The 141,741-nt window shown below is 53.2% G+C and overlaps 1 protein-coding gene across 1 annotated transcript; it reads right to left on the bottom strand.

Moving 5' to 3' along the window:
* Positions 1–45,320: 45,320 nt before the first annotated feature.
* On the bottom strand, positions 45,321–109,241 carry HS3ST4 (heparan sulfate-glucosamine 3-sulfotransferase 4). The gene is made up of 3 exons (XM_075164894.1): positions 109,063–109,241; positions 108,511–108,981; positions 45,321–45,957 (listed from the first exon to the last, which is right to left on the bottom strand). Exons 1-3 carry the CDS (start codon positions 109,239–109,241, stop codon positions 45,321–45,323), a joined length of 1,287 nt encoding a protein of 428 aa, XP_075020995.1.
* Between the last annotated feature and the right edge of the window lie 32,500 nt (positions 109,242–141,741).

Here is a 141,741-nt window from a genome sequence, read left to right as displayed (position 1 = left end):
TGCAAGAAGCATTTCCTGCCTTGTTTCTTAAAGATGAAGTTGTGTATTGCTGAAAAGACACAGAGCATAGCTCATCTGTTCCCTGGACCTAAAAAGTGAGAAATATAGAGTATGGAGAGCCAGTGTTACCAAAGTGCTATGAGACTTGGCCAGAGGCACTAAACTTGGAAAGACGCTCAAGCGAGGATCCTGCTGCAGCCAAAATCAGATCAGAGACTCGGGGTTTGTGTAAGCAGAAACTGGAGAGGCTGAGGCTGAAGAGCGTGCAGACCGCAGGCCAGGGCACCCCAGATTCCCACTCCAGGATGCTCATCCCGTGAGCTTGCCAGGTTCCTCCTGGCTCTCCAGATCATTATCCCAAAGGCTTGTTTCTAGTCCTCTGGCAGCACTGTAGAGATCTGAAGTTCATGTGTCAGCTCTGACTCAGGGGTCTCTTCTGACGCTAGGGTGCTTGGGGCAGCCCCCCCTTGGTCAGACTCCCAGCGCTAACATACCCTCTTCGCTGGGCTGATGTCGTTGTGCCCACATCTGTTGCTGAAAGCGCATAGATGATCAGTGAAGAAAGAGCTGGAGATTAAGTGGAGCTGGGGTGCGTGAACGCCTGTTACCACCCTGCCCAAAGTGGCGGGACCGGGGAAAGGGTCTACCACCACAGTGGCACCATGCCATGGGCGCTCCTGCTGCCACCTGCAAGCAGCCTCTGACCCTCTGAGGCAGGAAAGTAGCATCTTCTCTGTTTCCCAGGTAGCTCAGGATGCAGAGAGGAGCTGGGTGGCCCGTCCAGCTGTGCTGAAGTGACGTGAGCGGGGGCAGCAGTGCGCAGGGCACAGCTGCGTGCTGGGGTGAGCGAGGAGAAGACACTCTGAAGAGGACAAAGGCAGAAACCTCACTGCCATCCAACAGGTAACAACAGCCTCAGGAGGGGACTGGCACCAGCATGGTAACCTGCTTTTACATTTCAAATCCGTGCATTGCAGATGATTCAGAGTAGAGGGGAGAGGGATGGACAGAGGGGACAGTGGATCTGAAACAGTCCGTGGCTTTGTGTTTGTGCCACCTCTTGGGCCATTCCCAGGCTGGCATGTCCCTATCACCGCTCAAGGACCCATCAAAGCAATTAGGAAAGACACAACCTGTAAATAATGAAGCCCAAGACACCCTACGTAAATTTAAGCACAAAAGAAAAAAGCCTGTGTGGGCTCACCATTTTCCTTGACGGTCTCCACTTTGCACCTTGAATTTCACAACATTATTTTCCTCTCTGGTAGTGATGTACAGCAAAGGCAGAGGGAGCAGGCTCCGAGGGATCACAGACAGTCCTCAAAGCAGCATCTTTTCCACGCATAATCAAAACGCACCTCTTGTTATTTATTCACCACAGAGAAAAAGGAACTCCTGAACCACTGCGAGGAGGAAGAAGAGGGGGGGTGTGTGTGCATGTGTGTGCGTGCACAGAGCGGGGAGGCAGCCCACAGCCGTGCTCCCTGTGCTGCCGAGCAGGACCCTCGTGTGTCAGTCCAAGAGCGTGCCGAGCCTGCCAGTGCCGACAGGGAACCCAGGCAGTCCAGGAGCTCTGCCTTTCTCTTCTCTGCGCAGCCTGTGCTCCAGCCTGAGGGGCTGATTTTTTATTTAAGTGCATTTGAAATGTGCCCAGAAGATCCCCCCAGACCCGAGGCACTCTGGCGGGCTGGTGCCTGGGGGTCCAGCCGAGGACGGCGGGGGGCTCTGCTGGGGCGGGTGAGGGTGTGCGGGGTGGCTGTGCCTCCCAGCAGGGTACTGCACTCGCCCAGTCCCGCTCCCGCTGGGGTGGCACGGGCGATGCTGAGGGGCACGTCCTCCCCTCTGGGCAGCCCTTCCAGCAGGCTCCAGAGAGCTCCAGGCTGGGCCGGGCTGTGGTGCTGCCAACACACCCTCTGCCCCTCTATTTCCTTATTTTTGCTTTTGGCTTAGGCTGAAGCTAGGGATTGATGATGCACGTGAAACCAAACATGCCAGCCCGCAAAGACACCGCAGCCCCTGCTGGAGATTTCACTTGAGCACAGCAGATCTCATCTTTCAAGCGCTCCTTTTAATTGCCCTCTCCACCTGCCGCCCGAGACCGTGCAGCTCCTGGAGCCACCCTCGGTGCGAGGGAGAGCTTCGGGCTCCTTCATCGTGCTCGTGGCAGGAGACTCAGATGCTGCCGGCCTCTGGCTGTGGTCCACGGGCTGAGCCTTGCAGATGCCTGCTCTCCTCGTGCCTCTGAAGATGGAAAGCTGGCGGAGAGGGGCCCGGTCTGTGCGGTTCGATTTGTTTCCCGCAGCAGGTCAAAGTGAGTGTTAGTCTCCCGGCTGCAGGCGCATCGATCCGCCTCCCTCGGGACCATGTGCAAATACAGACGGGAGGGAAGGAGGTGGCTGTGGAGCATGTTTTCATTCTGTCCTCGTGGCTGCCGTGGGAGAAAGGCAGGCAGGCTAGACAGGCACAGCGGTGGGGAGTTTACTGAGGGACACGGCTAATTGTGTCTCCAGGTCTGTCTCTTCCCCAGCAGGTGCCCAGAGCTTTCCAACCACAGTCTCTCCATCAGCAGAGATTCCTTTTAAAACCTGTTTCAGGAGCCCACGCAGGGAAGCTGTAACCCCAGGCACTGCAAACCCAAGGGAGCAAGAAGAGTCTGTCCTTCTGCAGCTGGGGGAGGCTTGGACTGGGACACGACCGGGCTGGCAGTGGTCCGCAGGGGTGCCACCCCAGTCCTGCCAGCGAATGGGGCAGGGCACTCCCAGTGCTGCTCCTCTGAGTGCACGTGCAAAGTGAGCTGATTTAATAAACAACCGGAGTGTTTTCCCAGACCACATGCTGAGCTGTATTCAAAATACATTTGTACGAACATCAATTTTTAATGCAATTTATGCCAAATGTTGTTGCAGAAAGCAGCCGTTAACATGACATTAATTCAATCACTGGAAATACAGTACGTGCTGCTAAATGAAAACATGTTATTAGTCAATTAGATTAACTGGATGTAACTCTTCCAAACGCAATGTAGTATGGTTTCTACATGGTTAATTACTTTGTACAAATTGCATGGCAATAAGGCTTAGCACTGGACACACACAAACAATTAATACATAAGCAGAAAAAACAGCTTGCAATTCACAGTTGAACTCTGTAAAAATTATTTTAAATATAAATATCTTGCAAGCTTGAAATAAAGAGACAGAATTATGCTGATATTATAATGGAAACAGGGCAATTTCTAAAAGAGCCAGGAAGATCTTTGCTGTGAGATCACAGATGTTCATGGTTGCTTTCATAATGAGTTTTAATCTGCTTTAAAAAGACCATTTTAATTTTAAACAGAAAGACTCCTGGCCCTGGTGAAGTCCCTCCCTGTGCAGGAATCTCTCAGTGCCCACGCAAGCAACGACTTTGCTGCCTCCTCCTTTGTTTGTGTTTTAGGATGAATTTGTGCCCACTTGCGGGGAATCGTGCCAGACTTTGGCACCAGGAGCGGGCATCGTGCCTGACAACCGTGCGACATGCCGCAGGCACCACAAACCCACTGCACAGCATATGTGCCACCGCAAACTCCGCCGGGGGTGGCGGCAGGCGGGCCGGCACCGGCTGCAGCACGCTGCTTGTGTAGGGAGCCTCGCAGCTCTGCCGCCTCTGGGGATCCCCACTGGGGGTTTCCACAAGTGCCCAACCTGGGAGGCCCGTGGAAAGAGGAGGCTTGTTCCTGGAAAGGACGTGGTTCTCTGTGGCCGGGAGAGCAGCTGCAGCCCAGCAAGCTGGATGTCCCAGGAGACAGCCTTGTGCTGTCCCCGGTTTGTGGGAATGGGCTGCACCACGCAGCCGGCGCTGCCTGGGGACCCCTGCCCGGACGGTGGCTCTGCACCGCCCAGGTCCCAGCACAAGGTCGCTGGCATCCTTGGAAGAGCAGAGTGCCCTTAGCCCTCCAGATTCACCAGGGTCAGCCTTGAATTCTGGAGAAACACCAAGTGAAGAGGAGAGCTGGTTCTGGCACAGCAGCGTGCAAACAGAGACACAGCTAACATGGAGCACTGCAAACCGAGCAGAACGCCGTTGCAGCTCATGCGTGGTAACAGGCGGCGTCCGTACCTGCTTGGTACCTCGGCTGCGTGGGGAGTGAGCCCTTGACTTCCCAGCCGGGGCTGGAGTGTGCCTCTCCTCTGGTCCCATCCCAGACGCTCTCCTGTGTTTCTCTTGCTGCTCCCCAGCGCAGCCCCTCTCCTCCCTCTTACCCAGCGAGGCTGTAGCTTAACTCACAATGTACTCTCTGCTGAACCCGGCCGTGGCAGCCCAGTGCCCCCTCGCCTGTTCTCCCGAGGGAGGTGCCCGCTCTGCCCCGCTGCTGGCCCTTTCCACCCCCTTGGGGGCTCCTTTGGGTTTGCAGTGGGCTGGTAAATCCGCTCCAGGCCATTGTCTCCTGGGGATCTGGGACATGGGCTTGTGGCTCCCCCTCCCCTGGGACCCTCGGGACGCTGTGCTACAGAAACACCCAACTGCACATCATCCTGCAAACAGGGTGTAAACAAGCAGGTCATCCAGCTCTGGAATGCATTTTTATTGCTATTGTTGCAATAATTATCACAGTTCATGGAAATGTGACTCTCTTCTCAGATATTCAATCAGTAATCTCAGCAGCACCCCAGTGGTGCTGTGAAGCTCAGAAGGGCGGGGGAGCAAGGGCGAGGTGAGCTGCACCGGGAGCACGCTCTGCCCGGCGCCGGTGCCTCTGTGTCGCCGAAACAACCCCAGCGCCGCAGGGCTGAAGAGGATGCGACCAGGAGTGTAAGGGGGGGAAAAGGAGAAGATGGGATAAGTAAAACACAAGGCACAACACGAGCAGGCTGTGCTCTCAGGCTGCTAGAGTGCTAGCTGGGGAGGACGGGCCAGCCTGTGCTCACAGGTCTCAGTACCAGTGCAGAGATGAAGCACTCAGGCAAAGCCAAGGAGGAGCTGTGCAGAGTGCGGTGCAGGGGGAGATGCTGGGATGCTAATGGACGTGATGGGCACAGTGTTTCAGCAGTGCCTGCACAGACCGCCCGTGCCTAGAGAGTTTTTGCATTGCAGTGCATGGTCGGCGGGGCCGGGTGGTGCAGGGGCGTGCAGTCACTGGGAGGTGTGCGGAGAAACTGCTTCACCTTTGCAAGAGCCAGTCCATGCCCGCGCACGCAGCTGCCCGAGCGACAGTGCCTGTGCTGCTCAGATCCCTGCACCGGCGCTGGCGGAGGTGGCTGGGCTGGGAGGCGAGATGTGCCTGTGGTCGGCACCCTGGTGACCTGCGGCTCCCCGTGGCCCCCGGACCCGCTGGTGGGGGAGTGGGAGCTGCAGCCCCCTGCCCTGGGGGGTGCCCAGGGATGCGCGCTGATATTGGCAGGCTGCCGGTGGTGGCCTGAGATTTAATTTGACATAACCAGGGAACATGGTTCGGCAGCTGAGTTGATGCAGTGGAGTATAGCTTATTGGTTTCAGTGGGAGGGAGAATGATTTGAGCAACCTCTGTACCGCTGGTCCAGACACACACCACCGCACTGTTGACTTAGCAGCCGCCGCTGACAGAGAGAAGTGATAAAGCTTTTGGAGATATTCCTGTTTCATCTGTCTCGGGTAAATCAGAGGAAGGCTGGAAACATCAGAGGAGGCAAAATGCAAAAGCAATAAAAAACTCCTGACTCTCATTGAAGGCAGAAGCTGGTCTGACATGACCACTGGCAACAGAAAGATTTCACATGATCAGGGGTTGCTTACTTGAGGAATTGTTGATTATTTAGTGGCTGCTTAAGGGGCTGGGGGGAAAAAAAATCAAAGCTCCTGCTGTTCGCAGGTTGATGAAAGGACTGCATGCTGCCCCTCAGCAGCCCTTGTTTACCGCCAGCCTTACCTGCTCAGAGTGGTTGGAGAGATTTCTGACTGCTTGCTCAGAAATAAAAGGAGCCCGAGAATCAATCATTTGTTTACATTGTATAACTTGTTGAAAATCAATTGGCTCCACATGTTGCAGATCTGATTGCATTTTGTTAGCGGTCACAGGGAATGGTTTTCCCTTGACATGCCTGTGTTCGTGGTTTCTCCAATGCATCAATTGTACCAAGCTTTTGGGATAATTGAGACTGAGCAACAATCCCCTTTATAAATATTAACTCTGATATGCTTGGGAAATTCAGCCTCTCTTGGATGAATTTTTAACTAGCTTTTTAATCTATTGCTTCTTGTTAGAACAGCAGGAGCATTTCGTGGTGCCTGTTTCTGTCTACCCGGCTGCAAAAGCGGTGTCCCCACTGAGCCCCCACTCCCAGGGCAGGCAGCCCGCTCCTGCCCTGCCCGGCTGGGACGACCCCGCAGAGCCGGCGGCTGCTGCTGCGGGCAGGGGAGGGCTCCGCCAGCCTGGGGGGCCACGGAGACGGGAGAAGCTCCGGCTCAGCAGGGCCCCTCGGGCACCCACTGCCCGCCCGCGTGGCGGCCGTCCTCCGTGCAGCATCGCGGAGCCTCCAGCCGCCGTTTGCCTGGAGAGCTGCCGTGCGCCGGGCCAGCCGCGGGGGTGGTGGAGACGGGGCGAGGAGAGGAGGCCCCAGGCCAGCAGGGAGCAGGCGCCGAGCCACGCTGCTGGCCTCTGGCCTGGCGGCAGGACGCGGCACGGGCAGCCTGTGCGGGCTTCGGCCAATGGATCGGCTCCAGCTGCGGTTCCCTGGCAGCGCTGCGGAGCAGAGAGATGGGCCCAGCCCTCGCCTCAGCAGTCATCCATCCCCTGCCAGCGTGTCCTGCAGAGGTGTACCCCGGCCTGCAACGTGACTGAATCCCGGTGCCTGCCTGTTACATTATTTTTCTGCTAGAAATTCACTGGTGAGAAACCAGTGTGTTTGAAGGCTGCCAGGACCAGTGGAGGCTGAAACAAGGAACGCGTTTTCCAAAAGAGGGAAAGGGCTTCGTTACAGGGAACTACAGCCAGATGTTGAGAGATCCCCTTCCCTTCCCTTCCCTTCCCTTCTCTTCCCTTCCCTTCCCTTCCCTTCCCTTCCCTTCCCAGACGCGGGCGCTGCTGTGGCACAGGCTGGGAGGCAGCAGGGACACAGGACTGGGAACAGTCATGTGTGGGCTGAGGAAAAGCTCTGGTTTCTCCCGAGGTGACTGGCACACAGGGACGAGTTTCCACATAGATCTTTGGAAATTGCCTTAGGTGATGCCTGGGAAAACCAGAGCCCAGCGATGGGGCAATCTCTGGAAGCAGGTACCTGTCCCTGTGCCCAGCCCATCGCAAACCGCCTCTCGAACCGTGTAGCTTCAGCACCCACCGTGTGGCCAAACTGAGGCTGTCGGAGAGCGTGGCAGACAGGGACCGCCGTGATCTGCCAGTGCAAGGAGGGTCTGGCTCTCTGCTGGCCAGGGCTGTTGCATGGCCAGTGCTTCGGTTAATCACGCGCTCTGCTGGATTCCTCTGCTCGCTCTTGGCTCCAGCACAAGCTCCGGCCCCTGGGCTCTGCCGGGAGAGGCTGCCCGAGCTCCAGCACAAGTGTCCCCAGCACAGCTCACGGGAGGCTCGGCTGCCCTGGCAGCACCGTCCTCCCTGCTCCATCAATGGCAAACCTGGGGCTGGTCTGATTGTGCCATTGCTGCATATTTTCTGTACTCTTGAATCCGCTGTTCAAGCTTCCCTGTGGAAAACTGAACTGTTTTCCTGTGGGGAAACTGAAGGCTTAGGGGCAAAGAGCGCTCTGGTTACTGCCTGTATCGGCAGCACAGCTGTGCCCAGATCTGGATGTGGCAACAGACAATTTCCGAGAGCACGGCGCATGCGGGGCTAGCTGACAGGCCCCTTCCATCTGCTCGCTGCTCCCTTGCTCCCCTTGCACGTGTTGTCTGCAGAGCAACACAGCCCTTGTGCAACCTCGCGTATTTGTGTTCCCTATCTGGCACTAGCAGACGGCGGCACTGTGTTGCTAAGGGGTTGGCAGTCGTCCTGAACGCTGAACTTCGACTCAGGCCTGGGAGAAGTGCTGCTGGGCCCCGCTACCCTGTCTGCACCCTCTCCTGGGACGCGTCCTCCCCTCCCCGTCTTGGGTCAGGGGTCCTGCAGAGCAGTGACTGCAGAGGGGACAAGGGCTTGTCCAGCTGCAGATTTCAGGGGGGAAGCTGGAAGCAACCCCTCCCCTCGGAAAAACTGGGGAGATGGCGCTGTGTCAGCCATGGGACACTGCAGAGGTGGGGGACCCCCCCAGCCAGACCGGGACACCCCGCACCCGCAGGGCCCAGGACACGCTGACAGAGGGATGTCCACTGGGGGGGAGGGGAAAGGTGGTGGGGAGGGAACAGGGCTGACGCTCACAGCTCTCACCGCCCCCCTGTCCCACTGCCCGGGCCAGGGGTCCCCCAGGGGGTATGCACTGCCTTTAGCATGGGCACACGCCTGCTCCCGTGCCGTGCCTCCTGTCCTCCCTCTGTGTGCCGTTCTCCTTTCCCATTCCTCCCGATCCACCGTGTGGTGAGCCAGGACGCCTTTCTCCAGACCTGCCAGGCTGTGGACAAAGGGCGAGTAGCAAGAAGCACCTCATGGCCAGTGCTGAGCCGAGTGCTAGGGCTCGGGGAGCCGGGATGTGTGATGGGCTCGTCTCTCTCTAGCGGAGGTTGCAGCTGCAGTGCAGTACCAGTACCTCTTCGTCTTTCCTTTCCGTCGGCATTTGTCTGGCTGGTTCTGCAAAGCAGCAGGTCAGAGTCCAACAGGTCTAGCCCGTCTCAATTAAACTGTTTCTTTTCCCCCACAATCAGGTGTTCCCTTCTTTAATATAATCTGAAAGTCTGTCAAACTGTGTATATTCTTGTGAAACCTCTGTACAGAAAGAGACAAAAGGAATCAGGGATGCTGTTAAAATGAAAGCCCTACTTTACATTTCAAATACTCTAACAGATTTTTCTCTGCTTTTTTCTTGGATCTTTAATAAAAGCTTTTAAAAGACTTTTTTTTAATGGTGATTGCTTGCCAAGGGACGTGTTTATGAGGATGTGAGGAAGACAGTGCAGTCAGAGCTTGCACAAGTCACTGCCCCAAACTAGGCTTGACTTTCTGGGCTGGTGCTCCCCTGTTCCAGCTGAGCGGCTGCCTTGTTTCTGCAGGGGAGGCAGGATGGATTGCCTGGAGAACCCAGGCATCGCAGCTGCGAGCGTTTGCCTAATAGGCGCCTCGGAAATGCATCCTGGGAGCCGTGCCCCTTTCTGAGCAGCAGCTGTTTCTCTCCAGCAAGTATGTAAATCCCAGCACATGCCCAAGGGCAGGAGGTTTCTGTCAGGCTCCAGAGGCTGCACACTGCTGTGGAGGCTGGGAGACCCCAGGGTCAACTTCAGTGCATCGTGATATGAGCAGCATCAGGTGAAATAACTATTCTTGGCACTTGCTTGTGCTACAGGGTAATACTTTTTTTTTAAACAATCTGTATCATGCCATGAATATTATTAAAATGTTCTACTAGTCAGTAAAAGTTCATCTTACTCTGAAGAGTATGCAGAAATTTAAGTACAAGAAATACATTTAATGTTCTTGTAGACCATGCTGGGGAGAGCAGCGTTTATTCCATGCAGAGAGACAGACCCTGGCGCAGCTTTGCCCCAGTCCACGATGTCTGCCACTAGCCTGGGGACACGAGTGGTGTCTGGGAGCGAGCAGATGCGGTGTGAAGGGCACTCACACTGTGTCCCACTGTGTTTGCTTGACTCCCAGTGTGGTGGTAACTCACCGCTGTGGGTCTGCTCCATAGCTGTTCCCTGCACACTGTGGGCTGGAAACCGCGCTGGTTGCTCGGGGATGCTCCCAGCCCCTCCACCCATTACTCGGGCTGGCAGCGAGTCGGGGGGTACCTCCTTCGCAAGGAGGAAAATAAAATTCCTGATGAAACAATGACTGCAGAGCTGTCTGTGAGCCATTCCTTGGCTCAGCGATGGCCGGGCAGGACCGGGGAGCTGCTCGCTGGCTGTCGTGCCGGCCAGCCTTATCCGTATTTCAGCGCTTGGGGAGGGGAGGTTATTTCCTGGCTACTTGGCGTGGTTGCAAAATTTAGTGGAAAAGCTAAACCAAACAGACTATGGAGTGTCACATTTTGTTAGTGCTAAGCGGAGAAGGGTTGTCAAACCCACAAACAAGATGTGGGAGAAGTCTGGAATCGACATAAACACTGATGTCTGTCTCCACTGAAAGTGCTCTGCTGTGAGCGGACGTCGAAGCAGGGGCTGGGACACCTCCGCTTGCTGCCAAACTTAGTGTTAAAGTCTGGAGCACTAACCAAAGATGATGGAAGTGTATTTATTTAAATTGCCAGGATAAATTAACTTTTAAAGCTACAGTGAAAAAGTCTTAAAAGTCTGTGCCGCAAATCAGGGGCATGAATATTCAGGCGCATGCACTCATTGAATTAGTTTGTTGCAAACATATTTGGAGGCAGCTGTTCATTTAATAATCAGGGATAATCACAGAAATAGATGACCGGTTACTCCATCTAAATTGCATGGTTAAAATTATAATTTTATAACACTATCTTAGCAATTACATTTCATAGCTATGAAAATCCAGCAAAACCCAGTTGAGGGAAAGCTGTTATTGTTTTAATGCAGAAAAGCCAAGGTCAGATTGGGGCTGCCCCTACGTGTAACCAGCAGCAGCGTCTCTGGTGTCTGGGTTGTTTCCGACACTGCCCGAAGTGCAGAGGCGAGACTTCTGGGCCAAATGGTCAGATGCTAATACTGGTCCAGGCAGGGGTTAATTTTCTTGGCATTTCCTGTCTTCATTACAATATTTGTCCCAAGAACAGATTAATTCCTCTCATTCTTTCTGCCTTTCCAGTCTTTTGTCACGGGAATGCATTTCACAGGACTGTAATATTTGATACTTGCTCTGAGTTATAGCTGTACCGTACGCTGTAAAAGTTTGACTCTCTCAGTATTGTACATTTTGATTCTACCCCTGCAGGCTATAAACAACCCAAATTACCTCTTTCTTTAGCTTCCAAGAGGACTAATCCCCTGTCTAGTGCTTTATCAGTCAGTTGAGAAAGAGTGAGACCAACCTGCCAATCCAAACAGAATATATTGAAAAAATCATATTACCACAATGCAGAACCTTGCCGTAATTCACCGAACAGCTCAGCCGGTAAAAGCCTGATGCCGCGGCCGCCTCCGTTACTGTAATGAGACCAGCAGCAGATGCACCATCCATCCGCCCATCCATCCTTCATGTGCCGTCAGACTCTCCTAAGGCACTGCACAGACCAGGGAGGGGCTGTGGATGGCACGGGCGGTTGCAGACTGTTGGCTGGGACCCTTTTTAACATCATAAACCCCGTTTTGATGATGGGCGCTGTGCTGCTGGTGGGCGCTCGTGGTCCCTCTGCCTCCAGCCGGCTGGGTCGAGCCTGCCGTGCGCTGCAGGGGCTGCAGGGGCCCACCACCCGTGGGGTGGGGAGCTCCCCAAGCTGCCTCCCCCTTGTCACTCCGTCGCTGGGCGGGTCTGGGGGCTTCTCCCGTGTTTCCTCCTTGATGCCTTCTAGCACTCCTCCAGCTTGCAGGTGGCCTGTTTCTGAACGGCATCACGCGATGCCCCCTGCTCAGCAGCACCCTCACTTTACTCAGACTGTTTTTACCACCCCTGCCCAGATGAGCTGATCACCCCCAGCCCCTCGCTGAGCAGGGGAGGCTGACCGGAGCAGTGCTGTGGGCCTGGCCTGCTTTTCCCTAAATCGCCACCCCAGCATCCCTGACACCCAGCTGGGGTGCGGTGCTGCTGGGGACGGGCAGGATGCGGCCTCTGCTGGGGAGTGGCAGGGAGTGCCTCTGCCTGGGGAGGGGCTCTCCTTGGAAAGGGAAGCCAGAATTCATCAGAGCCGCTGCGGGAAGAGCCACGCTGGTCCATAACAGTGCCCTCCAGCCCGCGGCAAGCATCTCATCGGCTCAGCTGAAACTCCTCTCCTCTCAAGCACCGAGGCCAGTGCAGTTGCTCCAAGGTTTAACGCTTTATTAGAAAATGAGAGGTTAGAGCATGTTCCACAGGAGAAGGAAATTTATTGTTGCCCTGGCCCTGCAGCAAAGCAAAACTCAAATAACGCAGGTGCGGGGAGGACTATAAATCCCCCAATGGCAATCACACTGCTAAAAGGATGGTGACAGCCACAGCAAAGTTTGGCCAGTTAATATTTCTCATATCTGAGTAAGAAAAATAGCAATATTTAAAATGATATCTCTGCTGAATTATGCAAGGAAAAAAAAAAGAATGCTGTAAGCCCTTCTCGATGCTCGGCCTCAGGAGGTGCAGGTTTGCACCAGGGGGGTCCCGGGGGTCTCCTCCACATCGCGCTCCTCTGCCGTGGGACCCCTTTGCTGCCTTCAGGCAGTCCTGGGCAGGTGAAGCCCCAGCCGACCCTGGCGAGATTTCCTGCCTTGCGCTGGGTGAAGCTGACTCAGCCTGGTCTGATCGTTTTGTGAACGAGATGAGGAGAGAGAAACGGGGAAGGAGCGAGCGCTCCAGCAGACACCCTCTGGTTAAAGGTGGTTAAAGCCCGCGTGGGCTGCGAGAAGGTGGTGTCACACCAGTGTGACGGGGGCAGCAAGCGCTCGGATCAGCGACCGCCTGAGTCTTCCTCGCTGCCCAGATTGCTGTCCAGGTGAGCCTGCACCACTGCAGCCGGCTCACCGCAGGGACAGGTAGGAGGAGAGATGTGTTTCTTTCCAGCTGTGGCTGGTACGTCTGCAGTGGCATGGAGAGGGTCGTCGTCATCCTAAGAGCTCTAACTCTTTTTTCCATTTAAAGATTAAATTATGAGAAACTTTGACTTTTTAATTTTTATTTCCAGGCAGTCATTGTTTTGAGGTCATACTTGTCTACAGAGTAAAGGTCCTTGGCTGATGGTTCTGGGAACGGCAGGAAGACGTAGCAAAGGAAGCATTTCAGCTCGATAGACCCTATAAATTTCTAGCGTATGTTTTTGTTTTATGCTTCAGGTGAAGGCAGCAGAAGTCATCAATTCTCCTGGCTGACCCTGAACTGCTCACGTGCTGGCAGGCCAGGCAGCATCTGTCTGGGACACCCCGATGGGGCTGAAGGTCAGTGAAGATCCTGGGCCGTTTTGGTCTGACAGGTTTGCCTTTAAAAACCGATTTTCCGTGGGCAGAAAATGCAAGCTGCCGAGGGCATGCCAGGAGGGGATATGCGGATCTTTCTGGTCTGACATCTGAAATAACTCACCGTTAGCCTTAGAAACGCTCCGGCGTGAGTGTCGGCATGGGCTTCCCCTGGCGCTGCCGCCCGCTCTCCCCGCAGCCGCGCGGTTCATGAGCTTTCATATCTCTGTCATTAGCCTGTTAATCCAACACCTTGCTCCAGCCTCGCACCATGGTGAGGATTTATGGTTCTTACAGACCAATTTCATTATCCCAGGGGGAAAATCAGCATCTTGTTATGGATAAGATGACAATAAATGAAACGGCCGTTAATTTACGATCTTGCCACACAGTGGCACTCAAACGGATTCCCATTAATGGCTTGTTATTATCACCTCCCATACAGGGCTAATAACAGTTCATGGGAAAAACCGCACCTGAGGCCAGGGAAGGCGCTGGCTGCCGGGGTGTGCGGGATCCCCGGACCCATCCTGCAGCGGCAGGGCGACTCCCAGCCCCACGCTGCGGCTGGAGGGAGCCAGGGAGAGGTTGGACACCTGCCCCGCCGGCCTCGGGGGGGAAGCAGCAGCCAGCCCCTGCTTTGGGGCCCAGGGACCCACTGGCTTTCTGGAGGAAGAGACGTCTCAGCAACAGATGCTGACACTGTCCCTCCCCACGGGATTTTTAATTCAGAGCCTTCTTTTGCAAAGGCAAAGCGAAAAGCAAGGCTGGGCTGGCTGCATCCTCCCGGGGACAAAGGGACCAGGGGCACATTCGTACAGGGGCGTGCTGGCGGCTGGGAACCTCATCCCGCTCTGCGCTCCTTTCCTTCTCACTGCCAAGTCCCAGGGGTTATCGCCTGCTAACGAGTAGCTCCGTTAGGCAGCAATTTGCTTTTCGATGCATTTTAATCCTGCTCATGGCAAATGAATTTGTGAACTATTGCAGACTGAGGCAGGTGGGATCCCTGCCCGGCTGAAGGATGCGGCTGAAGGACCCCTGCTCCTCAGCGGTCCCCTGGGAGCCCAGCCCTGCCTGTTGGCGTTGGGCAGCGGGAGGGGAGCAGAGCCGTGCAGCAGCGGGCGCAGCGCTGGGGAGCTGCACTAGTAGAGATTGATCAGCCAGGAACGGAGGCTGCCATGCAGAAAGGGGAGGAAAAGCTGCCAGCTGGGAGATCGTCCAGTGGAGTGGTGTAAAAAGCTGATTTTTCTGTTTGCTTGCAGCTCAAAAAGCCCAGAAACATTGGCTTGACATTAAACAACTTTTCAAAAACTTCAGCAAAGCAAAAAGCACTGTAAAACACAAAACAAAGGCTAACCTTTCTATGTGGTCAAAGTACTTACTTTGGTCCAAAATGAAGAACCTAGTTTCCTTACTGAATTTGTGCTTTTTAAGAACATTAAGTGGCGTCAGATGGAAAAGCGCCAAAACTTCTGCTTAAAATACGTTTTTAAAGCCAAATAAATTGGCAAACCCAAACTCAATCTGTGAGAAGTTTCAGTGTCATCAAATTTGTTTCTTTGCCACGAAATGTTTCATTTGAAGAACTTCTCCTGGCTGCTTTCTCATGCCTGGGTGGATCCATGTATTCGGAGCTTGCTGGGGACCGCGCAGTGCCAAGCCTCGATGCGATGCTGCAAGGGCCACACGCCTCCTGCCAGGCAGCACGAGCATCTCCTTGTGTGCTACCCGTGCACCCTCCAAACTGCTGCAACTCCTGCCCCGCCGCTGAGAGAGGCAGAGCAGAGGCTGGGAGGGTGCCTGGCCAGGGACAGGAGACAGCCCTGCACCTGGGGCTGAGGGCAGCGGGCAGTGGGGCTCTGTACCGCCATGCTCCGAACAGCCGAATCCTTCTGCTCTGGGTAAATTATGTTTAATGTGCATTTTGCTAAACACATTTTTTGCATGACAAGTAAACATGCTAGGAATTGGTCTTCATAAACACATTTTTACAGTAATATAACAGTACAAATAAATGCTTCAGCATATCTCCCAGTGTCACTTTTATTTACATTTTAAGTGACCTGTTATTACTGACCCCTCTGCCATAAACGCCTAATTGAGAGGAGGCCACTGAGCAAGCAGGGCTGATGTGAAAGTGCATTATGTTAAATAATTCATAACGAGCACTGAGGTTGTTGCAGTGATATATGTAAATAGGGGATCCTTATTTTTTAACTTACAGTCTGTGTTGGTTTATGAATTTTAAAAGGAGAAAGTCTTCATTCTCTAGTGCAGAACTGACGAGGGTTTCTTTTTCCCTGAAGTCCCATCCCCAGTAGCCAGCTTCACAGGATTGACTGTGAGACGGGAAAAATGTGCTCACAGACCACTTTCTGCGTTAGCACATTTTAAATCTATTTATTCCTGTGTTTTACCTGTGGCTTGGTGACAGCCCTTGTGGGTGCCACCTGCAAGCCTGGAGGATGGAAACTGGCACCCTGGGAGCGCAGCATCCGCATGTCAGGGAATCAGCAGAGCATCCTTCCCTGGCGTCCGGCTGCAGAGACCTCAGCCCTAAAAAGCCAAGCCCGAGTTTCTCTCCAGCTCGGTGAAGATGCCTCTCCTGCTGGGAGGGAGTTGTGAGCCAGTTTGCAGCCTGGACAAAAGCCATGCGAGGTTCCCAGGCTCTTCCTCTGCAGCCCTGGGGTTGAAGCACTTTGCACTTGTCAGGCAGAGCAGAGCACCCCGGTCCCCGGGGAGCACGCCTGGGCTTGTGCGGCGCTGAGACTCACGCACTTGTTACAGCTCACATGAGAAAAGTTATTTCCCCTTTATTCCACCTTTTAATTCAACATCATGTTTTCTCTTCCTTTGTTATGAGAATGGGATGAGAGGAGCTCCCAGACTGTCTCTTCAAGACCATTTATTATTTATTCATTCTGTTTCTACCTTGTTTTTCTGTCGCTCCTTATTTGAGAATTTTTCCAGTCCTTGATATTATTCTTGTCCCTCTCTAGTTCTCATCTATTCCTACAATACCCTCTAGAGATAGGGTAATCACTCCAAGAAAATTGACTTACATTCAATGGCAAAAAGCTTCATTAAAACCCAGTTAAGGTTCCCAAAGGTACCTTCTGTTCCTCAGAAATATTCAGCAAAACTGATACTTCCAACAACACGAACTGAGGAGTTTCAGTACCACTGAAGGCTGCAATAGTGAGCGGGCTCCTCTGCCCTCTTACACCACTGTGCACGTGAAGGTAAGCTCTGCACTCAAGCGCTGCTCGGGGAACCACCCTCTGTAACGCACATGGTGGTAATTTTGCTTCCCAGCATTTAGGGTGCTGCCTATGAGCCTGGCAACTTTACTCCAGGGCACCTTCTGGGAGTCCTCTGGACCCTCCCCCTGACTTCCAGACCATCTGACGGGACTCTTCGCAGCCCTGCCTTCTGGCCAGAAAGGCTTTGCAGACTTGGCTGCAGCGCTGCTGCGATGCACCCTGCAGTCCTCCGCGTGGGGCTCACCCTGCCCGGCCCATGCTGGTGTCGTGGTGGGGCGCAGAGGTCCCCACGGGGCATGCTGCTGTGAACCCTGACCACCTCCAGGAGCCAGGGCAGTTTCTTCAGACCTTTGCAGGGGTGTGAGTGGCAGTCAGGCCTCCCTCTCCTGTTCGTGGCTTTGCATTTGTGGTGCCCATGCGCGCCCCGTGCCTGTGGCCGGTGCAGTTGCCCCTGAGGTGCTGCTCTGCTCCTGCTCACCTCTCATTGGCACGTTTTGTAAATCACTGCTCACCCTCCCTGCCCTTTCCAGCTCATTAACATGTTTGTTAACAAACACGACCAACTGCAGAGCCTTGACACCACTGCTGCTAACACATAGTGACAGAGAAATGGATGCTGCTGCCTTCTGCCGCAGCTGGTCCACGGCCTTCCCCGGGAAGCCTTGGGGCAGGCAGGGCAGGGCAGGGCAGGGCTGGCTGCCTCGCCAGCACCAGTTAACCAAGCTGGCAGCACCAGTGGGGTGAGCATTGCCGGGTGAGCATTCGGTATGGGGAAGCAGTGGCATGGAGCAACTTGTCCACAGCGGTGCAAGATCTCAGCAGTACCAGCGGGCTCAGAGAGCACATCTGTGGTGCCCGGCTTTGTGCTTTAACTGTTCAAGCCTGCCTTATGTCCAGCAACACCCCTCCGGGCTTGCAGGGCAGCTGCCTGGGGTGGCAGAGGGGATTTTCAGCATGAAGGAGGGGAGCCATGCGGGACAGTGCTGTGTGAGGCTGGCGGGGAGGAAGCCGGGGCAGCTCTGGGCTGGGGTCGGGGAGCTCCTGCGTGTCTGTACACACTCGGTCTGTCTCAGGGGCAATACGGAGCTGCTGTGTGGGGGAAAGGAAGGAGGAACTGAGAAAGGGAATTCTCCCTCTGCTTTAGCTCTTCTTAATGGCACCTGAAAGTTTTCCTGCGGTTCAAGTAACACTCAGTCAGGTCTCTGTGCAATGCTCCCTGCAAGCATGACAAAGAAATTGTGATGACGATCAGGGCGTGCATCATTTAGATACAGCAAAAGCCTTAAAAATGTCATTAACAGTGTGATCCAAGCATCCAGCCTGGCCTCTCCAGTTTCTGCTTGGCTTTTTGAAGGCTGAGGGTGGAGCAGAGATGCAGCACTGAAGGTGTCGGGGGCTGCCCCACAGAGGGACTGCAGCTGCTGCCCATCAGGTCTCATGGGAGCAGCTGATGGGCTGCACGGGCGGCTGCTGGGCTCAGCTTATAAAAGGGGGAGCGTGCCCTCCCCAGCTGGTGCTACTGATGGGCTACTCCCTGCTTGCTCTGGTGGCCTGTGGTGCTGGGACTCGCTCGCCAGGTAGGATGCTGTCTGCGTGGGCTCCTGCCAGGCTGTTCCTGGTATGGGGTGAAGGGGTCCCTCTCGCTGGGGGGGCACAGTGGGAGCAGTGTCCTGCAAGGGCCTCCGGCTGCTCCTGGCATCACAGGCACGTGCAGCTCGCTTGCCTTGCTCCAAAACAAAGCCAAAGCTGATAGTGCTTTAAATGGCGCTGGCTCTGCAAGCGATGCTTCCCAAACCCTGACCTGAGGATAGGTCAGGAAGAATAAATTGTGCTTGTGTAGTATTGCCCAAGAAGGCCGAGGCTGGAAAATTTGCCTTAAAATAACACAGGAAGTCAGTCTCTTTCCTCCTGCAGCAGAGGAGTAATTACCACTTTGTAAAGCTTTTAATTTTTTTAACATTGCGTATAAATACTGCTGCTCAAGAGTTCAGAGGCAGGGATTTTAAATCTAATCCACATTTAACAAGGCTATTAAAGAAAATGTTTAAGCTGCCAGAATTTAACTGATTACAATATTTAATAAATCTTACCCGAAAAAAGATGTCTTTAAAAAAAGAAAAAAAGCAGCAAGGAGCCAAGATCACATGGCTTTTATATATGCACTACTGAGAATGCTTTAATGGGAAATGGAAACCCAAAAGATGCAATAATCCTGCCAAAAAGGCCCAAATGTATTATAAAAATGTTTAAAGCTCCATTTGAGTTTTTCTAATTAACTTGATAATGACACTAGCATCCTCTCTCTATCAGTCTCCTGGAAGATCAGATGCTTCTCGATTGTTAGAGCAATCTTAAGAATAGCAGGAAAAGCAAGGGTTTTTTCCCTTTCCCAGGAGGCCAGAGCACCGCTTTTGAAGCGATCCTGCGGCTCTGGGGCTGTGCGTGGCTGTCGCGTGCTTGGACCAGGGTGGAAATGTGCACTCCAGAGAGGAGCTGGCCCCTGGCGTCCGCAGGCCCCCATGTGCAGGACGTGCCTTGCCTGCCCCGTGCCCACCCGCAGCTGGCTCTTTCTGCCGTCCGTCAGACAAGGCAATGGGCAAAAGATGCCTCTTCCCTGGAGCTCTGGCAGGAGCCAGCAGCGCTCGGTGCTGTTCCCTGGCTCCCAGAGAGGCGGCAGCGTGCCAAGAGCTCTGCCGACGCGGGTGTGCGACCGCCCTGCCCTTGTGCACAGAAGTGCCTGCTGACACCCGCGGCGGACGGGGCTGAGGAGCAGCGCTCGCTCCGCCTGCGGGGGGCACTTGGAGGGGCCCTTTCTTGGCTCTTCTCTCCCCCCGGGTGGTGAAAGGGGTGTCAGGTTGCTGGCACAGAGGTGCCAGTGGAGAGCACCCGGTGTGAAGCAGTGCGTAGCCTGGCCAAAGGTGCCCTTAGAGCTTTCTGACAGCACTCCTGAGGCTGATGCCTGCACAGGGCTCCAGCTCCTTGCCTCCTCTTGCTCTGCAACACACGCAGAGATTTTTGTTAGCTTTAAAAGACGTGACTCTTAAATCCTCTGGAAGAAGGTGGGCAAATGAGGGCAGCTGCTTGGGCTCCTGCAGATGCTCAGCCTGTGTTTGGATGGGTGTCTGCCTGCAGTGCCTGTTTCTGCAGGTACCACTGAAGGAAGAGCCGTGTATGGAGCCAGTGGGATGCTGGAGTGAACTGGGAGCGAGGGCAGCTGAGCTTTGGGATCAGCCTTTACTGGAGCCATCTGGGACTGAGTGTGTGGTGAGTGTGATGTCTGCAACATCACCTGTGGCTCGTGGTACAAGTCCCAGGGGATCTCCAAAAGGAGCAGGACTCCACCAGGCAGCCCCATGTAAGATGGTGTTTCTTGTCCCTTTTCTGCAGATCCTGTCCTGGTCTCACAGACAGAGCAGTGTTCCTCCAGGGCAGGCATAGACTTTGACAGAGCATCAGTGCCTGGATGGGCTGGCGAGGACAATCCCAACATGTGAATGGGGGCAAGGGGAACTGGGTATCTTCAGGGAGGTGTCAGCCCCATCACATTGTTCAAACAAAGGCATGCAAACAGACTCCGGTGTTAGGTGCAGGAGAGGACCCTTGTTGGAGCCCTCACTGTAAGCAAGCAAGCTTCTGGTCTTGGTGCAGAGGCTGCTCTGAAAAGGGGGGAAAGGCATCCCAGTGAATTAGCAGAGATCCACGTTTTGAGATTGCATTTCTTGTTGGCTGAGTCAGAGAAATGCCCCTGAGCTGTGGTGTATATTCTGTAGGAGATATTAACTGTAGAAAATCTGAGGTCAAGGTAGAGTCATATAATTTCATGGTTGAAGACTCTGGGCTGCAGCAGAAACCTTACTGATAAGGTGTTCAGTGTTGTAGGGGAAATGTCACCAAAGGAGTGCTGAATGCATTTGGGGCAGAGGCTCAGGCCCAAACACACGGGTGTGTGCCCTGAACTCTGGGAGCGGCAGGAGCTGGGAGCGGCGGGGCTGGACCTGCCGCTGCTCCAAGGATCCGATCTGGAGAAATGCTCTGGGGGGCTCACAGCTCTCCATGTCCTGGCTGGCCCATGTGGGGTGCCTGCCTCTCCTGATGCCAGCACCTGGGGAGTTCTGCTCTTGCTGCCAGCCTGGGCAGGAAAGGATGGTGCTGAAGCAGTTCCGAATCTCCAAATGTCCACCAGAATGGACCTGAGATCATGAGCTGACTTCCAGGGCTGCTGCTGCCATTTGCTTCTCTTTGCTAATCTGGTCCAGGCTTTGCTGTTCAATAGCAGGCATCTTCTTGAGCCTTTCAACTGTGTTTTGTGGCTCTTGTTGCCTCTCCACAACCTCCACACCTCATCGCAGCATGGGAGGAGAACAGATGTGATATTCCTGCTGTGTCTCCCCAAAGCTGCATGAAGAAGTCCTCCTCCCCGCTCCCAACTGGCACCTCTGTTTGCATGTCAGCCCATCTGGCCACCACCTCACGCTGGGCCCTTTTGCAGCGTTGCTTGTCAGCGCAACTCAAGTGTCTCAGCTGTACAGGAGGCAGCTCCTCCTGCAGGAGCTGGCCCCGTGCCCGGCTCCTGGTGCCCAGGTCCCGCGCGGCAGGGCTGCCCGGTGTGTCCGTGTCGGTGACACGGCTGAGCAGCATCCGACCTGCGCTCATCCCCAAGAGGCAACTCCTTGATGGGGATTCCTCATTGACAGACGCTTCAGCTGCTGCTTAATCCATTTAGCACGGGCTCTGTTGTGGAGCAGGATATTTCACTCAGAATGGCATGTGATGGGGTGCCAAACACCTCACAGAAGCCCGTTACATCACTGTAATTGCCTTATTCAGCCCGACTTGTAATCTCGGAGGAGGAGGAGGTGGGGATTGTTTGACAAGGCCTATTTTCCATTGCTCCATGCCAGCTGGACTTATCCCTGTCTGTTAAATCTTTATGGGTCCCGCCACGAGCTGTCCTGTTGTTTTTGCTTGAGGCTGCAGTCACTCCCCAGCGGAGCCTCTGCAGCTCCCCTGTGGGCAGCTCTTCTCTTCAGCCTTTCTAAATACCAAGTTCCTCATTTGTTCCCTTATAGTTTTCCAGAGCACTGCAATTCCCCCCAGCTTCAAGTCTGAATAGAAACGAGCAATGGGCTGGACACTTTTTCTGCCTCTTCCCAGGCTTTATGGATGTGAATTTTTCGGGCATGGGACACTGTGAGAATTATTATAGTCACCATGGTTGTGATGTCCTCAGCTAGTCACTGATTGAGAACACTTACCTGTGTGTGACAAATGGGTACAAGGATTCTGAGTGCAGAACAAAAGTACCTGCTGAATATATGTGGAAAAGGTACATACACATTGGCATCTTTGATATCCTCCTAGAAATGGGATCTGCCATTGTTGGAATTTTTGTCACCTCCTCCTCCTTAACCCTGTCAGAGTATGTTCTGCTGGCCTGTAACTTTTGCCTGCTTCCGAGGGCTCCTGACTTTGCCTAGACAGGTATTGCCTTCCTCCCTTCTGTGTGGGCACCTGTATTTCCAGTTGCTTCCTCTGCTTCCCTGGGAGACAGCAGAAGCCTTTTAACCAAAGTCATCGTTTTCTGCCTCTCCAGTCACCTGCCAGCTGCTCGAGTGCAGCCGGACCAGGGCTGTGAAGGGATGTGTGCCCTTGGGGGGGGGGCATTGGGACTAGATGTCCTCACCATGCTGGCAGCAGCACATCGCTTGCGTACTTCAGCTATTTACATAATGTGCCTGCAGAACGTGATGGATGTGCCTGTAACAGACGTGGGGCATGCCTGGTGCATGGTCACAGCCCTCCTTTGCAAGTCTTTAGTGACAAGTGTTCAGACACATTCTCGTACTGTACAAATTGTCTAACGCTTGAAGCTGTCAGACACAAATTCATTAGCCAGGTATATTTTGAAGGTATAATCTCCAGGACCCAGCAGTGTTGCCTGCAGTCTCTCTGACAGCAGTGACACCGGCTCCTTGGGACCCTGCCAGCTGCCATGCCATCGCCCCGTACCCGCTCTCCCGTCTTGGGGCTCCTGTGCAGCAGCAGCCCCCCTATCCCGGTGCTGTTGCCTCGTCATAGGGTTTTATTTCTCTATTTTTTCCTCCAGCTCAGTGAAATTTGATTTGCACTGCCACATCTCTCAGCAGTGTTAATCTGCATTATTAAAACTAAGATTTACTACTACTAAAAGTTTTAATTCAGAAGCTTTTTCTAGGGCTATAGATCTGTTTCCTTGTCGTGTTTCAGCACTTTGATCCTCCAGCACAGTGTGCCTGGCTTAGGGCTGTTGTGGGAAGACTTTGCAGCGCCGTGCACTCATGCGCTTGGGGCTTGGGGCAGATTTAGTCCTAACCAGACTCTCCCGATTTTGTTCCTCCAACGAGATGCTCCACATTTTGTTCCTCAAAGAGCAGCTTTGTGTGCAATGCACAGGCTTGGCTCCCTGTTGGGAAGGGTCTGCTGGCCAGGCGCTGGGCGTTTCTGACGTGGCTCAGGAGGCACCTTTGCAGCATCTCTGCAGCCATTTGACAAGTGCCCCCAAAGAGAGCCCAGGAAAATGGATCTGGGTCTGTGGGATGTGTTGCTGTAGGCTTTGGGTGAGATGCACGGGCAGTGCAGGGTTAGTGCTGAAAGCGGAGAAAATGACTGCTATTTATGAGCATCTGCTGTTTCTGGTCTGGGCAATGTAAAGCAGCTCTGATAGCACGTGGCTGACTTGACAACCGTTGAGCTATTCGCCTAATGCAGCAATTCCACAGCTTCAGTGGAATTCATAAAATGTGCCTCGACAGATTCCCTGAATCATCGCAGCAGGATGTCTAACCCCTGTGGAGACCGGGAGCGCGGGCGTTACCCTTACAATAATAACTGTATTTCTGAAGCATGTCTCTCCTGCCACACTGCACGGGGCCCAGCACAGACTGTTTCAAAAGCAAAATCTGTCGAGGAGCGTGCTGCACCCACCGCACTCCCCCAAACCCCAGGGGAGCGGGGAGACACCTTGCCCACGGCAGCTCCCCGTGTTCCCAGAGCAGGGCTGTGCCTGGCGGCGGGGTGACGGGAGGAGGGCGGGAGCCGAGGGGAGAGCGGCTCCTGTGTGCAGGGTTTCCCTGCCTGGCACCCCCTCCCCTGACCGCCTGCCAGACCTGAAGGGGCCAGTGCCCTCAGGGAGCAAACCGGGGTTGTGGTGGCATGGGTGAGGACAACACCTTTGCAACAGGCTCTCCTGCGTTGGCTGCTGCATCCCATCAAGCAGAGAAAGGCCCTGTTAACCATTCCTCCTGGAGGAGAAATAAGCCTTTTTAGAGATCTATAAAGTGCTGTCATTTTGACAAGGGTGGATGGTGAAGCTGCTGCGTACTGTCTCTCCCTACGCTGGTACCGATGCCCTGGAAGCAGCAAGTCATGGCGTGAAAGGGCTTTTTTTGCTGGGGGTCAGCATGTGAGTTGGGAAATGAATGGACTGTGTTCCTTTCCTGGGGATATGTGAGATCCGCTGCTGATGGCTCTCCTCTCACTGCTGCAGGTTAATCACTTAGCAGAAGCACCTTGCTGCTCTGAGACAAAGATTTGACTTGTGCTGAAAAACAATAAAAGACCAATGGAGGAAAGCATCTTTGAAAACAGTAGACAAAGAAAAATGCTAGCAATTTTGTATTTGAAAAAACAAACAGTTTTTAACTGAGTTCTGATATCTGTTTGTGGAAAATGGCTGTGGAAGCTGTGTGTCCTTGTTCTGAATTTTGCCTGAATAAAATCAAGCAAACATTGCAGGAAGTTTAAAAACAAACAACCTTTTCTAAAAAGCAGAGTTTTTTAAACCACAATGTCCCCTCCAGTGCTGCTGCCTGTGCAGGTGTGGCCGGGACACGTGGTTGCTGTGGCTGACGGGTGCTCTGCTCCCTGCGCAGGGAACCGGTGGCTGGATGCGGGTCCTGCGCCTTCTGCTACAGCACATCTGCACCTGGGGGAACGGCTGTGTCCCAAGCTCTGTGTCCAGACGAGCTCTGCAGGGCCGAGGATCCCCAGGGGTTTCCCCGGGCCCTGGCGCTGGGGGGAGCGGGGTGCTCCCCTCGCTCTGACGTGGTCTGCAGGCTCTGCAGCCCCCCTGGGCCTGGTGGTGAATTGTGGTCTCCTAGACCTGGTCCGTGGCATTCCCCACCTCAGCATTACCTCCTGGGGGGTTTCAAACTGCATTTGCATGTGTTAAAGAGGCTTCATGTACCGTACAGGGACAGATATTTTGAAAAACAAGATATCGATGCAAGTGTTGAGCCACTTTATTGGCTCGCTCACTTATTAGCAGATGTGGCTCCCTTCCCGCTGTTTGTGCTCAGAATGGATTTTTATTGCTTAATTCTCTATAAGTGAAGTGCTAGCAAATTGTAAAATCCTATTGCTTAACATGTAGCATTAAGTATTGAACTAGCAAAAGAATCAATTACAGGTTTGGTCACTGATTAGCTTGACTTTTTATGGAATTTAACGTCAAGTCTCATTATAATTCTGCTCTTTAATTCAGGAAATAAAGCACGTATGGGGGGATAATGGCTGTGAGTGGCTCTGTTCCAGCTCTCCTGCTGGTGGGGTGCTCAGCACCATGCTGCCGGGAGGACCTGCAGAGCCAGCAGTGGGGAGGTGATGGCCAAACCGCGCTGCCTCTGGACCCCGCTCCCCATCAGGACAGGGCCAGCCCTGGGGCTCTTTTGGGGTCCCCCAGTCCTGCAGGATCCATCCCTGAGCCTGTGAGTCTGGCTCCTGGTTTCTCTGCTGTTGTTTTCTTGCCTGTGAAGGGACCAGGGACTGGCTGCTCTGGTCAGGACAGGGGCTGCTCTGTGAGCCTGATGCGCCTCCACACGTGTCCTTCCCACTCGCTCGCCTTGCGCTTCCCTGCAGGCTGGTGAGAGGCAGAGCTGCCAAGGCTGGCACCTTCCTCCATGAGGGGCCTTGTAACCTGCTCCGCAAGCACAGAGCGCATCCCACCTTGCAACCTGGGGAACAGCCCATATCGTGGTCTTTGCAATCAGACTTTGATTATTTCATTACTAGCAAAGCCTGGGTGCAAAGCAACTCACATTTGGCACCTGAAATGCTGATGAGCCCTCTGAGCCTCCTGCCTTGGGGGAAACGGGGTAGGAAATGGCTGCAAGTGGTTTGCAGGAGCCTTTCAGCAAAGGGCTGAGCCGGAGCCATGCGGCAGAAGACTTGAGCCTCGGTCAGATCACTGGAGTCCATTAAGGACCTTAAAAAACCTCTGTCTGGCTTCTGGTAAAATATCAATGTAATGACTCAGGGCAAATGAAATATGAGGAGGTATCTGAGCCCAAGTTAAAAATCCTAGCAGAAACATTTAAATCAATTGTAATCGGTGTCTGGTCTCTCCTGGAAAATCTCCAAGGAAGGAGGTGCAGGGAAAGCTGTGCTTTTCTCTGGGGCACAGGGTATCGGTGCAGTGCCCCAGCAGACCTGACAGGGATGAGCCGTGCAGGGGTGTGGGGGCAGCCTGCGTTTCCCTCCCTGCACCTCCCGGTGCTGCGTGAGGAGGGAGGGCTTGTGCTGAGCTGCTTTCCCCCTCTTGCTCCTGCTTCTCTCCGACTCGTGGCAGCGCTTGCCCTACACGTGGCTCCCATGTCAGTGCTGGTCTGTGTAAAACCCCTCAGGGAAAAGGGCTATGGATTGTCGCAGGGCAAAGAGGCTTTGCACCATCCTGGGGTTCGTCCTGCCCCGTGCGGGCTGGGGTCCCATGGGGCTGAGCTCCCTCCCTCCCCTGGTGCTGCGGGCTCAGATCGCCCGCAGGCTCCTGGCTCCCCTCGCCAGTTGCTGCCTTTGCTGATGGACAAGTTCAATTGGATTTCCAAATTACACAGCTCGGATTAGATTCAAAATCCCTTTTCTCTAGCCAGACAACCCTTTAATTCCTTTTCTTTTGATTGCGAGGGGACCCTTCCGTGCATCTCAGAGCCTTCGGCAGGAAATCTTTGCTGTGTGGAGGCTGTCGTGTGCTGCCGCTGCAATAAACCAGAGACACGGAGCTCCAGCACAAATAGCGGGAGACCAGCAAGTTTTCCCTTCCGGCACTGAGATTTCTGGAGGCTCGCTCTTGTCTGGGTGAGCTTATCCCCCTTCCAGGAGAAGGTCTGCTAGCATACTAATTTATAGCGTACTTGAGCCATCCCCCTACATCCTAAGCGAGGAGTGTTGGGGAAATTAAAGTTTGTAGGAAATGTATCAAAAATCTGATGTCCTCAAGCAAGACATCTGTTTTTCCAGCCACCAAAAGGGAGGCTATAACTAACTGCAGCAACTCGGGGGTCAGCAGAGAGAGGAGGGAGGGACAAGCTTGCTGCCTGGGAGAGGGGGAATGCAGCGCTTGCATCTCGGTGAGGGGGAGGTTTGGTCAGTGCCCGTGGTCTGTTGGCACTGGGAGCTCAGTGCCAGCCCGGGAGCCACGTTACGCTGTGCCTGCACTGTGCTGGGCACGTTCCTGGTGCTGGCAAATAATAAATAATGATAATGATTATGAAAGCACTGTGCATGTGCCCCTAGGGCTCTGCAAAAAAACTTTTACATCAAAATCCAACCGGAACATTTTCCCCCTTGTCTAATTCACAAAATATGCCCATAAAAACAATAATTTATCTGTACAAGGGCAATTCCCTAGGTATTTAAACAAAGATTGATAGCTGCTGACTGTATCCCGTCCTAGCAGAGAGTGAGATTCAGTGGAATTCCCTGGGACTTTGCGCAAATGCAGAAGCGTTTTGGGTTTGCATATTCAAAACTCATTAAATGACATGGTATTTACTACTTGGGATTAAACTCTGGGATAGATCTGGTCCCACCCCCAGCCATGTCTCCTACCTTGTTCATGACACCTCCAGGCTCTGGGCCTGGCTCAGCTCCCGATTTGCAGGAAAGGAGCTGAGACCAAGTGCCTCTCCCTGTCTCCAGGTTTGACTTTCATATCATGGCTTTTCAATGTACTTAAATCTCCGTGGTGTTTAAAATTCAGCTATGTTTGTCGAAATTCAATTACCCCTGAAGATTACACAAAGATTATCAAAGTTGTAAACAGCAGAATATGCTCAGAGATCAATGAAGCGCAACAAAGACCATATTTAACAGGAGAAATAAAAGTAAGAGCATGCTGGCAAACTCTGAGAGTGGAGCGTAATGTCGCATCATCACGCTGAAGGTTGGAAAGTAATTGAAATCTATGTTATAGCACAATATCTTCCTGCACAGATTTGCAGTCATGGAACACAATTTCAGCTCTAATATCCGAGCAATTCATTTGGTTTAAGCAGACCCCGGCTCTGAGGTGTTCTTATTAAGCATTGGTGCGGAGCACCTGCACAGGTTACATGGCGGCAGTGGTGCTGCTGCCAACGCACGTCCCCTGTGCTGTGCACCCTCTCCTGGTAACCTGTCAGCAGCAGAAACCCTGCACCAGAGGAAATTCAGGGTTTTGGGGGACAGGATGATTATCCTTAATACAAATGAAGCATCTTGCCATTTTTATTTGGGTTTTTTTGGTAGTAAGGTATTTTCAGCTCTGCAGCCATGCCCATGGGGCATCGCTGGGGTCAGAGGTGTCCGGCTGCCTCCGCGGCCGCAGCGTGCGGGCACGGCTGATGCCTGCGCTGGCAGAGCTGCCCTGCTCCGGGGCAGTGCCCTGTCCCGGGGTAATACCCTGCCCTGGAGCAGTGCCCTGGCCTGGGACGGTGCCCGGCGCTGGCAGAGGAGCTGCTGCCTGAAGAGCTTGAGGTGACTGAGGAGCGGCAGGAGGGGCTAAGGACGCCGGGTCCCGACCCCCAGCCCCCCGTCCCGGCGCGCGGCTCTCCCCTCTGCACAGCACGCCTCTGTTTGCCGCGGGGCAGTGGGCTGTGCCCCGTGCGACGCTGTGCCCCGTAGGTCTCCTTCCCCACGAGCACCCTTCCTGGCCACCCCAGCTGCCTCACAGTGCCCCGGCAGAGATCTCCTCCGGCCAGCCGCACCTCCATCGTGTTTTGTGGCTTTCCATTTTCATTCTGGAGGCAACGCAGCCAGCTGATTTTTCTTCTCTGTAATATATTGCCACTATAATACCAAGTCTAGCAGAACAATGAACTCTGGAGGATGGAGATACCTTCCTCCTGTTTTGCAAACTAAACATAATTTTTATTTGTGCTCAGATTTGTGGCTGCTGCAGGGGGGAGCGTGGGGCTGGGAGGGGGGACGACGCAGGGCAGGGGCCTCCATCCCTGGGTTCTGCCCCGGGGACCGAGCACTCCTGCCCTTGTCCCTGTGGGTCCCCAGCAGCATTGAGATTCAGAGGAGGATGCCTCCTTTTGTCAAACACCGCGGGGTTTCAGAAGAAACCCTTCAACCCAGATTAATTACTGTTATCTGTACCCACTGGGGCCCAGTCCACCTGCCTGTCTGCTGCAGCCAGAATGTGCTGAAATTCTCATTGCCTTTCTGCCTTTCTTTCTCTCTTTTTTTTTCTTTTCCTATTTACTTCTGCTTTAATCTGCATATTATCATCAGTGCAAAGACCTCTGAAATAACATCTGACAAATGATGCCTATTAAAAAAAACCTCTGCACTGTCCTCTTTCACCGCCTTCCAATTTGGACTAGCACTATAACTATGCATCAATAGACAAGCAATATTATGTTAAGAACATGATAAAATACCAGCAGCTTCATAATGGCAGCAGCCAAATGGTAATTTCTGCTTCAGAAATTGGTCATTTATTTTGCTGGTCTGTTCTTACGTTCAAATTAGATGAAGTTTAATATACTGTAAAATTGAATGTATTCTATCCTTTTCAACAAATATGGCATGTATGAAATGATTTATGGATCTTACAAACCTTAAAATGTTAAATAATCTCCTTTTTCCTGTGTCTTAAGTCAGTGATGCCAAATAGTTTAAGTACAGAGAAGCAAAACTTTATTAGCTCCCATCCTGATCATCATTTTATTTTGCTGCATTTACAGAGGCAGGAACAGTATTTAACATATTAGACTGAGTTTTAGAAGCAGCCATATTAATTGGTACATTAATTTTACCCTATTAACTGTAATTGGTAGGAAAGCGATTCTTCCCTGGTGAATGTTGTAATTTGTGTTTTAAATTTTTAATAAAGTCATGATGGCACTGCAAATGCCTAAATGAGGGCGCTCCTCTCGGCTCGAACCTCCGGCCACCACTGGGCTCCCCCTGGCCAGCGCATCGCGAGGCTGCCTCGTGGCATCCAGGAGCACCGGCCCGCGGCTTCGTCTCTGCCCAGCATCCTCCCTGGCCTCTGGCTCTGCCCTCCCGCCCACGGCACCCCTCGGCGTACCCCTTGCGGGGTTCTCATATCAGCTCAGTCTTGTCTGAATCCAAATGTGCTTCCTACGAGGAGTCACAGCGTTGGGTGCGACGGCCTGGGTGGGCGTGAGGATGCTGCAGGGCTGCGTCCCTTGACCTGCTGCTCGCAGGTCTTTCCCAGGCGTGCGCCGGTGGAACGTCAAGGGCACTAAGGCTGTGGTAACCTCCAGCCCTGACCGAAGGCAGGCGTGCCAGCTGCTCCTTGCACATACACAGCTATCACTCTTGTGCAGGATCCGTCCCAGCATCGGGGACTGCGCATGTTCTGGGTTGCTCCAAGGGCTGGCAGAGCTTCTTGCAACACCTTCCAGCTCTGCACACATGAGCGTGCCACGTGGCAGAGCGGGCAATGAGATCTTCCTGTAGTGATTTGGACACAGTAGCCCTTGGAGAAATCCCTGCATTCCCCTGAGGTGGGAAGCTTGGCTGAGTCTGAGCTGAATCAGATCTACAAGTTGCTTCCAGTGCAGACAAGGATATCAGCTCCTTAACAGCATAAGGACAAGGGAGACAACCTCACCCTGGCTGACATTGCCCTTCACAAGCACCTGGGCTCCCTGCCAGCCCATGGGCGAAGCCGGCTTGCACGGTCCGGTGTCCCTGATCCGTCTTGGAGGCGGCAGCATGAGGCCTCTCTGTCCCTGCGGAGCCGAAACAAGCAGGGCTCTGACCCTCCCAGCTGGTGAGCGAGCTGCTCTGCTCGGGAGGCGCAGAGCAAGGCTTAGCATTCTGGATGGGTTTGCTAAAAACTACTGACGATGTGCAAATCCCACCTTGATTTGAAAATAGGCATTTATACCTGTTCAATTCGAAGTTTTTGAGTGTCTCGTGGCATCCAAAGCCTGCAGCAGTAGCTTGTGTATATTCAGCTTTCTACAAGGCTGGTGACAGCAGCTCCTCCAAAGCGCGGGGAGGTTGCTTTGATGGAGGCTGCCCTCCCCTGCAGGCGATCTGCTTGGCTGCGGGTCAGGAAACAATTCCCCTTCCCCAGCCTGATAGCACATTAAACCCTCTCCTAAGGTCTGGCCCCAGATCCCAGGGAAATCACTGCCCTGGCTGTGGGGTGGGGTGATGGATGATGCAGAATCAGCCAAAGAGCAGAATGAGGATGACTCCCTCCTGGCTTGTAGTTATTTAAAAACAACTTGTCTTCTTGCCCTTAGCCCTTTCTCTGTTTCCTGATCAGCAGCTTGTCCCTGAGGATAAGCCTCAGAGCAGCACAATCTCCTGCAGTCCCCTGGAGCTGCAGCCCTATGCACCAGGATAATAGAAAAGCCTTTTATTCTGTTTATTTGCTCTATATAATTTTTCCTGCTCTTGCTGACCCTTCTGGGAGGCGTTCCACCCTTCAATCTCTCTGCTGGGTGCCAGAATTGTTGAGCTTAGGCTATATTTGCATTTCATATCCTAGTTAAACCAACATCATCAAGGTCAGAACATACTGTTGAATCGGAATAGCCTACAAGACAGCACAGAAACCAGACCTCCACCCCTGGGGAGCACCCGTCCTTGCCCCAGCCCGCTTCCAGCAAAGAGGCAGGGGGCTTCTGCCCGGGGCACTGCCCGCCTGGGCCCTGCGCCTGGAGGGGTCCAGGCAGGGGCTGCTTCGCTTTGCATCCTCAGGGTCTGCTTACAGGCAGGCGCTTGGCAGAGGCAGGGGCTCAGCTCTGGGGTTTGCTGCCCTGGCTCACAGGTCTAAGGGCAGAGCCCTTCGGTCAGCCCCCCGTCTGGACAAGGTGCAGGGGGAACGTGGGGGGTTTTAAGGAAGCGTGGAGGGACAGACTGCCTAGCTCTCCCCTGGGCAAGGCTGGCTGCTCCAGCAACATCTCCGCTCTCCAGGACCTCCAGGGCACTCGGGGGCATGGTCGGATGTCTGTTCCCAGCCAGCTCCGACCTCCGCTCGGGGCAGCATGCACTCCTTGCTCCCTCCCTTCTGCCCCGCTGCTGTGCCTCCCCTGTTCCCAGTTCCCATCAGCTGCTCCAGCCAGGGAGGTTTCTCCACTTGGGCTGCTCTCGCTCCGACCAACCCATCCCGCAAACCCTCAGCACAGCGCAGCCGTGGCCATGGATGACAGTCCCCGCAGAGGAGGCACAGGGCCCACAATTAAACACTTCTGTAAAAGCATATGAGGAGAAAATTCAAGAGATGTAACAAGTAACCCTCCTGCTCCCCGAAGGCAGCTGGAATTTATGCCCCATTTCAGAGCATAACCTCAATGCAGAGATGCTAATGTGCATCTCCACATGTGCATGTGTGTTTGTACAAACAGGCTTTAAAAGACAGCAGCTGTATAGAGCACAGAGCTACACTATAATGACTTTTACATCCATGCACACAGTCTGTCTTTCCTTTCATTAAGGAACATTTCTTATGGAAAACTAGCTGGATTTCTGATGTGAAAAAACAATTCTGCTCAAGACTGAAAGCTGTTTAGAATAAATGCCAGACACTGTGTGATGGAGACATTGCATGGAGACTTAATGCTGGTCACATCTCTCTTCTCTGCCAGTAAGTCAAGGATGTGTCTTTGCTATTGTATTTGGTGACTCATCTTTCAAATAATCATCTCTGGAAGAATTTCGTGCCAAGATGAAAAAATGCCCGGATCCCAGCAGTGCGTGTGTGTGACTTTCCGTGAGCACACCCTAGGAGGGAGCTGCAGGGCAGCTCTGCTCGTCCTCCCCCACAGGGGGCCGAGGTGGAGGGGGCATGGGCTGGCATGGTCCGCTTGCTGGGGCAGCGCCTGTTTTGGGCACAGGATGGGGAGGCAATGAATGCAGATTCTGGCAGGAGGTAGTGCTGCCTCGTGCAGGTCCCACTTACCATGATTTGGCTGGAGAACAGGGTCAGGCCACCAGCAAGCCCACGGACTGCGCGTGCCCACCTGCCTCGGGGCTGGAGCTGCAACTGCGTGAGCATCCTACCAGCACCTGGAGGTTTCCCTCATCCTCAGAGCGAAATATGCAGATTAGCTGAGTAAGTGGAGTGCTGTATGCTAATTAATTCCACAGACTCACTGTTCCATAGCATCAAACCTATACAAGAGGATGTGCTGGAATTAGCTTCCCCTGGAAAACATTTCCTTGCTGCTTAACAAAAAGTTACACAAACTTATTAAACACTTAACAAGAAGGTGAAAACCAGAGAAGCTGTAGGTGCTTTGTGGGCTAAATCTGAGCAGCTGTGCCCACAGAGAGCACAGTATTCCTCAGTGGCAGCAGGAAGGCTCCAGCAGCAGATGTGTGCTTGGTGATGCTGAAACGTACCAGCAGCATTTTATTTGTAACCCGTAAGAAATCCATAGTGTAAATAGCCCAGAAACCAGCATGGCCAGGCACCACGGACTGTGAGCACCACCTCCATCCGCTCCGTGTCTCATCGCGGTGGCAGCCACATGCACAGCACCGTCAGCACACTCACAGGGGTGACAGAGCTGTTCTTCTCCAGGAGGCTTTAAAAGCGAGTCTGCAACCTGCTTCTCTTAAAGTACATGCCAGGGGTAAAGTATACTCACATCCAAAGTGAAACCCAGCCCCGAATCATATCTATTTGGGCTGCTCTGAGATTTAGCGGGGATAAAGCAGCCCTTAATGCGAGAGAGGAGATAACATTGTGTGTCTTCGTTAATAGTGGGAGCACACTCAAATGCAGCAGCATGCATGCACCAGGGCACTGCTTCTCTCTGCCGCTTTCTAGCTGTGCGACTCCTTCTCCTGCTCCTTCTCTGCTGGGATACGGGCTGACACCTCCAGTGCACGCAGGTCTGTCTGGACCCAGACCATCCAGTGCTTGCCAAGAGAATCCAAAGGGAACTGCAAATATCACCGGAGAGCACTACCAAAATGACTGATGGGGCTGCGGGTGCTCTCCAGAACACAAAACAGTAAAGCCCCGCAGCAGGAGCATTTGCTATCACCTGGGCACAGCTGGGAAGAGTGGATGGAAGAGACAGACTGCTTCAAAAGCAGGGAGAAAAAGGCTTTAGCAGAAACGATTTCACAAGCTGCAATCAGGCCAGGAACTGAAGGAGCTAAGGAAAGACGGACTCAGTTGGGTAGAGGAGGAACGGTAGCAGGCAGTGCATAGCTCCTAAGATATCCTCTGCATGAGCACACACATTTAGATCTCCAGAAGCCCTACACTCCTGCAGAGATCAGTAGGCCAGCATGAGCACAGGACTGTGAGTCTATTATTTGGCCTGACTCTTTCCTTATATATTCAAAATGCAAAAAACCTTCCCCACCTGAAAAAGGGAATTCCACCTGATTGAGGCCAATGGTGCAACTCTGCACAGAGGGGCGATGGAAAGCTGCAGTTCCCAGACTGGCTGTGCAGCACGAGTGCATGGGCACACAGGAACATCCTAAAAAATCCTGTGTTTTTGCAATGCATGAGCTTTAATGGGAAGGCTGCCGTTCAGCTTTTTCACTCCGTGTCATGGGAGGAAAAGTCTCCTTTGCTGCAGGGTTCATGTCAACACCGAATCTGTCTCTTCTTCTCCGGCGCTGTGCACCCTCGGGAATGCCTGATCTGTGCGTGTTACAGTCATGACTCCAGCTCATATTGCTGTTAGCTCTTGTTTTCTGTGTTTAAAATAACGAAGTGGATGCTGCAATTTTTGACAGGACCAAAGGCTGAGTTTCTGGTTTGAGAGCTCTGCTGCTGCAAACAGAGCAAGACAGATGGGCAAGCCAGTGGCATATGCCATTCCCTCTCTGAGTTGCATGAAAAGACATTTTCTCTAATAGAATGGGAATAAAACTCACATTTCTCAGGGTGTTAGAGTATTTCTAACGTATGTCTCTGGGAACATGGGCTTGGGTTTTGGTGTTTTTTTTCCTTTCTGAGAGTAATTCTCATATTGTAAATCTAACAAATCTACTTTGCCATCAAAGTTATCATACCTGGAAGGAAAGCACCAGACTTAGGATTTTATTATTAAATCTTGCTAGAAGAAAATGTTAGTTAAACTATTTTTCTATCTTACCATGTAGAGATGGCCCCTGACCAAATGGATGAGCCAAGTATTTGCTGTTGTGTATTCACTCCTGCTCTGGAGCTGTAGCTCTCCAGAAAGTGCAAAGCCCCTCTCAGCAGGACCTCCTTTTCTGTGAAGTCTGACAGATTGTGTGAACTGGAAAGTGCCCAAATTGCAGCCCAGATAAAGAGAGCCTTTTTGCATAGTCACTAATGAACTGTCTTTGCAGACTGGTATCACGCTAGGCGGTGGCTGTTGTGGTGCCAGTGTTTAGGATTAAGAAATTGCTGCAGTCGGTTCGGAGATGCAGTGGGTTTTTAAGACAAAGCAAACTTTTGGACAGTAAACCTTTGCTAGACAGTAAACCTTTGCTAGACAAAAAGGTCAGCCCACAAAGGGCAGCTAAAATCATTGGTTCTTGGGCAAAACACTGTAAATTGCTTGACCTCCTTCAAGGAGATCATCTTCTGAGAGTGGCTTATCTTCATCTGCCAGGCCTTGTAGTCGCGTTACTCCAGCAGCGCCTGTTGCCCGCAAGTGCTTTTGAAGCCATGGGACAGTGTGGAGCAGACGGTCATAGTGCTGAGAAACTAGATGAAATTAGCAGGAAGTAACCGTGATGAGACACTTTTTCCCAGGTAAACGGGGAACACTGAGGAAATGGAGCACTTCTCCATCCTCTACCACAGCGCTGGACCGGGGGAGAGATTTCCTACGCAGACACATCATCCAGCCCTCCAGCTCAGAGCTGGGCTGAAGTCTGACCCCTGTCCTGGGTTTCGTCCCCCGGCTCGCAGCCTGCTGGGCGGGGGGAGCTGGAGGCAGCGCAGCCTCTGGTGCTTTCTCAGCTTCTGCACCTGCTCTCTCGCAGGGGCTGTCCGTGCAGGGTCCGCCTGGAAGGGTCTCCGCAGCAGCCCCGCTCCGCCGCTGAGGCGGGGCGCAGCGGGGTGGGATGGGCTGCCCTGGGCTGGGCCGTGCTCTGGGTCAGCCCTGGGGTTGGGGGCCGAGGGAAGATGCTGCCCCCCCTTCCCTCCCTGCTCTGCGCTGGAGGCTGGGTGCCCTGCTCCTCCTCAGAGAAGGACGTATCGGGGTGCCATCTAGTGCCAGCCCTGCCCAGCCGCGCGGGACGCTGGGGACACGGGCGCTGCTGCCCCGGGACATGGCGAGAGCAGAGCACCCACCTGCGGGGGACCCAGGAGCCCTGCAGCTGCAGCAGCGAGCTCTCACGGAGGAGGTGGGAATCCTTTCACCACCTCCCATAGCGTGACCGGGATGTGCTGCGTGGTCATGGACCACCCTCCCTTCCCTTCGTCATCGAGGAGGGAGATGATGGCAGTGTGTCCTGGGTACAGAAGGCACATGGCTGCTTTGTCTCATGGTCATACACAGGCTCTCACTGCCATGTGGGATCTCTGGCCAGGGTTATCCCTGGCCCTGCCCAGGGCCCCAGATCCCCCGCTCCGCTGCAGACAGAGGGGGCTGAGCAGTGCCGGGCTCCCGGCAGGAGCGAGGTGCTGCAAGGAGCCTGGGGTGTCTGTGCCCTCGGCATCCCGGACACGCAGTGGGGTTGGGACACAGCAGAAGCGGAGTGGGTGAGAGTGTGCACGCGCAGAGCCCCTGCTCGTCGGGTCCACACACATGGTATGGTTCCTGCTGGGAACAGCCTGTCTCTGCCAGAGCCAAGGCCACGAGCATCACTTCCACGAGCAGGAGATTCCCGTAAGAGGGGAAACACGGCTGGGCTCTGGCTGGTGAAACTAAAAGCCACAGGTCACAGATACAGTGAAAAACCTTAAAAATATTACTCAGAGGGACAGATGTCCAGGGAATTGTCATGTGAATGGAAAGATTCCCTGAAAAAAAGCTGAATTTGTCAGGGGACTTGCTCTCAGCCACTTATTCTGCTCAGATGAAATCCTTCAAGAGGGGAGTGCAGTCACCCTCGATCACCTGCGTATTCCTCACTCCTTTCATTAGCTACTACTTATTCTGCAGGTAGATTTCGAAGATAAAGGCAAAAATCATCCATTAGTTTTCCCTTGTTAAACTGGGGCTGACCCCCAGCTGAGTCCAGCAAGGCTGGGTGCTGCGCAGGGCCCCTGGGGAGGGGGAAGGATGGCAGTCCCTGGGGAGGGACAGCGGAGCACGGGCCGACCTGCCAGGGGCTGGGCTGGCAGCGGGGGGGAACATGGCTTGGCTGGCACCCGGCAGGGCAATGCAAGCTGCCCTGGCAGTACTGCCTGGTGTGCTTACGGCTTCGTAACTCCTTGTCTCCTCCTGGGAAGTGTCTCCCTCTGCCACTGTCGTGCTTCGTTTCGCCTCTGCTAAGGAGCGGGGGCAAACCTGGCAGCTCTGTGGTACCTGCCGCTCAGGCACCCAACCGGAGCACCAGCCCACGCGCTGCACACTGGCCCCACACACTCTCAAGACAAGCTTTGAAGGATGCTTACACTATTAATGGGATATATTTATAACTGTTTATCTCTGTCAGTTGGGTGGAAAATTGCCAGATGTGTCATTTGCCTTCATTACACAGACATCTCAAGTTATCTGGATCAGTGCTTTTAAGTGGTGTGTCACTACCAGGGAAAAGCTCATTTCTTCTGCATGGTGTGGATGTTTGTGGGATCTGCCTTAGAGAGTATGGAGAGCAACACCCTGGAGGCAAGTCTCTGTACGGGACAGATCTCTGTCCTCCGCTGCTCTGGATATTAGTCTCATGGAAGGAAAAGGGACTAGCTGAGCTGAAAGCCTCCTAACTGGGGCTCCGGAGCAGCCAAGGCTGCCTGAGTTGGGCACTGCAGCCTCGGAAAGCAGTACCCTGCCCCTCGGGCCGGCTCGCCAGGGATGGCTGCGGGCTCAGTCCGTGCCGCGGGGCCCGGCTGGCTCTAGGCGAATGCCACCAGGCACAGGGAGGATGGGTGGAGAGGCTGGCAAAGAGAGGGGCTGGTGCAGCTGGGGTCGTCTGGCTGGAGAGTGGCTGCCCCTTGCCAGGGCTGTGATGTGCTCCGCCACCACGGTGCCAGTGTCTCTGGGGCAGGGATCACCCTGGGGCTGTGTCCCATGCTCAAACACAGGTTATAGTGCCCGCCACTACTTAAGGTTACAGAATTAATTACCCTTCTTGACAGCTGTGAGGTCCAAACGGGCACACTACCTCAATACAGAAGCTTCTGTAACTGTTTCTTGGAGTTGATACCATATGCCACCCACCGCCGCTTTGGAGGCATCAGGAAACCCACCGGACAGGGCTGTTTGCCAGTTGTGAGAAGTGCTCAGGAGCAGCAAGGGGCTCCCAGCTGGGCAGGGGGTCCTGGAGAGCACAGACACCCCATGTGCAGGAGAGGCGACTCAGAGTCACACAGATATCCCTTCCAACACAGAACAAGGGAGAAAGATAAGAATGGCTTAAATAGAAAGAAATTGTCTCCAAATAAAATGTTTTTTCTCGTTTCCCATGATACAGTGAAATTTCTTCATGGACAGATAGTCAGAGTAGAGTCCATTACACTCCACGCTTTTTGCCTTGAAACATAAATAGCTGCATATCATATAAGTGTTTGTTATGAGGAAATGTGTATGCTAGAAAAAGTTAGACATTAAATCATTATTTCATGCAGAAAGATATTGCTGAAGGGAGAGGATTACTTACTATATTAATTCTGTCCTTCAGCTACCCGTTCATCTTTCTGCACATAATGACTTCAGTCACAAAATGTATTGTTGAAACAATCCCGGTTCGTCTCAATTCCAGTTTTCTCGGAGACTGCGTACACGGTGTGCCTTCCTTCCCGGCCCTGTGCCCAGGCATAGCACAGGGGGCAGCGGGGCAGGGGGGCAACGGGGCAGCCCACCTTCCAGGCAGCCCACCCCGGGGCAAAGTGCAGGAGGAGTCTGCAGGAGGGCCCTCCATCCCATCTCTCAGGACAGGGAGAGCGGATGGGATCCAGCGGCTGTGGACCCTTTCCTTCCCCGCACAGCTGCTTGGGGGTGGGGGATGCCCCCCTCCATCCGAGGGGCTCCTCGGCCACGCTGAGGCGATGGCCACCCTAACCGTGAGCCAACAAACCAACCTTCCTCTGCCAACACAGGCATCAAGCACAGGCTGCACAGCTTGTCCTGCAGTGTGGTGAGTTAGCAGCAAATAAATATCATCTTCACAGTGGCTGAGGTCTCTTAGCTGTGCGCAGCCCCTGCTGCCCAGGCTCCCAGCCTGGGATGAGGCAAAGCCCCTGCCACGGTCCTCTGAGGGTGCCGGATCCCACAGAGCTCCTTTGCTGGGGTGTCTGGAGGATCCTTTCTGACATGGGAGCAGCCGTGGGGCCGGGCGCTGGCAGCACGGGGAGCTCTCTGCATTATTCTGCAAAGCCCCAATGTCTTTCTCCTCTGCCATCCTAGAGTATCACTAGGTTAGAGCAGAAATTCCTGTTAATCTGTATGTAAATCCTTCCATGGAGAAACTTTCTGATCTGGCAGCCTCTATCCTTGCATGGCGTGAATATGGGCAAGTGCTCATATCTATTAGGCTATTAGACCTTGCATTACACCTGAAAATTTCCAAAATATCCCTGTTGGTGGTATAAATAGTGAAGTGACCTCAAATTATTTCTTCTCATTTCAAGTCTTTTACCTGAAGTCAGAAGGACTTCTTAAAAGGCATCAAGAATTTTCTAATCAGGCTTTTTTCCCAGCAAGTGACTCATAGAGGGATAGTTTCCAAGGTCAGCAAAATGAAAAAATCCCAAGCAAAAGGCACCACAAAAGCTGGGGAGGTGAGAGCATCAGGTTGTTTTCATGTTTCTGCCTAGAACAACTGGGATGTCGTAGCCTGTTGGCACAGGGTGCAAGAGCCATTGCACCGTGTGGAGGTCACAGGCACCCGGTGCCATGCCAAGGCGGCAGCGGCAGAGGGCAGGGAGCTGGAAAAAGCAGTTTATTCATGCTGACAAAGCTGTAACAGGTCACTGCGGGTTTGCAACCTGGCTAGCTAAATAATCCCTGTGTTGCTCTCCTCCCAGGTTCGGGTGTCAGAGAAAAACAGTTTGTTCCAGTATGTGAAAGCTGATGTCTGGAGCTCTTGCCTGATGCTCTGGTTTCCTGTGTTTGCTGATGTAGGTGCAGAAAGCTCAGCGCTACACACAGGATAGGAAAAAGCAGTAAGCAACTGGGTCTTATATCACCATCTAGTATGTTATCCTTATTCAAAGAGCTCTGTTTGAAACCTGGCATCAGCATATACAGAACATGTTGCATCTTTGCTGGTACCTCTTCAATCTGGTTTGCAAGACATCCTGGAGGATGTGACCTTGGAAGGCAGGCGGAATATTGAACCTGCATGGTAACAGCATTTCCGCATCGGTGGCAGCCTGTTGGGTACAGGGCAGTTAATAAATAATGAGGATGTCAAAGCTAACAGCAGGAAAGTGGGAGCAGGTAACAGCTTTGCAGCCAGCTTTCTGACAGCCGCCTGGCAACGTCCAATTAAGAGGCGCGCGTCGCCGTTCAGCCCAGCGCAGAGCGCGTCCGGTGCTGGGACCGGGGGTGTGGTGATGCCGGCAGCGGGACAGCCTGCAGCACTGTGTTTGCGGCATGTGCTCCCAAAGGCAGAGGGAGCAGGCAAACGCTTTGCAGAGCTGTGGGGGTCTTCTGGGGAGCAAATCCCTGGAGAAAGTGAAAGGCGCCCGGCTACGATGCTGGAGAGACGAAACGGCAGCGGATTGCCGGGAGGAGCGATGCTCGCTGGCCCAACATGAAGGGGTGTGCAAAGCGTGGTGAAGCCCTGCATGGAGCAGGGGAAGGAGACATTGTAAGAGGCAGTTGGATCAGCTAAATGCGGGACCCGCTTTCTCGGGGCTTGCAAGAGAGGAGCACATCGGTCCCGGCCCCGTGCTGAGGTGCAGGCGCTGCCAGGGCAGCTCCTCGGGATTACGGTCCCTGCTCACACAGGTGTTTGTTTCAAAGGTTGCATTATATCATGCCACAATTGAAATACTAGGAATCTGACTATGTTTGAGGTATAATTGATCTTCTGATGACTTTTTAAACATCTGGTAAGAGGGGACTGCCTTCCAAATAATAAAATCTACACCAAAATGATCTTGATTTGAATAATAAGTATTCCATCCTTGTTTGGTAAATATACCCAGTGTTAATGGTGCTTAATGGTGCCTGTAATTGGTGTCTAAAGTTATTTAAAAGTAAATTTACTAGAAAATAATTAGCAATTTTATAGTTCACTACTTCCTAATTTTGTTGATAAAAGTTTTTCACTGGTTTTTATCAGATGACACAATAGGGCCATGCTGTGAAATAGCTTTTTTCAAACTAGCAGGAAATTGTGCACACAAAATAAGATAAAAAAAATTCTCACCTAATTTCTTTGCCTGGCAGCCAGCCCTCTCTCTCCTTTTATTATCCACTGATTTATCCTTAATCAGCAGCAAGTGAAACGTCTCAGGCATTGCTCAGGGATTCTTTGTGACCTTGGGTGATGCACCCCAAGCTGCGAGGCCAGCGAGGAAAGCTGTCCCCCAACACAGGGACACGTCCTGCTGCCTCCCACTACGAGGACAATCCTGCTGTCCCCAGCTCTGGGTCTGGGGAGCCAGCGGCCGGTCCCTGCCTGCAGAGGAAAGCAGAGCTTGTGCTCTCCATGGGTCCCTGATCTGATCCCATGCAGGGCATCTCTGGCGACACTGCCCATCGGGCTGGACCCCCCCCATGCCTGGGACCCTGCAGGTCGGGTGCTGCCCGGGCAGTCCTGGTCCTGGTCCTGGCCCTGCTCTGGTCCTGGTCCCGGCTGCGGCACGCGCCTCCCCCCGGCCCTTTTGGCACCGGTGGTGCCGTGTCCCGCCGAGCGGGTCAGGGCTGCTGCTGGGGACGGCCTGGCTGACGGCGGGTCATGGCCAGCGCCCACCCGCGGGTCTGCTGCTCGCGGGGCGTTGGTGCTGCTGGGGGCCTGGGAGAAATGGCGCAGAGAAATGCGGCTGCTACAACGTTTTATTGTTCAGTGCTGTGGATTCAAGTGTTCAGTTCAGGATTTTCGTACTGTTCAGGTACAGAGTGACACCGACAGACAGAGACGCGTTTGGGAGGAGGCGACAGCACAACAGTTTGGTTTTAGAAAAGACTAACTCTCCATTTTCAGTCTCTGAACCATAAAGTACCAACTTTTCCAGAACAATGAATCACCCAGTCTGTGTATAAAATTAAATATAATTTATACTTTGCTAATTGAAATCAAATACAAAATTCAATTTCCTGTGTATTCTAATGCTGACATTTGAATAGTTTAAAAAAAAAAGTGTTATTAACCTGACTCCCTCTTGTTTGGCAGGCCATCTCCGGCCAGGTAGAAAATAATTCCCCTGACAAGCCCCTGAATTAGCACAGCAGACACAGGCTGCATGTCAGAAAAGCAGAAAACAGAATAACCTCCACAAAGTCCCCCCGTGCCGCCCGTGCCCCCAGCCTGCTCCCAGGGCGGCCGGCGCGTCCCCACTCTCTTCAGCGCTGCGAAGGGGCTGGTGGCACTGCGGCGGCGCGCGGCGAAGCGGGGGGTCCTGTCCCGCCGCGCTGGGGTGGTCGGTGTCTGCGGGGCAGCCGCTCAGGGGCGGAGGAGCGAGGCTGCCTCGCCATGCCGGGCGCTCGGCGGCTCCTCCCGAGCTGGAGATTGCAGCCGATATAAAAAATAAACCTCTGAATATATGGCAGAAAGAATGGGAGTGAGAGTCGGGGCAGGCGGGCGAGGCATAGGCAGGCCCGGCACCTCCCGCGGCCAGCCCCGCTTCTGTAAACCATCGGGTGGCTCCTCCTGGGGGGGCCGGGGGGCCGGGCCCGGCTGCAGCCAGCTCCGGGAGCCCTCCTCCGGGAGCCCTCCTCCGGCAGCCCTGCTCCAGGGCCCTGTTCCAGCTGCAGGACTGTGCCCCAGGCGCGACTGTGCTTCGTCCCAGTGCAGGACGGACGCTGCTGCCTGGCCCAGCCGCACACCATGACTTCCCTAACGGGGTGCTTCATTGGGTTGTAATTCTCAGGCAAAGATGCATTTTCGGATGTCCTGTCCCTCCAGCGGTGGGCACGGTGGCTTGATAGCAGTCAGGGACCAGAGGCTCTTCCCAGGAGAAGCTGGCCTGAGCTGCCCAGGGAGACAAGGGGCAGCGCTCGGACCAGACCAGACCAAGGCTGGGGTGTGCAGGGAGACCTGCTGGGTGGGGATGGGGGCTCTAGGGGCTCTTTCAAGCTCAAGCAGACCTTGCTCGGAGAAAAACTGCTCCTGGTTAAGCTGTGGATGGTGCCTGAGAGAGTCCAAGCTTTGGCTGTGGAGCGATGCACGGTGCCATGCTGGCAGCCATAACAACCGCGGTCACACGCAGCTGCCAACCTGCCAGGTCCCGGTGACGCCATGAGCTGGGATGCGTCCCCCCCACAGCCAAGCCCCTCTGGTCCCACCATCTCCACTGGCAGGCTCCGCTCAGCACCGTCAGGGCCAGCCCACCGTGGCATTGGGGTTGCAGCATGCTGGGAACGGGGAAAAATTTCTGGATATCCCTTCGGTGAGGAGCCTGGACATGGGCCTTGGTGAGCCCCTCGTCCTCCATCTGAATCCATTGAGTAGCTTGCACCAAATTGTATAACAACAGTTTTCACTTAGGAGCTGATCTGACATTTTAATAACGTGGGAAACACTGTAAAATTATTCCTATTACATACTTCCAATTTTCTTGTAGTAATTTTGGGATTTGTGGGTCTGTGAAAAACTGTGTTATGTTAGGAGCTGGTTTTATATCTAATCAGGCTAATAGGAACTGACACAATGTTAGCAGGGATCCTGCGGTGCCCTTCCAGCATGGCCCATGGTGTAAACTTTCCAAATGGCTTCAGCTCTTTTTTCATCCAATCCAAGGCACCAGCACCACTTCATGGTGTAATGAACCACAGGACAGGCCATGAAACCCAAAGCAGGTTCAGCTTGTTACCCAACATAACAGCGATTTCATTTGGTTAGCTGGATCAGTAGGGATTTCTTGCCACCTTAATCAAAACTGAGTCTTGGTCCTCCCACAGTGATTCCACACTGCACTTCTGCTGCTTTCCAACAGCCAGGGAGCTGGCACTCGAAAGGGGATGGTGGGCTCGCACACAGCTACGCTCCACCCAGGAGGCATCCTTACCACATATTAAAACAAAGAAAGCAGCCAGCAATATTTGAATGCCCTTGGAAATCACCCAGGCGAAGGGAACATTTCAGCAATGGTAGCTCTGCATTTTTCCTTTTGTTCTCTCTCTTACTGTTTTTCTCTCAGTAATGGAGATAGATAGAAACAGTGCAGGTGGGTCAAATGCTGCTGTTCTGCTCTCCACTGGTTCCAGCATGCAGCTCTCATCACATTGCTGCAAGATCCAGTTGGGATATGGGTTCATTCTACAGTTTCTACCAGGATTTGCAAATTTGGTTGACTTGGTCATTTCCAGTAGCAAGCACATATTTTTTGCACAGAGCAGTGCTCGCCCTGGGAATTAATTGCTTTTTTGTAATTCTGAAGTAAAGATGAAGGTTGCTTCCCCATTTTGCAAACCCGGCTGTCAACAGCAAGCAGCAGAGATCTCATTTTCAAGGTGCAAATGAAGGGCAGTGCCAGGGGCCCCGACGGTCAGCCCTAGGCTGGGGCTGTCCCCCACACCTCTGCCCTGCAGTCACCCCCTCGGTTCCCACCAGGAACGCCTGCCTCCAAACCGTGGAGCAGGGCACAGCATGGCCTTGCCGGGAGGCTCTGCATGGGCACGCGCAGCTCCACATCGCGCCTTGGCAGCCTGGCCAGGTGGGGAGACCCCGGCTCGCTCCGAGCGAGTGTCTGGGAACAGTCTTCGTACGGCTTCCAGGAGGAGCGGGGAGCCGGGGGGAGGCCCTGGTTCTGATCTCACTGGGCATCCCAGCAAAGCAGGAATGACTGTCTTCCAACAGTGGTGTCATACCCATCCGTCGGAGGAGAATCGGGCCCAGGTGTTTTGTGGCACTTGGTAAATACTAGTTTTAGTGCAACAAGTAATTGAAACGTCTGGTGCAAATGAAGTTTCTGTACATAGTTCCTTTGCAGCATAACTGGCTTTATTCCTTCCACACACAAATACCAGTGTGCATGTGAATGCTCGTGTCCTGAATTTACCAGATCTGATGCTGCTGTTTGGGCAAAACTAAAAGCCAGGGCAGGAGAAATCAAATCTATGGGTTTGTCCCAGTGCTGCTGGGTTTTGTGAGCCACCTTCCTGCTCAGCTAGCTGTGGCAGGAGGTGCTGGTCCTGCCTGCCTGGCTGTGAGGGGGACACCAGCAGCGAAATGTCGACACAAAGCATCCCACCACCCCGAGGAGCCCCGCTCCCTCTGCCTCCTCCACCTCCCCCCCGCCCCGATCCCTCAGCATCACGGGGGGAGAGCACAAGTGCAACCCGAGGTGACAGGCCCCTAAGGTTTCAGAGCTGGAAACGGGGTGGCTTTGGCTGCAAACCCTGACAGCGCAAGAGTCTTGCGCTCGCAAGGCTGAGCCTCTAGCCCCAAGTGAGTTTTCGGTCTCTAATGATGATTCGCATCTCAAAAGAAAAGAGCTTTTTTCCTGATTTCATGGTTCTACTTATCACTTTCTTCCTGCTCCCACTGGAAATCTTGGCCTGTCATTTGGTAAAACATGACATTGAAGGGTTTGTAAAACTTCCGCAGTCTGTGGATGACGTCTGGGTCTATTTTGGGGTGAGTTCGACCCTTGGACTTGCCCAAGCACCGGGGAGCACTGCTGTCCTCTGGCTTCTTTAGACAGGGGAACCCCTTGGTTTTATTAAAATAAAAATGTTTCTCTGTCACGATCCTCTTAAGGCCTAAGAAGTCCTGTACCTTGGCCATTTCCCCGGCTGGGTCAGTGATGAGCCTCTCGCCGCTGACAAAAAGGATTTGGGAGAGGGGGAAGTACTGGAGCCAGTTCTCCAAGTGCAGGGCATAGATCCCGATGCGGATTGCACTCCAGGAGGCGTCAATCAGCCCCAGGGTCCGGTTCTTGAAGGCCAGCACCTCAAAGGTGGGGATCTCCGGCTTCTTGGAGAGCGTCTGCGTGTAGTCCGAGATGGCCCGGGTGACCGGGTTCCTCACTACCACGATCAGCTTCGTGTCCTTGGCCATGGAGTGAATGCGCCTGGGGGCCTCATTGGTCACAAAGTAGCTGGGGGTCTTCTCCATGGTGATCTGGCTGTCCAGTGTCTTGGGCATCACATTCCTGTGCAGAAGCAGAGGAGGAGTGGTTAGCAAGGGGCCAGGCATGGGCAGACACCTCGGCATCCCTCCTGCCCCATGCAGATGTTGGCGGGACGTTCAGGAGGAGGGATGCTGCCACATCTGCGGGCCCGGGAGACCAAAGCACTTCTGGCTTTGTTTCTTCTTGGACCCTGGACATGGTGGGCACCTTAAGTGTTAAATCAGCCTTGGTAACACATTATACAATCAATTCGCCATAGGCATATGTAGACAAAAGTTAATTGACAATAAACCTGTACAATACCTGTCTGTTCAGCAAGCCATCTGCTTCCATTTGCTCAATTAAGCCTATTCACTTCAGAGCCTTGTACCAGAGTGGTGCAGTTAGGATTACACAAGACCTTTTTGTTATGATGACATGCTTTTAAATGTCTCAGCTAATAAAACTTAATACAGAATAAGATCCCTTGCTTCTAGTACAATAATTAAATTTATTTACTATCTTGTGTGTGAGAAAGAATGACTTTTCTTTTATCTCTAATTCACATGCTTTGTCAATAATTAATTGCTGCTGGGTTTTGAGCTTCCTGTGCAAGCACTTTTATTAGCCAAAAGGAATTTGCCGACTGGATAAATTAACATGTAGCAAGACTTTCCTGGATAGCATATTACCATATTGTAAAATGAAACTGCAGCGAGATAGCATATATATCTAAGAAAATGAAGAGGTAAATGCTTGTCCAGCTGCCCCAAGTTAAAGGTTATCATAGCAAGCCAGAATGTATTAAATGATGTCCCCTGCAAGAGGGGGCCTCTTTCACACCACCTCAGCCACCGGGTGCTGGAGAGGCTGGAGGGCAGTGCCACGAGCACTACCACCTCCCGCTCCTGCACGCGCTGCGGCCGCGGCCGTGGGCAGCCCCAGCCCTGCCGCCGTGCCCCCTGCCCCGCCGGGCTCCGCTCCGGCATCCGCTGTGTCGTCCACAATAGAGATGCCCAGCTGGGAAACTGGCTAGATCCCGAAAGCCGTGAAACGCCTCGCCTCACCCGCCGGCAGTGACCCGTGCAGGCGCTGACCCGTGCAGTGCGGAGGGAGCGCCGCCAGCCCCCGCCGCCCTTCCCAGCGCCCTCTGCACCGACCGGGCGAGGTGAGACAGCGCAGGAGGCCACGGAGCCGCGGTGCCCGCATGTACAACCATGTCTGCCGGAGCGCTCCCGTGCAAGGCTTTCCGTACCCGCAGTGTACCTATTCAAAGGTTTTACAGGCACAGTATTGACTGCTTCTTAAGTGTGTTTTAGCAATATTTTTATCTTAAGCCTTTCAAATACTCGTGCTTAGGCGTAGTTTGTTTAAGCTGTTGCTGGCTAATTTACCCTGAAGACACTGCCTGACGGTGCTTCTGCCTGGGAGGCAGGAGGAGGAGGAGTGGTGTCACTGCTCCCGGGAAGCACTGGCCGAGTCTCCTGCAGCAGACACGGAGGATGGGGATGCTCGGGGTCTTGCAGGATTATCCCTTCACATTGCAACTATTTTTAGTACAAACATATGGTGAGTAAACAGTGTGAATAGGCTGGAAATGGTTCTGTAAGAGCACCTTGGGCACCAGCGACCGCAGTGATGCTGACGTCAAACCGCCAAGCCCCAGGAAGCAGCCATTTCAGGAATTACGCAGCCGAAGTCTGCAAGCAGAAGTGGCTGTTAGGCAAGGCCCAGCTAGATTTGCCTGTCAGTGTTGCCTCATATTTGTGACTGCTAATGCATGGGCTTGCATAATTTGTGTATTTATTGCTGGTGTAATCCATCCAATGGGGCTTCTTTTGCCAAGGCACTGCTGGAGGAGGTCTCCTGCCGGGTCTCCTGTCAAGGCAAGAGCGAAGGTGGGTTTGGTGCTGCCACAGGGCTGCTCATGCCTTCAGAATTTTTGGGTGAAGAGGTCAGCGGGGTCCTGTGGCTCCCCCTCTCCTGCAGTCAGCATCTTTCCTGTTGAAAAATCTCTAGCTGAGTGCTGGCAATGGGAGTTTGCAGGGGAGCAGGGCTGCAGGACTCCAGCTCACCCGTTTCAGGGCCAGCACACTGGTGGTCATGCCCTGCCAGGGAGCTTGTCCCTCCAGCGTCGGGTCCCACCAGAGCTGCCTTCCCGATGCGGCAGAGTGTCTGCAGTCCTGTCTGCTGCCCAGAGCACTGGTGCTTTGACCCTGCCTTGCATTGGTCGTCTGAGTAGCAGTGATGTGCAAGGAGCAAGGATTAGCTGGAATGATGCATCTTGAGGTATTTTATCTTAAGAAAAGCCAGAACAAATTGAGGGAAGCAAGCACTTGGGGACTGCAGATGCTGCAGAACTACAGACTGGCTTTCCTGGGAGGGATCCAGCACCCAGATTTAAGAGTCCTGTAGGAAGGAAGCATCTTTTATGGCTATCCACATCACAGGAAGGCCCACAGTGTGATCAGGGATCGAGTCCTCAGGTGCCCACTGCTGTACAAATATGGTGCTCTTCAGCTGAACATGAGGTTGTGTAAGGGAGAGGTGTGAGGAAAGTGCGCAGAAAATGAGACAGGGAGAGTGAGCACGTGGCCAGGCAGCACTTGCCCCGAGTAGGGCTGGAGCAGAAGTGGTCCCTGCTGTGCTCCAAAAGCATATAACGGATAGGAAAGCATCGCTGACGGCCAGAGCGGGGCTTCCCCTCCCCAGCTCTGTGCAGCAACCATGCTCCAGCTTGCCACCCCGGCTGGGGGCAGCAGCCAGCTGGGCACAGGCACCACCAGCTGCAGGAAGCAGTGGCTAGCGACCGACCCTGCAAGGGCATCCTGCCAAACTCCCAGAGCTGCACCAGGGCTCATCCGACTTTTTGGTCTCTGCGTGAGTCTGACTGGTGTTTGTATTCCCATGGAAATTGCATTCACTCAGCAACACATCTCTGAAAGTGACTGGCCAAAGATAATTTCAGGATGTGACCCACTGCAGAAATCTCCCCACTGCAGAGTCCCACTCACAGGCCTTGGCGGGCACTGCTTGTGCATGCACAGCGAGCTTGTAGTGCACCAGTCCTTTCTGTGTTGCCCACAAAATACAAGCATGGCTATTTGATTTTTTTTTTTTAAATATTGCTTAACAAACTTCGAACTGAAATGCTCTAATTTCTGCATGGAAATTAGGACTCGGTCTTGATGTGACAGAGCGGTGAAAGGAAGGAGGAGAGCTGGGGGGCTGAATGGGAGGAGGGCTGGCGGCTGCTGGGGGCTGCCGCAGGCAGCATAGCTCTGTGCAGCCTCTCTGGCAGCCCGGGTGCTAATTGACGGTGGTGGAGGAGGGGGAGCAATCCACCTTCAGCAAGGACGAGGGCCACGATCATGGGGCGTCCGTTCCCCGCAGCACACCAGACACCCTGGGTCCAGCCTCACAGGTGCGACTCACTGGTGGGATCTGGCCCTGAGCCTGCGCCAGCAGCCAACGCGGCAAGCTAAACTATCTTGTAAAAGCTGTTTAGAGAAATGGCACTGAAAAGCAGGCCAGCAAGGCCCTCAGAACAATGACTCCATTTCCCTGCTACCAGAATCTCCCTTCAGATCAGCCGTTTTGCTCCGAACACGCTCAGCTGCAGGGGCTCAATCACTCCCTGCTGTCACCACCCTCTGCTGCACTCACTCACTTTCCTGGAGAGGCACGAGACCACCGTGATATTGCTGGCTGCCGTCCCCCCCCCCCGTCTACTCTAGCCCCAACCTGCCAGCGTGCTCGCAGCATTGCCGTCTCCCTCCTGCTGCTGCATCATCTGTCATCCACCCAGATACCGGGAGGCAATGCCACTCCTGGCTGTGCTGGCTGAGGTTTAGCCATTGCAGTCATCTGCGTGTTGCAACCTGCTCCTCCAGTGAGCATGACTCAGGTGTGGCGCTACATCAATCTCGCCAGGGTCCAGGCTCCAGCCTTTGGGACAGTATCTGGCGCTGGAAACCACTTTGGCAGTGGCTGGAGGCGGTTTCCAGCCCTGTTGGGATGAGTCCTGCACACAGACTGAGCCACAATCCCTGCCCCAAAGAGCTTTCAGAAGAAGAGTGGGAGCCTGCGAGGAGGAGCGGCAGCCAAGCTGCAGGAGCCAGTGCCTGGGGTTGTCCTTGGGGCTGCGCGATCGGCCTTGGAGAACACACGGAGGAGAGAGGCAAAGAACTGAGACCAGGGAATAAAGGCACTTCCAATCCAGTGACTTTGCCCAGGGCGCTCCCAGAACAGGTTTCTATTGAACCATTAATTAGCAAAATCAATGTGTTACTCTTCTGTTCCTTGCTCCACAAAATAGTTATTTTATCATCAGTTATAGCTAGTAATTTGTATGCATTTCCTTTTTAACGGATTGTATCACAAGCTAGCTGCAGACCATGTTTTACCCTGCTGCTTGCTCTCCTGTGCTAACACCCAGAGCACCTCCAGAGTACCGGAGGGTCAAACGGGACCAACTGGATTGCAATCAACCTGTGGCATGTAGCACTATGGGGAATAGGAAGAGGCAGCTCTGATATTTGAGTGAAGAGGGCATCAGCTTAGAAGTGGCGGCCTGGATAACAGAGAAGGAGCAGCATGTAAAAGTCCTTCTACCTTGCAAATGGTGCTGGACTGCCAGGCAAGCACAAAACACCATTACCCCGTGGTGTTCAATTACCCTGACACCCGCGCAGCAGCACCGCATGCTTGTTTGTGCTGTCTCAGACAGGATAAGCTGTTTCCCTGTGCAATCATCTGAGCAGAAGGAGGGACCAGCATAGGCAGAATTGGCTGGTGTATGCTCCTCTGAGTCAGACACCCTGGCAGCATGCAGCAGGCATGTCAAATGTCAAAATGTGGTGATTATGAGATGCTAAAAGCTCTGCTGGACTACCAGCGATGGATTCTCAGACAACAGGGCTCAAGGGGACCATTGCCGTCGTCTGCTCTGACCCTCTGCATTGCCCAGGCAGACCTGCCCAGGCCTGCCTTGGAGCGCTGCCTCCGCCAGCACATCTGCTCTGCAGCAAAGAGCTCCAGGGAGCCCCGGCGGAGCTCCCGGGGTTAGTTAACATGACTCGCTGCTACTTAGCACCTCGGCTGCAGTGTGAATTGGTCTAGCCACAGCCACTAGCTTAATAGCTTTTTGCAATACATCTTTGTATCTGGTCTCTCTCCTAGCTGACAAGATGCTGTTCTGCAAACAAGTGACTGTGGACTCCCAAACTAAAAGCTCAGAGCAAACGGGGGCTGGCTGGGCCCCTGCCCCTTGTGACGATGCTCTGGCTGTGCAATCAGACTGGAGCATGTTACTGATGGTATTTGTGCTGCATTTGCTCCTGCTCCTCCTGACCAGCATCTCCCCGGCACTGCGAGCCATCTGCAGCCCCTGGGACATTCGGGCAGGTTCCCAAGGACCCGGTGCTTGCACAAGCCTTCATTTGCTTTGTATTATGGATTGTGACTGTGATTTGTGGGGTTTTAGATGACAATGCTTTAAGAGATAAAAATTAATCAGAATTCAGAGGAAGTACTGCGGCTCTCCTTCACCCACGCTGCCGCTCCTGTCCCTCCCGCCGCTGGTGGGGCTGGGTGACAGCCAGGAGCGGGGTTCCCTCTCCTTCCAGGCACTGCCATGCCGTGGCAACAGCCCCTTCATGGACAGTTTTGTAAACAAGGATTTTGGTCCCCTCTGCTCTAGGGTCAGGGCAAGACGATTGTCTTGCCTTCAATATTATACTTACTTAGCTTTTACTTGAAATTATGGTTTCAATAAGCTGTTGCAAAAAAAACCCCAAATCTCTAAGCCTTTTCTCTGTGGTGGGGACACTGGAAGCAAGTTGTAGTGGCTGATGTTCAAATATAAACCAAACACACCAGGGGTTTATAAAAGAAGCACAAACAAACTATTAATTACAATGGCCCATTCAGATGATGTTATCACAATAAACAGGAGCCAAGAAATTGCAGAGCTAATAATCTGAAAGTGTTGCCACATTTAAGGATTGTGTTTAATTCCATGCACAATAAAGACAAATGCATAGATAGGTTAACACTGAGGAGAGACAGCAGGGAAGTAGCGATCAGGGAAAAGAGGAGGAAAAGCAGATTTTGCTGTACAGTTTTAAGGATAACATTGGGAGCTGCAGTGTGTCCTCAAGACACCCCTGGCCCGGCAGAGCACCAGAACTACAGCAGCTCTGGGATGTATACACAGAAATGCTTTTTCCCAAACTCTGCCTTGGTTCAGACTTACTTTCTAGGTGCTGCCTTTCCTGGGCAGGCATACGGACCACCTCGCTCAGCTCCCACAGCGCAAAGGCAGCTGTGAAGGAGGCTTGAGCCTGTCAGCCCCAAGAGCCAGCGCGTCCTGCACGTGTCCTGCTGCACGCAATAGTTGTAGCCAAGCACGCAGCAGAGAACAATACATGGCACCACTGGCTCCTGTTGCTGAGAATAACAAGGGTGTTAAACCTGGAGCAGCCGAGCCTCTGGCGCAGCAGGAATACGCCTCAGAGCAGTTAACCTTCACAGAGCTGCTGCCATGTGCTCTGCCCTAATTGCGCGCGTGCCGACAGAATGCTAACCAGCTCTGCGTGCTCAGGCAGGACGCGATGCTCCGGATGGCTCTCCTCTGGTGGCTGCTGCAGAGCTCTGCCATGCTGGGCTGGGGCTTTGCTCCTGGGGAGGGCAGCCTAGCCTCTTGGACACCCTTTGGCTTTCCTTGCAGCGTTTGTTCTCCTTTCAATGCCAGGCTGGTTGTCGAAGAGGCACTGCCGTGCTGCTGACCACCTCTGCAGAGCAGCCCAGGAGATGGAGTGCTGGAACAGGACACGTCTACTCTTGGCTCTGCCACTGGTCTCTACTCACCTCCCGCCCCTCCTCTGCCTTCATCGCTACCCACTGAAAAAGAGGGGCAATGACAACAAGCCACTTCCCGCTCCACTGCCATACGGCATTAATGACTCCTTCACTCAGTTATGGGGGTGGGTGTCATTTCTTCACACTTGTTGGTAGCGGCATCCCTGCACTGTGCGATGTCAAAAAGAAACTTTTATTGCCATTCCTGGGCTTGGATCCAGGAATTACCTGGTCCTCACAGCAGATGATCAAATATGTGTTATTAGGTGCTTGCTTGGGCTTTTGATATTTCTCTCCTTTCCTACTCATTCCCTGGTGCTGTGGCCTGGAGGCTAAGGAGGGCCAGGCTGCTCTGTGGGCCCCTCTGGCACCCCTGCAGCTCCCCAGTCAGATGGGAGACTTGCTGCCATCGCTTCTTCAAGTTTTTTGCTCTGTGCATAAAAAAGCCCCCCAGCCGCTGTGCAGCGATGGGCAGGACATCTGACTCCTGCTCTCCTCCGGTTTGTGGCAAAGGCCAGCTCTAAGCCCTCGTTGGGAAAATGTGCTGTAGTAATTGTTCTTAACTGCTGGCTTCAGACAAGCTCTTTATTTTCAAAGGATACATTTTATAAATTTGTGAATTTGCATGTTGCCAAAATCCCCTTGTGGTTTATTTAAATCCAGATTATCTCGTTTATTCCTTCAGTCACAGCTGTCATTTATCTCTGTGTAGGCAGCTTGTTCACGATGTTGCAGGTTTCCTGCAATCCCACTCAAAAGGAGTCTTTGTTAACTGTATTTTCATGTTCTCAACAAGAGAAAAAAGTTCACAGCAACTCCCAAGGCTTGGAGAACCACAGAGAAGGACATGGATTTGCACGATTGCTATCCGAAAGAGGCGATGGCCAGGTGCTGCAACAGTGTCACCTGCCTGTGGAGCTCATCTCTGCTGCTCCTCAGTGTGGAGCAAACATCTGCTTTTGTCTTCTGAAAAGACAAACATGAAGTCATTTTCCTTTTTATTATTAACACATTCTGGTATAATTGCTTGAGCTGTCAACTGTGACCTGCCAGTAATTCAGCAGGCGTGGGACTTTCAAGGGGAAAACGGCATTGCAACTGAAGACCGCAATATGCATTAAAAGCAGAACCTATTTGCTGTAAGCCCCCAAGTCAAATCTCTTGTTGAATTTGTTCAAACATAAATTTACAGCTGAATTTACATAGGTTTAATGTTTTATAATCTTTTTGGTCTGTGAATCTATATTCAAGACTGAGTGCATTAGCTTAGAAATATTGTGCTTAACGCTGAAAATAATTTTAATCTCTCCAAAGTCCAATCCTTTGCACATCACTAAACCTCAGAATCCAATCCCTTCTAATAAGAGACACAAAACTTGCATCTGTCACTGCCTAATAGATTCATACTGCTCTAATTCACATGGCTTGTATATGTCTGTTAAAAAACATTAAATGCAAATTGTAAGGCACTTACTTTCAGAAAAACGGGTGCCAGTTCAGACTGGGGCTAAAGCAAAACAAATCTCCCCCGGGAAGTTTGGAAGCTGGTGTGACTCTGCCAGCCATGGGAGAAGGGGGTGAACCATCCTTCTCTGTGACTCGAGCTCTGCTCTTGCAAGACTTAATGCCCAAAATTAAGGGCTGCCTGGGTGTCACGGTTTAACCCCAGCCAGTAACTAAACACCACGCAGCCGCTCGCTGACTCCCCCTGCTCCGGTGGGATGGGGGAGAGAATCGGGAGGGTGAGAAAACTCATGGGTTGAGATAAAGACAGTTTAATAACTGAAATAAAATAAAGTAAAATAGTAGCTATAATAATAATAGAATATACAAAGCAAGTGATGCACGATGTAATTGCTCACCACCCACTGACTGATGCCCAGCCAGTCCCTGAGCAGCGATTGCTGCTCCCCAACCCCCTCCCCCATTTTATATACTAAGCATGATGTCATATGGTATGGAATACCCCATTGGCCAGTTTGGGTCAGCTGTCCTGGCTATGCCCCCTCCCAGCTTCTTGTGCACCTGGCAGAGCATGGGAAGCTGAAAAGTCCTTGACTGTGTGAGCACTACTTAGCAACAACTAAAACGTCAGAGTGTTAGCAACATTCTTCTCATACTAAATCCAAAACACAGCACTATACCAGCCTCTAGGAAAAAAATTAACTCTATCCCAGCCAAAACCAACACTGTTGGTTTCCCTCTCCAAGACAAGCAGCTTTCCTTTGTCCCAAATTTTCAAAGCCATTTGGTGTCCATGCAAAACACTCACGAGGGGCAGTTTGAGATTGCAAGGATGCTTCCTTGCTCCGTGCCAGCCGCCTTTCCTGCCACGGCCCTGCCGAGCTTCTCCTGGGCTGTGCAGGACTTGGGAGGCCAAGACACTACAGCTGGAGCGGGGGGCAGCCCCGGCTCCTGCTGCGGCAGGGCAGTAAGGAGCAGCAGGGGCAGGGGAGCGTCTCGCTGCCCCGCAGCAGGGCCAGCCGTGCCCCTCCGTGCCTCCCCTCCGGGCTGCCTGGAGCCGTCCCTCCGGCGGCAGTCTCAGCCAGGATGGAGAATGGGCCTGTGTTGCCATACCAACGCAGGTGCTAACACGGTGTTGACTAACTGCGAGCTGATCCGATCAGAGAATGGCAGCATCGAGTTGCTACGGTAACCGAAATGCCAAATTGGAAATTGTGTCAATAGCAAAATTATCCGAGAGGAGGCAAGCGTGCACAGCGGGGCGCCGGGCCTGAGCCTGGCCGGAGGCTGCTCGGCAGCCCCAGCGGGCAGCTGCCTGCCCAGGCCGCGCCGAGCTCCTGCTCGTGGGCTGATGAAACAGCCCAGGACACTGTCGAGGCTCAGCTGCGTCCCAGGTGCCGGCGCCGGGACCTCCATTCCATGGGGCACGGCTCCCCTGCTCCCTCCTTCCCTCTCCTGCTCCTCCGCTTCTGCTTTTCTCGCGGACGTGGCCAGAGGGGTCTGTGCCTCTCATTGCAACAAACCCCAAAGGAGGACAGGGCTCCCCGCTGGCGGCAGTGTGGGCAGCCCGGGCTCGCAGAGCACCGCCGGTGCTGGCTGGGCAAGCGCCTGGAGGAAGGATGCTGCCCGCGAGCATCATTCGAGCTGCTCTCCCAGATGCTGAGGAAAATGCCTTTGGAGTACAGTCTATTTCTAATGTGATTTTTCATCATCTCGCCCAGTCTAGAGTCCAACAATCGCAATGAAAGGAATTCGTGTCTCCACAAAACGCAAAATCTTTAACGGCTCATTGGCATGTGCTTAAGTTGGCCTGGATAAGAAGTTACTCCTGAGAGCCCGCTATTGATTCTGTCAGGGATTCAGAGATTTTATGGGCATCGCTCAGGATCTCTTTAGTACTTGTACCTTCTTAACGGCTCTCATCGCCAATAGAACTGAAAACATCCCCCCGCGCACTGGGAAGCGGCTGAATCTGTGCCAGGAGACAGTGCCGCGCTGCTGCCGCGGGAGCGTGGCTGCCCTCCACGGCCAGCCAGGCAAGGGTCCCAGGCAGCCCTGGGGAGAGAACCCTTCTGTGGTTCCTCCGGTGCATTTTAGGAGGTGGGGGAGGTACCGGGGCTAGGGAAAAAGGTGGGTCAACTTCACCCAGGAAGGCTCCTCTCCTCCTACCACTATGCAACAGAATCAGTGGGCAGCTGGCTGAGTAGCAGAAAAAAATATAAATATGCTCTGATTTCATTGGGACCATCTGCCTCATGCATGATAGGCGGGTAAGAATGCTATAATCATGGAGCAGAGAACTAAGCTGATCCATTAAAGTCTTTTAGCAGAAGCAACTATGGAACCTGTATTAATCCAGCAATGCTTTGTGAACAGACATCACAAGGTTAGATCCATTCAGTTGCAATTAAAAATAACCCTCGCTGTTCAGGCTGACTTGGATAGCTATTACAGCATTGCGTTCCCCAAAGACCCTCATGTATATAGATTGTTGATGCTTGCACAATGCTATCTGAAATTATGATCTTAATGCTAAATCTTGCTTTCTTCTGTTCTTCCCTCAAGTGGATCTCCTCTGGGATATGGCTGTTGCCTTGTGCCAAAATCCCTCGCCCATCTGACTGCACAGCTTATGCTCAAATTGGGCAGTCTCAGATTAGACAGTGCTGCTATGATTTCACCTAATGGGGGTTGCTCTTAACGACTGCCTTCCTCACCAGCAGCCATGGCGAATGCATAGGGGTGTGCTAACTCCTGAGCTGCCTGGCCTGGCTCAGCAGCTCACCTAGAAAAAACCACCAGAGCTCTGCAAGCTCCTGGCACAGCTGGAAGTGCTTGGCACATCTGTGCCGGCACGCACCATCTCTGGTGGCTCACAGCCCTTGGCACTGCTGGGCTTTGACTGCGCAAGGCAATCTCAGTCCTGTGGATGGAGATGCGTGTTCAGTGACGTCGTTTTACCAGGGATAAATTTGGCCTGATTCCTCCAATTTTAGTGTAAGATTTATTGTTGGTCAGCACTCAGACATGAAACAGGTTGTGAAAAAGGCTGGAAATGCATATTTCTAACCCCACTGCAGTCAAAATTGTTTTGACTAAGCCTCACTACCGTTCTCTACAGAAATGCTGCGATGCTATTCACTGGGAATATCTCAGTGTCGTCTACCAGATTTAATTACTGTATTAATCACGGTTATAGCAAAGCAACACTAGTCTGAGCGGCCTGCCTCTCACATGTGTGCTGGAACAGGGACTCGCTGACAGAGGCAGAGGTGAGCCCTGCCTCCTTTGACTGAGGATGTCCAAGTCAAGGTAGTCTGTTCCAAGTCCAGGTTTCCCTTCAATGTACAAGCACAAGTCCCTTGAGCGCTAGCTCATTCACCTTCCACTGTTATAGGAGAAAGGTAAAAGACCTGGACATCCATGACTTGGTGCAAATCCTAGGGCTGAGAAAGCAAGCAGCCAACCCAGAAAGAAGCATGCCCACCCTGAGGACCGTGTGTAACCACGGCGAGCTCCACGCTTGAGGAAGGCTTGGTCTTGCAGAAGGGGTTCAGGCAGTTTGGGGGGCAAACCCCAGGGGGAAAGAGCAGCTATTTAATGAGTAAATAAATACGAACTAGCTATGAAAAACTTGGGGTGTCCTGATACCCATGTCTCGGTCATGGGTAGCTTGCTCTGCAAAGTGTGGGTCCTCCAAAGAATGGGGGTGCTCCTGTTTCTCCTCACTCCTGTTCCCCCGAAGCTGAGGGTGTCATCTGCGCATCCAGGCTCTGGGGATGTGCGTGTTAATGCTCGGTACGGGGCTGACTGCAGATAGCAGCAGAGCCGAAGGGGAGCAGGGTGGAGCACCTTCCCTATGCCTGCTTGGAAAGTAGCAATACAGCTGTAGCAGGATGAAAACCTGCCAGGGGGAAGATCCCCAATACAAACCTCACTGTCGGTCTTCGAGATCAGCTAAACCTACTGTGCACTGCAGAGCTGTCGCCACCTGGATTGGCCTGGAAAGCAGCTGCAGCCCCTGCTCCTGCGGCGCGGACAGGAGCAGCCCCCGACGGGGGTCAGTGCTTGGGGCTGGGCAGGGGCACAGGGCTCCCTCCGCCTTCCCCTTGCACCCGAGCAGCGGCGAGAGGCTGGCTAAGCTGAGGCACGCACAGTCACTCACACACACCCCTGGCTGCCCCAGTCCACTCGTCAGCCTCGGGCAAGCCACAGGACTGCAGCCATGCCTGCCCATGTGCCGGTCCCCAGCACGCCTGCAGATAAAATGGGCATGAAGTACGTAAAATGCCAACATACGTGTTTGCCTACGCTTGCAGGACAGAAATCCTCTCCGAAACACTAGATCCAGCTTGTTGGCAGCAGGCTGTCGCAGACCTTCCCTTCCTACCTGCTCGGGAAGGCCTATTCCCCAGGTGGGAACTCGCCCGGGACACGCGGCAGGACGAGCCCCAGCGCAGCCAGCTGTGTCCTCCCGCCCTGAACGCGGCTGGCAGGCGTCTGTGCGGGACTGTGCAGGCACCCATGCGGATGTGTTTCCATCCAGCTTTGCCTTGCTGATTGCTAAGTAGTATCTGTGGAAACTTCAAGGCTGTTAATAATACACGCTATTGATATTGCAGGCTACGGTTCCTGGAAAAGCCAGTTTGATATGGAAAAAGATACAGCTGAGGAAGAGAGCCCTACACATACAGTCCAGTTCACTCTAAATACTGACTTAGCTCAACTTGGCAGTTCAAACCATCCCCTTTTCCCAAAGATAGGTCTTTCCTGAGAAGGAAGATCATGAAAATAGAATATTAAAATGTAGTGGTATGGAGTTATACATCGTGAGGAGTCCTTTTTCATCTTCTGGAAAATGTACTTCTACCAGGAAAAAAACCCTGACAATAATGGCTGCCTAAGTGAAAGCACTGCTGCTGTATCATGCTAAAAGCTTTTCAGGGAAAAACAGTAAATAAATTCCACTCTTCAGATGTATCTGGATGTTATCGTAACACAGTGCCAGAGTAACAGGCGAGCCATCAACAGCTAAAAGGCTTGGAATTGTTATGGAGGGACAACAGAGGAGCGATATCTGCAGAATAGGCTGAATAACAAAAGTAATTATACACATCCCACTGCTGAGCTCTTGCACCACTGGCAGCCAGGGGAAAGGAGAAGGACTCTCACCCCACCAGCACGGAAGAGTTTGACACAACACCACCAGTAAACGCTGCCACAGGAGCTCCTGGCTGGTTCGAGGCAGGCGGCCAGGAGCACAACCCTTCTGCCTCTTCAAACCCATGCAATTACATGTTTGATTTCTAGCTGTAGATGAGACAGGTCAGTGCAGGCCCACTGGTGCCACAGGCAGAGTGGGTGAATGAGGGGCAGGTGGCGAGGAGGACGGGGCCAAGGAGGACAGGCTCCTGCTCAGAAGTGACAGTGGGGGGGACAGCGGATGCCAGAGGCAGCAAAGCCAGTCCCAAATCCCTCCACATAGCCCTGGGCAGAGCCTCGCTGCCCTCCCTCACTGTTACAGGGCAGCAAGGAACACCACCGCTCTGTCCCCCTTTACTGCCTCTTCCCTGAAGCTCCTGATCTCCCCCGCTTAGCACCAGAGGCAAGCTGGCTGCGTCAGTCCCCAGGGCACCCCTGAGGCGTTGAGAGGTGACACGGACATCTTGGTCCCAGCATCAGACGAGCCCATGGTGGCAAAGGCATCCCCAAAGTGACTGCCAAGGACTGCACAGATCCAAGACTCCTCTGTTCCCATGCAGGAGCTGCTCTCCTGCCCCAGGAGGGAGTGATGCCAGCCAGGCTGTTGCTGAGGGCACAGCTATTTATTATTTGCTTCTGTCAATTATTTTGGGGTTTAAGTTCATTTATTATGTATGCAAAAATGGTAACACACTTGCATCTGAATGTCTTTTAGGCATACAATATCCTTGTTATTCAAAATGTTTTTTCCTCCATAATTGAATGGTTTACCTTATTATTACTTTATGTTAATGACCCAGCATTTCCATTTTTCTATAGGATGCTTAATTGTAAGCAAAGTGCAATCAGAATCAGAGATGCCATCTGTAATTGACAGCATCATAATAACAGCCAGCATTGCAGGAACAAAGTACCAAAATAAATGGCAGTAGGGAAAAAGCTGCCTCCAAAAATACCCAGGAAGCGGTTCTGGGCTGGGACAGAGCCCCGTCCACGCAGGATCCTCTCCCCGAGCAGTGACAGTTCGGGCATTAACACAGATAGAGTGCTATTTATATCAGTTTGTACATTTAATCAGTTTTTTTGCAGTTTTCAGCGAGATGTGAACTATATCCCTGTCCAAGGCATTTGGTTCAAATCAGCTGAGACAGAGAATAATCAAGATTTATGATTCTCATTCTGACTCGGATCACACAGTCAGTGCAATCGGTACAGCAGAGCTTCCTCCCTGAGCCCAAGTGACATCCCTTCACTCTCCCTCGCAGAAGTGATTTAACATCCATCTCGGGAACTGTCAAAACGCTGCTGCAGCTCCAGATAACAGCGACTCTGGGCTTTCCCCCCCGCCCTCCCACTGCACGCAGCCACGCGCGGCAACACTGGGGGGGCATCGCAACCAAGTTAGAGGGTGTTTGGCAGAAATCAATAAAATAGCACTTTGCAAAATAAAAGGGATTTCATCTTGTCCTGCCTCTCAGTACAACTTAGAGCAGCCAGGAGAACGAGCAGCCTGTGGTGCGTCTGACCTTCCTTATACAGAGCATCCTTGCTGGAGGAACATCACAGGCACATGCCACCGGTGTCTGTAAGTCATACCAGCCCCGCTGCAGGGGGAAGGGGCATGGGAACAGAGCAAGCACTGGGTCTGCAGCGAGGAAGGACCCTGGGAATGGCTCAGGAGGCAGCTTCCAGCGGCAGAAAGGGTTGCCAGCACTTCCAACAGACAGCTCTATTTCCAGGGGCTCAGCACTGGTCCAGGGAGCCAGAGCTGTGCTCTCCAAGATCTCAGCCGGGAAGCAAATGTTTAGATAAAAATTAAATGATCCAAAAGCAACTCTACTAAAAAAGAGCCAGATGATGGGAACATAGTAGTGGCGAGGCTGTTTCCAAGCCATTTTCAAGGCAGCCATGCCACGCGTGCAGGCTGGCCGTAGTGTGCTGCCGCTGGTGGCAGCTCTCGGGATGCTCCAGTGGGCTCTTCCCCAGACATCTGGGCCTGTCAGCATGAGACGGACATGAGCCCGGGCCAGGCAGCTCAGCGATGACTGTGGCGGAGGCTTCTGGCACATCATATGCTTTTGCACCCAGGAGAGACCCAGCAGGCTACGTCCATGGTGCCCGGCAGACCTGGGCAGGATCCCTTCTTGGGCAGCACAGTGGAGCTGGTCTCTTACATCTCATCCGATAAACCCCATCTCCTGCATCTGGTTCATGAAAACAGAGCGCTACAACCCTGGCAATGAGGGCTTGGCAGGGTCGGTGGATTCATCCAATAAACAGGGTGACGGGAGCTCTGTCTTGATTGTAGCAGGCGGTGAGCTAGGAAGGGGAACACGGACTCGTCTTCCCTTAAGCACACCCTCGAAATGAAGGCAGAGAAATATGCTGGCCATGAAGGGAAAATAAATGCTGTTTACTTGCAGTATGAAGTCTCCACATAGTGACTTTGTCACTACAGGTGCCTGTTAAGGTTTTGTTTTCTTCAGGGTTTGTTTAGCCATCTTTTCCCCATACACATACACACTATGTGCAGCACAGCTTAGATTTAGCCAGGACTCTTAAATTCACACATGCAGTATAACATTCAAGTAAGTGAAAAAACAGACCGATTCCACTCCGGTCAATAGAGTAAACAATTCCTGGTTTGGATAAACAGAATTTCTAGTGCTGAAGAGCCCTGGGCAGCACTGCACACTCTGATTAGTGTAAATGCTAAACACAAACCAATTAACACTCTCTAAGTCTGCTTATCTCATGTCACTTAGCGCTAAAACAAAGCCTAACACTAAATACACATATTGATTTAGCCATTAAATCTAGCATCATTCAAAATAGCTTATTATATTACCGAGAAACAAATAGCATCTCCTTAATTTTCAGAACCTACTGTATTATGAACAATGACTTAATTGCTCCATCCAGCACCAGGGAGTTACTACTGACAGTGAGAACAGACTGGTACTACTTAGCCTAAAAAGTAAACCTAGTAGGACCACAGGCAGAGGTGGCAAGAGGGCATCTCTGTGCCACCTCAGGTAGCTTCACTGTGGAAACACCCAGCACCCTGGCCTGGTGCTGTGCCATCATCTTGCAGAGCCAGGAGATAAACTCAGCCATTGTTAGAAATACTATTGCTCTGCTGGTACCAGACACAAGTCACAGGCATCCATTAGCTCCTCTAAGGAAGAGGACAGGATTTACCACATAGTCCTGGCAAATGCCAATGACTGCTGGTGCCCTTTTCTGGAGTACAGCTAGGTGCAACCAGCACTGACAAAACACCAATCCTAATCCTCAAAAAAAAACCAAAAGCTACTTGTGGTTTTTATAGAGCTGTTAATTTAGAAACTATTGGAAGCTGGTATGTGGGAAGTTGATGATGGGAAGAGCTCAGCTGGAGGTATTCTGCCCTAACGAGCACCAGGAGACGGCAGGGATGGGACATGTGGATGTCAGCAGGCAGTGCGTGATGTTTACATTCCTAATTACAAGAGCTAATTCTTCAGTTTGGCCAGGTGTCCCTTCTGCAGACAAGGTTAATGGGATGTGAGAGGCCACAGCTGCCACAGCACCAAGTAAGGAGGACAGGCAAGGGACAGCAGTATTAATCAGCCAGGAGCGATGCAAAAATGGTTATCTCAAGCTGTTTGGAGGCACGGATTAAAAATAAATCTCCCTGAGCTTAATATTCTGCCAGTCAGCTCCTTTTTGTAGGTGGAATCTATTAAAAATTATCTTTCTGCTAAAATGCTAAAGTATTTTTGACATTTAACAGCTTGCTTCAAGCAAAAAAGTGCAATAAATACATGGGAGAGCTAATTGGCTCCAGTACACCCAACATCCAGTCCATCATGAATAAGCAACGCAGTGCCAGCTTACTGATGGCTCCAGCAGACCCTGGATGCCTCCTCCCGAGCAATGCTGCATCTGCTCCAGCCTCCCCTGTTCACCCAGGGTAACTGGGAAGTTCTCACTGTGATCCAGCAGCAGAACAAAACCAGCCACAAATTGAACGTTTAGACCCGAGGGTACCGGGGGTTGGGGGGGCATGTGCTGTAACTTGGTCTTCCCGAAGTGTATGCTTCGAGGTACTTAGTCTGCTGCAAGATGCAGAAGGAGCTGCTTGGCAATGTAGTCTTCTCAATAAAAATTAATGTTTTAACAAGAAGCCAAATAGCTACAGCTAATGTACTTCTGAATGAGATCTAAATTTTATTCATAAGCATCAGTGTCAGGTCTAAAATAACAGTTTTATGGACACTAGGAGCATAAACAGCTCTGCTGATTCAAAAACAGAAACTGCAGTTCTGAATGAATCAACTCATTCATTTGGAACAAAAGCATCATTTTAAATACATGCCTCAAATACAAGAGAAAGCCAGAGACAATATTCTTCTTGCGAGCCTGCTTCCAAGAAATGCACTGCAGAGGAGAAGGGAGACTAGCTCCTGGCGAGGGGATGGTGATTGGGAATGCAGAGATCACTCAGGAGCTGCCTGGGACATGGCTGGAGGTGGGGTGGGATGGTGTTCCCACCTCCTGATTCATCTACATGTGGAAAAGAATCCCAGATGGGAAAGAAGAGTGCTATGGTGCTTTGGAAACCCCCGCTGAGCTCCAGCATTCAGGATGTGCTGGCTCTGGTGCCTGTTGAAATGGCCTTCATGTATTTTGGATGGATTGCACCACGTTTAGATATTTTTCTAGACCCCTGAGTACCAGGTATTGGGAAATCAGAAGGAATTTAAAGAAAAAGAAAACCTCAGGGCTGTGGACATCATTCACTGATGTGTGGGAGGATGCACAGAGCCTCTGAACGTCCTTCCACGTGGATTTGCATGAATGGCTGTATCCATGCAGCCATCGTATAGGATGCAGCAATGTATGATACGGCAGCAACTACACTAAATTTGTGTCTCTGGAGAAAAATAATACAAAGGAGATGAATGTTTCTTGCAGATGTTTCCAACTGTTGCTGGCCCCTGGTCTTTATGCTCTACCTCTGCCTGTGCTGTTTCCCTCGCCCTCTTGCTGTGGTGGTTCCCAGGAGCTACCAGTCACGGCGCCAGGAGCTGCCGGCTGCGGCACGCCATGGAGGCAGAGCAGCTCGGGTACATCCCTCAGTTTGGGACTCTCAGTGCTGCCTTAACTGTCATTTCCAGACGTGCTTTAAGTGGTGGTGGCCTGGGAAGGGCCCCGTGGTACGTTGCACGAAGGACTCTCCAGAAGCTTACTATTGATGTGACTATTGATAATGCACAGATATCCATTGATAGCCCAACAAAGCAGTTACAAATGCAAGTTAAAAACGGTGATAAAATTGGAAAATGTAGAGAGCTAACAACTAAGTGACAAAAGATTTTTAGAAAAATACATTTTGGAAAGTGCGCTCACTACAGACAGAAAAGTCAGATAGATGTCAGGAAACACTCTGACATAAAGAAAACTTTATAGACGTGCATGACAGGATGAGAAAATGACAGTCATCTGGACTGGTGGCAATTCTTGTGCCTTAAGGCCTGAAACAAGGAGCTGCGCAACATGGCCGGTTCTGCTGAGCGAGGGCGAGGGCTCCCGCAGGGCACGGCCGAAGCCTGGAGCAGCAGAGGAGCTGCGGCTTGGGGATGGTCACCAGGGCGGTTTGGCTGGGCAAGGGAGACTGAGGAGGGACAGTGACACAGGCGATGGGGCTCACTGGGAAGCCGAAGCCCCAAGTCCGCACCGCTCACCCCCTCGCGGTGCCTCTAATGAGCGTCTTTGCAGAGACAGGGCTCCTCCCTCCCGGCCACCTTCGCCGAAACCCACCAGAGACGCCGACAGGCGTCAGGTCACGTTTCCTGACGGTGCCTTTGCGGAGGACGCTGAGGGCTCCTGCCCTCCCCCTGGCACAGATGTGGCACACGTGCATGGGCTGTGGCGTGACCATGCCAGCCAGAAAGACTCCAGAGCACGGCCAAACTGGGTTGAAAAACACATTGTGTGTTCAGTGATGAGTTTGTTAAGTTGTCCGGCTGCTAATGAAATCATAACAGGCTCTGGACAGTTTGTTTATTTTACAAGGCCAATTAGGGGCCATGCAAGAGGAAAACCGCCAGCTCCCACCACCCCCCTGCTCTCACATGCTTTCTGCAAGTGGAAACAGGACCGAGCAATCGCAGTTGATGTTGAACCACCCGGGGCGAAGCGGTCCTCATCCAGCCCTGAGCACCCAGAGCTCCTGGCTGGGACGAGGCCGAGCCGAACCCTCCGGCGCCGGGCAGCCCCTGGTTTCCTGACAGACCCCATTAGCTCGAGGCGCTGCGGGGCAGCTCTCCCCGCGCCGCAGCTGGGAGCGCAGGCAGCCCAGCTCTTGCCACTGCTGCGTTTCCCGTAACTAGGGTAATATACCTGTGGCCACAAATGAAAGATCAATATTTATTTAACACACACACTACCCTTTAGAGGCCCTTAATTGTAAATTAATCATCATTAACTGACAGTAATTGAACATGCTGAAAGCTATGATCACGGCTTTCACCCCAGCGGGAGGCCCTGGCGCGGGGGGGAGCGCGCTGGAGGTGGGAGGCAGGAGAGGGACGCGGTAGGAGTCACCTCCGGCCCTGCGCACCCACCCTGCCCGGGCAGCAGGGATGCTCAGGGGACTGCTGCCGCTCGGGCAGCCTCAGCTTTGCTCGGCTGGTAGCAATCCTGCGCCTGAGGGACAGAGCTCTGTGGGCTGGAGGACCCTCACCAGACCGTGACAAAACGAGGGGGTGACCCCAGGAGCAGGCAGGTGCCTCTCACCCTGCTGCAGCCCCAGAGCCCTTGGCAGGACACGCTTGTGCTTTAGCCCAGTCTCACCTCCCACAGGGAAAGGCAGTGGCCTCCAGACTGGACAAATCCCCCATGGCCCGTGTGTCCAGCACGGGGGTCGGAGAAGACAAATGTGCGGAGTGAAGGGACCGCCGCAGGGGAACGAGTGCATCGGCTGTGCCCTGCCGGCCTGCCCTGGGGCTGCGGGCGGTCCCAGGCCGGGGAAGCACCGTTAGGTAGCTCACCGGCTCGCCGCGTGCTGTCTGCAGGAGGCACAGCTAGTGAGGGGCTCTAAGCCCAGGGGGATGCCTTTCCCTTGGGAGGGAGAAGCTGCAGTTTGTTTCTTTCCAGATTTTACAGAAATACAAACCAGAAGTGCAAGTGCCAGCTCTTCCTCCCTTGCTCCCCGGTAAATCAGGTGCGAGCCTGCCTGCAGGGTGCTGCGGGAGAGCAGCCGGAGAGAGGCGGGGGGAGACGCACGGTCACCAGCAGAAGTGTTTTGGAAAGTGCTGCTTTTTAGACAAACTTGCACATTGGAGGGCTTTTGAGACATTGGTGTGCTCTCTACTCTGGGGGATTAGAGCAGCTCTACCCTGCATTTCTGGTGTTACAGTGATTAAGCAACAAAATGTAACTTAGTCCTTGGTGGGGAGTGCAGGAGAGCACGGCTGATCTCCAGTGCCAGCAGGCTGTGCAGAGTGAGCTGGCAGAAAGAAATGCAAATTCCCTTTCTGTAAGGACAACAGTGGCATGAACGCTGACTTTATTAAAATGCAGAATTATTTCAGGGCCCTTTGTTTAGCTCAGAGTCTGGAGGTAATTTATGCGCAAGGATGGAGCGGTGAGGGCTCAGCTGCCTGGCACTGCCAGCATTTCTTGGCTCGTGCTCCTGGTGTGAAGGTTTTCCAGCTCTGGAAGGAAGGTCTGGGAAGCACACAGTCTCCCTGCTTGTTCTTGCTGAAGAAGTTTTCCTGTCCCCACAGCTCCTACATACAGATCCTGGGGACTAGGCCTTTAACATAGGGGCTAATTAAGTGCTCACTTACCAAGTAGGCTGGTCTACTGCTCCTCCATGCCTGAGCCTTTCCCTTCAGCCTGCCCTTCTCCTGCTGCCCGGAGAGCAGCGGCCTGATTGCACTCGGGGCTTGGAGGCTGCTGCACAGGAGATGCCATCCCTGAATGTTGGTGCATGGCATCCCCATGTGCCTTCCCTACGGTTCGCTCGGGAGGTGGGAGCATCGTCCTCCTGCAGCCTGGCAAAGGAGCCCTTTGAGTTGTGGGCAGTGAGGAGGAGACCCGCTCCCTGCCCCGCTGCTGGCTGCGGCTCTGCCACGCTGTGGGGTGCGAGCTGCACCTCTCACATGGGAAGTGCAGAAGCATTGACCCCTGCAGCCACCGGTCTCGGCATCACCACTGGATCTGCCCCAAGTGCCCACAGCATAGGCAGTTCATGGACTTTGCAGCCCATGAATTCTGTTTGGATTTGGAGTCTCATAGCTGGCAATCTGAGCCACTGCAAGCTCTGACCAAAACTGGGGCTTGGTTGGCTCTTCCGCAGTTTTGGCCTCTGTATTGAAGGGAAGCGGGCAGGATTTGGAAGAAGAAATCCCAGAACCTGGCACAGAGATGGCAATTAGTTTCTTATGATGAAATACTAAAACTCAGAGAGATGCGGTTCAGTCGCCCAAGTCAGGACTCCAGTGCAGCTCAGAGTAAATGTCCTGGTCCGCAGCAGACAGCTGAGCGGGTTCCTGGAAAGGGACCTGGAGAGCATGAAATGGGGGTTTCCCACGAGCCACGTGAGGTGGACAGAAGAGAGAGGAAGATGCTGCCCGAGGTCTCTGAAGGGCAGCAGCAAGCATGCTCGCTCATGACCACAGTCCTGGGAGAGGGTCCAGCCAAGTCACCCATGGCCTGGGGGAGCTGGCAGAAGGCTCAAGCCGGTGCATTTCGGAGGAGCAGTTTCGGCTGGGGGTGCCGGTGGTGAAGCAGCACAGCCTGGGAGCATGGAAGGACGCCAGGGCAGAGGCAGGGGCTGGGTGCTGCTGAGGCAGCGCAGCGGAGACGCTCTCAGGCACGGGGACCGATGCCAAGCACTTCACCTCTGCCTGAACATCATCGCTAAGGCAAACAAAGGCTCCTGGAGCTTGTTGACAGGGAGGTTTACGGAGATGAAATCTTTGCATCAGGTTATGTGTTCTTGTTTTGAGGAGCTTAAACTATGTCCAAGATCAGGCTAGATTAAATCCTTGACTTCCACTGCTGGCCAGGAAGTTTCATCTAGGCGGATTTGCATTTTCATCTGCATACTAATGCTGGGCTTATAATCAGCAAGAAAAGCTTCCCAGCTCATTGGTCCAAAGGTAAATGTCTGCAATGGAAAGTAAACAAGGAGGAAGGCTCCTGCCACTGTGCTGCTTGCAGAGAAGCTCCCCCCGTGCCGCATGTACAGGATTTACTGTATCCTGACTGACAGGACATCAGGGACTCTGCCGCCTAATCCCGAGAGCTGCACGTCTGGTGTTAGGATGCGCACTGCTGGGGCTGTATTTCGAGAATATTACAGTGTCTTTGACACAAAGTCTGGCTTCACTGAGCCAGGTTTATCACCTGATAAAAGCTGCTACACCCAGACATTACAGGCAGAGCAGAGGGCCTGCTATTAACAGGGGAAGGAGCCGGTGAATAAATCCAGGACTTCTGCTTCCGTGCAGATGGGGTGCAGATTTAGGTTGAAGGAGAAGAACCGTGCTCTCTGTGTGACTCCTAAATTACACCAAGGCCCTATATACATCGATCACCAGCAGCTGGTAACAAGCCACAGGTTTGCGGAGTTAGGAGGAGGAATGGGGGTGCTGAAAGCGTGTGGAGCCAAGAGGCTGGAACCAGCCGCCCTTCTGGAGGGAGAGACTATTCTTAGGTGGGTATTTGGACACAGTTCAGAGGAACCTGCCTTGTCACATTTAAATTCCTCTCCCCATGGTGGCATGGTGACAGAAGTCTTCCCATATGGCGCTGTGGGAGGGAAAGCTTCCGCCCGCCATTGTCTGCGGTGGATACCAAACGGCGCACTGGGTGCGTGCCACGGCAGCAGGCTGGCGGCCGCACGGGTCGGTGCCCCTGAATAGCACTGTCTGCTCGGCGGGCAGTGAGAAGCCCCGTCCCCACCTCCCCCCCGCCAGGAGAGCACAGGGAGCAAGTGTCACACACGTCGCGGGGACCCGGGCGGCAGACCATCATTTCAAGGCATTTAAACACACCATTTAACTTCCCCAAATGCTCTGCTTCACTAAACATCTTCGCTTCTAGTTTCTCTGCATTTTGATCTCCTCACCACACATGCTGCCAATTACTATGCAAAATAATCATGTTAATTTCTGTATCCTTTAGCAAACAGCCAATAAAATCTCCGGCGCTTGCCCAGAGCAGGGGCCCTGGCACTGGGAGCGTGAGTGTGGGGCTGCCTGTGGAGAGGCTGGGTCGGCAGCGCCGGGGAGCACGACCAGGAAGGGGCAGGAGAAGCCCCAAGTTGCATGGAAGAAAAATGGCCACGGCCTCGGCAGCAGATGGTTTCTGTACTATGAGCAGCCTCATTCCAACCGGCAGTGCCGCGATGTGCCGTGGGAGTGCCTACCTGTGCCCTGTCCTGCCTGAGGCAGCCATCCCGGCACACCACGTCCCACTGGGGCTCCTGTGCTGCCATCGCAGGGCCACCCTGAGCTTGTGCCTGCCCTGGTTACCTGCTGCCAGGGACAAGCTCCACAGGTCTGGTCCCAAAAGCGGGCACTGCATTCCCACAAACTTTCCAAGAGGAAACATTTCTCCTTCTGTGCTTGAAAATTTCCTGAAAGTTTCCAGCAAATTGGGGTTACAGTAAAGCAGAGTTGGGGTCAGCCCGTCCTGTGCCAAAGGCAGATGTGCAGCTGCGGCACACAGCAGTACGAGGGAATTAATCACCGTGGCTAAGCTCCTTTCCTGCCACTGTGTCACAGCTGCACCGCCGTAATTGTGCTTGTTAAGTGGAGTGTCTTCCTTGCACTTCGTCGGGGCTGCGACTGTTTCAGATAAGATAGAGCCTGGATCAATGCTGTTTGACAGGCGATGCACTCCAAGCCAGCCTGTTCATGGGGCCTCGGGGTGCCGCTGGGTGTCGCGAGCAGGGGACGCGACACGGCGTGTGCCCGGGAGCGCACTCCTGCCCAGCGAGGAGGGCATCTTCCCAGAGGCGAATGACTCAAATGTCCCTGGGGCACTGCGGGGAGGGACGTCTCCAGCACGGCGGGGCTGGTGTGGCTCTGCACTGCCCTGCTGACACGGCTTATCTGCACTGCTCTCCCCGCACAGCTTCTGCTGGGAAGGTGCCAGTCTCCTGGGGGAACTTGTTCGCATTGCCAGGAACGATAAACCCCAATACTGTCCTTCCGGAAAGGCCGCTATTTCTGTTTGACTCCCTGCCCTCCGAGAGGCTTTGCCACAGAGGACTCTCGGTGGCTCTGCCCTTTCGTTGCTGCACTTAGCATGGGACAAAGCCGCCTGCACATTCAACACTTAGGGCACTGCAGGTAATCCCATTAGATGTTTCTGTGTTATCTGACTGGTCACAAATACTTTGCTCGAAGGAAGAGCTGGCTCTGCCGGCTCCAGCTCGCGATGCTCAGTTCAAATCTGGTCACCGCTGCCTGCGGGCAGGCGCTCACGTAGCATCCAGCTGGTGGTGGGCTTGGGAGCAGGGAGAGGGCTGCAGAGCCACAGCCACTCTGAGCACACGTGCTGGCCATCTGGGCCACCAGACACCCAGTGGGATAGGGATGCCCTTCCCAAAAGCCAAACACCCAGGCACTAATGGTGACCCTGCTGCTGCCTGGCTGCCAAGCCACTTGGTCCCAGCAGCAGCTCCAGTACCCAGCGAAGGGCAGCCCTGCCGGACCCCGGCTCTCTGCCGCCTGCTCCGTGCATGCCCTGCGCCCCCGGGGATCAGCAGCCTGCGGGGCTGGGGCCGAGTGGCTCTTCTTGCCATCACCTGGGGCTTTTGTAGACTCCAAGTATTTGCTGCACCTTCTGCAGCTCGCAGCAACAGGCAGTGCTTGCTGGAGGCAGCGGGACAACTTCCCTACCTGAGATGGAGCTCCAGGGCCAAACACTCTCTGTTGGCTCCGACCTGCTCAGCTGCCAAGCACCATGGGGACGCTTGGCAGCCTTGCCCTGTGTGGGTGCATTTCAGACAAAACACACCTCCAGTTTGGGAGCACCTGGGGACCAGCGGTGATGGATGGTGGTGGTGGCTGCCCTGGGCAACCTCAGGCTCATATGGAGAGCCGTCTCCTTCCTATTGGAGAAGAAAAAAGCCATAATCCCCCCTAACTGCTGCTGTGATTTTCTTAGCTGTCACACTGGCAGCTTATTTCTACCCGCCCAGGACCCGTTACTGCTCCGGCAGCCGAGCAGGAGAAGTGGGGCAGCTGGCAGGGAAGCAGTGGGAGCACCTGACGGGCATCCTCTGCTCCCCGACGCTGCAGCCAGACCAGAAGGACCAGCAGGGTCCTGGAAGGGCATGCCAGGGCAGGGTGGGGGCTGCTTGCTGTCTGTGTTTGCCAGGATTGGTGCAGGATGCGGGCAGGTATCAGCACAGGGATCAGGTGTGAGGCCAAGGCGGGCAAGGGGGTGTCTGCACCACTGCGCGGCCCCACTTCACCCCAGGGCATGTGAACAAAACTCCACCGTGATTCTTCCCTTCTTCGGTAATCAAACCTGGGGACAACACCTCTCTGAATTCAATGCCTTCCTCCAGATTAGCTCCAGAGCGTACCGTACCGCCTTTGGGAACATGCAATGTTTTCCTGTAAATCTACAAATTCTTGTTTGTTAGCTAGCGGTGTGTCCAGAAATGCCGTGCTCAGTGTGTTCATCTGCTGACAGTGTCTCTGCTTGTTATCTCCATCTCATCTCCTGAGGGGTTAAAATGTAATCTCGAGGCTGGGAAATGGTGCATGTTAGGCAAGGTCTGAGGAGCTAAGCCTGGATCCTGGGATAGCTGTGGGGACTGGGGAGGCCAAACAGGCTGTCAGACTCCAAGAGATATGCATGGGGAGACATGTCACCACAAAGGAGCAGGAAACAGTTTCAGTATTGGGCTGAAGGTTTAGAATCCTCATTTTACAGTAGGGAAAGTGTTCCTCTGTGTGTTTGCATATGTCTGTATGTCTGTCTCTGACGAGAAAGCAAACACTCCAGCAGCAGCAGTTGCTAGAAGATGCACGTAGTGAGGGTGTCCCCGAAGGAGCATATCCAGCTTCGGGAGGAGCCTCTCCCTGCGCCCCTCTTCCTTCCCTTGCCGCTGGCGTGACGGGTGCGGAGCCGCAGCCTACCTCTGCTTTCGCCGCTGGCAGTGCGAGGGGCAGCCCTGCAGACCCCAGGCAGCGGGACATTTTGTGCACCAGGTTGCTTTTAAGCACCCAATTAATCCAGCTGGCTCTGATGGTTTTTTAGAGAGCGGCTGACCTGCTGGCTGGGGTCCCTGGGCTCTGCTGCTCAGCGGGGCTGAAGGGTGACCGGTAGCCAGTGGCTCTTCCCTGCTTCGACACCGTCCTTCAGCGCAGTCCCCCCGGGAAGCTCACAGCCACAGCTCCATGCAGCGATCCTCAGCTGGGCAGCAACGACCTGTGGTGGATGCACAGCCACTGCGAGGGGCAAACCTTCAGCCTGCGAAGGATCCGCCCTTTGCAGCCCAGTTACCAGTTACGCCTCCTACACATCTCCTCTCTATTTACAGACACAAATCCTCAGCCTATCACAAGAAAAGGTTCAGCTTTGCCAGCCAGACTTGTAAACCACTTTACAGTAGCCCATGACTCCGACATAGACTTTTTAATGTGGCACCACTTGTGTGCTGAAGCTACTACGCCTGAGTCAGCAACTGCCACGCGAAGCCCCTGTTCCAGGGCTTGTGGCACGGCCATGAGCCCTCAGCGCGGGTGTAGCTCCCTGGCTCCTCACCCCGCCTGCCGGCCCCCCCGATGCAGCTGGGGGGTTGCAGCTCCCCTGGCTCGGGGCTCCCAGCCAAGCTTCAGATCTGCCCCGTGCTCCCGGGGGAGCGCGGGCCACATCAGCAGGAGCAGCCGAGAGGAGCTCAAGGGGCTTTCGCCCTGCCCAGGGAAGGGAAATAGCAACTTTTAAAAAGTCAATTAGCTCTCTGTCAATTAGCTTACGCTGAAGAAGGTAATTACCTTATCACTTGCAGTACTCCCACACTGCCGGAGAAGGCAAACATTCCTCCTCCCTGCCTGGCACGAGTGATCCCCGCACTTAACCGCCAGCCTCGCCGCCCCCTCCCCGCGGGCCCATGGCCAGGCCTGCTGATTCCGGTGGCCCCGGCCGCGGGCTGCCCCGGACACAGCACCAACACGCCCCAACCCGCGCTCTTCCCCGGCAGATCAGGCTTTCGGCACTTGCAACAATCAGGAAAAGAGTGAAAACCAGAACTGCAGCGTGACTCCCCGCTCTGCTCCATGGCAGCAGCACGAACCCCGCCGGCTGCTGGCGAGGGTGGGCTCACGGCGGGTCCGGATCAGGCCTGGACGCAGACTGTGTTGAGCCTCTTGCTTGCCTGGTTCTGCTCTGTGCCCGTGCTCGTTTCTCTCCTGCTTTCCTACAGATGATTCCCCGTGCCCTCCCCAAGGGCTGCTGTCCCGCAGCCTGCGGCTTAACGGGCTCTGGGCGAAGAGAGGGAGGGATACGCTGGGTGCTCCCAGGTCCTTATCGCTGGTCCTGTGTGCTCCAGCACCTTATCCCTGTTGGCAGTGCCTGGTGAGCTCTTCTTTGGTGTTTGGCAAATGCTGCTCTTTCCCGGGCTGTTCCCTGCAGCAATGGCTTGGCAGACTCACCACAGAAAGAGTCCCAAGTTCACCTCCAGAGGAAGGCGTTGTCCTCATGGCGGCTTGCTGTGCAGCACGTATGGCCCAAGGAGCGTGCCACAGGCGTGTCAGGATAGGAAATCTCCATTAAAAAATGTCCATATAAAATAAAGCAAAATAAAAAGGTTCCAATGTAATCCTATTAATGCATCTCCACACAGGTTGGTATCTCCTGAAGAACACTTCCGATTAAAGAAATCAATTTAGTATTCGGCTTTCTTCCTGTGGTGCATATTGAAGTGGGATTTGACAATGATGGAAAACAGATTTGTGTTAAATACTGCCAATAATGTCTCATAGCTCAAGGTTACAGCTTCTTGTGAGCGACAGACGCTCGTAATCCAATGCGTTGAAAATACCGCGCTCCACTATCAATTATCTGGAGTTATTAGGTTTTAAAATAAACTGCACATCCGGACTTCAGGCCACACGTTTATTTTACATTTTCCTTGCAGTTGCTTCACCCTATTGTGGGCTTTCTGAGTCTGTCTGCCGCCAGCCCTTGCAAAGCGCAGGGCTGCTCTGCGGCACAGCTGGCTCCGGCTCCAGCTGCAGACCCACCCCAGCCCGTGGCCCCAAAAACCCGCTCGGTGCAGAGTCTGCATCCTCAGTGCCCCCAGATTTCAGACCTGGATGGAGCTCCAGACTTCAAGAGGCTTACAGCAGACAGGTAATTTCTTGAGCCTCTTCTGTTCAGCTAAACACAAACTGCAGGTTTCAGTTTCACCAGTTTAGTTGGTAATTTCAGACAACTGTTTTTCTTCCTCTGGTTTCTCAGAAGCCAGCAGCAAAGCAGTTGCTTTGTGTCCTAAATCCTGGCTTTGATGCTTGACAAAAGCTTTCTTTTCTTTGATAAACAGAAATGAAGCTAAACATTAATGGATCCTTTTCTTCTCACTTGAGAAGGCAGGGAAGCCTTGCAGGGGAGTCAGAAGACCTTTCGAAGCATCTTTTTATTTTGAGGCTGTGGAAGTATCAGCCGAGCCGGTGTCTGCCCCTGCGAGTTCCCTCTGCCAAGGAGATGCCCAGGCAGAAGCACGAAGCAACACCGATCTCACGGCAGCGAGGTGCCAGCGTCGCATGTCTGCTGCCCGGGGGCGTGCGGGGATCTTGGTTTCAGTGATGCCACAAGGAAAAATGGGACAATCTGGGAAATGCACAATGGGCTGGATTTCAGCCCCTGCTTGGGGATGCACAGCATTACGTGTCTGTGGAGGAGGTATTGCTAAGTGCCAACGAGCAAAAACAACAGCCAGAGCTGGGGAAACAGAGACATAACTGACAGGTTCATCTGACAGGTAGGAGTGCAAAATGCGTGCACGCTTGGGTAGTGGGGCCAAGAAATCTGGACCCCTATGCACCCACTGCTAGACATCTTCTCAGTCATTTCTTACCCTAATTTGCAAGTCAATGAAGCCATACAGAAGCCATGTCCCATTTTTCGATTGCATTTTTGAAGCAGTGTTCCCTGGGACAAGGAGTCTGTGGTATGAGTCCTTACGGACATCACTTTGCCCAAGCAGTGGCAGCAAAGTCAACCAGCTGTGGAAGAGACTACAAGGGTGAGCAGAAGGCTTGAGCTAGCCCAGTCTGGCTGTGAGGTGATCATATACTGGGGCACAGCGGAATCTTTTGCAGACTGCGAAGACACTCATTGGTCCTACAAAACCCAGGATAACAGTGAGTATTCTTGATTCTTGTTTATCAGCACTTCATTAAGCAATTACAGATCTACAGACATTTCTTTTCTATAAAGCGTTCTTGCATCAATGGCAACAGCCTGCAAATATTCTAGAGGCATAAACAGAGTAATTAATCAGGGTGCTGTAATGGCAAGAAATTAACATAAGGAAAACACAGACTGAATATCAGAGGAAGTTTTCTGGCAACAAACCATGTTAATCAGAGAATTGCCATCCCAGGGAAAGGGAGAAACTCCATGGCGTGATACAGGTCAGAGATCCTGGCAAATATCCCAGAGGGAATGCACAAATGCTGGCTCATGAGATGGACAGGATGACCCAATCTATGACTTGCTTTTCCTAATATCAATCACTGAGTGATTTCTAATGGTGATTCACTACTCTGGGTAAAGGCGTATTCAGTCACATCTTGCCTGACAAGGCAGTGACGTACTCACCGAGGTCTCCCCCGCTTTGTGAGAGCATTTGCTCCCCAGGTTTCTCCATGCTCTTTCTGCTGCCCTGCCGCAGACTGGGCTTTGCAGCAGGTTATTCCTTTGCAGCACGCAGTCCATGTGCACATGCCGTCAACCTGCGGACTCCCCAGTAGGCAGGAGCGTCCCAGAGTGCATTGGCCACTGTTTGCCGAACCTGAGAGAAGCGACGCGCTGTGAGCGCTGGTTTCTGGTGGACTGGCTGCTCCCAGGCTGGGCATGGCAAATGCTGTCTGTAGCTGAGTGCCAGAGCTTGCACCCATTGCAGCCCCCTTGCCTAGGATACAGCCCCTGTGCAGGTGCAGCAAGTGCTGCTGGCAGATTGCAGCACAGGGAGCTGCCTGGGAGGGCACTGGAACTGGCTGCAGTGGGTCCTAGGAATTGCCAGTCCCGCAGAATAAAAACAATTTAATAGTTTGGATTGCTCTTTGCACATATGTTAATATTTTGGGGCAGAAACGGGGGTAATTGCAATTCTATGAAGGAGTTACCGCTGCAGGCTTGCCTGGGAGTGGAGGCTCACAGAAAGTGCAGTGGGACAGGACTGGTCCCAGGCAAACCATGTGTCTGTCTGACAGCTACCCGGAGCATCCCGCAGCTCCGCATCAGAGACCCGCTCCTGCATGGCAGCTGCATGAAGGAATGCTGGGCTCTAGCCAGCCTTTGAAAGAGCAAAAACAGCAAGGTGAAGGAATAAAATTACCCCAAGTCACAAATTTTATTTTTACAGCAGCTTTTCCAGAAATTTGGGCACACTGTAGTGAGTGCAAGAGCACCACTGTACCTACACTGACCTCCTCCTAGGAGACACCTGAAGACACAGTGAACCCCATTGCTGAACTCACAGATCTTGGCTGAGGTTGAAACCCACTGGTCACGATACCCCACCTCTTCCCTGCTCATGTCACCTGCACAGCTCTGACCGTGCTGTGCAAAGCCTGCTTGCTACACGCCACCATGCGCTTTGTGCATTTTTCAAGATGACAGAATGTGCCCAGTGTTCCTCCCAGCCTTTCTTTAAACACGGAGACCCTGCTGTCCTGTGCCGCGGAGCCCATACATGGGAGAGCCAGAGCCCCCCATTTCCAGGTGTGCTCTGCAATCATGGAAACCAAAGAAGCTCTCTATAGCTGTGGCAAAGAAATTAATCCAAAGGGTTGGGACGTATTCAGCTGCTGCCGGCTGCTCCCTCAACACCTCCAGAAGGCTGTGCCCTGCCTGTAGTGATGCTGGGGGTCGAAAGCTGATTTTACAGCACATGTCAGGAGCTTGGTGTAGTAACAAGTGTTGCTAACACAGTCTTGGAATGCGCCTTGTGCAGCTGCAACAAATGGCAAGGTTACCTTTACCTGCCATCACAGGGGAGGCAGCCGCTTGTAGGACGCATCCCCTCGAACACTGACAGATCATTTGCTCTGTGCGTCCTGTTGCAAACAGATGTCTCTGTGCAACAGATCACCCACCCGAATGCTAAAGCAGTTTGTTCCCGGCGCTCCATAAAGATGTTATATTTGTTCCCAGAAGTTAATCTTTAAAGATTTTTAGAGCGATCAATAACCCGTGGATGTATGCAGAGCAGTCTGGAGCGGCATCCAGGAGCATCTCCCCACGCAATGAGCACCCGTGCTGAGGACAGTGCAAGCTGGTGGAGAGCGTCGCCCGCAGCTCGGGGCTGGGGGGCACCACGGCACCGGAGGGCTCGGGGGACGGGGCCGCTGAGCCCCACGGCACTGAGGTACTTGGCACTAAGCCCGGGTGCCATCGGGGGACCTGGGCAGCACTAAGCCAGGCCAGCAGCGGTGGAGGTTCCCAGGGCATACCAAGTCCTGCTGGCACGGACCTGTAGGTGGGGGCACACCGAGCCCCAACTGCACTGGGGTTCCCGCACGCCCATCGTGAGCCGCAGGCTCTGGCTGCTGCCTGCTCCCCGGGCAAGCTGTGAGCACACAGACGTCTGCAAGGAGCAAGGGGAAGTTTAGCTTCAATCTGGCAGGCAGATTAACAGGGAGAGGAGTGTTCAATGCCAAGAAATTGGAAAACCACTTCATTTGCATTGGGCAAACAGTGTGATGCTGGGCTGTGCTGCTGGCGGGGACGACGCGTGCTGAATGAAACGTGCCTGTTTCTGCAGACCGCACGGTGCATCCCAGTCCCACAGTGACTGCTGGAAAAGCGTGTGCCTTTGCCCAGGCACAGGTAACATCTCGTCACCCTACAGAGCTCCCCCAGGCGCTTCCTTGGACCCCTGCTCCTCTCCTCTTGAGAAGGAACTGGCCCAGCCGCCCCTCAGTCCCTGCTCCAGCACTGTGCTGGCTCCCCAGACCCAGGGAGGACTGGGCGCTGCCTGCGCAGGCGCAGCCCCGGGGGCTGTTTCGGACCTGAGCCGCCGATCGCTTCGGCACGTGGTGCTGGAGGAAAGCCAGGACGTGAGCGTGAGCGTTTCAGGAAAACACCCCAGGTCCCAGCAAACCCCCTCCCACCCTCTGAGAAGAATTTCCATATTCATGAGTCTTATCACTCCCCTCAAGCTGCTGTGTGAACGCAAGCAATTCAAAAAGCAGCACCAACAAAGACAGATTTTGAAGCCATTGGGGAATCAGTAATATAGATTCTCAAAGACTCACTCACCCTGAGCCTGTCCTGCCTAATTTAAGCTTGTGCTCCAGCACCGCTAGTCCCAAGGCGGTGACTTAGTCTCAGCAAGGCCAGTACTTGGTCTAACATCCCTCGTGGCACTTCACGTTCAGCAGCTGGCATGGGGATAAGTCCTTGCGCTACCTGCAGAGTGGGACACTTGGACTTCCCACAGGCACCGTACCCACAAGAGCTGGCTCCTTGCTAGAGGGAGGGTGGGAGCAGGCTCTTGGTGAGGTGCTGGAGCCAACGGGTGCCAGACCGTGCGCAGGCTGAGGCAGAGCTGGGGCAAGCCTCTAGGTTGCCAGATCAATGCTGTGACCAGCTACAAGCCACTGCAATCATCTGGCCCGTGGCTGGCCTGTGTGGGCAGCACTCCCAGGCTGGGATGGCCATGCAGCCTTTGCTGTTTGCCACTTTCAGCCCTGCCGGAGTGTTGCATTTAGCATTTTATTAAGGAGAGCCATTATCATTTGAAAAAACATTCCAGATTTTGTCAGTGCTTATCCTCCTCTGACTGCAAAGCTTGTTCGAGCTTTTATCTCCTGCAGACTAGATTACAGTAATGCCTTGCAGCTTGCTGGCTTGCCAGGAGGACTGATTACCAGCCCTCAGCCCCGCGGGACAGTGCCACAGCCGCGCGCTGAGTGTGGCCACCATCAACCCAGCGCCTCACCCTGGGGCTGGTCCTGGGCAGTTTTCCCTCTTGGAAAGGTCTTGAAAGAAGAGTGCTCCAGGTCACCAGCTTTAATCAGTGCTCTGCACAATTAGTGCTCCTAGTGCCCCCGTTGTCCCGGCCATGAAGCCTGCTGGGGCTTTGCAACCATCACAGCTTTCATTCGGGGTTTGCTCCCCAGCAGAAGAGCCTTTGGTGTTTCATTGGCTGCCTTTCCGCTGCGCCAGGAGGGCGGCTGCTCTTAACGGCATCCCGGTGGTTTCACTGCTCGCCCCTCACTGCAGGCAGCGATTGCACCTGGTGCTGCAGAGTAAAACTGTTCTGGCATTTGTGGGGCCAAGCACGTCTGTTAATGCTCCACTGGACTGCTGTAAGACTGCCTGGGAAGCGACTGCCAGAAACCTCCTCCTCCCAGGAAAGGTCCAAAATGCCACTTACACTTTCAGGCACCGACCGCAGCCGAGTGCACCAGGGCCAGCGGCATGGCCCGACCCCTTCCCTGCACATGCCCACAGAGAAAGGAACATGCCGGGCACCGCGCTGCCCCATGGTGCCTGGTCTGCAGAGCCCACTGCCCCTCGCGGGGCCGCCCGCCCGCCACGGACACCGGACCGGCAGTCGGCACTGGCTGGAGAGCAGGCGGTGGCACGGCTGGAGCGATGCTCCTGGACCATCCCCACAGGACCGAGCCCTGGGCTCTGCTGGGCTGGCCGGGCAGCGGCAGGGGAGCAGGGGAGATGCTGGGCTGTGCTGCCCCGGCGCTCCTGGGCTCCGCAGTGCTGCCAGCTTCCCTTCCCCTCGCGCTGCCAGCTCCTGCGCAAACAGCCGTGCTGCTCTCCCTGCGCTGTTCTGCTGCAGGCTAAATTAATTATTTCTAATAAACCCATGTTTAAATTACAGAACCAGGCAGGGGCCAGCTGATTTGAAGGCTTTTCACTCCATTAGCCTTACTGCAGTCAGCTGTGGGCCAGGCAAAGCCCTCGATCGGCTGGGATGGGGGCCCGCAGCCCCCCCTTCCTCTGCCAGGTGGGCTTTCACACCAGAGGATCTTGGCCACCTCTTTGGGCCTGGGGACAGCCCGAAGGGGCTCACCGCATGCCCGATCACACACCTCAGCTCTGGGACACCGGGAACAAATGCCTCATCTGGTCTGTGCCACTGATGGAGATGTCCCAGGCAACAGTGAGACGGAGACGAGCTGGCAGCCCTCTGATCAGGGCTTGCAGCTCCTATTTTGGGGAAAGTGCAATGATAATACACACTAAGCAAAGAAAGTGAATTTATAGCTAGCGCTGCTTAACGAGCAGGTGTTTCCAATAGGCAGCTACAGTCAGCAGATTTGCAGAGGCAGTGCTGCTTTGCAGAGGCAGATGCTGGGACAGGGGACGCACCACGGGGGAAGAGGCTGAAGCACCTAGGTAGGATTTACCCTACCCTGCCCCGGGGTATCTCAGCTTTATCAGCCTGAACCCAGGGAGGCAAAGCAGAAACACTTACAGGCAGCAGGTTCGTTTCAGCACGTTGCAGTCAGTGCATCTAAGCTTGTCTGGCTCCCCCCACAACTTATCTGAACTCTTCCCAGATGGCTTTTATCTTTAAACTACTGTACAGCAATACAAAAAAGACAACAATAATTTAAGATCCTCTTTGACTGCAGGCTAATACCAATTCACTCCGTTTGCCAAAGGATGGTACTTTCCCTTCTTTATATAGCCTCTGTGATTTTTTCAGCGTATGCAGATAATCTCATGCTCCTCATAAATGCAGCCATAAACTTTCCTCCCTCTGCCCCCTTGGAAGTGCATAAAACCTACAGGATAACCAGCATCATGCCAGGAGGCCTCTCTGGGGAGGCAACAGCTAAAATGGGGCAGCAGCAGCCAGACAGGTCTCGGGGGGAGCTCCCAGAAACTAGCTCCCATCACTCACCCCCTTCACAAGCCTGAGCAGAGAAGGAAGGACAAGCGCAAAGCAACGGGGCCTGAACTCCTGTACGTTACGGGTGCTCTCCACAACGGCTGCCGTCTGGGAAGGTCTCCACAGGCAATGCTCCTGGCTGGGCATGTGCTGGGGAGCATGGGACCTCCAGACACGAAGGGTTGGGTGGCTTGAAATCAGCTCCTGCTCCCTCTATCTCAGAGCCTGCCCGGTTTGTATGGATGCTTCGCAGGGGCTGTCTGGAAGGAAGTCCTGGTTACAGACCAGCCAGGAATGGTTCTCTTCTCCTGAAGAGATTTTGAAATATCGGAAGCTCTTCCCATATGGATAAAAGATCTACGTCTTGGAAAATGTTATTTTCCAAGTGAATTATTTGGGGTCTATAGAAATGCAACCTTCACAGATTTCAGCCCTATTAGTTTTGTCTTTTTTTCACATGCTAGGTCTGAATTATCTAAGCCTTCAAGGTTCATCAAAATCAACTTTAGTTTGCAAACTGTTTAGGTTTTGAGTTAGCAGCTTTTTTGTGGCAAGAAGAACGGTTAAGAAACTGCTCCCAGGCATCTCTGCTGCAGATTCTGGGAAAGCAAAGAGGGCTGGCACAGATCTCTGATCCTCAGCCAATTTCTCCAGCACCGGATTATAAGCATCCTTCTTCCTCTTGCTGGAGTGCAGACAAAAACTGCATGTTCTTGTAAAAGCCTCCAGCCATAAAGAAGACAAAATGGTGTAATGTTTAACAGAGCATGGTCTCCTGGCTATGGCTCTGTGTCCCTGGGGTTATGCATCGGCAGCTTGGGCCATTGCTGGCCCCCATCACTCTCAGATACCCCTGGCATAGAGATACATCTCTGGCTGAGCAGCGGGAAGATGCCACTGTGGACATCTGGGTGCATCGTCCCCAGACACCAAGTAGACCCTTCCATGTGCGCAAAATAATGAAAGTCCCTTCCCTGACAGCAGAAACATCCTGTCTCTCTGCTGGCTGCTCTTTCTCAATTCTTTCCCTTGGCCTCTGATGGGGAAGCTACCAGAAGTTCGGACATCTCACACTGCTGGGAAAGGGTGCTGATACACACAGGGCCTGGGCTCAGTGCTGGCCTGGGCTCCAGGGTGCCCGGTCAGTTTTGGCAGTGAGACTTAAGGTTCTTTAGGTTCTCTTGCAAATGTCATGCTTGACCATCCCTGTCCCAGGGATTGCCCAGGCTCTGAAGTTCAGTGCTGCACGCACAGCTCTTCAGCAAACATTTCCCAGTTTGCTCCCCGCCAAGAAGCAGCATCTAGTTTTTCCAGAGTTGTCTTGCTCCCTACAGGTGCCTCCATCCTGCCAATGACAAATGACTCCCTAAATGTACGGGCTGCACAGCATGTCTCTGGTTGAGTTGAGATTTCACCCAGAACCACATCCCCAAGAGTTATTATCAGTTTCATTAGATTAATGATTGCAGAACCACCAGCAGCATAGCAGATGAGGCATTTACTTTTGCATTCGCGTACAGTAGCAACCAGTTGCATGGTTTTGCTTAAATCAGGACAAGAGACTGACTGGAGACTGACACAGTGAGGCGTGATTTCTTGCTGGCTTTAGCAGCAAGGAGACAGATTTATGATGCTTAAAAAATACAGACTGGACTGGGAAATGGACAGAAATCTTCTTGGTCTGTGCATAATGACACACAAAACTTTAACCCCTTGCATACTATAAACTTCTTTCCAGTCTATTCTCAGATTAGACTGGTGGTAGCACCCCCCTAATATAATGGGGTGAGGAAAGCAAATTAGAAAACATCCTCTCACTGCCTAGTCTGTCATCTGTGCTGCTAATAGTCATGAGTAGACCACATGGTGGGCATGCTGGGATAAAAGGAAGCTAAGAGATTGTTTGTACTGTTAATACATCTCATGATAAATGATGTGTAAAGTTTTATTGCAAGGTCTTAAGGAGGCTGTGAGCAGGGAACACCAGCTGAGGGAATGCCAATTCGGGGGAAGGATCAAAAGGGAAATCTGGGGAAGCTGGGGAAGGGCTGGGAGCAGCCTGAGCCCAGAGAAGAGAAGCAGAGAAGGTTTATCCTGTCTCCTCCAGGTCTTTGTGACACCCCAAAGCCAGATGTAAGGCATTGAGACGTCAGATCTGATGGGGGCCTGGTGAGGGAGGTTGGGGCATCACATCCACACTCGGCAGGTGAAGTTGAAGACTCCTGCCATAGCTGAGACACTGAGGCAGCCAAGGCTAATCCTGGAAGCTAAGTATGCTCTTAGCAGGCTTTTTTGTTTATCTTTTTAAACTTTTTCCTATGCTATGACCCAGTGTTAAATGGAACAAAATTCTCTGAGATCTCTGGACCCTCCTTCCCTCTGGGAGCAGAGAATTATTAAAGAGGTTGTGCTCAGCAAAGTCACAGGGGGCCGTTCAGAGCACGAGCTGCAGAGGTCCCTAGCACGGGGGCTGTGTCCGCAGGACAGGGTGGGCTCCCCCGACCACTCGCACTGCGACTCCTGCAGTGCTGTCTTTTGGAAACCACTTAGCTTCTCCTTAGCAAACGTCTGTGAAACTCAGGGCCGTTACTGGTGTCTGGCAAGGTTTCCTTGAAGCAGCAGCTGTGTAGCAGCAGTAAGAGAGATGCTGGCACAGTCTACATTTTCCATGCTCATTCAGGCTAAGTCTTTTGTGCTTTGTCCTTGGCTTGTGGCTGCTGAGAAGCAAATGGTAGGTCATCTGTGCCAGGGCACCGGTGAGCTGGAGCAAGCTGATCTCTCAGCTGGACCCCATGTTTGAGCCTCTCAGCTCCGCTCCTGGAACAAACCTGAGGGTCCCTGGGAAGCTGCCACCCACCGACATCTGCTTTTCCATGCTGCATCTATCGGTACTAGATCCTGCTGCGTGGATCCTGATGCTGGCTGGGATACCTGTGACTGGTGACACTGGGAGCCCCTCTCCTCAGCTGGGGCTTTGTGGGATTCCCAAGGCAGAGGATTAATGCCGTGGCTATCTCATAAATGCCATGCGAGCACAAAGAGAATTGAGCAAATGATAAAATGGAGATGAATTTTTGGGAGCAGAGAGATTGAATAAAGGAACAAGGCATCAAAATATGCAGTTTATGCACAGGAAAGATATATCTTGACAAGGACTAATATTTTATGTGGAGCAAATAACTCACTAGTAACAGATATGCACATTTAAAAATGTGGTATTAGGAAGAGAGTCCTGGTTTCCCCTACTTCTCGTCACGGTCCCTGACAAGTACAACCTCCTCACCCTGCACTCAGCATTGCCTTGTATTTAAACATGCTCTTCTTCCCTGCCCTTCTCCTTCCCCAGTGACTCTCCTCTCCCCGCTGGAGCCTGGTGTGCTGAGATGGGATCGTTGCTCCAGCTCTCCAATGTGGAGGAACGCTTTCTCCCAATGACCGACACCAACAACCCCGTTGTAGACTTCAGGTGCAGAAGTGCCCAGGGCCACGCGCTCTGATCGCCCCATCACGCCTGATGCTGCATCGTGCCCACTGCTCTCTGTTGCCAAGGGCATTTCTCTCTACATAGGGGATGCTCTTCAGCTCATCAGTGTTAGTTATTTATGCTGGTGTGGTTACCACTCATTGAGACGGTTTGAGTCCACCCCAGAGGAAGACGATGTGCTGAGGGACTTGTGAAAACCATGACCTGTGATGGTAGGACCCAGCCCACGGTGTGACTGGGAGTCAGGACTCCTGTTACGCTCACCTTCATGTCTTTAAAGGACTCTGCCACAAGGCAATCGGGATGCCTTTATAAAGTGTGTTTTAGCAGGCTCCCAAGGTGCTTTCTGTGCCAGACCATCTGTCTGTGCTCCCCATCTCTCCTTGCCATAACCAGAGATTTGCACAATCGAGCACATTTAACTGTCACTGGAATCTTCCTACCTGGCACAAGGGATGTAAGCCTTATCTGCATTTAGGAATTGCGCTAAGCCAGCAGATCTCCTGCATATTTGCTCTTTGAAACCATGCTATGAAAAGCTCTGGCAGGAGGGCCACATAAAGGGAAAGCCCTACGTCTCCAGCCTACAGATAAAGCTTTGCACCGTACAAGGCATTTTGATATTTTATGCTAGAATTTGGCATTGCTCCAGAAGAGCTCTGAGTTATCTTAAGCTTCGCAAATGCAGAGCTAAAGCATTAGCAGGGGAATTGTTCCTAAGTCAAGGGTTAGAGGTGTGCAGCAAAAAGGGTTCTTATGGGGTACTCTCCCACTGCCTTTGGGGGGATAAGTGCATACTTACACCCCCCCACCCTGGGGAAACCGCAACATGCTCATCAGCGCTAAGCTGAAGGGCTTAGCGAAAAACTACATCAAACCAATTCATCTAAGCTCCTAAGTACATAAAAGCATCAAAAAGTAAAAATGTACTTTAAACTATGGTGATTAATTAGGATGATGGATGGGGACACAAATCTGGTTACGTTGCTTCCTTTGCACAGACGCAGAAGCAGAGCGGAGGAATCCGAGATGTTCAGAACAAGATGTTGCTCTGGATGGTTGCGGCTTGCGCAGCCACGGAGAACGGCAGGACGTGAGACTGTGGCTACCGAAAATGTGCAAGAGATTCCTGCCCGTGTTAGCACAGCTAGAAAGGTGCAGGTGAATCAGATCTGCATTCGTGCCCACCCTGGGTTGCCCATTTTTGCAGGAGCGGATGGTAGGAGCTGAACAGCTAAAATAGGCAGCCTTGAAATAATCTTGAAGGAGAGAAGCGAGGCAGCTGCTCAAAGGCGTGTGCCAGCCTGGAGCTGAATCTTGCTCAGGGAAAGGTGCCGCAGCAAAGGAGACCCTGCGTCTGATCAGGAAGCTCAGTCGAGAGCTGGAGCGTTTAAACAGCGATAGCAAAGGAACTGGGAAACAGAAAACAGGAAAGAGCAAATGGCTTTTAAACAGTGGAAATGTTCTGCTATGGAGGAGGAGGAGGACTGAAGAGGGAGGATTAGCCATCTATAAATACAAGCAGCACTGAGTTAAAAGGCTAATTAGAATAGCAAAAAGAAATACAGAAGTACATTTCAGAGACTATTTCAACTAACAAAGAGTTTTTCAAATCTGTTTGCAGGAGTGAATATGAAAGAGAAAATTGGATCCCTATGAAATTATTTCAAGAATTGCAGAAGGAAAAAGGTAATGGCAGATCTCTTAAGCAGCTAGTCAAACTCCCTGACATCTTCATCTGTTGCAAAGGTAGAGAGAAAGACGACAGGCCTCCCATGTCTTGGGAGGAAAAAAGAACCGGTAACAAAGGACGGGTTTGTGAAGAGATGGAGCACAAAGGGAAAGGCCAGGCATTCTTCCCCGGGCAGGCAGAAGAGAAGCAAGCAGTCTAATTATTTCAGCTGAACTGGAAGGGCCTGAGCCCTGCCCTCCCTCAGGGGGCTGGGGGGTCTGCGATGGCCCCGGACGCTGCGCACGGGCGGCACTGCCTCTCACCGCAGCCCCGCTGCCATCCCAGAGCTGGCCCGGACTGCTCCGGGGCTGCAAAACCACGGTCTGTGGAAGTGAACCACTGAGCCCTTGGTGATTTATCAGCTACAGCCTCAGCCTATGCCAGAAATTGCTTTTAGCTTCCCCAAAAGCTGGAACAGATGATCCTCAAGTTCCTAAGCTATTAAATACATACATACACATACATACATGTACATACATATACATATCTACATAAATACACACACACCTGATTGCACACCCCCCACCCGCCCCATCCTGCAAACACGCATGGCTGGGCTGGACTGTTGCAAAGCAGCGCCGTGAGCTGCTTCATTCCCCAGCAATGCACACTCTGTTCTCCTTCTCCGTGACAGACTGGTTTAAATGCTCCTTGACCTGACGGCAGGTCTGGCGAGGCAGGCATGCAGCTGGCCTTACACAGTCTGGTTTGCCGCCCTTACCCAGCTTAGGTTTTCTGGCAAAAGTTGTGATCCACATGTGATACGTCCTGCAGCTCCTCCTGGACTCAGGGTGATGCCAGAGTGGCTGTGAGGAAGGATGTCTCTCTCTGTTGCCCAGTACACTCTGATTTTCCCCGGTCTTTGGGACACAGGAGCATTTCAAAGAGCTTGGAGCTAGCCTGAGATAGCGTTTGTCCCACATATCTGCTGGCCAGAGGCAGCATGGAAAAAGGAGATTGTCACCGGAGCAGAGGCTAGTTTGGATTCACATCCTTCATCTGGGCTCCGAGCAGTTCAGGCTGTAGTACGAGGGTGTCATCCAGATCCCTCTGCAGCTGGAGAAGAGGGATTGGCATCCCCAGAGCTCACATTGAGGTAAACAACTGAGGATAAATGGGATGACTTTTCTTCTTCATTTCTTCATGATATCACTGGCTGCTGTGACCAGAGCCACAGGTCACGATGACATCAGGCCGTTAATGGGACAAAAGAGTGAAAACTGGGGATGATTCAAGAAGCAGGGACGGGGCAGTGGGGGGAGAGGTGGTCATAAGGAGCAGACACAGAGTGCTGCTGTCTCCTCCCTGGTAGACAGCGTGAGCTGGCTTCCGTGAGCGTGCACATGGCAGCGTGCAGACAGGGACAGCGCGGTGGCTGGGGAAAGGGCGGGCTGGCTGGGAACATTCTGAAATTAAAATAATTGCATTGCCTAGCAAATCATAACAGCAGCTATGATATTTTGCTCTTCTCCAAGGATGTAGAGTGGCTTTATAAGTGTTAATTAACTCAGACTCATACAACACGCCTGTGAGACAGGTACAATTAGATCCACAGAGAGGGGAAGTCAGTAGCCCTAGGTCCCACGGCGTGGCAGCACAGAGGCAGCACACGCAATCTGGGAGATCTCGCAGTACCCCCAGGCCCGGCTCCCTCCCCAGGGTGCGATTACAGCCCAGGAGTTCCCACTCCCAGGGCTCCACTCGAATTACCCATCCCAGCTCCCTGCACACTCGCATCCATATTCATCATGACTTCCTAGAACAAACATAAGGCAAAACCATGAGGAGTAGTTTTGCCAATAAACAGCCACCAGCTGCAGCCCTCTGTCCTGCCCGGGTCCAGCAGAGTCATCTGTCCTCTTCTCCTGACTCCCCTGCTGTGTCCATTCCTCTGCTCCTGCCTGGTGCACCCACCCTGAGCCGCCCATGGGGCCCTGCAGCTCCACATCAGGCTGTTCGCACCGCCCCGTGTGCGCTGGGCATGAGGCCGCCTTGCAGAGGTAGGAGACAGCGCGTGGCTCCTGGATGCTCTATGCACTTGGCTCTGCGTCCCTGTCCTCTCCTCTCCCCACTAAGAGCCACGGGACTCCATCCAGCAAGGCACCTGCGCTCCAGGCGGTGTTCTCTGTGGTATGGAGCAAGGGGGAAAAAAGTAGAAAAAATCACAGACATGCACCTGAATAAAATATTTTTAAGTGAGTTTCCCATGAGGTGTCAGCAGCTCTTTAGTATTATGCTGCCTTTGCTGGCTGATCATGTCGTCGCTCCAGCTGGTGGGGAGAGTGGCTGCCAGCTGCTTACAGGAACAGGAAGATAGCAAAGTCTCCTCCTGCCTGGAAGACCTGCTCTGGCTCATCCTCAAGCACCACTCTTGAGTCTACAAAAGAATGGCTTCTTGCAATGGGTACAAGACGGCAGCACGTGGGTCAGCAGCAAACGTGTGCAGCCTCAGATTGCTGCCCTGTCCCCAGTGGGGACTGGAACAGCAGGTGCCAGCCACAAGTTACATGGGATCTTGCTCAGAAATGAAAAGCTTTGTTGGTCTCAAGGGGGCAGAACTGGATGTAGCCTTCTGCATCACACCATCCCTCCAGCCCTGCCCAGCTGGCAGGCTGGGACGGCTGCTCTGTCTCTGGAGATTTTGCCCTTCCTCCAGCAACCAGCAGGAAGCGAAGGATAAAGCCACACAGCTGCACACAGCCCTGCACTGGGTGCCTAGCTGGCCTCTGTCCTAATCCTGGAGCTGAGGACGTTTGAGATTATTAGGGAGCAATACCATACATATGAGGGAGAAATACCATACACACATATAGGGATGCCCTGCCTGCATCCCTGGGCATCCACCTGTGGTCACTGGCAGAAGGCTGGATACGGGGCTTGGTGACCTGCCCCCACAATGACCGCCCATAAGGTGTTGTGCCCTCCCCACTGCTCTGGTCACTGCTGTCACTGCAGCAGGTGGGATGCTTTTGTACAGAGCGGGGATGACTGCTACAAATGTCAGCTTTAATAGCAGACTTCACCTTAGCTGGACAAAAAATCTCTTTGCCCTGTGGCAAAGCCAATGCAGCTGAGCTGCATAAACTCACCAGGTCAAATCTGGCCATTTGCAATTTGCACTTTTTTAGCATGGGGAAGAAATAGTTATTTCCCCTAATTACATGTTAAATGCCAAATAAATGCCCTATCCTGTATGGTAATTGCAATGTCACTGAGTGATTAATGCCTGCTCTACAAGCTGAGAATCTGCACAACATTTGCAAACTATAATAACCCAGCTGCCCCGAGTTACTGAGCTCTGCATGGCCTTTCTGTCACTGGTCATTTGCTGGGCTCTGGTGAGCCAACACAAAGGGTGGTCTCCAGACTTGCCAGAACATGTCTGCAGCAGCACACAAGCTGACAAAGAAAGGCTGTTTTGCACCAGCGCCAAGAGCCGTGGCTATGCCTGACTCACAACCTAGCCCAAAAGTTACCCCCTGGTCGTGGTGCACTGGTGCGGGCGGCTGAGCTGCACTGGCTGTGTGCTTTGCGCAGCACCGGCTGCCTGGCCCCTGGCCCGCAGCAAGATGTGGGAGCATGCGGGGACAGCCCTGCTCCCCATGCCCCCGCAGAGAGCCCTGGCTGGTCCCCAGGGCCAGAGCAGAGAGCTCCCTGCGGGCTCCCAGTGTGGTGCCAGACCTCCTCAGCCCCAGCCACGGCAGCTCCGTGTCCCTGGGGTGTGCAGGCGCCTGTGCCCGTCCCAGAGCAGAGGCTCCTTGAAGCTGCTCATGCCACAGCCAAGCGACCCATCACGGTGCTGATCGACACGAGGCTGAACATTAAAATTGATTCTCCAGCCGATCTCGCATTCCAATAGCGAGCAGTGCCCTCCTCCCGATGATTTCTGCAGACTTGCCATGATTATTTGTACCCAGCAAGATGGCATGTGAACAGGAGGGGTCTGGCCCCATCACACCCCACCAGCCAGCCCCGGAGGCTGCGGCCGCAGGAGGCCAGGGTTGAGCCGCGCTCCCTCACCTGTAGCCACTCCTGAGAGGCAGCTGCCGGGGAGAAGGAAAGACTTTCAAGTTTAGTTCTGTATGTATATGAGGGTCTCAAACGGTGACACTTGCCAATTACATTTTAGAAAATGACAAAAGGAAATTCTAGAGAAAGGCTCAGCATTTAGTCCTCCTCTCTCCCCACACACAGGTTTTTTCCCTTTTTAAAAGAAATAATCTTTTAAGCATTAAAAAACTCCCCAGTGCTGCTGGTAAAAATGCAGTGTAACCTTGAATTATATGTAGCAGGGCTGGCTTTCATTATTTATTAGCGAGATCAATTAGAATATTCTGTTTGCAGAAGAATATAATCCAATATGTACTTCAAGCACTAACAGCTAAATATATGCTTATTTAAAAATCAATCTAAAAGTCAAGGTTTCCTTTGTAAATCCTTACTACAGATTAAAAAAAAAAGCTTTGAGTGTTACCACCTGCTGAATGCTGTAGTCTCAAGGAGACAGTTATACATTTTAAAACATCTCAAATGGGAATTGATTGCAAAAGGCAAACAATTGCTGAAACCCCCCAGCATAGAGGGCTCATGGCTAGCTGGCGTGCGTGAAGGCTACGTGACTCCCATGGGAGGGCACCCTGGGACCCTGCAGGGGACGAGCACCCCCAGCCTGGGCAGCGACAGCCACCCACCTCCCTGTACACCGGCGAGGGCACCGGCGGCACCCAGCTCCCACCAGGAGCGTGCCAGCCGTGCCAAGTGACTCACCGCCGACTCACAGCATCCCGGCAGAGGCTTATTTTTCACTGACTTGCCTGGGCTGACATGAAGCCAAAGCATCCGCCTGACAGCCTGGCCCAGGATCCGCAGTGTCCTCGCCTTTCTGCCCCGAGTCACAGGTTTCTAAGATTAATTGTCATGTATTATTTATTGACCTCAGCCGCGACCTTGGGCCAGCGCGGTTTCCTTCGCGAGTGCCTCTGCACCGCAGCGATGGCGGTGACAGGCAGGAGCTCCGGCAGGGCGACGGGCAGGGGGGCACCAGCGGTGCAGGGCAGCCAGCGCTCCCGGCCCCGGCCACGCCGCAGGGCTGCCTGACAGCCCTGGAGATGCCCCAGCCGCTCCGTTCCCACTCTGTTCCCGCCCCGCACGGCCATTCCCCGGCTGTGCCCGCGCTTGCTTTAATCCCTCCCCTGCCGCAAGCCAAGAGCGGGCATGCTCAACAAGCTTCCAGGTTCTCCTTTCTTAAGCTCTTTCTCTTTCATCTTTCATTTTTAAATCTTATCTCCAGGTAAAGAGGGTATTTGACGGGATCAAAAGGTGACCTTTAACAAGGTTAGCAGAGCCTCAAATGATATCCTCGCAAGTTCATGCACACTCGAGTGTTAAAGGGAACGGTTCTCTGATCTCCTGTTCTTTGGTGGAAAAGTTGTTTCCCAAAGATGTCTGCCAAAAGTCCGTGCAGCGGGCTGAGAAAACTTTCTTAAAAACCCAACACCTAGAGTTAAGCAGAGGTTGTCCTACAGCTTCTGTGAAAGCAATCATTAAAAACTTCTGAAGTATTTCTTTCTCTGTTCAAGTTCCCAGTCTCTTGCCAATTCCCTGGGTCTAACAGACTCCCGACTATGCCCCATCTTTCACTTAGCTAAATAAAATCACTTGAATGCCTCTTAGGAGAAGCATTACTGCTATGGAGGGAGGTCAGACAGAAGCAATCGGAATGATTAGAGAGTGATTAGTGGGCTGGAAACGCATCCAAACAGAGCGCGGGACGGAGACCCCGCGGCTGTCTGCTGGGCAGAGATGACGCGGCGGCGCTGCCCGGGGACCCCTCCGGCCCCGTCACACTGGGGCTCCCCAGTGCCTCCTCGGCAGCGTTGTGTCCTGCATGGGCCTGAGGTCCTGCCGGGAGAGATGCAGAGAGGGACCAGCTGCATGAGCTGGTGGATGGCTGGTCCCTTCCCAAGGAGACTGGGCTATTTGACCTACGAGCCGGGGTCACTCCAGCCTTGGCCGAGACCAAGACCTGCAGACCTCTTCTAAGCACCCTGCGGATAAATTCCAGGCAGGAGAACAACAGCCTGAGCTAAGGGACAATGTGGGCACATGGAGGCATGGCTCCCGTGCTTCCACCATGCTGTGGGGTCAACAGGCTGCAGCGCTGTGTCCCTCCGGCAGATGAGGAGGGAGCAGGGAGGGCTGGAGGCTGGGCTGTGCAGTGTGAGGAGGGCAGTCCTGCGCTCTCCAGCGGCAGCCCGGAGCTGGCACTGGCGGTGACGGGACCCCCACCCCGCCGGCAGGGTGAGGGGCCGCACGCAGGCTCCCCTGTCTGCAGCGGAGCTTGCCGGTGCCTCCGCGCATGGCAGGGCGCCCGAAGCGAAGTGAACAGACGGGAGCGGGTGGGCGGGTGGGGATGATACCAGCGTTAATCATTTCCGTGCCACCGTACATGAGCGCAGCAGTGCACAGCCTGCTCCGCTCCGCTGCCAAGTGCTACGCACGGTGGACAAAGGCACCGGAGGCCGGCTCTGCGTAAAAGCTGCCTGTTCAGCGCAGCCAACCTGCCACAGCTCCGCTGTCCGAAAGTGGGTCCCCTCCACGTCCACACGCCTCCGGGGAGAGGGACAAAGGGTGCCAGCTCTGGGTGCTCCAGGACGGGACGCACCAAGCTGCACTCCCCCCTCCAGCCTCCTCGTGCACACACATCCCTACAGCACCTCGCCGCAGGAATGGCGAAACCACCCCAGGCAGGCCAGCAGCCAAGGGGTTAAAGTGCCTTGTTATTCCTTTCATACCTGGGCTCCACTTATTTGCAGACTGAATTTCCCAGAAGCCAAGGCTTTTTACTAGTGGATCTGCTGTAGAACCATGTTATTATAGATTGCAAGTTCCTTAAAGGTCAGATAACACAATACAATTGAATCATATTAGTGAGCATAGCGACTTGGTATTTTACTAAGAAAACCCATAAAGCAGATTGTTTGTTGCAGAGAAACATACGTTGTATAATAAAGTCAGTGTAATTGTCTCCAGAAACAAACAATCCATTTACGAGAAAAAAACTCCCCATAATTGTGGGTCCTCAGTGCAGCCGTCGTCAGGACCAGGCGTGGGAGGGTATCGAGTGCAGATATTGCAAGTCTGTATTTTACAATTTAGGTTACAGTACCTAAATGCATTGCAGAAGACCTAGTAGGGAAATAAACAATTTCCAAGTGTATTGTTGAGAGACAAATATTCAATACTTCATTTAATGTATGGTTTGCAGTTAGCAGTTAATCTAAGACAATGCAGAGTGAGCCATGTTTCACACTGCTATTAAGGAAACGCAGAATTGATTGTGAGGATGATTGAAGATTTCTGAAGAGCACAATTCCCAAGTCCGTGATGACCCCTCCTTTTTTTTTTTTCCTAATTTGCCTGTAATCTACTCAGACAAATCCTTTTATCACGTTTATTTCCTTTCCAAGTTACAATTGGCATGATTAATTACTTAACTTTGCAGTCCTGCTTACCCTGCTGTATGCTTTAATTTTTCTTCCTTTTAAAATGGTTTCCCATCCCAAATAGACATATTTCCTTTTCAAATTCCTTTACTGTGTCCCACTGAAGCTTGCTGTTAATAACTGATCCTACTGGCAAAGCCTCCAGCCGAGGTTTCCCCAGGAGCTGCCCAGCAGCCGCCGTCCCTGCTCTGATTTCGCGGTTCATTCTGGCGGCAGCGGGCACCGTTCGTCACCCCGCTTCCCGCTGCAGAGGGGCTCGGGCCTTTCCGTGGGGAGGGGAAAAGCACAAACTCTTTGTCCAAAAAGTCGGGCGCTCACCAGACCCAGGGGGGTCGCAGCCGCTCCGCGAGTCTGGAAATTCTCATTTGGTTCTAGATTTAATCTCGTAATGAAAAAGGAATTGGAACCAGTGCAACTGTTTTAACCTACCCTAGCCACAGAAAGAAGAGGAAAAGTAGGGTTTTTTTTTTTAAATTGAATACACAAAGCCACGTCTCCTCTCATCCACCTTTAACACCGCGTCGGCTGTTCACCATCCGGGGGGAGCAGAGGAGGAACACCCCGCAGCTCCCACCTCCCACCCCGTGCCGGCTCCCGGCTCCATCTCCGCAGTGTGCCATCGTGTCCCAGCCAAACAGCGGTGAAACACACGTGGAAAAGCAATTAGATTTAAATCTAGTTTCCTTTTTCTACCTTGCCTTTCTCTTTTCTCTACTTAGATGCTCTTCAGTGTTGTAACTAATATGATTTGTGTTCAGCACAGTGTGAAACAAGAATGATTTATGGGTCTGTTAGCACTACACGGCTACTGACGCCATCTCAGCCCCCCGAAAGGGCACTCCAAGAGCAGATTGCCGAGAGAGTTCTGGCATTACATGTAATTATTTGTATACCCTGCCCACATAATCACTGTTATTCTGGCTCTCACGACACCTATGTGCTTTCCTCATGCCACGCTGGGCTCTGCTTTGGGAGAAAATGCGACCAGGACCCTTGACCAGCCCCCGCCCCTGCCGCCATGCACCGGCCACTGCCCATGCTGTTTCAATGAACTGATCTGCTGGGTTTAAATTGATGTTTCAGCTCAGATTAACTTGTGCCTTAGCTAAAACAAATACAGGCTCAGTCTCTGCATTTTGTTACCAACAGCTAATGCACAGGCTCTGTGTGCTTGGGAACCGATCAGACCCGACTCCTTGAACGTGTTCAGAAGCCCAGCGTGTTCAAGGCTAGCTCAGTGACTGGGGTGCCAAAGTCCTATTGGAAGTCTCTGGGATCAGTCGAATTTTACCCGTGGCTCCAAGAGCAGTTCTGTCAGTGAGGATCCTGCGCCTCTGCGCCAGCAAGTGCCCTTCATTAATTCTTAATGCTGCCCCAAGTACATCCAGTGTCCTCCTCAGCTTGGCAGCCCGCCCCTGCGAAGCAGGGCAGACAATAAGCAGAGCTCCCTCCCTTTCCTTCAACATATAACAAGAAGCCAAATGAAATAACGAAAGAAACTCATTTTAATGCCACAGAGGGAATTGTTTTATTGCTAAAGCAGCAAATAGAACTAATTGAATCCGCTGGAAAAAAAAAAAGGAGCGAAAGAAGGGAAAGGATAGGTGCAGTGCACAGACAGAAAGGGCGAACCAGAGCCTGAATATTCATGGGCCTGGAAACTGCAAATCCTTGAATGCAAAATATCTTCATAACTGATAATACTGCCAACAGCAATGCATGCAAGTGCTTGGAGAGAGGGAGTCAGGAATGTTTGCATTTACAATATTTTTTTTTTTAAGTAATATTATGGAACAAATTCTCTGGTTCATTAAGCTGCTTTGCACCTCCCTGGTAAAACAGAACAGCCTGGGAGCGAGCACGGCAGCCAGCACCGATTCCCACCCGCAGCTGAGCGCAGGGTGAGGCTGGGCAGCGCAAGGTGCCCACGCTGCCTGCATCCTGCCCGGAGGAGCTCCACCAACCACCGCCGTGCCACAGTCGCAGGCAGCAGGCACCCTGGGACAGTTTTGCTGCCAGGGACGGGCAGCTGCCTGCGGGATCGAGGGGCTGCGACGGCAGTGTGATCCCCCGTCCCTGCTGCCGGCTGAGCACAGTCCTGTGCGGCTGGGCTGCAGACTGGGGCACTTCATCCCAAGTCACTTCCCATTTCACACGCCGCCAGTTAAACCTGCCACAGGCTTTTAAACGCACTGTTTTCAGTGAACCTTAATTTTCAGTGGCAACATATATATTAATGTAGGCGGTTGCATTTTAATTAAGGCAGCATTCATGTTCTTCATTACAATACTAAGTCATCCAGCAAGAAACACCAAGGATATAAATCCTGTTAATGAAGAAGGAGCTACATATTCTGCACTGTACGTTTAAGCACAGAGGCACCAACGTACAAAATGACTGTGACATGAAGTGCAAGGGGGTGCTCTGGGAGAAAAACTGGATTAGAAATGCAATTTATACTCTGAAGGGCCACGCAACATCTGTTTGGCACCACCGCAACTGTAGGCCCTGAATCTGCATCCCAAAGGCATAGCAAACAGCCTGTTGTACCTCAGTCTACTTTTTTCCCCCCTAGAAAAAACCAAGGCACAACTAGGTTGCATGGGTTTGCCAGTGGGGTTGCACAGTGCCCAGGCTCCTCCCGGCCCCCGATGCCCGGGGGTGGGAGGGGAAGGTCTGCAGCAGAGACCTTCCGCCGGCAGGAGCCAGCAGAGCCACAGGAGGAGGGAGCCTTCCCCCCCAGCTCCTGCAGAGCGCTGCCCACCCGTGTTAGTGGTAACTCGGGGCTGAGCCCTCCCCAGGCTCACTGGAGGACAGAGCCACGGGATGAAATCCGCCTCTCTGCAGAGCCCCCCCCCGGTCCCTCCCTACGCCAGCATCCCAAACCCTCGCCCTCTGGGCACAGAGAACTTCACGCTCTCCTCCACCTGCGACGCACTCTAAGCATTAGCAAAAGTTAATAGGGGGCATTGGCAGAGCCGCACCGGGAAGCGCCTCGCCGGGTTACCCTGGGGAAGGACCTCGAACCGGGCAGCAGAAGACTTGCATCCACCGTGGTGCCCTGCGGGGACCTTGGCCAGCAGGAATCCCCTCTCCTGAATACATTATCCCGACTGCAGTCAGCAGCTTTGAACTTAAACATTAATAAACAAGCTCCTTAAACACTCTGGCAATGGGAAAGCGCTTTCTCACCATTGCCTGCTGCAAAAAATGGCTGAAGAATTTCTGTTCAGGTTTTCCAAATGAACCAGTCCATGGCAGAGACACAGATGGTCTCCCACAGAGACAACTGCATCCCAAGACGAGAGTGTTTTAGAATATTATGGGGGAACAGGGTAATAATAAAACACCTTGATATAACTTTACCAGCAGTGGCTCTAGCAGAAAAGCCTGTAATGATCTAATAACACATTTCCCCTGCTGCCACGCCAGCCTCAAGAAATCCAGAGTAGTTTGAGCCTTAAATCCATCCCAGCTCTTCCTTTGTTATTAATTGTTAGGCTATTTGTATTACACATTTTACATACCAAATAGACTCCAATTTCATGGTGGGCTAGACTGCAGAAATGCTTCTTTTAATCTTTTTAATTCTAAAGTAGTATCAAACGTTAATATTTTCTAATGGAGTATACATTTACTCACATCTAACAATATCACTACAATTTAGGAGCAATAAAAGTCAAGCTCCCGTCTGTATGATAAGCTTGCAGCTTTATTTCCAAAGTTCAATCAGTTAACCTAGGAGAGCAATAGCTTCCCCGCAATGAGTAACGATGCAGAATAATATTTAGATAGAGATAAACCCTTTTTGCATAGGAAATTGCATTACAATTTGCTGGATCTTAGAAATTCTCAGCGAGATGCTTTAGTTTACCAATGAAGTTATTGCCTCAGGCATTTTCCACAGCGCTTTGATTTTTTTGGGTGTTTCTAGAGGATTTGGAGCTGAGTAAAGCACCTTTATTGTTCCTGATCCAGGTGTGTGTAGCAGTCTCAGCGGCACCGCCTGCGCGCCCTCCTCCCGCGCCGATTCACCCGTGGCGCTGACTGGGCGGCAGTGGGTGGAAGAGCATCCCAAAGAGCGGCTGCGGGAAAGGAGCGGACCCCCGTCCCGGGGTGGGACTGCACAGCCCCCCTAGGCCCTCTGCCCCTCACCAGGCAGAGGTGAGTGGGCACTGCCCACGCTGCCAGCCGGGGACTTCCAGGGCTCCCCGGCAGCTGGGGCCCTGCTGAGTGCTTGCCCCATCAGGCCCAGCTCCCCGGGGGGGAACGCACACGGGGTTACAACAGCAATTGCAGCCTGGCTACCTTGGATTGCTCTGGTTTGGCCAGACATTGAATTTCTCTTGGGTAGCCATTAATGAAGGCTGGCGAGCAAGAACGCTGCCAAGTGCCTCCCCTCCTGCCCACGGCAGCACCCAGCGCCAGCCACCACGCTTACATGTTCATTCCCACCAAAAAGCACCTGCCCCGTCACACTGTCCAGCTCCCCTAGAGCCTCTCGAGTTCATGCCTGGCTGTTGATTGCAGCAGTCTGCCTTTCTGTAGGTTTTTAACGGCTCAGGTAAAAAAGGCAGAGCCCTTCCCTGGGGTACCTCTGTCCCCCCGTGTATCACCTGGCTCTGCAGGCCCCCAGCGCCATGGAGCAGCAGAGCGGTTGGTGATTTGGGGATTAACACGGTTCAAATAAATCACCGAGAAATGAGCTCGGCGGTGCGAGTGCTGACAGTGCAGGCAAGCAGCAGCGGGATCAATGCTGGTGCTCCCCAGGGGCCAGACCAAGTGGGGATGAACCCAAGGCCAATTAAAGACCTCCAGCAGGAACGACTTCAGGACCATGGTCTGCCATCGGCATCTCCTGAGTCAGCGCTTTGGATGCAAAAGGGTCGCTTTGTCTTTAAACAAGTGGGACTGGAGCCGAGTAATTCATAATTAATAACCTGCCCAAGAGATGCAGCCCCTTCCACCCACAGGTGAGCCAGGAGGGGACTCGTCCCCGCGCATGGGGGGCTCCACGGTAGGCCCTGGAGGAGGGGCGGCAGCTGAGCCCCGGGGCGTGGGGGCACCCGGAGGAGCCCCGAAGTCTCTGGAGCTGGTGCCTCCCTGCAGCTGGCGTTACACAGGTCGGGCGGTTTTGTCTTTTCCTTGACTGGGTGAGGCAGCTCGCGCTGTCAGCTGCTGAATCCAAATGCGAATTTAACACACGCTTCTGACGCTGACGTTAGCTTTCCACCAGCGTGCTTGCTGTTCAGCTTAATTATATGAATGTCCATCAAGAACAAATACAGAAAGGGCAGAGCTGAGGCTGAAATAAAGTTATTTGCAGATGTGGATGAACACTAATAGAAAGTATATTATATTACTGTACCCATCTCAATGCAAGATGAAAGGAAATATGCTCTGAAACAAAGGAGAGCTGCAAATTCGGGCTACCAGAGCAACGTTGCTCTGCTTGGATCCAAAATGATTACCCGCGAATAAAGGAGGGAGCCAAGTCCACTCCAGCCTGGCTCTGGAGGGAACGGAAATCAGATTTTGGCTTGAAATGTGTTACAACAATCTCCGTAATACAAAATAAAGTCTGGCAGATGGAGTTATTTTTATCCAAAGCCAGTTCTGTTTAGTAGGTCCGTGGCTATAGCTGATGTCCCTTTGCTATTTCCTCTTCCTCCTGATTCCCCTGCCTCAGTTTCTCCAAGGCACTGACGAGATTGGAGCAGACAACCACGGGTATATTTTGCATGGATCCTACATTACTTAGCTGTAAAAATCAATTGTGAATTTTGCATCCACCCTCAGCATTTGGCCTGTTTATATTGCCAAATAAATTCTTTAAAGAAGTACTGTACTTCACAGGAGAGCTTGTCAAGGTAAATACCTTCATTTACATAAAATGTGACTAGCAATTGAAATGTTAAAGCCATAAAGAGCAAGTTTATGATCCATCCTTGATGCTTGGATGTATAATATGACAAGGGGGAAAATAGTGCGCCTTGCAACATTTACTAAATTGGTGTGTTGACTCTGGGGATGGAAATGGGAGATTTGAAAAAACAGGTTGGAAGGTTTTTTTCAGGTTGTTTTTGTTTTTTGTTTTTGTTTTGTGTTGGTTTTTTTTTTTTCTTTCTTCCATAAATATGAATCCTTTCCACAGCCTTCAAACAGTTGGTTTTTACATACTCTCCTTCAGCTTGGAAGCAGCAGCTAGCTAAATAAACAAACAGATGGCCGGGCAGGGACCTGCGTGGGAAGGAGCTACCTGGTGCACGGGGCTCCCCGGGGGATGCTCGCCTGGGCACACGGCGGGCGGCAGGACCCCGGCAGGGGAGGGGTGCCCCGGCCACGCACTCCTGCGCACCGGTGTCCCCCAACATCCCACAAAAAAGTGGAAGCGGAAAGCAGTGCCCACATGCCGTTGTGTGGACAGCGGAGGTCTGAGCAGCAGCTTCTGCAGCCCCGCCGCCCACGGCCGGCTTCGCCCTCTGCGGGGAGGCTGGCGCGGGGCTGAGCTGCTCCCGGCTTCAGGGCCGCTCAGCTGGGTCATGGGGCCTGATCCTGCCCACGCCCCAGGAGCAAAGGCAGCGCCATGCTTTGCTGGGGCTGACCCAGCCTTTGATCTAAACAGTAATTTCTCACTGTGATTGAAAAGACTCTTATAATTTAGGATTTTCCTTTAAACTTTTTAAAAGGGAGGGGAAACCAATCTAAGTCACTTCAAATCCTAAATAATACTTTTAAAAAGTGAATAAAAAGGATAAAATGGACTGCTGCCTACATACATACCACAGTGAAATTATAATATCCACACTTAATGCTCTGGAAAGTTTGATAGTACACGCTCCTCACCTGAACTCAGTACAAACATTTCAGCCATTCATTCATACTCGTACCCTTCTCAATTCATTGAAACCACTTTAAGCAAAAATCATTTGAAGGAAATTACCTCTGTGTATTACACCACAAGCAGTGAGAAATGTCCCACATGAGCCTCTCCAGCCCCCAAAGCAATAAAATTTCTGCTGAAGCGGATGATATAATGAATCAGGGAAAAGAAGTCCCCATGACAACAAGAGGTAAGAGAAATCCATGAAAAGCAAAAGACTCCGACCTCTCTCGATACAAGGTGCTACCAATTTGTGCTGGAATTTTCACTTTGAAAATCAAAAGCCTTTGTCCATAACTTTCTTTGAAAACCTGTTGTTCCTTCTTTGCTAGTCTGGGCTTCGATCAGAGCAGAACGAGCCTCACTAAATCAGAAACTGAGCAGGGGTCAGGCTCATCATTTAAACCCATGAATGCAACCAACTGACTCTTCGCCTTTCTCTTTTCCAAGGGGGCTGTTTTTCCCCAGGCCTATTTTTGGGGTTTTTGTAGCATCTACATGCTTGAGTCATACTGCATTCACGCACAGAGCAAAGCTCACAAACTTTGACACTACAAATAACACTTAAGCTATCAGCAGCAAAGCACTGTAGTGTTTACTTAGTGGATTATTGAGCAAAATCCTAGAGAAGGAGTGTTCTTGAAAATACAGTGCAACAGTTAGATTATTTCAGGCCTGGTGACACACGATGGTTCCCCACGTGCTCCAAAAGTTATTGGAAGAGGCATCTCTGCCTTGCTTGGCTGGTTTTCTGAGCCCTGGGTTCATAACCCTCCCAAGTGCTTCTGCTGGGAGGCACTGGGCTGCTCCCCTTCACGGGGTCCGGGCACATGCCAGGGCTCGGAGCGGGAGCAGGGCAGGACCCAGCTGGGTGCTGGTGCACCCTCCCTGCGCCCTGCCGAGCGAGGGGTGCCGGCCATGTCCTGCCAGGGCTGAGCGGGGCAGGTACATGGGGGCTGCCAAGGCGGGGTTCAGTGTGCGGCCGTGCTGCCTCCCCCCTCCCGCTGGCTCTCTCTGCACTACGTGCCCACTGTCACCTGCAAAGAAATACATTTTACCCGGAGGCAGAAGCAATGACCAACTCCGCAGGAGCGGGCACGCCGGAGCTCTCCCCTGCCAGCATGTTGTCCTTCGCACTTCCCTCACTCTCTTTGCAAAAAGAGCAAGCACAGTGTGGAGGGGCTGCGGGTGCTGAAAGCGGCTGCCATTCCCATGGCTACAATCGAGTAGCCTGTGGATAACCATCATCAGGTGATAAGACACTGCAAAGAGGCCCAATTCATTCCTGCATTCCATCCCTTGAGCTGAAACTGAGTGGAAAGGCCAGGAGAAGACTGCAAGGGTGCAGGGTAGGCTCCCCTGACGCAGCACACAGGGCAGGGGAGAGGCCAGGAGACCCCCAGCTCTGCCACGTGGTGCGTTCACTCCGGTAGCTCTGGGTGCAGAAGAAAATCCATGCCTGATGCCGGAGTGGCCTCTCTCCAGCCCCCAAATGGGTGAAACACAGGGACTGACCAGCGAAGAGCCTGGCCTCCTGCTCACAGCCTCCAGCCTGTAACCCAGCTCAGCCCAGACCTCCGCCAGCTTTACTGAGAGCCGGACCCTGGCATCGGTGGGAGGTCAGTGCTGCATGCCTGTGCTTGCTCTGCATGGAAGACTTGGGCTAGAAATAACAGTGCACATGTAGGATCTAACCCAGACCTAAAGGTTAGGAAAAGTGAAGGGGACAAAATATTGAAATAGCTATGTTACATGGAAATACTCGTACAGTCTTCAACGCAGATTAATCGCAATGCATTGGATCCACAGAGGAGGGAATGCAGCTGACTCACTACATTTCAGCAAAAGCCAACTCACAGCAGGTCCCAGAAAAGAAATCAATACACTTTCCCTAAGTTACCAGAAGTGCAGAGGGCACAGGACACTGGGAAGGCCTTTTGCAGAGAAATACAGCAGTTACCAGGCATCTGTGGCGGTGCCCGTCATTAGCAGCAAACCCCGATCTATCCGTCCACTGTAGGTGTTCCTGTAGTGCCCATCAGCACAGACTCACAGCACTGATGGAAGCGGTTTGATTTTCTGAATATCCTGAGCTGATCGGAGGGGCACAAGCATTACCCAGCAATGCAATTACAGCTCACAGTGCGGGTCACACTGTGTGGGACCAAGGCTGAAATAGCCCCAAGCTATTGCTGTCCAACAGCTGTTAAGGGATGCTGCAGGGGGGTCTCATCACACATCCTCAGACACGACTGGCACCGTTTCTGCCGGCAGCCGCAGCGGTGAGAGCCAGGCACTCTGAGGTAGGATCAGCCCTGGTGCACACAGAGACGGCCCCGCCACGCCAGCCTCCAGATCGGCACAGCGGGAGGGCAGGTGAGACAGCACGCAGCCCCGGGAGGAGCAGAGCCTGTTACAGCGATAACGGTGCATGACAGCCACTTCCCCGATACAGACGAGTTTAATGTCCACAAGGACACGACTGAGAGCGTTGGCTCTGCAGCCCCAGCCAGCTGCTCCTTGGAACCGCTGGCTCGAGAGCACGTGTTTATTACTGGGAGAAGAGCTCCCTGTCATAGTATTATTCATTATTTGTATGAGGGTAGCAGCTCACACAGTAACACACAGGCCTGACTGTTAGGGAGAACACTCCAAAAAAACCCAGACAGGCGGTGAAAATAGCATTAGACATGCAAACCATTTCATTGCCTGTCATGGTGACTGCTCCCTGCAGTGGCTACAACGGGACTGCTCCATGCATAAAGCTATGCCCCTGTATAAGTGCTTAACGTGTGGAGGCCTAGGGCAGAGTGAGAGGAACGTGGTCTAATTATAGAGACATTGCTGCAGCTTCTCCGTGAAGGCTCCACTGAGAGGGAGGCAAGGAGTAAAGCAATGTGCATGTACACACAGAATTTAACTCCTGATTATTTGAAATAATCTTCAAATCAGCAAACTTTAAAACTCTACAATTTAAGTTCACTACTATCAGATACTCTTTATGCATTGTGGAGATCATATTATTTTTGTTAAAACTTCAAACTTGTTTTCAAAATACTGTTATGAATCTTCACTTTTCTGCTAAACTTAGCATGTTGAGACAGCCTTGGAAGTGTGAACAGAGAAAACTGAACCACCTCTCCGTGCTGAGCCTGCGGGCAGCTGGGAACAGTGGACTGGGAGCACTGGGTGGTTCCACTCAGCTCAGAGAGCTACCGAGATGCCGAAGTGCTAACACCTATTGTGCTGGTCATTCGCACAAGCAGAACCACCCAGCTAAAGCACCATCTGTCCCAGTGCTAAGAGCCCCTGCTTTCTTCACACAACCACCCAAAAACACTTCTCCTCCGACACCTCTGGAGTGGTCACCGGCAGCGTCCGAGCATCTGGAGGTGTCAGCCTGCACATGTGAAATCGTCCCACCGCTGAAACCGCTGGCAGCGGGGCAGCTGTGCAATGCCAACAGGATTGCCTCCTTTCTCCTCCAGTCACATAAAGGTACCCGAGACCACACCAAAGCCAAGGCTCCGCTGCAGATCCCAGGTCCAGCCCTCTGGTATGCAGCCTCTCCAACGGCTGTCGCAGCAGACACCAAACTGAGGCCTCCGGCACCGCAAGTTGACAAACCTGTCCAAGGGACAGACACTGTGGGCCGTTTGCAGTTCCCATTATCCACAAAACCCTCTCATGCTTGTGCACCCTTGTTTCATGCCCAGGCAAGGAACTCAGGCATATCCCAGGTGCTGCTTCTGTTTGTGCTGGTAATGAGCATTTATAGATGTAAGCTGAATTCCTTCAGTGCTCAGGGGCCTCCAAAGTCTCCCCATCGTTCTGCTGTCCTTGCTGCACTCTCAAGAAGGCTCTCACAATTCATTTCCGTCGCCTGTGCAAACGCCTCTGGTCCAGCCTGGCCACAGGGGCCATGCAGGAGGGTTACCTGTGCCTGGGCTGACTGGGCAGCAAGAGCTGCCCTGGGCATGCGAGGGAGCAAAAGGACACCCAGGCACTGACTAAAAATCAACAGTTCCTACAGGGAATGACGGCATATCCTGTGGTTTAAAAGGAACAAGCGGGTGAAAGAGAGCCACCAGCGACTTCCAAAGGAAAGGCAGACACCTGCTCCTTGCCACAACGTTCGTCCACAGTGGGACCAAGTTCTGGCATATTATAAGGGCTGAAGTCAGCAAAGTTCATCACCAAAGGTAACATTTACTGCCAGGTATCAGTGTCCCGGACTTAAAGAGAGACCTGAAGATCTACAAGTAATACATACACCAGAGAGAAGTATTGCCACACTGTTAACAAAACAAGAGGTTAAAAGTTATTTCCCACTCAGCCTTTAATGCACTGTTTAATAGTAGTCAGGTTACATTCTGCATTAGGGAAAAAAAAAAAGCAAGCTAGGAAGTTTATCAAAAAAAGTTAATGTACATGGGGGTATTAAGTGCAGTTTAAGAAAAGCTGTATCATTGAACTTGTCCTTCAGACAGCCCAACATTAGGATGTACAGAATCACGAATTACAATTACACAAACAATTCTGTCAGCGTAACACTAACCAACCGAAACAAACCTTCAACCCAGTTCGCATCAGTACACGTGTAGGAAGACCTCAGTTCGGTAATTTCTACGTAAACTTTGACTGCAGAGCTAAAGCAATCACAGACAGCACAGCTTTCCCTAAAGGTTACCAGGAAAACAGAACAGACTGCAGAGAGCTGGTGTAACAGGCTTGCCACACTGCACCAGCCAACAGGCAGAAAGCTATATTTGCACTAACTTCAGCCTCTGACTACTGTCCTCATATAGATCCTGGACACAGTGTTTATAGCTGACTAACCTCAAGGCAGCAAAGATGTGAATAACACAGCATGGGACACACACAAAAGAAATGGTGGCGTTTAGGTACTGTCTCCATTTTACAGGCGGAGAAACTAAGGTGGGGAAACTGCTTCTCTTCCCTACACGTCTGCCGGACTAGAAGATATTCTCAGTACTGAATGACAAAGCAAGGAATCCTGAGGGTCTGCTGTTTCCTTATTTCACTGTGTAAGAAAAAGCTTGACAGTATGAAAAGCTAACAGTTTATAATGCATAAAAAGAAGTGTTATATGCAAAATATAAACAAGTGATAGAAGTCACTGTAAGGAGACACTGGTATAAACACTTCAATAGTTGCTCCTTTGCTTAAAGAAAATTGACATTTCTGTGGATAGGAAAAATCTCCAATTACTCTACCTGGGACACAGCTGCAAGCAGTCAGCCTTCTTGGTGCACTCAATCAGGTAATCTCAGAGAAGGTCAGGAAGAAATAGCTGCTTGTGTGGATGGAGATCTTTTCCCCCCTCCATTTCTGCTTAGTGTTTGTACAGCACCGAGTGCGCCAGCCTCCTGATCTGTGACAACAGCCCGGTACCAGTACAGCACCAGGGGAAACCTGTTGCTCCCGCTGAGGCACAGATTGCCACACTGTGCGACCTGGTGTCCTGTCCCAGCTAGGCTGAAGAACTTGCAAGGAGAAAGGAGAAGAATGCAGCTTGGGTTGGGCAGGTGTGAAAATGCCTTTAGGTTAAACAATCAGGGCAAATCCTCAGGGCCACAATGGCAATTAAGCAGCAGTGTAATTTATTTATCTCATGACCAGAGAATCCATCCCCCTGCCTACTCTGCCCAGGACCCTCACAAATCAGCTCTGACCCAACCTTTTCTTCTCCCACCTCTCTCCCAGTGCAGCATCAGTGCTAGAAATCAGCTAAACAAACCACAGAGCTACTGCAGGGATGAAAAATATCAAAATGCATTCTGCAAATGAAAACCTGTGTGTGCCTTTTACTCCACAAGAGGAGTTACACCCACTCTCTAGCTCTTTTCTTGTAGCATGACTTTAAAGATGAAAAAGCAGCTGCTTGCCATATTCAGTGCTTGATCTTCTTCTGCCTATTTTGAATAAAACTAAACCTTTTTATATGCCACTTTCTAGCCTCTTCCAGCAAGTTTCTAAACTTATTTTTCAAGGCAAGCCTTTCCTGCAGGAAAATTCAGTAAATTAAGATACTGTGTGTGAAATTATATATATAAACACAATAACCACAGTCAATCCTTTATTCCTTTCTCATGTTGGTACAGCACACTGAAAACACTCTCAGAGACAAATGGGCTTTCCCAGTGCTGATCTCCACTTTGTTGAAGTGCCTCAAGAAAATCCCTCAGCGTTTTAACAAAGCCAAGTGGATGCTACACCAAGTAAGTGTTATGAAGACTTTGCTTCCACAATAGCCACAGAAAATTTCCTGGAGTTCCTCACGTTTAAATGCCATTGACATGAAGACCATGTACTCTATTTTAATAAAGAATAACCAGATAATCCAAGTGGTAACTAACTTGCTGCCTCTATTTATTTTTCCTTCATTTTCAGAGCAGCTAAACAACTACCATACTAAGCGCAAGAAAAAGACAGAACTTTATCAGCTTAGCCACAGACTCTTTCTTGTAAAGAAACTCGTATGGGTTGCTTTTAACCGTAAACTAAAGAACTACTAGTAATTTGAAAGTTCTACTGATGTACTGCATTCTTTTTAGTTTTGAGCTTTTTAAACAGAGAGAGAGAGAGAGAGAGAGAGAGAAACCCTGAGCCATCACAATTCATTGATTTGCTTAACCTGCCAAGGCACTTAACACTTCATTACTGCAGTCCAGTATTTTCTAATAATCAGAACTTTTAGCATAAGATGTCCTTAAAATGTTACCCTATGTCAGACAAAAACATTTAGAGACTTCTTCACGAATAAAATTAAATCTTGTCAATGGAAAAAACTTTCTAACGTGGAACTTGTTGAATAAAGAGTAAATGTTATTTGTGAAGTGAACCCTGCAGCTTGTATGAAAGCAGGCATCCTTCTTCACTTCAAAGCCCCCAGCATCACCTGGAACAACTCGCAATCTTGTTTATTTCAGTAATTATTAATTACTGACCTATTTAGACGTGTTTTACACCAAGTGCAGCTGAACTGCTATGGTCTGCTCAAGCGCTCTGAGCACGGGAGTTACAGAAGAGGGATGTTTTTACATATTTTCTGCCTTCTCCCATCAGAACCCCGCATTTTAAATCACCACAGCTGTCAGGCGAGGCGATCACCCGGCCTGCCCTGGCAGCGCGGTTCGGCTGTCGCGCTCCGCACCCGCCGCGGCCCCGCGCAGCGGTCCCGGGACCCGCCGCGGCCCCCGCCCCGCCATCGTCCGGGGCCCTCCGCGGGGTCCCTGGGACCCACCGCCCAGCCGCCTACCGGGGCCATCCAGGAGGGCCGGGGACCCCCGCCCCGCGCTGCCCCGCGGGTCGCGCCCGCAGCCCCCGCGCGCTCACCTGTACCACTCCAGCCCCTTCTCGTAGTTCCTGTCGAAGAAGTGGGGCTCGGTGCCCACGGCGCGCACGTCGGGGTGCGCCCGGATGGCCTCCAGCAGCGCCCGCGTCCCCCCCTTCTTCACCCCGATGATGAGGGCTTGCGGCAGCCGCTTCTCGCCGTAGTCCGGCGTGGTGCTGCCGCTGCCGCCGCGGCTCCCCGTGCTGCCGGCCCGGCTCAGCTCCTCGTCCGTGGTGCTCGACTCCTGCAGGTCCCTCTCGAAGGCTCCGCTCTGCGCCGTGATCACCTCCCCGGGGGCCAGCGGCGCCCGCAGCCAGGCGCCCGCCGCCCCTTCCCGGCTGCTGTTGGAGGCCCGTGTCGGAGCCGCGGAGGGGGCCGGGGCGCCGGAGCTGCCCGGCGGGCTGGCGGGGGAGCGCGGGGCCCCGGGGACCGCCGTGCCGGGGGGCGCGGCGGGGGAGCGCGGGGCCCCGGGGACCGCCGTGCCGGGGGGCGCGGCGGGGGAGCGCGGGGCCCCGGGGACCGCCGTGCCGGGGGGCGCGGCGGGGGAGCGCGGGGCCGCCGTGCCGGGGAGCGCGGCGGGGGAGCGCAAGGCGCCCGGGCCGGTGCCCCCCATGAGGCTGTAGCACAGGTAGGTGAGGCAGAGGGAGAGGCTGCACATGCAGAGGAGCTTCCGCGCCGGGGGCACCTTAGAGCCGCGCCCGCCCGGCACCCCCGGCTGGGCGGGGGGGGACATGGCTGCTCCCCGCTCCTCGCCCCGGGCACCGGGCGCACATGGTGTCAGCCGCCGCCCGGCTGCCCCAGCCGCATGGGGCGCCGCTGCCCTCCCGCCCCGCCGCCGCCGGGGGGGAGCCCCGCATGGCACGGTCGCCGCCGGCCCCCGCCGGGCACCGGGGCTCCTGGCTCAGCGCGGCTGCGCTCCGGTACCGCCCCGGTGCCGCCGGCTCCGCACTGTTGCCGCCCGAGTTCCTGCTGCTAAACTTTGTGCCGGGTGGGAGGCGGGAGCGCGCTCCCGGCGCGGGGAGGGCCCGCCCCCGCCGCCGCCGCCGCGAGCGCGGGGAGCGCGCCGGGCCCCGCCGAGCGCCGCGCCGGCACCGCCGGGCCGGGCGGGGGCAGCGCCGGGGTCAGCACCGCGGGCGGCGGCGGGTCAGCACCGCGGACAGCGGCGGGTCAGCACCGCGGACAGCGGCGCTGGGCACCGGAGCAGCCCCTGGGCGGCGCAGGGGAGCTCGGAGCCCCGCCGGGGGCAGCGGTCGCCGGGGCAGGCCCCGGCTGGCTGCAGCCCTGCTGCCCCGCGCTGTGCTGGGGACAGCCCCCAGCAGCCCCACACCCCGCCCGCCCCATCTGCTCCCCAGATCCACCCGCTGTGCCACATCCACCCCTTGCCAGCACTCACGGCCGCAGGGAGGGCGCGGGCCCCCAAGGGCAGGAGGCAGTGCCAGCTATCCTCTACAAATCCTTCTCCTTTCCCTCAGCAGCAATCACTATGCCACAGCTCCTTGACCCCTTGTCCCAGCCTGCTCCCCTCCGGTGTCCCCAAAGCACATTCTGTATTGTCACCCTCTCGCCCCACTGCCCCCAGCCCAAGGCTCCTGCCCAAATCCTTCAGCTACCCAAAGAGGAATGCCCAGACGGTCCTCTGGAACACCCCACTCAGCTGAGGTCCCCTGGCTCCGGCCCTCTGAGGATCTGGAGCAGAGTGGATAGGTTTCATAGAGCAGCCTTCTGTCTCCTGGGAGCTTCAGGAGAGGTGGCAGACTGTGGGCAGGGGTTCTTTGCTGGTACAGTGGAGCTGGGGGCCATTTGGAGCATGGAGGGTTCATAGTTTAGGTGCCAGGAGCTGCACTAGTAGGTGAGGCCAATTACACCCTCGCATGCTGCTCTTCCAGGAACTCTGTCCCCAGCGCTGGTGGAGCAGGCTGGGGCTGAGAGCCTCCCTCCTCACAGTTTTTCTGGAGCGGCCACCATCTCTTCCCAGCTCCACATTTTGGCACTTCCCAGCTCCAGTTCTCAGCTTTGGCTTTAGCAAGGATTTTGTGAGGGGAAGAAATGCTTTAGTGTCTCTCAGCTTCCCCCTATCCCTCATTCTGGGGTCTCCCAGGAGTCTCCCCCTTGTAGGTGTTGCCCCATGGCATTGGGGCACATCACAGTTCTTGGCATCCTGGCCACCATGGTCCCCCTCAGCAGAACAGTGCTGGCATTGCCGTGGTACTGAGATGAATTGAGGAACACAGTCAATTGCTAAAGCACTCACAGGTGAACAAGCAGCAATCTAACCTTTTGCACCTGAACTGCTGCCCCCAAACCACCAGCACCATCTGAATGCTGCAGATCACCCAAAGAGCCAGCACCTGATCCAGGCAGCAAAAGCTGCAGAGCAGCTGCGTGTTAACACATACGAGGGCCACAGCTGGGCTTCCGAGCAAGCACTGGAAAAGTGCAGAGTACATTTCCAGCCTCGTGTGGTCGTGAGTGCTGGGTACCTCATGCTGCCTGTGAGCAGAAGGAGTATTTGGAGGCAGTGACCCTTCTCCACTAGCCTCCACTTTGGGAAACTGCGGAGCTGTGCATCCCACCATGCAGAGGTGCTCTGGGTGAGGGCTGAATGGGAAAGAGCTGGCAGAGCTCCCTCATGCTCCCCCAGCTGACGAGCTGTGGCCTAGATTTTACAGGGGAAGTCCAGGGATTGCTCCAAATCTTGCTGTTACTGTGTGAAGCTCAGCAGGGAACACCTCAGAGCAACATGCCATTGGAGTCTCAGCTATGCTTGGTCCCATGGCAAAAGCAACATCTGAAAAAAAAATTAAGTGCTAATATTAACTAGATACCCAGAGCTGAGAAAAATATTCATCGAAAAAGAGGAAGAGCACAGATTTTTCCCATAATGAACAAAAGCTCAATGCTGCTCTCAGCTGGACATGTGTTCTCTCTGTGCAGCTCCAGTTCCGATAGGGATTATTCCTTCATAATATATTTTTTATGGTACACATGAGACCTCTGAAATGCAGTGTCTTGTGTCCTGTAAATCATTTCCTGTAACTCATGGATTCCTTTTCAACTGTATTACGGTAATGTGAATGTTAAGGGACTAACTTGAACTGATAGAAGCAAAGCCTCACATCCCTCACTCACAGCTCCCTACCCCAGTGCTGAAGGGAGCCTGTACAGCCCGTGCCCAGGTGGCGGGTGCTTGGCCTGGGAGTGTCCCCTGGAGCTCTGTGGAGCCCACCAGGAAGGCACACGGTCCCTGCCCTGGACAGGCTGAGCCCATGGAAAGGTTGCTGCAAATTTAGCGATCAGACTTGAACCTTAAATGAAAATCCCGAGTGGGTGCAGTTTGAGTCATGGTAGAGGGGAGCACATGCTGCAGGACTGGGGACGGACTGACGTTCTTGGAAAGCCCTGAGCAGATTGGGTTCGCTCTGCTGCTCTGCTTAGCTCATATATATGTTCTTTCACATAACTGTTATAATATGTATAGATCTACCTTGAGAGAGATGAATCCTCCTCATACATGGAGATACGTTTATTCCAAATTGGAGAACCCACAGAGTCTGCTGGCATCAATAAGCCCGCTCTTGAGTTTCCCAATATCACACATACACAAAAAAAAATTGTTTTCAGTTCCGAAAATATAAGATAAACCTCAAAATAGACACCATTTAATGAAGAGTTGCAGGGCTTTGGTCTTTCTTATACTGAGCACACATCTAAACCGCAGTGCTTAGCAAAATGCCCTGGTTTGACATCCTCATGTCTCTTCTCCTGTGATGTGCTGCACAGAAGACTAATAGGATTTGCAGGCAAATCATACATAACGGAAAGACTGTTTCTTCTCAGGTACCAGCTTCCAGCCCAGAGGAAGTTTTACAACCAGAATGTAAAGCCCTCTAAAACAAATGGTTTAGCCTTAAATGCCTACTGCCTGGGCTCTGACTCTTTTTATTCATCATAGAATGTGTATTTCTCCTGCATGGATGTCAAACGCATCCATGAGCAGGTCTGAGTGTTATCCAAGCATCTGCTGGTGTTCAGCCAGTGGATGCAATAGGAGCTGATGGAGTGTAACACTCTATTTGACAGTTCTGCTTTTAAAGGCTTATGTATTTACACTGCATACCTGCACACTTCTAGTCACATTAATTAGCAATAAAAGCGCTTCCCAAGCATCCAGTAAGTGTCCAGTCTAGCGAGGTCAACTGGTGCTGTTAGCCCTGTGTGGGAATTGTCAGGATAGGTCAGTCTGGTGGATCATGCCCCGAATTTTGGCAGGGATCAAGACCAGTTGCTTTAGAGAAAGGTAGAAGAACTCTGTAGCGGGCAGCCATGGAGCAGCCTCCCCTCAGGTGCAGTTCTCTTTTAAGTCCCCATCATTTAGTGTGACTTGTGGCTGTCCCAGCCTGGGAGACGTGCCTGTGATGCTTTCATCTCCAAAGGGACAGCAGCACTGAGATTCGTGCTAATCTCTTGGTTATAGGGATATGTGACAATAAGTCATGGCAAGCAGCTGGGACTCATTCCCTGCACCAGCTGGGAATTTCTGGAATTTCTCCCACAGTTACTGTGGGAGAGACTAAAGGCAAGACTCTAATTAGAGCCGTTTTTCCCACGTAATAGACTGGAGAGGCCTGTCTGAGATGTTGCTGCACCTCTAAGCAGCACAAGGGTCTCTCACCCCTGGTTGGTTGTCGTGGTTTAACCCCAGCCAGCAAAAATAAACGCCACGCAGCCGCTCTATCACACCCCCCCCCCCCGGTGGGATGGGGGAGAGAATCGGGAGGGCACAAGTAGGAAAGCTCCCGGGTTGAGATAAAAACAGTTTAATAATTGAAATAAAACGAAGTAGAACAGTAATAATAACAATGAGAACAACAACAATAACCGAATACACAAAGCAGGCAATGCACAACGCAACCGCTCACCGACCGCGTGTCATGAATGGGGGCCAAGCCCCCCCCCCCCCCACCTGGTTTTTATACTGAGCATGATGTCACATGGTATAGAATACCCCATTGGCCAGGTGGGTCCACCACCCCGGCTGTGCTCCCCCCTCCCGGTGCAAGCATCACCCAGCAACAGCCAAAGCATCAATGGGCCATCAAGGCTCCTTTCACACCAAACCCAAAACACAGCACACCCCCAAGCTACTGGCAAGAAAGTTAACCCTGTCCCAGCCGGAACCAGGACATTGGTGCTGTGCAAAGGCTGGTGGCCTGGCTCGTGAAGGGGAAGCAGGACTCCGCTCCAAGGCAGGGACGGGTGAGGGTTGGCTCATTCACTGTTTAGACATGGGAATGTTCACCATTCTTATCACCTCTGCTCCAGGAACGTAAACTGGGAGAGGAACAGGGGCAGAGCCAGACTCCAAGGACAATCTCCAGATTGAAGAGCCCATCTGAGGGGACCTGGGCATATTTAGCCAAGTGAGAGGAGGGCTGGGGAGCATATCCCTGCTCTCTAAATGCACAAACAGATGAGCACCAAGGAAGGAGGAAAATGGCCTCAGATAACAGGCAGTGCTGGCACAAAAACAAAGAGGTATGAATTGGCACAAATACATTTTGGCTGGAAATCAGATGGTTTCTAACTGTGGGAGAAATGTTGTTCTGGAACAGATGCCTGAGAGGAGTATTGGGGGCAAGGCATGCAATTAGTTTTAAGATTGAGTTTGAAATGGACTTTATAACATGGTTGCCAGCAATTGCAGGGAAATGGGATTTAAGGGCCCAAGCTGTCCCTTCCAGTTCTACGCTCCTGTTGTGATTCATAAGAATGAATCTGAGAAGAAGACCTCTGACAGGAAAGGGCTCTTTAATCTATCAAAGGCTTAACAAGACCTATTGATGGGAAGCTGGAATTAGACACATCTGAGTGAAATAAAAAGTGTGTATTTTAACAGGGACAGTAATTTGCTTTTGTAATAATTTGTGAAGGGATATGGCAGGTTACCTCTCTTGGAAGGCTTTTCACTGCAACCGGAAGTCTTTTGAAAGAACTGGTCCTACTGGGCCAAGCCGTAAGCTGGGGATGCGGTCCCTGCAGGGAAGTCTCTGGCCTTGAATCTCTACATGCCGCTACCCCAATTATTGCTTCTGCTAAGAAGTAAGCTTCCAGAGATCATCACCATATTTTCTGACTCTTACAAACACTAGAAATATATTTTTCAGAAAACTTCAGAAGTTAACCTCCCATAATTCCTCCTCATTATTTACTTGTCATCAGAAGCAGTGAAACACCTTGAAGAGAGGTAGGTTAATTCACACAGTGCTCTACTTCCCTCAGGGAATGAATGAAGTTTGTAAATATATACTGAATAGAAAATAAACAGTAAAAATGTAATGACATTTAAACTCTAGTCCAGGAAGGTACTCAAGATGTTTTGCAGTAGCATTCCACACTCTCAAAGCATTTTCCCATTCATGGAAACAGCTTCAGGTTTAGAAGAAATGTTTGTTCTGATGGCTTTTAGTAGTGGCTCCTATCATCTAAACTATACAGCCCAGGAACCTACATCCATCTTCCTTGCCTAAAATTAACAAAAGGTGGAAGAAAAGCATCTCTGGGCAAGCTGCTCAGACACCAAACCCCCTGATTCATTGATGCATTGTTCACTGTTGCTATAAAAAAAGGAACAGCTTTTAGACTTGGAAAAGTGTATGCGCAACAAATATGTTGTGGTACATGAGTTATACAGTGAATAGTCCTGAAAATGTAGCCAGAGGGAAAGCCATTCAGTCTGAGAGGTGCATGCTGGCAGAGGCAATAGAAGAGGTTAGACAAGGGGCAGTCACAGGTGGCATGGGCATAGGAATGAACTCAGGGTCCCTCAAGGTCCCACCAGCCTTTAAAGCCTGTTTCTGTACACTCCACGTGGCCAAAGACCATAAAGGTCCCTGGCTCCAACTGTATGAGCAATCGGAGAGGTTGTGGCAAACGCTGGGGGAAGCAGTGTGCTTCTGGGCTCTGTTGTTTCTGCTGTCACTGTTTTGATAAGCCAGCCCCTAGGAAATCTGTGAAAAGATTGAAGCCAGGAGTTCTCCTTCCATTGCTGAACACCTGAGTTACACATCTGCTCCCTGTAATCCTCCCTGTGCTTGCAGTGGTGGGGCTCTCCCTCGCCCCCCTCGCTTTTCCTACAAGCAGCCTGCTGCCAACCTGGATCCGTGTGGCACTATGGGGAGAGCCGGCCTTGCTTCTCCTCGGGGAGGAGCCTGTCCGCAAGAGATGCGGATGGAGAAACACGAAGGCTGCAGCCACCACGCTCGCAGCAAGCCCAGCCCGGGGCTGCTGGCACCCCAAAGACTCAGCCCCTAGCAGCAAGGCTACACGGGGCTCAGCCTGACGAGTGTCCTGCTAAGGGGGGCTGCACGTCGAGGTCATGCTCTGCCATGGCCAGAGGCTCAGACCGCCCGCCGCTCCTGAGCAAACTGCTCCCAGTCTGCAAGCCCCAGCTACTGCTCAGGACCGAAGCCTCCAGTTCATTTCACAGCTGCCCTAGGTCTTACTGATAAGCGCAGGAGCAGGCTGTTCTCTCTGTAGGAAGGGTATTGCAGGACCTACCCCATCTGTCATGTACTTACTCAGTGTAAGTGCTTGAGTGGCTCTATCTGCACATTATCAGGAGATAATCTCCTGTTCTAATCTCAGCTCTTGCAGAATGAGGACCAGCGCTTGCAAAGGAAGCCCTTTGCTGATCACACGACAGGATGACATGGCAAAGCCACACTGAACACAGTGTTAGCTGGCTGTCTCCATCCTGTGCTAAAGTACTGATGATGGCAGGAACGGGGAAGGCAGCAGTCGCAGAGAAGCAGTCTCAGATTTGCAAGGTGGCCGAGTACGTTATTGCTTGGCTACAGAAAGGGAAACTGAGGCAGGGAAGGAGGAAGAGATTCACCTGTGGTCACAGAGTGACTTTGATCCCAGTCTTGCAAGGCACATTGTCAGCATCCCAGCGCCGGTGCGGGCACAGCATAGCCCTGCTCTGTCTCGGCGCTCAGGGCCGGAGGCTCGCAGGGACTGGCAGCACATCACGCAGAGACCTGTCCCCCGCTGCGACGCTGCGGCTCTGCAGACAGGCCTGCCTCCAGGGCAGCTGCAACCAGAGCATGGATGTGTCCTGCTGCTGACATGGACTGCAACACTGCTAGCTGCAGTGAGCTCATTCTGAGCCACCATGACATCATGCAGCCAGCCAGCCAAGGATGAGAGATTAGCAGGACAACCAGGAGACCGCCTGGCCTCTCCACCTCGCCATCTGAGCCCCTTCACTGACGCTGCTGGTGCCCTCATTTGGTGCTGGAAGAGTCTCTGGATACTACAGCACTGGGGCAAATCCTGAACCGGGAAGGAGTGGGACATACCTACCAAACAGTGCAGAGCCCAGCCTTGGATATCGCTCATCCGCAGCACGGCCTGCTGCCAGCTTTGCACCAGGAGGCTGGATTAGAAGTGTTTTGCCAACATACACTGTGCTTTCTAAAACACCCTTCACCAGCTGCATGGTCCACTCCAGGAGAAGAACGCACTGGCTGGGCGGCTTGGTTGCCCGAGGAGTGTGCTGGGCCACTGTGCTGCAGCCTTGCACCCCCTCCGATGCAGGACACCTCCTGCGCTTGCTCGCAGGCCGGGGATGACGGTCTATGGCAAGATGCCACTGAATCAGCACAGTTGTGCCAGCCTCCCATCTCCACCTCGGGTAGCTGGCTCATGCCACGCTCTGAGGTGCTCCTCATGTGTTACCATAGCAATCGGATAGGCTGCCTGGAGAGGGAACGGCCAGCCCAGCCTCTGCCGCCGTGTGTCCAAGGGGGTGCAGCTCCTCCTGAGCCCTGCCAGCCGAGATGCTCTCCCTCTCCATCGTACACTGATGCTTGCGCCATGGAGGAAAGACGCTGTCACCTCGCTCACTTCATCCCTTCTCTGCAGAAGACCTTCTGGTAGCCAGCAATGCTGCCAATTTAAACTTAAATTAGAGCTGACAAACCTGTACCGGCATCAGAACCTGATTCTGCATCATAACTCGCAATTCCCCAGCATTGCCCTGGACATGGCTTAGCACCTGACGTCTCTGATCTCAAAGTGCAGGACAGCCACACAGATCTGCTGCTCATCTGCGGATCGTCGCCGCATGCCTCAGCGCTGGCGGTAGTGGATGCTCAGCCAGGAGGGCTTCCACCCTACTGCCACGGTGCAGAGCTGCCCCCCCTGAATCAGAATCAGGTTTTACAGCGACCCAGCAATGAGGCTTCCCAGGACCTGCCCATGATCTACTGCCCTTCGCTGGCAGGAGCAATGCCCAGTGAGGATCTCTGTAAATCATCCCTGTTCTTACTTATCCTTTCCTTTCCTCTGCACAGTTCCTCCTCCCCTCCTCACTTGCCACTCAGCCAAGCCCTGCCAATTTCAGTAATTTAATCTCTGCTCATTAGATGGATCCTCCACCTCCCTCATCATTTCTGTAGCTCTTCTGTGAGCTGCCTAATTTATCACTCTCTGCCTGGTAACAAGGTACCCAGCATGTTCCCGCTAAGATTTATTCTTCAGAAACACCCATGCCACCTACTCTGCGGGGCTCTGCTCTCTTGACTGCTTAGGGACTCTTTCTTTTAGGATTTTGAATGATTTTACTTGGGATTGAAATAGGATTAATAAGTGATCATGACTATTGATTTACTAGGTTTTGATATCACATCTGCCTTCCTTGGTTCTATAGTCTAGAAGAAGAAACCTCTGCTAATGTATCCCTAACTGCTGTGATGCAAATGATACCTGAATTTCAAGTGGGGAAATGAACTATGCTCCACGCCTTATACGACCAACTAGACAGCAGGCTCTGAGCAAGACAGCAGTTAATGTAGCCTGGGATGACATTTAGCAAAGTCTGAAGTCACTTCTTCTCTATCAAAAATGAGAAGTTCTTGTTCTCTCATGTTAGAAATATTGTTGAAATGTTAAATTTTACAAACCTGTCTGTTGTTTCCTCATCATCCAGCTACCAGCCAGCTGGCGGCGTGGGATCAGAGCCTTGCGTGGCCAGCAGCACCGCAGACACAGCCCGAGACCTCTCGGGAGCCACTGTGGTGCAGAGCCAGTTCCTATTACCCCTCCTTCACTGACTGCAAACCAAGGAGGGTCACCGCCTGCCACAGAAAAGCGAGGTGACATTGCCAGTGCTTGCCAAAATTGGTGGTGGTGTGCAATCCCCAGAGGTGGAAGGGAGAGACAATCGCTGTACCTCCCCGTGGGTGTCTCAGAGAACATCTGAGCCTTTGTTAGAGGCAGCAGAGAAGAGAGGAAGCAAGAAGGGAGCCAGAGCTTTTTGGATAGTTTAGTTCAAATGAAACCCTTCTTGCCCACAAGTACTCAGGACTCCGTCCTCTGAAAGCATTCCCTGGCAATGACAATTCACGTCCCATAGCTGCAAGTGATGGAGCAGTCCTGCTCTGGAGTACAGAACATCCAAGGATTAAGAAAAGGAACAGGAAACAAAATGGGTGTTTGCCACCCATTCACCAACTTGCATGCAACCCTCTCTGATAAATTTTGCAACCTGAGCTTGTCCTCTGCTGTGCCAGAATAGAGTAAATGTATTCAGCCTGCAATTTAGTCCAGCTGTAGGTGTGATTTCTAGGTAGAACTGACTCATGTAAAACATTTGGCTTCATTTGGGAGCAGAAAACCCCTGCAGTGTGCCAAGTGACTGACTTTCACGAGTTTGTGTCACTGCGTGTCAGGACAGGGCATTATCTGCAGCTAAAGCACACAGTCCACGGGGAAATAGCCCATGCTTCCCCAAATCGCCTTGTCTCGAGGAACCACAGCAGGGCTGCACTCACATTTCCTGGGTTGCTGCACTTTGACTATGCTCTTCTCTGTACCTTTTTCTCCCTTGGTACCCACCAGCTTGGAACTCCAGGGCTTGGCCTTGCTGGGAGCCAGCAGCAGCAGCACACGCTGCCTGCCTCCAGCAGCCCTCGTCACCTATCCATGCCTCCAGCCTTTCCCTCCAACTACTGCTAAAAGGATGGCCAGCGTGGTCCAGTGCTGTCCTTGCTGCGGCACTACCTCAGTTCTCAGGACCTCTTAAATCTACAGGGTGGATTTGGGGTGCTCCTGGGCTGGCTCTAGACTGGAGGCAGTGACCGAGAAGGAAAGGCTGCTGCCTCCTGCCAGGGGCTCAGGACACGGCAGGGAAAGGGCGGAGGACAGAGCTGGAAATGCCTACGCAGGGATCATTGGACCCTTTTGCGGCGAGGATTTCCCACCGCGCTTTCCTCGTCCCCATCCTGTGGATGGCAGGAACTGTGCTGGTGACCAGCGCTTGCCTTCGCATCCCCTGCCTCCTTCCCCATTTCCACGTTTCCAGCTGTGCAGCTTTCGGTCGCAGCCGAGCAATGCGACCAGTCCAGTTTTTCCTCCGTGATGTGAGAAGTGACAGCTCATAAACTTGAAAGAGTATCTGAAATGTTTGAGGAAAGGAAAAGCAAAGACACCCCACAATGCCAACGGAAGGGAACTGGGTTTGGATATCTGGCATTTTGTGATTCAGAAATCCACCGTGCACAGAACTGAACACAAAAGTGGCTGCCTAACTAGCTGCTTAAACAAACTTCAGATTCATCTGAGCAGAGTTTCTAAAGCCTCGATATAAAGGTCAAATAGTCCTTGCCAGCCCATGAGCCTCTTTTACAGAGACGAATCAACTATGGCCCTCGTTATGGAAAACAGTCAAAATAATACAGTGATGCTACCTCCAAGAGAAAATAGATAGTGCAAGTTATTCCATCTTCCCTTTCAGCGATATCAGTTTAGAAAAAGCTAGGCTATTTACAGAGAGCATTTTGCTTCCAGTACTTTTGAAGTAAGTGAATTTTGAATTAGTTTAAGTGCAGGATAAATCAGTGAAATAGCAAGATCTTTACACTCCAATAAGATGCTATTACTCATAAGCATATTGCACTCTAGCTTGTGGCCTAAAACTATCAGTGCGTGACAGGACACCAAGGGCATGAAACACAGGGGATCCATGAAAATTAGCAAAGCACCTTCAGTATGAAGAGGTAATTTGGGATATTCATTGGTGATGATGGGAGCCCAACGCTGAGACAATCTGGCCACATCCTGCGGTCCTGGGTGCTCCAGACTGCTGTGAAAACTCCAAAACCCCTTCCAAGAGCAATCTATATTTCTTCAGATTTCACACCAGAGGCTGAAGCAGGAACACAGAATTAAATGTTGTGCTGTTGTTAAGGACACTGTGTCCACTGTCACTCTTGTTTATCACATCCATCACACTGGCATGGAAGAACCACAGGCAGGAGCTCGGCCCCTTGCCAGGCACAACGAAAACACGTCTGGTGGTGGGGTCTTTTTAATGAGTTTTTAACCTGGGTTAGAGCAGGGTGCACAGGACGGAAAATGCACAGAGATGGAGGGGAAGGGTGGAGCAGAGGCTGCTGCAGAGGAAGATGGAGCATCACCACAGGATGGTTGAGGAAATAATTATAATTTTTTTTTACATCTGTAACCTCACTGCGTGTGGGGACTTGCGGCTGGGCACATGGAAACTTGGCAGTATGGGAAGCCCCGTGCCCTGGTGCCCACTGCACAGGTCTTTCTGACCATGGAACGGCATGCCCTGCTCCTGGCAGCACCTGGAGCTCTTGGCATCTCCAGTGTCAGTTTGTATGATATGAATATTACAAGCAGTCAGAAAGGCAGACCTGAAGAGCTCCAGGGATGGCCAGACATGACACATCATGCCACATGCACACTACCAGCCCCTGAGCAAGGCATGCAGCAGAAGCAGTCGTTTCTGGCCCTTATCTTTGGACATCTCTCCAGGGAAAGAGCCTCCTTGTGTTGTAAGCCCAGACAGAAGCTGGTCAGAGAGGAATAATGCTGAATCTTCACCACCCACAGCCCCAGCTGGTTTCAAGCATGAAAATAAGAGGGAGAAGAGCAGAAATGGCTTTGCAATTTCCACCACTTCTCTCCTGCTTCTTGTTTCAGTGGGGAAGGAGCATCTGAGGCGAAAGCATTTCCATGCCTTGGGACGGTGCTTCCTACTTGTGATCCAGCCACACCACATCAAAGCAGCATGCTGATGTATTTTGTGCTGAGATATCCACTGGGTTACAGCTGCTTTCTGAATTCTAGCCAGGTGACCTTCCCGTGAGCTTGTGTCTGGCTTTTGTGTTTCCAGCTCTGCAGCAGAGGTGTCGGAGACCTTTCTGGGAGATGAAACACAGCCATACACTGGATGCAGAGAGGCACAGAGAGTCTCTCCCTGCTCCCTTGACATCTTTCACCCTACTCCTCACAAGCTGCTTGGATTTTGTGTCAAGAGGGTGATTCTGCAAATTAAATCGGTTCTTGTCTCCTCTTCGTTGGCATGGCAACCCGGGAGGATAGATGGCACAGCCTTGCTACAGCTCTCATGGCTCTTGTCCCACCCGCACGCGGCGTAGCTTGGCTGGAGACACATCCCGGCTCCTTCGTGCCGGTGCTCCCGCTGATCTAGGCAGATGGTGCAAAAATCCCAAACAGAGCGACTCTGTGGGCAGCGCTGGGCCCAGCTCCTGGGACGGCCGCCCAGCACCCGGGCTTGGACTCCCTCTGGTTGAAGGGCGAGCTCGGCCCGGGCGAGGCAGGAGCAAACCCTGGTGCAGGAAGCTGACGCCCGGGCCAGCAGAGGAAACAACGGCGGCAAAAGCTGCACATCAGCGCGGTCACCTCCTGGCTCTGGGACCTCCCGGTCCTTGGCAGGGATTCGCTTTTCCCTGCTGTCTCTATAAATGAATTTAAGCATTTTCCAGCTCAGCAACTAGAGCCTTTGCTAGTCTTGCATTTGTGTTTGATTAATGAGATAGCCAGTAATTTAAACATCTCTTGAGGTCTCTGTCTTTCCTGAGTAATTCTGAAGTTATTGCTGTTTACATAGAAGAAAATCATATTGCCTCGCAGAGAGCACTACTGTGGTGGTAAGAGTGGAAATCGATCCTCAAGGAGCAGAGGCAATAGCACTTCCATGGAGTTTCAGTGAATGCTCATCGTTTCCTGGAAGAGAAAAGCACCTTCTGCAGGCTGAGAGTTGCCCACCCAAAACCTGGGAGGGCTGGGGCCATTCCCGCCCCGCAGATCCGAAGTGCCTGAGACCGTTCTTCTGCTGCTTCCTTTGGGAGAGGCACCAGCAAGCCAAGGGTGAAAGCCCCCATATTATGGATTCCTCCAGGCTGGGGTTGGCAGGATTAATTTCCATGAGCAGACTGGTTGTCAGACCCATTTAAGATAAATCCGTTTGCAAAATTATCATGTTAAAAGGTTTTCATTATTAGGGACACGTTAGGAAGGCAGCTGGGATTTGCCTTCTGTTGTTCCCACCAGGCCTCATCCGTCCTGTTTTTTTCTCACAACCCAGCATAAATCTGGAATAATCCTCCAGGTCAGAGGAATCAGGCTGCTGTCAAGGCAAAACCTGTTCTGGGAAGAGAGTGCAGACAGCGATGATTTGGGGGATACTTTTACAAAACCAGGACTTGCTCCTAAGCAGCAGACGTGGGATTAGTACTGACGCTAAGCCACGCAGATTTCTGCATGCGTAACCTTGAAGCCGCTTTGCCTTTGAGGAGGGAGTGCTGCAGCCAAGCGTCGCACGCAGCACCCCGGTCTGGCTGGTTTTCCACGAGGAACTTGGAGCCAGTTCAGATCCTCAGATCTGAGTAGCGAGAGCTGTCCTCCTGCCTCGGCTGCAATCACTCACGGTCCTTTCCCGGGGCCGTAGAACCTCTGCAGGCAAGGCCTGAGCGGACGATTATCTGCAGCTGCTCCTCCTTTGCGCCACCACCCACCACCCGCGGGTGAGGAGCGCCCGGCTGCGGAGCTGGGCCAGGGCTGGCCCCCGGCTGGGACCGGGCTGAGCAGCGGCCACCCGGACCCGCGGTGGCAGTGTCAGGGGACAGAGCGGGGACACCGAGCCCGGCAGTCCTCCTGCCTGCTCTCCCACAGGTATGGGGAGCTCCAGCGTTTTTCTGCTGCTCCTTTCCTTCAGCTGCCTCAGAAAAAAACTACAAAAATAGCTAAATCCCACTGAGGATGGGATTGAAACAGGAAGTGAAAAAAGGGGCTAAATTAAGGCGCATATACTCTCAACGTGTCCTCTACGTTTTTGAGTCATCCTGTTACATCTGGCTGCTACCAGAAGGTCACCCTTCCTCCTACGCGTACCAGTCAGCCCGGCAAGCCGGAATGCTTTGCGAACACTGGGCGACCAGGAGCTGCTGCCTGAGGGCAGCAGAGCTTGGCTTTGCTTACACAGCTCTCCCTACTGCTGACACGCAGGGGACCCGGCGCCAGGCCGAGCACGGCAGCACGGCGGTGACTGCGAGAAGGGGTGGGCAGGAGGTGCCCCCCCAGGTTATTTATCGCAAGGCTCTCCCGGAGCGCCCTGCTCCAACGCTGCCGATCCTCCCACCAGCAGCCCCGCTCAGGACAGCGGGCTGAGCAAGGGCCAGGCAGCCGGCCTCCCACTCGTGTCTCCTGCTCGCGCGGACTTGAGGCCAAACTTTGCCAGCAATGCCGGGTTTGACACCTCCCTGTTCTCTAACAGAGGTTTTCACAGGCACTTTCTCGTGGCCCTGTATGAAATAATTTCAATTTAATAAGCTCAGTTAACTGCAGATTAATTGAAAACAATTTTGCACAGGTTATTTTTGTATTATAAAAACATTCTGGTCTGTCTTCTCCTTTCTCAAACTATCTCTCTGTGGTCATCTTCCTCCTCTCCCCTCTCCCCTCGTGCTGCTGATACAAATTACCTTTCCCTACATGGGCAGGCTGGGAGAGCAAAAGCCTCAGAAACACCTTAACTCCTGCATCTTCCATGGGAGAGGTATGGGGAGCTCCTCCCCGTGCACATGGCGTGTCCTCAGGAGAGACACTTAAAATTCCTGCCATGGCACGAGGCAGCGTTTGCTGCAAAGCAGCAAGTCCCCCGCGTGCCAAGAGCGCCTGCAGCGGGGCCACAGGTACCAGCAGCTGGGAGAGCCCTGGGCTGGCTCACGTGGAGAGGGCAGAGCAGCTCCAGCCGCGATGGACGAGGGAGCTTCCGTCTTCCCGGCCGCACCGACCGGCCTCTCCTGGCACCGCTTCCTCCCATCGGCCTCCTGCATGCCCGACATCTGGGCAGGCGAGATGCCCGCAGACCCTTTCGTTTCTGCTCTCCTGTACCCAGCAGGCCCTGAGATTTCTGTCTTGCACGGTGCTCACACTTCTGGGTTTTTGTCCTCAGAAAGTCCAGCTGCAGAGCTTTGAAGTCTAGAGCTTTTGATCTGCTCACGGGAAGGAGAGCATCTGTGCAATCCCACCCCAATGCTCTGGCCAGCCTGGGAATCCCTCACTCACCAATTTCCATCCAGACCCCCAAACTGCAGTGTCTTTCTGCTGCCAACCACGTTGCTGGTCCCAGGGAAGCTGCAGCCCACGCTGGGCTGAGGAAGCTGCAGCCCAAGGGTTTCCAGCGCCAGCACCACCGAGGTTGTGTGGCACACATTGCAATCAGCTCTTATCGCCAAGCAATTCCCACCCCTCTGCCAAGTCCAAGGAGGCAGAACCAGCTCACCCAAGTGATTTCCTTCCCCCTGCAGCAGAGGAGCTCTTCCCCACACTCACACACTCAGACAAACCCCTGCCAACGGCTGCAATGCCCTCCCTGCGCCGGGAGCTGCCACTCCCCGGGGACCCGGCATCCCCGGCTCCTGTCCCCCCGCGCAGCCGGGCCACTCCTCAGCCGCGCGTCGCTGTGCCAGCTCCCGGCTCCCCGGTCTAACTGCCGTGCCACCCCAGGGGGCACAGGAGAAGGAAGCTGGGGACACGGGGCAGACAGGGCACAGCGGGGACGGATCCCAGCCGCCGCCCCGGCATGTGTACGCTGGAGGGATGGACGGTGCTGTTTGTAACTCCGATAATGTCTCCTTCTGTGGTGAACCGGGCTGGGAATTGCCTCTGGTAAAGCCAAGTTTCTTCCCCAGAGAGGCTTGAGTCCTGTGAGGCTGTGCTGGCTCCCCTGGGAGCCCTGGGAGCGGGCAAGCAGGTGGAAGCTTTGGGCAAGATTTTCGGCTGCTCCTCCAAGGGAACAGGAGGGGCGATGCCCTGGGGCAGAGCTCTGCAAAGTCCCTGCTCCCTCCAGGTCTCAGCTGCTGCCCCTTGGAGAAAATTCACTGGACTTTTCCCTACAGCTTTGCAGGAATCCCTGTGACAGCATAGTTACGGCTCAGGCATAAAGGAAATATTAATTATCTCTATTATGTCCCAAACAAATTAGCTAGTGCATAACATAAACAACCTTGAGCCCTCCAGCTCCCGACGGGGTGTCGAGCCGTGCAAGCAGGGCTGGGTCTCAACTCCCCCCGTGCTGTGGGGCAGGAGGAGCTGCTCCCTGCCAGACCCTCCAGCCCCTGCTCGTGCTCTCCCGCAGGGGTGGGCAGGCAGCTGCGGCCCCAGGCACCACCATGTCCCCTGCCCAGGGCTGTCAGAGACTGTGTGCCCACTGCGCTGCTGTCGCAGGCTCCTCACCCGTCGGAGCCACTGGTTGAGGTGAGCGACCATCCCCTTCGCCAGCCAGGCCCCGAGCCGTCCTCCCGACCGGGCGAGCTCCAGCCGAAAGGCAATCCATCTTGCAGCCTTATCGCCTTGTGCTGTTTCAACCTGATTTACTGTTATTGGCAGTCAGCAACCTTTGCCATTTATATTCAATGCCAAGCTTCAATTTACAGTATACTTTCTGCTTCAGCACACCCTGGCCTCTATTTCCACCTTCCACATTAATGCAGGATATGCACGGAATTCATCTTGGAATTTATTTAAAAAACATCAGCCACACTGGCTTTAATACACTCCCTCATCAAAGCAGCACAAAGCTCAATGTAAATGAAAACCAGTGAACTATGGAGTGTTACCCGAGCCAGCACCCCGTTCAGTCCCGCTGAGCTGGCAACGTCCCCGCAGCACAGCGGGCGCTCCGCGCCGGCGGCACCACCCAGGGTGGCTCCCGTGAACCCACGTGAAAGAAAGCGGGAGATGAATTGTAAGCTTGCAGCCAAATGGAATTCCTCCGGTTGCAGAAGATGGCTGGCCACAGCCTGTGGCATGTCCCTCCGGCACGTCCCTCAGCGAGCCTGGTGTCCCCCCCACCCCAGTCCACCCCACAGCCGCCCAGGGGCTCCCGCAGCCCTCCCGCCCTCCCACCTGCAGCTCTGCACATCTGCCCAGCTACGGTGACGCCGTCCCCGCCATGCCAACCCAGATACAGGAGTCCCCACACGCAGAGCAGCACGTGATGAGCGATGGGGCACCTGCGGCTGTGCAGCCCCTCGGGGATAACGGGGTGGGTGGGAAGGGGGGGTGGGTGCAGGGAGTCAGGTGAAGGTGAGAAGGAGAGCCTCCCCAGCTCTGATGCCTGCAGGTCGCTGGCTGTCCGCTCTGCAGGGGGCTGAGAGGAGCACACAAAGTATTTTTAATAGCTATAAAACATTAAACTGCGCAGCAGCTTTCCCTCCTGGGGAAGAGCTGTCCCCAGATCAGGGCATGCTGTATAGGGATGGAGACCCTGCTCAGCAACATTTAGTTTAGTCTAAGGGCAACAAGCAGCAGCTGGGCACACAGGGGAAAGCAATAACCATTCATTAGGATAAAAGAAAGAGAGAGCTGTTGCTGCCTGTTCTTGTGCTTGGGATGGGAGAGGGGAGAGAGGTGGTGCTGTGCCAGAATCTTCCTTAGAGCATCTTGTGTTGTTTGAATTAGTGGTTTTACTGCATGTGGGGGGGGTCTATTAAGACAACAGCTTCTGCTTTTTGTGGTTCTAACTACCTCCAGGTATAGATTTGCTCTCATGATGGTTTCAGCCTTAATAGGAAGCTCAGTCAAGCCTGCACTAAAAATTTTGATGTGAGCAGCAACAATTTTGGGAAACAGAAAAGCTGTAATGGGGCACTTCATAGGGAGTGCTGCCCTGAGTTTTATCAGGGCTTAAAAAAGAGCCTCCGCTTTCACAGTCAGCAAAGCCAGCACCTCCTGGTGCGAGGGACACCCAGCACCTTCTGCTGCCCTGGCCGTGGGGAGGAAACTGTTCTGCCTTCAGCCTGAACCTGCCAGCAGCAATGTGGTGACTGCTGCTTTCCTTGAAAGAAAGTGGAAAATGGGTTTATAGCTAAAGAAGAAATTAAAATACTGAAGCAATAGCCTGGTGGTGAGTAGCATATAATCCCCCTGCAGAATAAGCAGAGCTAAAAAGCTGAAAGCAAAAATGAGTGTAAACAGAAAATCTGTAATTGTTCTCCAAGTTTTGCTGTATCGAAGCTCTTCTGAAATCCTCGTGAGAAGTGCCTGCAGAGGACTCCCTGACCGAGGGCGAGTCCCCTCCTGTGTGTAGACCCCCGGGTGCTGGGGGGATGAGTCCGGCCGAGCGGGACAGGGGGCTCTTCCTCCCGGCTGGTTTGGATGCTCTGCGTGATGGTGGAGCCGCTAGTTGGCCTCAGAAGATGATGTGGCGGGTTTGTGTGTCTTCTGCAGAGAAATGTTCTGCGTGACCATGCTGACAGAGGGGACTCCTGCAGAGACCCCCTGGGAGAGCGGGGGAGGCCCTGGGGGCAGGTGGTCGCTGGCAATGTCCCAGTGCGCTGCCCTTGCCCCTGATTACACGGCCCTCCCGGTTTCCCTGCAATTAAGTAAACAGGCTTTACAGTTTATGGTCTGCCCGCGCTAGAGCCGGCGGGACCCCAGGCTGGGTGCTTCAGCACATCGGCACCAGCTGCTCCGCCTGGGCCTGGACACAAGAGACCCAAGAGGCAGGGTCAGGGGGGAGGGCAGAGCTCCTGCCCTGGGGGCCACGGGCAGCTCAGCGAGGGTCTTTGGCTGGAAACCGAACTCATCGGGGGGATGCAAAGGATTCGGAAGGCGGCTCCAGCTGCTCCCCACTGGCTGGGGACGGGATGGGGATGTGTGTGCTTGCTGCTACAGGGAGAGGTTTCTCTGCAGCAAGTCAGGAGCAAACAACAAATATTGTTGCCGAAAAATGCTGTTTCCCACATTTTGCACCAATTAATATTCTTTGGGAGAGCTAACCATTGCTCCTTTGAGAAAGGGACAAAAGAAATATCATTGACAAGTTTTTCAGCCTCATTACAATATTCTGTACATCAAATGTGCCCAGTGTACCAGAAAATACAGATGTTGCAGCTGTCATTTGGGATAACCTGATTATCCTTTTATTTCTAGCTTTGTTCAAAATAAATTAGCTGTGGTAGTCTGTTCAGAGAGATAATTAGAGTCAGGCTAAACACCAGAATGTAAGCAGCCTTCTCTAGGTCAGAGCCTTAACTGAGGCCAAGCCAGGCTGAAGACCCAGCCCTATGCTTGAGCCTGCACACCCCACCGCATTCAGGACCTTCTCTCCTCCTCCTCCCCTCCTACAGCATTTGAGGATAATGAAGAAATGCCAGTGGGAGATGAAGCTGCTGCAGGCTGGTGTGTGGCAGGGCTGCCAGGCAAGGGCTCGTTTTGCCAAGCATGGTACAAGCTCCCAGAAAAGGGGAGTCCCTGCCTGCAGCTGCCGGTGGGCAGGAGAGTGCGGGGAGGTGTGCGGGCGGGGGGGCTGTGCAGAGCTGAAGCCTTTGCAGGATGCTCCCTGCCCAGCCCTGCATCACCGGGGAGTTTCAAGGAGGCAGAGGAGGTCTCTGTGGGAAGATTTTCCCTGTGTTAGGACTGGTTTGGGAGAGAGCTGCGGGATGCTGTGGCTGCAGGTGAGCTGGGTCTGGCCAAGGCTCCCTGCAGGTCTCTGAGCCAGGACCTCAGCTCCGGCTGAATATTTAGGCTGAGAACTGCATTGCTTCTAAGGCCTGGTTTGCAGCCTAATTAACAAAATAGACTCAGTACACTCTTTGCACCAATTAAATGCTTACATTCCAGTTATTAACTCTACTCACTTTTTAACAATAAAAGAAGTGAAGACATTTTCTTTTTAAGATTGATGTGATTTTCGCAGCTGTTGAACATGCCAGTCTTAGTAGAAGCTAATTCTTCTGAATTAGGCCATAGTCAAATCTCCATTTTCTAACTCTAGATATTTAAAGCCCAAATGATTAGATAATGCACAATACGAATGAATAAAGCCTGAGGAAAAAGAAAACCAAGCCCCTTTAGTGAGGTCCCATCCCGTATGTTCTGACAAAAATAATGCAAATAAATGCAGATGTAGGTGCGTGGCAGAAGACCAGTGTGTAACCTTACGGCACTGGGTTCAAATTGTTGGTTCGCCTGTGCTCAGTGCATTGCTTTTTGGAGTGCTGCCCTTACCCTCTTTAAAGGGGATCCCTTTCGGTGGTGCCTGCTCCGGGCTGATTCAAGTACAAGCTGCAAAGCGGCGAATTGAGTGAAGTTGCATGGAGCTGGCTGTCATTAATTAGGCTCTCCCCTCCACGCTGGGAGCCCCTGCTGCAGGTTATTAACACGGCCGGTGCTCCCGGCCCGCTGTTCCCTGGCCAGCTGACGGGGATCAATCCCTGCCGCCTCGCATTTTGCAGCTGGGTCGTGGGGAGCCGCGACCGCTTCCTGCTTAATGAAATTACAGTTCATAAAATTTTATGTCTTACAAATCAATAGTAAATACACACTGAGCCTTCCCAAGGAGCGTGGCTAATGTGCTTGCCAGGGCTGGGAGAGCAGAGCAGAGCAGGGTCTCTGCCACGGGCACAGCTGAAGCAGGTTGGGCTCAGCCTCACAGCACCTGGGGGTGCCTAGCTGCCCCCGGGACCTTCCCTCCCAGTCCTGGCCCAGGAAAGAGGACCTGCTTTGAACCAGCTCGGGTCTCTCAGGAGTTTATTGGCACTGTGGGGAATTAGAGGAGGGCAGGAGCAGCATCTGAGCTGCCAGCTCAGTCTGCTGGCTGCATCCCAAGCCCTGTGCCGTGGCTGCATCCATGTGTGTGGAAGACCTTATGTGTACGTAGCTGCTCCAGTGGCCCAGGAGAGGCTGGACATCCCTGCCCACAAGGGGACATGTGGACTGCACTGGCCTTGCAGTCATCTTCTCCCACGGGCTGGGGGTTTCTCTTTGCCAAGGACAGATGCCTCTCGGCTCCCTCCTCTGTTGCGGTGCATCGCACAGGTCCTGGACGCCTGTGCTAGCCCCACGTGCAGCCGGTGGGATGAGCGCCGACGGGCTTCCCCTGTGGCAGAGGCAAGCAGCCTGAGAGCAGGAGCTGGATGTCACATGAAACAGCAATAGCGTTCTGGGAAAGCTGCAGGGTTTGGTCAGCTAACAGCATTTCTGGGGATGCCCACGCATGCTCGCGGCAGGCAGTGCCGAGCCGTCAAGGCTGAGCAGGCTCCCCAGCACGGTGGGAACAGGAGCAGGGTTGGTGAGGGAAGTAGCAGGATCACCCAGCCTCTCAGCAAGCTTCACCGAAGCCATCGTCCTCCTGCCAGAGCCCACGGTGTCGCGCCAGGCACTCGCCAGGCCCTGGCTGTCGCTCCCTGTCCTCTTGGGTGCTGGCACGGCCTGGGGCTGGCGCTGTGTTGGCGGAGGAGCCTGATTTTCCCCCCACCTTGCCCTTCCCAAACTGCAGCTGCCCCTGGGGGATGGGATCTGCTCGTCCACCCCCCGCCCTGCCTGGGCACCTGGCCAGGGAGAGACCCCACGCCATGCGGCTGCGCGGGGGAAACTGCAATTTGGGGTGAATCCCCCAGGGTACGGTTGGGCGCTGCAAGCCCCCCGCCCAGCGGCAGGCGCAGGAGGAGGCTTCTGCCAGGCTTCACGCGGCTGCTTGTGCTGGGGTTGCAGCGTCCCGTGCACAGAGGCAGGAGGGCCCCAAGAGGTGTTCCTCGGAGGAGCCCCAGCTCGGCTGAGGAAGCCCCGTGTCAGCCCCGTGTGCTGCAATAAACAGGACGCGCTGTGGATTCACAAAGAGGCCTCCTGCTGCCTGCTTCAAATCATCTTGCTTTAGAAAAGTAAAGAAGGGAAACTGCCTGATGAGAGGCTCAGAAGAGACAGCTTATGTACCAGGGAGTGGAGCGGGACACCCTGCCCGGGCAGCCCCCCTGGGGTCCGGGGAGCATGGCTGCGGAGCGGCTGCCAGGCGATGCCAGGGCTGGGGTGCTCGTTACTGGAGCAGAGCTGGCTGCCCGTACGTTCATAAATATTCTCGATGCAGGCAAGACTGGCTGGGTTTTGATCGCGGTTTTGCTAGAGAGCTTTTGCGAGGATCTTTATCATTCAGTGTCTGTGTAAAACACTTTCCAGAGTCTAAATTCTGCTATAGAAAAACTATTTATCAAGTGCCCCCCCCCGCTGATACACTGGGCAGGAGTTGCCGGCATGCTCTGACAGCCGGCTGGAGGCAATATGATAGATATGTGGCTAATAATCAATCGATACTTTTGTTTAGGCCTCTGTCTATCAGTCTGGCATTGTGTGAACTAATTAGATGATAAAATGTGATGAATGTGTATTAAAGTCAGCTTCCTCCTGTTAGCACTCCAGGGACCCTTTCCATTTTCTAGCTGACCTTTTAGATCTCAGCTTTATTGTACGTGAATGCAATTAAATCAATTTGTCAGATATTTGCATTGCTCCTGCTAGTTCAGAATTCAATTAGTCAGTGTCACTTTACCGTCCTTGTCAGCCTCTGCACCAGTTCGGGGGAAAAAAAAAACCAAACCAAACAAAAAAAAGCCTGTTAAACCCAAACCAAATCCTGCCAAGACTCAGCTCCTCTTGCCATGGCTCATTCTTTCGTGGCTCACACTGTTTGCGGCTGCTGCTCGTCCCCGGGCCGTGCACAGGAGGGTGCATCCCTGCCGGCGCGTGCAGCCGTGACACCCGGGGTCCCCCTGAGCAGGAGGCGGGGGGGCCGGATCAAGCAGGCGAATCTGTTGGGTGTGATGGGGCAATTAGCAGCCACCCCTTGTTACCTCTGCTCTGGCTGTGCCGAGTAGAAATCTTGTCTAGCAAAATTATTCACACAAGCAGAATGAAACTGCAACAGCCATCTCCATGCTACAAGGGTTTTAAACAATATTCAAATGAGAGCCAGCCTTGGCAATTATTTTTCTTCCTGCTGTTCTAAAGTGATGGCTCCTTTATCCATATTTTATCACCAGCGAGGAGCTCTGATAGTTAAGATTCTGTTGCTTGCTTAGATCCACGAGAGCACATCCTGAAAGTCTGTTTGAAATTAGCATACGGGAATGTGTCTGGCGAGCCAGGACTCAGTCCTCACCCTCCACACTTGAATTTGGAGTTACTCCTTAATGGCGAAGCAGCTGCTCACGGCGCTGATGTGGCGTGCTGCCCCTCTTCCTCCCGGGCCCGCACCGGGGCTTTCTCGGAGGCTATTATTAGGCACAGGCAGCGGTGGGTGAAATGTATTTGCAAAAACTTTTGCAAAAATGTTGGCAAAGGGTGAGTGAAAGGGACAGCAGTGGGGCGGGAGGGGAAAGTGAGCGGCCGGACCAGGCAGGACCGGGCGCTGCAGGGCTGTGCCCCGCTGCAGGGCTGGTCAGGGAGGAGGGTTGGGTGCTGGGGGGCCGGTTGGGGGCAGCGACAGGCACTGCGGGGTGGGATGGGGGGCTCTGGATGAGCAGCAGCAGAGCTGGCAGGAGCAACAGCCGGACCGATGCAGCCTACTGGGAAGCATCCCTCCTGCTCTGCTCCTGCAGCCTCAGCCCTGTCCCTAACCCCTTCCCCGGTGCTGTGCGCTGTCTCCACCCTTCCCCATGGCGGGTGCGTGGTGAGACAGGCGCATCCGTCCTTTATCTCCTCAGAGGTACAAATCCACATGTGGATTGTGCAAGCACCAAGGCTGCTGCCAGAGTGCTGTGTTAAAGTCTCTGCTCAGCATGTGTTGGGCTCAGCCTCACCAGTCACCAAGTCCCAGCCCCAGAAACTGAACCTCCCGCCACGCAGGACTCATGCTCTGACTCCTGCCCTGGCAAAGGTCTGTCCAAACCCAGCCTCAAAGGGCTTTGAGGGAAGTTGTGTCTGGAAACCACCTAGCAAGGACTCTGCAGCTGCAGGTGTTTCCAGTGAGCGGCTATTGCTGGGGCTTCCCAAACTGGTGAAATGCCAGCAGGAGGGCACTGGGGAGAGACCCTGCGAGGGGGCTGGAGCAGTGGGAGGCAGGGGAGCTGCTGCACTCTTGCACCCTGCAAGCATGTGGTGCCTTTGAGCAGCAGCCAAGAGAGAGGAGATGGAAGCTTGCTGGATCTAATCTCTGGATGACAAGAGTTTTGCTTGCACAAGCTCACCTTCCTCCTATGAGTTCTGGCTGGGATATGAATATCTGAACCATGGCAGGTATAATTAACAGATGGAACTATCTAATTATGTCCTTTGCATGTGAGCAGAAGACGCAACTGTTAATTGCTATTTGCACATTTATTATTCCAAGCACTGGGACTGCTGGCATTTACTGTGACATGTGCCCTGTTTAAAAACAAACAAACTGCATTCCTGTCTGTGCTGTGGTACAATTTAAGGCCTAATTAATATAAGCTGCTATGCTGCCCTGTTGCTTTGAGAGGGTGTGCGGAGGGAGCGTGCTGGTGTCAGTGGCAGCCCCCAGGCCCCGCAGCCGGCTGCGTTGGAGCCCGTCAGCCCAGCTGCACAGTGGGGACAGCACTGCAAACCGTGCAGGGGAAATGTGCGGGGCCGCTTGTAGGGAACCAGCAGTTGCCCCATTGCCAGCATCACAGGGCTGCGAGCGCTCCCAATGAGCCATGCTGACCTCCAAAAGCGCCTCTTCACATGGTTATTCTGGAGACAACTCAGGAGCCAAGCCCTGAATGTCAGCAGGAGCACCCTCATTCGCCACTCTGCATCTGCCAGCTTGGAGATCTGAGACCAATTGCAGTTCAGAAGTTTCTTCCAAAATCCACTTTCCATCATGAGTTCGAGCATCCTTACACTGAAGCCTCTCCTGTTTAGAGCAAGTCCCAACCCATGCCTCATCCCTACCTCTGCTCCGAAATCAGCAGCAGGAACAAAACTTCCCATCAGGGAAGCTCTCCCTTGGAGCCTCTCCCAGGCTCGGGCAAGGACCGACCTGCATGGCGAGAAGTGACTCCACACGCTGGGGGCTGATCTGGTGCTGCAAAGACCGAGGAGGGGTATGTGAGCGCAGGTCCCTGCTCCCCGGCCGGGCACAGGACGCGCAGCGTTGGACTATACCCGCAGCAAGCCCAAGGCTGGTCTGAAAAAGCAGCTCTGCCTCTCTCTGTCTCTCTAAAATGTAATAAGAAAAATAACAACTATGTTTTCAAAAGTAATGATTAAATCTCTAGTCTTGAATAAGTATTTGTTTGAGATCAGTGCTCAGAGCATGCCTTAGCTCAGTGGTTAGTTATATAAATACCAGAGAAGAATAGCAGAGGAATTTCTACCTTTTCTATCAAAGACTTGAGATGGATTTCAATGACACTTACATCAGGGGGTCTGAGCTAATATTCTCTAAGTGAACATTTTCCTTTGTGATTGGAGAAAGCGGTTTCTGAAATGCTGTTATTCGCTAGCGAAGCAGGACACATTGCACCAACCTCCGCTCTGCTATTAGCACAAGGTGAGAGAGCATCCCCGCCGCCGGGGCTCTCGCCAGCACAAAAAGGGTCTGAAACAACCACGGGAGAAATGATGGAGCCCAAGCCCTCCGCCCTGGGCTCCACAAGGGGCCAAACACTGTCCCCGGGGGAGCGGGGCTGGGGGCGCAGGGCTCCCTGGCTCACCCCAGTCGGGCACAGCACCAGCCCGGAGCTGCTGCCCTGCCAGGGGCTCTGCGGGCAGGGGAGCGCCCAGCGCAGCCCACTGCCCCGGGGAGAGCGGCTGCCTGGGCACGCCAAGGGGCTTTCGCTTGGCCACCTCCCTTCCTTTTTCCCAGGGGGTTAGTCTTTCCTTGGTGTTTCCAGTGAAATCGTTCCCCTGCAGGGCCGTGCTGGCCCTCAGCCCTGTGTGCAGCCTTTGCATTGCAGCTCTGCGTCCAGGCGCTCTTTCCCCTCCTGCTCACAGCCTGCGGCCGGCTCCCAACATCCCTCTGTCTGAGGTGACCCTGCGACTGCAGAGAGAGAGCACATGGCTCCATCGAAATGTGGCCTTGGAGAAAAGCATCCTGTGACCTTGGGACCCTCCCTGGCTGCGTCGGAGAAAGCTCTTCGCAGGTGAACACATTTCTGGGCTCTCTCTTAGCTCAGAGCCCCTGATGTAAGTGTCGTTGAAACTGGACTGAATAAGCCTCTAGCTAATAGACTGCGAAGTGCCCGGTGCTGCCAGACAGCAAGCAGGGCTGTTTCCACCCTCCCCGGTGCAGTTTCACACAGTAAAGCCAGGATGTGCTTCCTGCCACGGAAATGAAGTGGCCAAAGGTGGCTGAGCTTGGCGGCATTCCCTTGGAGAGGCAGGAAACAAGGCAGTGGGGAGATCCCACTCTTCAGCAATAACAAAGGCTCCTCAAGGCCGTGCTGCCAGGGTCTGCAGGTGCTTCACCTCCAGCGGTGTCCAGCCCAGCGCAGCTGCCCCCGCAGCGTGCACCGGGGCCAGGCAGCAGCACTGTCCCCTGTCACCCCACGGGAGCTGCAGTGTCAGAGCCTCCCTGGCTTCTGGAAGCAGACACAAATGTCCTTTATTCTCTTAGAGGGCCAAGGAAGCAAAGCCCTCGACAGACTGGTCCAGCAGGACACTGGGTGTCATGGGTGGGGGAGGAAATGCCTTGAGGCAGGAGGGCATTGGAAAGAGCCCCAAGAAAACAAGTCTGTGAGGAGTGGAGGGGAGAGGGTGAAAGTTGCAGGTCTGCAGTGGGACCGTCAGAACCAGAGAGGCGGCTGCCCTACAAGACATCCCCCAAAGCAGGTCTCTTTTTTTCAAACATCTGCGTTAAATGACCAGAAAGCCAGATCCTACCAGGCATCGTGGGGCTGCAGCAGAGCTGTGGCAGACTATGGCTGGTATTGCAGGAACTGCAAAACATCATTGCCATCTGCCTTCCCCTTCCTTCAGCATAATGAGCTGTGGTGCTAATATTCGGATGCTTGTGCTGATCATTGAAATATCTGGGGAAAGTCAGGGAAATATCTGGGGAAGGTCAGGGGATGATCTGCACAAATGCTCACCCAAAGCACTCCAGCATCTGTGATTGTCCCTCATCGTTGCCCTTGCTCCGTCCTGGCAGAGCTTCTCCCAGGGCCCGCCTGCTGCTGCCCGTCCCCAGGACCTCATGGGGACAGGGCACCATGGGGACACCCAGGGCAGGCACCCAGGGAGCCGAGCCTGCCAGCATGAGGGTGGCCGCACAAGGGAGAAATTACAGCATGATTTCTGATTAGTTAAGCAGCTACCACATACGAATCCCACAGACTATATTCTGAGTGCATCCAGTATATTGGGTTAATGGAGAAATACAGACACAGATCAAAGTCCAAAGCTGCAGGCAAGATGCTTCACATGTGATGAATCCCAGCTGCTGCGGTTCAGCTCAGCACAGCGATGCTGTTGCAGCGCTGCCCTCTCGCTGCCCTGGTCCTGGCGCTGGTGCTGGGAATGAGGAGGAGTGCTCCTTCAGCGCTCCCTCCATCTCCGCATCCATGCATAACAGGCTGTGGATTCAGTCCTTCTGCATTGTGCGTGTTGCAGGCACCATACTCCTGAATGGGGCTGGGGAAAAATAATAGGTACAGTTTAAAAAAATCTGCGGAATATTACCATTAGTTGAGCAGATGTGTGTAAGTGTTGTCCTCAGCAGACTGTTATTTGGAAACCCTCCAGGATAATAGCAGCCTGGCTACTAGAACAAAGAGGAATAGATGTGGGTATAAATGTATTTCTGCTGGGTATGGACAAGGGTTACAGAGCGGGATAGCTGTGGGTACCTCAGAGCAAATTAGCTGTCTGTAATGTGATAACCTGTTTGGTGCTAGAGGAAGATCTCTTCCTCTTCCTGCCAGCACCCAGCGGCACACAAAGAAAGCAGAGGGCCAAGGGTTGGGTGCATTTTCAAACCACTCTGCCTCACCTGAGCAGCATTTCAAAGCAGGTATCTCCCATGGGAGCACGGGGATGGTCTGGAGGACGCGGCACACACAAGCCTCTGCCTACCTGGCATGGGGAACAGGGCTTGCACCAGCGCCCATTGGGGCCAGTGTGGGCTCAGCCCCGTTCTCCGTAGTCTCCATTAGAGGAGGAGAGGAAATGCTCGATCAGGACACCAGGCCCCTAGCCTGGGGCTGCAGGAGGAGCCCCCAGGTGCAGGGGCTGCAGGAAGTGCCCCCGGGTGCAGGGACTGCAGGAGGAGTCCCCAGGTGCAGGGGCTGCAGGAAGTGCCCCCGGGTGCAGGAGCTGCAGGAGGAGTCCCCAGGTGCAGGGGCTGCAGGAAGTGCCCCTGGGTGCAGGGACTGCAGGAGGAGCCCCCAGGTGCAGGGGCTGCAGGAAGTGCCCCCGGGTGCAGGGGCTGCAGGAGGAGCCCCCAGGTGCAGGGGCTGCAGGAAGTGCCCCCGGGTGCAGGGACTGCAGGAGGAGTCCCCAGGTGCAGGGGCTGCAGGAGATGCCCCCGGGTGCAGGAGCTGCAGGAGGTGTCCCTGGGTGCAGGGGGCTCGGCCATGCCCCGGGCTGGGGCTGTGCCCCGCGGGTGTGCGGGAGGAGACTGGCAGGGCGCTGGCGCCTGGCTTACGGGAGACCAGGCGGGGGTGAGCTGAGCAGAGGGGAACGCAGGCAGGGCTCCTCTGCACGCAGCACGGGGCAAAGCCCGGCGAGGCTGGGGAGGGGCTGGGGGGTAAGAGGCTGCGTGCCTGGATGCACAGGGCATCCACCCGCGTCCGGGCGATGAACCTCTCTGGGCTGGAGCAGGCAAGGCAGCAAGCAGAGTTAATGCTGGTTTGCTTTGGGAAAGGGGCTGAGAATGAGGGAGCAAGTGAAATATTTACAAGGATGTGAGAGATTCTCCCACTCTACACAAGCCAACAGGCCACACAGCCTCTGAGCAGATCTCCTGAGCGTGACTCTCTGAAGTGAGCTCTGCAGAGCCGGTGCGTGCACAGCCAACGGGCCACGCATGGCTCCTCGCAAACAGTGCCACGTGCTGCCCCTGCGCTGGGCATGCCTGTCCTTGGTGCTCGCAGCTCAGACGCTTTCTGGGGTTAGCTGGCTGGCGGATCCTGCCACCGGTCCCCGGTGCCGCCGCGGGCTGGCCGGCACGCTGGAGGGGCAGCTCCCTGCAGGGAACGCTCCCCTGCTGGGGTGGCAGCTGGAGCGGTGGCACTGCCCCGGAGCCCAGCCCCCCCAGCCCCCAGCGCAGAGCCCTCCCGGAGGGAGGCTGCCCGACACCTCCAGAGCAGCTCGTCCAGTGACGGCGGAGTTGATTTGGTGGAAGAATGTAGTTAGCGGGAAGCAAAGACGAGATACCTCTGCTGAAAGGCGTTGAGCAGGGCTGGGGCAGGTCCCCTCACCCCAGGTGGGTCTCTCCCCTCCGTCCCGCCCGCCCGTCGCTGGGAGCCAGGCAGCACCCAGCTGCTGAGCAGATCCAAGAGCACCCCCCTGCTGTCGTCAGATTGCTGCTTAAGTAAACACCGTCGTTTATATTAATTGTTTTGTGTTTCCCATAAAGGGCTTGAGCTTTTTGAAACTGCAGTTAACTTCTGTGGGTATCTAATGAATACACCATTCGCCATGCCGAATGCCGGTGAGTGCTGCTGAAGAGCTGTTGGGGAGCACCGGGCGTTGGTGTACCACGCGTTTTAGGAAATATATTAAAAGTACCTGCCTGAAGCATGGGGACCCCAGGTATCAAAAGCAATATCTTCAACCTTACCTTGACGGTGAAATTATGGATTGGAAATTTCAAAAAGCTAGGAAATGCAAAAGTTAGGTTTCTAATACTGATGTTAACTCAGAGCCAATTGGATTTAACTTGTCCATTTTACATAATATGTCTTGATACGCACTTTGTCATGAAACTCCAAATAGGAAATATTTAATGTGCACAAGATGATGAATTTTGTGTTCCTGTTACAAATACATATTTTACGTGCTTTTGACTGATGACTTTCAGAGTACAGTTTAAGTGTTGCAATGCTATTTTATATTTTCGGAGCACAAAAAGGGAGGGGCAACATGGAAAAGAAGGAACAAAACCAAACCAAAGACCTTAGCATTAAAGTTGCCTTCAGAGTTCATATTTAATGTCCATTCGGGGCACGTTTCCTGCAGGTCTGGGTTAGCAGCTCGGCAGCAGCACCTGGCCTGGGGCAGTGGTGCGGGGAGCAGCCAGGGCTGACAGGACCGCACTGCAGTGATTTCGGAGGGACTCGAGGGAGATTCCTGGTTTGGAGCTGCATCAAATCCAAAGGTGGGCTCCTGCAGAGAGGGAGAGGTTGTGGAGTGGATGATAGGGAGCAGCGAGTGCCCAGGCCCTGAGCTGGGATGGTGTTCAGGCATGAAATGTTTAAACTCTTCTCAAGGAATTGCATTAAAATATCTCTTGTCCCAAAGAAGTAGCAAACCCTGTAACTGCTTCTTCAATTGTTTTTTTTTTTAAATTTCTTTATTTAAAGACTCCAAAAGTTGGTCCTGGGTACCTATAAATTGATCAGGCATCAACCTGGTGATTTGGGTAAAATAACCATGGAGCGGGAGGTTTCTGCTCTCGAGGAGGCCCTGGTGGGCACAGGGTCTGCGGAGGAAGGCTTTGCCTTAGGGGCGGGGAGGGGTTTGGGGGGTGCTGGAGGGTGGTGGCTGCAGGAGAAGGGGGTGACCCCTCGAGGCGGCGAGAGGATCCTTCCAAGGAGGCTGGTGGGGCAGCTCCGGTCAGGGGGAGGCACCCGACACCCCTGCACCAGCATGGTGACACCCTCCCAGCACCCTGGCACTGCCCCCCCGTCCCTTGGGGGGACGGGAGCTGCCTGTGGTCTCTGGCAGCACCTCCCGGCACCGCACAGGACTGTCCATGCGGTTTCATCTCCTGCCTGTCCCCTGCCTGCGCACCTGCGTTCAGACATCTACTCTTTATTCCAGCTGGTCCCTCCATGATAAACAAATGTTTTCCTGAGGTCAGGTCTAAATATCCCTTTGCAGAGCTTGCTGCTGTTCGTCCCTCCCTGCACCGCTGTGCGCAGCTCTTTACAGCGCCGTGAAGAATTACAATTCTGCACCACAAAAGCAGGAAACAGAGCTATTAATTTCCTTGTGAGTCTGCAGGGCGCTTCCAGGATGGATGCTGCCTTAAGTAAATGTTACCTGTTTCAGAAGGGAAGGGGAGATGCGCTGCACAGGGTCGGGTACCCAGCGCCACCCTGCACCACATCCATGAGGGACCTCGTGAGGGGCCACACCAGGCGTGCCCGGGAAGGAGAGGGGAGCGGCAGGGAGTGCTGAGCCCCTGGAGGAGACCCTCCTCCGGCCAGGGGTCTGGAGCGGGAATGGGTTACGCGCCTGACAGCCTGGAATGCCAGGCATGGGAAGGGTGGAAGGCAGGGTGGGTAAAATTGTCTAAACACCCCAATTCTTAAAATTGAAGCAATTGTGAATCATTTGAAATGCCAAAATCTTGACAGGGTAACGAGTTAAATCCAAGAGTGTGAATTCAATTACGTCTCGGGGTGCCGCTCGGCGGGAGCTGCCGCAGCGCGTGCCGCTCGCCCGGAGTGTCTCCCGTCTGAGCAGACTGGTACTTCGGACGCCGGCAGTGCTCCCCAGTCCCCTCGCACTGCAGCCGGGGCAATGCAGAGCTGCAGCTCCCCGGGGCCCTGGGCAGCCAGAAATGGTGGGCAGGATCCCCCGAACCCACCTTGCCCCTCGCCCTCTCCCACAGGCTCTTGGCTGGGGTCAGGACCCGGCGATACTCTGCTGGGACCCAGCCTACACCGGTATCCTGTGCCTATAAATACCGGGGAGGCATTTGTCTCGCTGTCTGCTCCTGCCACGACTGGGCCGGCTGCTCCCCTGGCTCCTGCCCTCTGGGCCCCAACACACCGCCCCGGCACTGCCGGCAGCGGCCGCAGCTTTGCATCTGGCTGGTTATTAGCTGTGCGGCGGGAGCCGGGGATGTGCAGGGCATTAGTCATTCAGTCAGTCTTGCTGGCAGAAAATATGTTCACAACTTTCCCTCTCCTCCAGCGCTGCCCCTTCCAGCCCGCGCACCAGCGGCGTCTCCGTAATTGCCTTGGCTGGAACAAGGGAGAGCATGCCACGATGGATCGCCCACCGGC

This window comes from Calonectris borealis, chromosome 16 (assembly GCF_964195595.1).
Source record: "Calonectris borealis chromosome 16, bCalBor7.hap1.2, whole genome shotgun sequence".
Taxonomy (NCBI): Eukaryota; Metazoa; Chordata; class Aves; order Procellariiformes; family Procellariidae; genus Calonectris; species Calonectris borealis.
Note: the sequence above shows the minus strand (reverse complement) of the source record. Positions and strands in the feature narration are given on the sequence as shown.

What these genes read in the sequence shown, in the direction of transcription:
- HS3ST4 (XM_075164894.1), bottom strand. Translation starts at nt 109,241, where the DNA reads ATGTCCCCCCCCGCCCAGCCGGGGGTGCCGGGCGGGCGCGGCTCTAAG. An exon ending in GCGCTCCCCGGCACGGCGGC is followed by an intron (nt 108,982 to 109,062) that starts CCCGCGCTCCCC and finishes CGGCACGGCGGT; the next exon opens with CCCCGGGGCCCCGCGCTCCC. An exon ending in AAGGGGCTGGAGTGGTACAG is followed by an intron (nt 45,958 to 108,510) that starts GTGAGCGCGCGG and finishes GCTTCTGCACAG; the next exon opens with GAATGTGATGCCCAAGACAC.